We start from the raw sequence: 144,179 nt of genomic DNA, 5'->3' as shown, positions 1-144,179 counted from the left end.
GCTTTGTAGGAAGCGGCAATCTGGGCCTTCAGCAGCCAGATTGCAGAGAGCCTGCCAAAACCTAGGTGGGGTAAGTTGTGCCTCTCTGCCTTGTGGAGCAGACTGCTTTGTCTCTCTCTGTTTTCAGGTTCTTGTGTGTTAGGGTTCTGCATTCTGAGTAACAAGAGTCATATTATATTGCAACTTTCCAGAAAGAGTATTTCTAACTTCTCTGTGTTTATGCTGTGAACATAACACGGAGAGCCAGACATATTCCACTATTCTGCTCCCCCTCAGCTCAGACTTGCTGCTGCTCTGCCCATTTAGTGCCACCCCCACCAACATACAGCCCACCTGCCATTCAGTACTACTTTCCTTCCTCTTCTGTCTGAGTCCCTGCTCCTCTAAGACCCCTCCCCTTCTACTTGCTTCAAATCTTTAAATATTTCTCATAAGGAATTAGAGAAAATGTTTTTCCCAATCTGCATTTACCTGCTTGTTACAAAATGTAACTGCAGATTTATCTGTGATGAGTATTTTATACTCCGTTTTCATAACGCACATTCCCTCTCCAGTAACAGGGGCTGTAAATCCATCCTCGGGGCCAGGGGACATCAGAACCCTCAGAGCTGAGAGCTCCCGCTAGCTGCAATTACAGCTGTATATTGATGGGGAGCTGTGAGGGGGGCACTGTTCCATATAATCTCATGATGAAAACAAACCTCTTCCCCAGAGCACAGTGACTATTATGGGAAGTTCAGGAGCTCTGGACCCATCTCCACATCTCTCTTGTTGAGGGGATTCATTCTGCGACACTTAGTCAGTTAAGAAACTTGGTGTCTCTCCTAACCCTTCCCCACTCTGTGGGAACCCATGTGGTGGGTTTGAGACAAAAGAGTTTACTTTGTTAATTTTAATTTATTTAAAGTTTTTCTTATACCTGGTGAATTTTATCCTCACATTATCTCTCCACCCTCAATCACACAGGTAGGTATTATTCCCATTTTACTGAAGGAGAACATGAGGAAATGAGAAATGAAGTGAGATGCACCAAGGTCACACACTAAATCTGTGGCAGAGTCAAGAACATACACTAATCACCGGATTCCCAGTGCAGGGTTTTCACCATAGAACCATCTGTACTTTACATAGGGGCACAGGCTTACATGTGCACTCATGTATTCCATGGTGTCCGCATCATAGCAGTGACTGGGGGTTAATTATTATGAGTTCCTCTTAGTGACATTCCCAGTAGGGCATATCTACTGCAGCATGTTTGAGCAGTCACCAACATGTTACATCTGCCTCATGCTCTCTGTGGCCCCAAACCAGCAAAGGCTTTTTGTCACAGGGGCCTAACTCTTGTGCTTAATGGTAAGCTCTTATTTAAGTGTTTTGTTGGAAGGGAGCTTATAATGTGCATAAGTCCTATGGAATGATGGGTTGATTTTAAGATGTCCCTGTTCTTTTTAAATCCCATTGTGCTGTAGTCGCTGGCTGTATTTGAGTCGCCTCCCTCCTTAAGACTTTTTTATTTAAGTCAAGATTGTGGAACACTGTTGGGTCTTACTCCCAGGAGTTGTCCCACTGACTACACTGGCCTCCTTGGGACTGCTCCTGTCACAGAGGGCTCAGCAATGGCAGGAAAAGACATGGGCAACAATTTCACAAAACCATTTCTGTTCTGCTGCAATTTTTTTTTGTTTGCTTTTCTAAAACTTTGACAGTCAAAGATGAAAACATTAACCTGTTGGAGTGTCGGTTTCACCACTGTGAAACTTTTGGGTGGAACCAGAATCCAGCCCGTTTGTAGGTGTCTATCTGTAGATTTGTAAAATGCCATGTTATTGAGGGAGGGTGGCAGGGAGTTCAGCAGCCATTCTAAGCTGCATTTAAATCAAGCTGAAAACATTCTCATGGACTGTTGGGTTATGAACTTTTAACTGGACACAAGTGAGATGGGGACATTCCTGTTCCACATGGAGTCAAATTTAAAGGCAAGAAAAGGAAGGTTGTAACCAACCTCTGTTATTACTCTGACCAGACTGTGGACCAGTGTAGTCCAGGGCCACTTTCTCTCCCTGCAGGGCACGAGTTTCACCCATTGTAGGTAATGGGAGTCACTCCACCCTGCAGGGAAAATAGGGCCCTCTGGTTTCACACGGCCCATGCCATGGCAATTTGGTTACCCAGGAATCCCAGTGGAATTCTTTTCGTTTTCACTCTGGTAAAGGTCAGTTTTATCATGAGATCGAACTCCAGCTATGTCTGTGTGAATTTTTGGGGAAGTTCAGGTAAAAATCCCTACTCCAGAAAATCCCTTGCTCTGTAATCCTCAGCACTTACCCTCTCAGTCACAAAGAAGCTGCAGAGCTATCTGTGATCTGTACATACCAGCTGTGGTACCACAGTTTGTCTCTAGCTAAATATCTGAGGTTTCTAAAATCTGACTTTCATCTTCAGCTTCACCTGTTCATGCTGCAGCTACAGAACAGCAGCGTCTCATACTGCAGCAACTCACAGAAACAGTCTGCTACTGGACAGTTCAATGTCCTGACAAGAGCATCATTCAAACCCTATTGAAGGTGCCCAGCAAGTTGGACGCACACAGGACAGCAGTGTTATTTCAAATTGTATGGACTGTATATCTGGAATTATTCACAGGTTCCATACACAGGTACAGAGCTGGACGGGGGATGAGGCTGGAGATCACAACAGGGAAGCTCACTTTCCTTTTCTTGTGGTTCATTGGTTTACCAGGAATTTCTAAGCACTGACGCCATTAGTTCACTAAAATCAACTCACAGTGCTACAAGACTGGGGTATTTTATAAAGTAAACACAGTTTGGGACTGGGTCAAATCTATGATAATTGCAAATACATAAACCTCCTCTCTCAGAATAACCAATGGGGAGATAATTATACACACACATTTACTTAAACCCAATTGCCTGCTTTCCCTTTGTTTCATTGATTTCTGGAATAAAACTCCATTTCTAGTGGATTCAAAACTCTCTTTCTAGTTCTTGTCTGCCCAGTTCATAAAGTGAAATAAATAAGGCACTTACCCATGGTGTCCTGAACAAAGAGAAGAAACCAAAACAGCTGAGTGGAGAGATGTCCCTTCATTGCCAGCCGGACCTGCTGTCCCCTCCTGACACTGCACTGGCTGCACCAAAACACTCTGTCAGGGTTCCTCTGTGTCTGAGAAGTGACAACAAAGCTGTGGAAGGGAAATATATAGATTCAGAGGCTGGCATCAGCTGCCAGAAGGAACCAATAGAAACAATATTCACCTTTTTAGACATTATCAGAGGATTTATCTAAAACTTTGTGCAGCTAAAACATCCAATACAATTCTAAAACTCGATCTGTGACCATATATGAGTGACAAGTCCGCTTCTGATGTCATCTTCGCTTCAGTCTCGGATCATCATGTAACACCCTCCTTGGCGTAGGGTAGAACAGTGTGAAAACAGTGTGCCTTTTTAGGCGAATAAAAGTGAGCCCTGAATGCTGCTCATTTGATAAACTAATTAAGAAAATAAATATGGAAGAAAAGAAACATCTAAAATTGAACCCCACAGAGCTGTGTTTGTCCAGTTGTAGCCTGGCCACTAAAACCACAGAGCTGGGATGTTACCACTGGGGTCAGCTGTATCCAAAGGAGAAGGGAACAACCCCTGCTGCCTTTGTGGAATCCAGACTGCTCAGGGCTTCCCACACAGAGTGGGAACAGCAGTGGTACATTAGTGGTAGGAGTATGTCACTGTGACCATCAGTGGCAGCAGAGTCTCAGAGGGCTTCCTGTTCACCCAGCTAGAGCTTGTTCTTAATACTTAGTTATTAGGTTATGAGTGACCATCTCGCATACCATAGTGTAAGTAGCAACCCACTCCAGGACTCTCTGTCCAGGCCAGTGCTAGGACTGCCTTGTGTGGTAACTGTAGGTAGCACAGGCTGCGTTAGTCAGTCTCGGAGCTAGAGAGAATTGCAGGGTCCTGACCATTTCTGTCAGTCTGAAAAGAGAATCTCCTTAATAGTCCGTGCAGCTGAAACTCTTCTCTTCTGTACAGTGAAGAGCAGCACATTGGCCATAGGACACAAGCTTCACTGGAGCAAGTTAACCAGGAAAACAACATAGCCGACGTCCAGTGGAAAGTGGGTGGGGGACGGTCAATCAAAGGTAAAATCCCGCCTGAAGGAGCCGTGTATAGGTGCGTGTTAGAACAGGTCTAACTGAGACGTTTAGAATGGAATTTTAAATCAGCCCATCGCAGTAACTGGTGCCAAACAAAAAGATGGCCTTGCAGGAAACAGCTCTAACGCAGGCATCTCTGGCACTTTGCCATCCCTACCTCATGAAGGCCAAACTGCCACAGCGAAAGCAAGTTGGCAATGAACAACAGGGTGTTTCCCCAGTCAGACGTCATCTTGGTGAATGTTGAGAACTCTTAATGAGCACAGGAAGTTCTCTCTCATCTGTCCAAAGAGTGGCAAAGACTAGGAACAAAGAGGCAGCTACACCAGCTCTGCCCTAAATACAATCCTTGTCAGTGGCTCACCGTGCAAGGGCCAGTACAGCGCAGTGCAGCCACTGACCCTGAATAAACAGAACACAGGTCAGAGAATTCAAGAACTGACTGATAATCAATGATGCGTACTGGCAACAGACACAGCTTTTTAGAAATTTCAGGTCTTACATGTATGAGGCCCTGGCACTGACAGTGGCATTCATATGGATAGGATGTGTCAAAGAACCACAGTTACTAGAAGTTAAATGATTTTCTTTCTTGTATGTGAGGTTGCTTCCTCTCAGGGCTGGCTCTAGGATTTTTGCCACCCCAAGCAAAAAATTTTTGACCGCTCCCCCACTTTTTTTCATGTCTCCTGGCCCCTCACCAACTCCACCCCTTCTGAACCCCTTCCAAACCCCTTCCGCAAAGCCCCAGCCCTGCCTCCTCCCCCAGGCATGCAGCATTTCCCTCCCCATTGCTTCCTGGGGGGCTCCATGACCTCCCAACCTAGCTCACCTCTGCTCCGAGTGCTCCCCCTGGTGTGCCGCTGCTCCGCTTCTCCCCACTCTCTCTCAGGCAAAGGAGAGCAGAGAAGCGGAGCAGCGGTGCATTCAGGGGAGCAGGCAGAGCAGAGGTGAGCTAGGGTTGGGGAGGATGCAGGAAGTAACGGGGGATAGAGGAACCACTCCCAGCTCCAGCTTACCTCCGCTCCACCACTGCCGCCTCCCCCAGTGCCCAGCGGCTCGGTTTCTCCTCCCTCCCTCCCAGCCTTGCTGCAGGAAACAGCTGTTTCACAGGCGGCAAGCCTGGGAGGGAGCGGGGAGAAGCGGTGCAGCAGCACGTTCAGGGGAGCAGGTGAAGCAGAGGTGAGCTAGGGTGGTGAGGTGCAGGAAGTAAGGAGGGGTAGAGGAACCATTCCCCACTCCAGCTTCCCTCCACTCCACTGCCTCCTCGAGTGCCCGCCGCTGGGCTTCTCCTCCCTCCCAGACTTGCTGCGCAAAACAGCTCTTTCGCGTACAGCAAGCCTGGGAGGGAGGGGGGAGAAGAGAAGTGGTGGTTGGGCGCTCAGGGGAGCTGGCGAAGGCCAGTTGGGGCGGCAAGTGGGGGCAGCCGGGGCACTTTTTCCCCATGTCCCGGAGTCGGCACCTATGATGGCCAGTGCCAGAATGCCGCCCCTAGAAATGTGCCACCCCAAGCACTTGCTTGTTTTGCTGGTGCCTGGAGCCGCCCCTGCTTCCTGTCCCCACCTCCAAGGGAGGTGGAACTGCTGTGTAAGGGCTCTGGCTTCTTTAGAGTCTGTTGGGGTTTTAGATAAATATTGTCTCTCTGCATTCATTCAGACAGGGTCACCCAGAGGATTCAGTGGGTCTGGGGCAAAGGCGCCACTCGCTGCAGTGCTTGTAATTACCCAGTGGCACTCTGGGTCTTCGGCGGCGGTGGGTCCTTCACTCAGTCCAGGTCTTCAGTGACACTGAAGGATCCGACACTGAAGTGCCGCCGAAGACCCGGAGCGAGTGAAGGGCCCACCGCCAAAGTGCTGTTGAAGATCCTGGAGCTAGTGAAGGGCCTGCTGCTGAAGTACCTCCGAAGACCCAGAGCACCTCCAGGTTAGTCAAAATTAAAAAGGTGCCCCAGGCAAGGGAAGGGATTCTTGGCCAGGGCTCGCAGGTCCCCGGGCAAATTGCCCGTCTTGCGCCCCACCCCCTACGGCAGCCCTGCATTCACAGTATTTTTTTATTATTTTGGCTGTTCTTGTTGATCCTTTGTAGAATCCTCAGGATCCTTCACATCAAAGAGACACTCAGAACTAGGAGCTGAATATTCAAATTCCTGCTTGGAACACGACAATCTGTCCCCTTAGCGGGAGCTGTGGTCCAAGGTCAGGCAGCCCTGTTCCGGTATGGCCAACCTCAGATCAGAAATCATGAGTCAATCCCCCCAAAAGCATGAGCTTGATCCAAAAAATCATAAGATTAAAAAAAGACTATATTGTGTTTTTATCTGTCTTTTGACTGTTGAACTCCCTCTGCCCATGCGCAGTGTATGTGTGAGACAATTACTGTTACCCATCTCCCAGATTTCTTGGGTAAAGTGATTTTGGCTCCCCCACCAAGAGCTCTCACCCCTACATCTGCTCATCTCTGCCCCAGGAATGAATTCTTCCCCCAACCGCCAAGTCAATCCTGTCCCTTCAGTCCCTGCATCAGTTCTGTTCCCCCACCCAACCCTGTCAGTTCTGCCCATTCTCTGCCTCCACATCTGCTCAACCCCCAGGGTTCTTCACTCTCTCTCTCAGGCCTGGGGGTTGCATCACGTTCCACCCCTCCATTTTCTAGGATGCTGGGATAGCACCAAGGGGCTCTTCAACCCCTCTTCATCCCTAGGCTTGTGCTACTGGGCTGGGAGAGGAGCAAGTGACCCAGGTTCCCCCTGTTGCTCACAGGATACTCCTGAGGGAATTCTGCTCCAAAAAATTAAAAATTCTGTGCACAATATTTTAAAATTCTGCAAAATTCTGCATATTTTATTTGTCAAAATAACACAATAACAATATAATCACATCATTTTCAATTATTTGTTGATTATATTGTTGTTGTGTTATATTGACAAATAAAATATGCAGAAACTTGCACAATTTAATTTTTTTTTAAAAATTGTGGCACAGAATTCCCTCAAGAGTACCAGGTTCTGTGTAGTACAATCTGGGTGTGGGCAGCTCAGGGAGTGGGGTGGGGTCCAGGTGTGGGAGGGAATCTGGATGCACATGGGGTTGGTGCGGGTTTCTGGGTGCAGGGAGAATGACAGTGCAGGGGAGTCCAGGTGAAGGTGGTTAGAGCTCAGTGGCAGAGGGGCTGGAAGACTGGGGCTTGATGGGATGAGGATCAGGGTGCATCTGGTTGTAGCTCAGTGAGGTGGGGGTCCAGGTGTGGGTGGCTCCCGATGCAGGGAGTGAGGTTCAGTGAGATGGAAGTTCAGGTTCTGTGTGAAGGGGGCTCCTGATGTGGGGGGGGGGGCTCAGTGGGAAGGGTTTCAGGTGTAGGGGGGGCTCCCATGGGGATGGTTTGAGGGTATGGGGGGCTCAGTGAGGGGTTCTGGCTGCAGGAAGGTCTGGGTGCGGGGGGCTCCTCATGCAGGGGGTGAGGCTTAGGGAGTGGAGGTTTGGAGAGGTTTAGTGGGGGGATTCTGGATGCGGGGGGCTCCCAGTACAGGGAGGGGCTCAGTGGGGAGGGTTCTGGGTATGCAGTGGGGGGAAGGGACACTGTACGGGAAGATGTTCCCCCATCCACTCAATCCCCACCCTCACTGAGCCTAACCCTCCACAACCAGAAGCTCCATCTCACTGAGCCACCCCCTGAACTCTGTCTCTGTATTCTTTCCCTCCTGTTCCCCGGCCCAACCAGGACTAACATCCCTGGGTGGCTGGGGCACTCCCAGGCCCTCCTCAGCGATTACCTCTCCCCTGGCCTCCCAAACAGATGTATCTGAGCTGCCTGGGAGGGCTGAGTGAGCACTGGTGCAGCTTCTCTTTGCTTCCGCATAGAAAACATTTTCTGCAGAAAGTAAAGAGAATCTGCGGGGGGGCATTTTTCTGCTGAGCCGGAGCAGCACAGAATCCCCCCAGGGGTAACAGAAAGGAAGGAGGGAATGGAGCTACCCTGAGCTGCAGGGCTCCTTAGCTCCCCTCCTTAGCTCCCTTCCCATAAGAATAATTTCAGGTTACTGCAGGGAGGAACTCTCTTTGCAGCAGCTCTGACTGGTTCCTTTCCCCCTAGGAGCGGGGGGTGGGGCAAGTGGGGCAGGCAGCCAATCAGAGGACTCAAATTTACTAGCAGGCATGAGCATCTCACACACATTATTGCCAGATTGGGTCCTACCTCACCGAAATCCCATCACTGGGAACCGATCACTAGAGCTGGCAGCGCTGTGATGGCTGGTCCCAGACCATCCCCTTCAGAACAGGTGTCCTGAGTCCTGCAGCTTCCCCATCAGGGGCATAGGGAATCGGGTGACCATGTCATTTGGCTGATCCCAGGAGCAAGGTAGAAACAGCCAGGGAGGATCTTTTGCCCAGTCAGCGGGGATCAGGGTCTGGGAAAGACCTGGAGCAGGTCTCTGCTCAGAGCCTAGCATCTGGAGTGTGGCCGGCAGAGCTCCCTGGCTGAGAAAAGCTGGGGCAGGAGCCAAAGGCAGGACTGGTGGGTTAGCCAGTGGCTGGGAGATGAGAAGACGAGATCTGAAAGCTGGACATGAGGGGTAGCTGTGGAGCCCTGGGAAAGGGGCCAGATGGGCTGGTGAAGTCCTGCCCCAAGTATAGTAGGGCAAGGCTAGGAGAGTAGGTGGGGAAGCCCTGCTGTGAGGGTGAAGAAGGGAATATATTTCTGTGCTGTAACTGCCCCAAGGCAGGGGAACTTAACAGCCTCCTATCGGTTGTGGGGAGTTTATGGAACTGTCAGGGGGGAAACTGAGGCAGAGTGATAGCATTGCCATGCCATGGGAGCCTGTGCCGGAATGCACCTTAAGACATTGGTGATCTGGGGTCAGAAGTGTGGGAGAAGTCCTGAAACCTTCTAAATCCCACTCCCAGAAAACACAAAATATGCATAGGGTCCTGCTACTGGGCTTTCATAACTATCATGAGTCTAGAGTGTGCGTTAATCCAGAAAGTGTACTGGGCTTTGTTCCATATTGACAATGTGTGTGTGTGTGTGTATGCTTACGTTAGGGGAGGGGAAGGAGGAGAGTTGATAATATTTTTGCCTCTGTCTCTATGTGGCTAGTTACCTTAACCATTTCCTGCTGTTTGAATTTCCCATTTACTCCTGTACAATGATGTATTTTAGTATTTGCCTTGGTTTGCTCCCCCAGTTAGAGAAGAACCTTTTCCAAAGGCCCTGTCAGTCTTGATTTATTTCACAGTCAGAAAAACACCAAAGAAGAGATCAGTATAATGTCCCCATAAAAAGAGAGCACAGTGTGGGGTCTGTGCTGTGTTCCAAGCCTGGCCCATCCAGGAGGAAGGCAGGAAGACTCCTCATATTTAAAGGTGCAGACCCCAGGAAATATAATTGTAACATTTCCTCAACATTCACTGCAGAGGAGGGTAGGGGAGGCTCAGGCAATGCAGCATAGTCCACCACATTGACACTTCAGATGTTCCTATGCTTGAGCACCTCGTGTTTGGATCTCTGGTTCTCTGGCGGCTGTAGCTGAGGCTGCAGGGGGGCAGATCCTCTCCCTGTGTCACCACTGCCCCATAATACTTTGGGGGTTTCACTTCATAAGAAATTCCCACCAGGCAAAAAGCTCAGTACAAGACCGGAGCTGGATTTTCTGGGTCCATCTCTTCTTTGGTGGTTCCAAACTCCTGGTAGGAATCTGGGGGGTGGAGGAATCTGGGAGGGGATGTCCCAAGGACATTACATCAGTCAGCAGGGAGTCAATCCCAGTTCTCTCTCAGCCAGATCTTGCTGCCCAAACTCTACCAAGCTCTGTTGAGGCAGGTAAGCTCTTCTTTGGACCAGCTGATGGTTCCAGGGGTGCGGAAGGGTCCCCATCCTTCTCTTCTTCCTTCAAGCTGGGGGAAGTGGTAATATGCCCAGATGGGAGCTTCTTGCCCCTCCAGACCTCCAGTGATTATAACAAGACATCTCTCCTACCTCACATCAGACCTCACCAGCCAGAAACCTTTAATGTTCTTTTCTGATCCCCCTTAATATTCATGTTGTCCCTCAGCCGCTATTGCTGCTCTCTATCTTTCAATGAATCAAGGTGTGGTGGTGGAGAGGGGGCACATATTGACAGTAGCTGTCAATTTGCTATTGACTGAGGCCTGACTGACATGTTTCTAAGCCCAGCTGGGAGTCTGAACCAACAGGGCCTTTCCTGAAGGAATGGGACCATCAGTCTCAATAAAATACAACTGAGAAGTTGAATGTGGTTAAGGAACAATTTCCGCCTCTCCACAAGAACAGGGGGCCACCATTAGAGGGTGGTGTGGGAGAAGTGCCCTCAGTGCCTTCCCAGAGCATGTTCTCTCGTTGATGCACTCCCTCTGCTCCTCCCTAGAGGCCCTCCCAGCCTGACCTGTCTCTCAGCATCAAGTGTTCTCACGAGATCCCTGGGGGCCCATTGCTGGCTGTTTAATGCCAGAGCCCCCACTCTCCCACAAGCTCTCAATACCTTATGCTGCAACAATCTCACTGGCCTGGAATGGTCCTAACAAGGGGACTGCAGACACTTCACAAATATCACTTGCCTGTGAGCTCCTGGAGCATAAACTTGGGATTCCTACAACAGGTCTGGATGATAACTAGGTGTCGTAGTTCAGGGGCACCTGTATTCTCCCTCTATGTCCACCAATCTCAGATATCTAGCTCCCCAGCTGTCACCTGGGTGGAAACTCATATCTCTCTCTCTTCTGACCAGGGCATTTATAGGTTGCACAGTTTCCTGACTACACTGTGAATTCCTCAGCAAAACAAACTGTCTAAGTCAGCCTGTTTTGCCGTCTCTTCACAGACTGTAAACAGCATAATTGCCTATAGTTAAGCTATCATACAGCCCTTTCTAAGCAAGCACATTTATTCTTAAAGTAAAAGCATTACAGAGAAAACATATTAAAACAATAACAAATTAACATGAATGTTAATAAGCTTACCAGGGACCCCCAACTCTAACGTGAGCTCTCACATGTGAGCAGGCCCTCAAACACCATCAAGGTGTTTTCTGTGGTTACTAGTTCATAACCACTTTGGCTCAGAAGAGGCACCCCCATGAATCTGTGAGTACCTCCTTTAGCCAGTTTGGGTCTTGGAAGAGACCGTGAATAGCAATCAGCCATTTGATGCATTTGGTTTTTTTTTTTTTTTTGCAACAACATAACGTTGCTGACTCATGTTGAGGTTCTGATACCCCACAACTTCCAGATCCTTCTCAGCAGTGCTGCTACCAAGCCAGTTTTCCCCCATTCTGTTTGGTTTTTTCTTCACAAAGTGTAGCACCTTACACTTGTCTTTGTTGAATTTCATTGTGTTGACTATAGCCCAGGTCTCCAATTTATCAAGGGTATGGAACAGCTAACGTACTACGGATGCTAGCTGGGCTTCTGGGCAGGGTCCAAGCACCAAAGCACAGAATATGGAAGGGAGAGAGAGAAGGATTCCCATGATGGAGGAACATAATTTCCCCTGAAGAGAAGGGCTACTCCCTGCCCTTCAGCCAAACTCCTCGCCTGTTCCCATCTCTGCCCACCCCACTCCTAACCTCAGCTGCTCCAGCAAACTAAGGCAGCAGAGACCAGAGACCGCTCTTGCTCCTAGGACTGAGAAGTAGGCTGATGATTTTTCTGGATGTGGGTGATGGCCTTCCCCATGCCCATGGTCAACACATATGCATGGCAGCCCGCAGGAGGCAAGTTTCCAGCACCTGATCTAGAGTCAGCCACAGTTTGTTGGTAGGAGAGAGGTGTTTGCTTTAGACTTCTGAGTATAGGGGTGGGGCAGGCACTAACAGGAGCAAGAAACTGTGAACTTGTTGAATGCAGTGGATGAAACTTATGTATATATGGCACAAACACATATGAAGAGTCATGGATGTGCTTTATTTGTATACCAAAGAGACATCTATGTAGAGCAGTCAATTAGATTAAAGTGCATAACAGAGAGATGAACATGACCTATTATTTTGGAAGCAATGAACACTATTTTTTATGCATTTGGAAATCAGACACAATAGATCAGTTGACACTTTCAAAGATACTTTTTGTTTTCACAACACACAAGCATTGGCAAGGAACAGAATGAACCACTGCCCACATCCCAAGCTGGATCCATAGAGCTGCATGTCTTAGATACCCACGTGCCATGATCCTTGTAAAGAAACATTTTTCCTTTGCCTTGAAGTTTTTCTTGACAAAATGAAGTTGCTATAATTTTCACTCCCCAAAACAGGGTTCCTCTGGGATTTGAGCCCAGGACCTGTCCCTGTGTAATGAAGCCACACTTCTAGGTCATCTGACCACTTTGTGCTTTGGTTTTCTCACTCATGAGTAGGTCTTTGCCAATTAGGTGTGAACTATTATTTCAAAAATGAGCAGCACCCGAAGTTTTGCAAGACTAAAGACCACAACTCCCAGCCTGGGAACTCACCTAGAACACATCCAGTCTATGAAGAGCTGCACCAGGTGCTCAGCCCTGCCTTGAACATGGAGTCTGCTTTCATGCTGGATCTGCTTCTGCATAGAGGTGGAGTGAATACTGGACTGAGACAGAGGGGCTGGAGAAGAAACCAGAAGCCATCCCACCCCAATGCTGTAGCACAGCTTTCTTGATGCTATACTTCCGAGGTGGTATTAAACTGAGCTCCCTTCTTCTTGGCTGGGCAGACCAGTGGGAAATTAACCCCTTTGCCAGGCTGCTGCAGAGGACACCTGAGGTCTGGCTCCATCCCCAAGAATGACATTTTATCCAGACTGCTCTATAGCCTTGCAGGGAGGGGCAATCTGCTGCTGCTGGGGAGACCTGAGGACTGGCTCTATCTCCCAGATTAATACCATGGCTGTACACACTGCTAGGAGGGTTGCTCTGCATCATCTATTACTTGGGACCTGCTCTATCCCAGAATTAGTACCTAGCAGGGCTGTTCTATCGCCTGCAGGCAGGGACAATCAGCTGCTGTTAGAGACACATGAGTCCTGGCTGAATCCCCCAACTGATGCTCTTTCTGGGTTGCTCTATAGCCCTGCAGTGAGAGGATTCCTGCTAGCTATGCCAGAGAAACACCAAGACCTAGTTCCACCCACTACTGACATCACTGCTGGCCCAAAACAGAGCTCTGGGTTCCTCCTGCTGCTGCAGAGTGACCATGAAGCCTAACTCCAAACTCAGCATTAATATCATTGCTGTGCTTCTAGATAGCACAGCTGAGACCAGGCTCCAACCCCCAAATTAATGTAATTGCTGGATGGCTCCACAGTTCTGCACTGTATTACTACTGCTTCTAGGGAGACCCTACGGTCAGGATCCAACCCTAAAATTACGTATGTACGATGACTGTCAGTTGTCTGTGGGTTGTAACATTTGTTCTCAGTATGTCCAACTTATGTTATGATCATCACTGGTACATCACAGAGCATCCTTCTAAAGCACTGAGGCTCAGTGGCAGCAAAATTTCTTAGGGCTTCCTGCTAAAAACTAGATGATTAGTGTTACAGGAGATTCTAAAGGGCCATGGTCATCGTGATTATCAGATGTCCTTAAGACTTATTGCTTTGTCTCCTTCTCCCTTTCAGCTTTGTGCCTTGTGTCATGCTGCCCCAATGCCTTGAACCTTCTCCCTGTTCTCATATGCTAATAGCCCTCCAGCTTCTGCTTCAGATCCCTGCTGAAAACCCACTGCACCTCACCAATAACCCCCAACCTCTCTTATCTTCTTACCCAATATCATCTTTTTGTTTCACTTGTCCTGCTTAGATCGTCAGCTCTTTAGGGCAGGGAACTCACTTTATCTGTGTTTGTAAAAACAGTATACATTTAGGGCACTGTAGAAAAGATGTTTAATAATAACTCATTCTACGCAGCACAACATTTATTCATGTCCCTACATGTCCCAAATATATGCATATTCTGTATGATCCTAACTCAAAATGACTCCAGCACAGGTTCTTAGGAGTTAGACCCCTGTCTATGAAAGTTGAGATTCTCCTGCAACCACATGGATCCAGGAAACACCAAATATGGCAAGACTTGCAATAAAGTACTGCAAGCTGGCACTGCTAACTCCCTCGAGCCCTTTTGGAAATTCCAGCTGAATAGTAAAATGTTCATTCTAGATTGAAAGAGAGAGAGAATATAATGCAGTAATTTGCTAGGTAACATTCTGCATCTGAACTGCAACACAAAATGTCTGCTACCTCACAACTGCCTCTACATCAGAGAGAGGGGTTGTGTACAGTGCAGTCTTAGGTGTGATTGCAGCTCTGGTAGGCAGGCCCACACTAGCTTTAATCAGGGATGAAAGTAACTTACAGGACTTACCGGTACTGCCGGAGGCAATCGGAAGAGGTGAGGCCTCTCAAGATTTAAAGGCCCTGGGGCACCGGCTGTGGCTGGGAGCCCCAGGGCCTTTAAATCAACCCAGGGCTCCCAACTGCAGAGGTGGCTGGGAGCCCCAGGGCTCCAGCCGCCACGGAGCCTGTAGCCCTTTAAACCCTGGCCCCAGCCCAGCCGCCGGAGCTGTGGGGGGGATTTAAAGGACTCGGGGCTCCCCGCAGCAACAGGGAGTTCTGAGCCCTTTAGATCCCAGCCCCAGCCCGGCTCCTGGAGCTGGGGTGGGGGTAAGAAATGGAAAGGGCTCTGGGCTCCCTGCAGCCGCTTACCATACCAGCTTACTTGCACCTCTGGCTTTAATCTAGCTAGCACAGGTGAAAAGAGCATGAAGACGTGGAGGCATAGACCCCAGAACAGGCTAGTGATGTGAGTACATACCCAGGATCCCGGGCAGGTTAGTACAGCCCATGCTGATGCCGGTGTTGCCAGCCCTTTAATAGATCCCTCTTAACGCCAGACTCTCTTCCTCCAGTTCCACGCATCACAGTGCAGCTCCCCACACATCTCTATCTGGTAACTCACCCAATCAGATTCCTTCAAGTGAGGGGTTGTGTTCATCTCCTGGATGGTCTTGGGTACATGCACTGGGCTGAGGCTCAGTAGAAATGGATTCAGTTGCTTGCTCTGCCACAGGTTCCCGTGTGACCACCTTAAGCAGGTTAGTTTTTTTTTCTCTCTCTCTCTGTAAAATTGAGATAATACTTTTCCCTTCTTTTCCTATGAGCACAATGGGTTTCTACTCCTTGATTGTGGCTCCCAGGCACTCCTGTTAAATAAATAATAAGGAAGTCTGGATTTTGGAGCTGCAAGGGGGTACTGACTGGAACTGGTTCCCTAAAAGAAGACTATATTTCCCTCCTTATCAGAACACACATACCCTTTAGCCCAGTGTCACCACAACACTCTTCTCCAATAAAAAATGGAGTTCTATTAGCTGTGTTATCGCTGCTGTCTCACCACCAGGTGGCACTGTGAAATATTAAAGAGTCCAGCTGGGCAGTGACAGTGTCATTGAATGCTTGGATTTTAGACACCCACTTGCGGTGTTGGACACACCAGGGTAATTAAAGGGGTGTAAGTGGGGGGCATGTATGGAAGGGGAGAAATAGGCAGACATACCTGGACAGGTTACTTTTGTTGACTAGAATGAGAGGAGGTGACATACCTGATTTTTCTTTTGCAAGCACATGGGGCTAAAGATTTTTATCAACTCTCTGCTAAGAAACCAGTCATGTACCAGAGTTGTAATGTCCAAATACTCCTCTCTCTTTCTGTGATGATGATGCCTATAGAGGAGCAGAGCCCCAGGGTAATGCAGGTAGGATAGATGGGTGGGAGGACGTATAATTGATTGATTACTAATAAATCTGTCTCTATTATTGTATGGGATGTGGATTTGACTTGGGCTATCAACTAGTGAGGAGGTAGGGGAGGGTTTATGAAGATATCATGACTTAGTTTAAGTCACAACACAGGAAATGTTATAGGGCAGGTAACACTGAATGCCGAACAGAATCCCTAGTGTTAACTTGATGGCTGGGCCCTTGTTTCTTCTTGACATTTAACCCTGACATCGCTATCCAACAGAATTTGTTCCTGGAGAAACCCCAGCCACTCTGGGTGGTGACTTTTATCTATAGCTATTTAAGCTATAAATAGTTCACAAAATTTCTCTGTATAATATCTATAGCTATCATCTATCTATCTTATTCTGCAATCATTGAATCATAGATTATCAGGGTCATCTAGTCCAGTGATCCCCAATCTTTTTGTCTGGCAGGAGCCAGATGAAGGACCACGGCGGTGGTGGAGCACCCACTGAAATGCCGCTGAATTTTGGCGGCAACGCCTCTCGATGATGCCGCTTGTCAGTGGCAAGTGGCGTCATTGAGAGGCATTGCTGCCGAAATGCCGCAGAAATTCAGGGGCGATGCCTCTCGATGATGTCATTTGTTGGCGACAAGCAGTGTCATCAAGAGGCATCCCCACTGAAATGCTGCTGAAATTTGGTGGCATTTTGGCAGGTGCTCCACTGGGAGCCAGGATGTGGTTGCATTTAGATGCCCCCGCAGGCACTATGTTGGGGACCTCTGATCTAGTCCAACCCCCTGCTTAAAACAGGACCAATCCTCAAACAGGTTTTTTTTACCCCAGTTCCTTAAATGGCCTTCTCAAGGATTGAGCTCACAACCCTGGGTTTAGCAGGCCAATGCTCAAACCACTGAGCTATCCACCCCCCTTTGTCTTGGCTTGGCCACATACTTAGTTGAGACAGAAGTAACGATCATGTATTCCTCATGGATATAAATATTCAGCACTCCCATCTCTGTTAAATATCCAGTCACTACCTAACACTTACTCCTATAAATACCTTACCTTGACCCTTAAAGGTGCCTATATACCTTTGAGAATTTAGGCCCTTGTTATTTCATAACATTTACTGCTAACATCGCTACTGTGTAATTGTTATCCTGCAAACAGCCAGCTAGTGCATCCCTGTGTGCTGTACCGCCTTGCCACAGCAGTGCTGGGAACCTGCTGAACACGGGTGAGAGGGAGCTCCATTTGCCTTCTCTGAAGAACTTTACTTCTAACCCTCCATTTCTTCTCCTCCCCTCCGTGCCCTCCCACCCCCACCTTGACATTACAGTCCTGTAGGGTGAGTACTGAGTTCCATCAGAAATGGGGGTGATGGGAGCTCCTCCAATGCTCACCCCTTGAGCAGAGCAGCAGCGCCCGTGTCACATGTATGTCAGTATGCCTCTCCTGCTCTCAGGTCAGAGCTGTTCTTTTGAATAGTGAGTTGTGGAATATAAACATTGGGATTTGTTTGTGGGTCTGTTCCCCCAAAAAGAGCTTTAAAAATGTTTTTGAATTTTCAGATTGTATATATTTTACTGGATTTTGATTTGACTGGAATGCAAATACTGGCTTGATCAGCTAGAGAAAAAAGAGGTACTTACTTAGATTTGGTGAGTTGTTTATTTTGCTTTAAATAGTATGTGTGTGTTTCATTTCTTTTGTGTTTGCAAATGGCTAATTGTAAAATATAATACAGTATGCTCTCTGATTTAAAGTAATTAGCAATTAGTATTATTTAACCAGTGTTTTTCCCAAAGTTTGTTTATTGTTGTTCTTGTTAATATTATTGAGCTGCCCTATGTGAAGTTTAAAACTGATTGGTCTGTATATATTTTTATTCTTCTTTTCAGGATAACATAGATAAAACACATATTTAAGTGCATATTGTTAAAAAAAAAAAAGTATGTATGCCCACAAGATGTATAGCACAGCACCTCCAATTTTCTGTCAGTGCCCCCACTAGGAAGAGACTGGCACCACCCCTGGCTCTGAGTGTCTGGTGCTCACGCTCTCCCTCTCTTTATCTTACACTGTCACCTGCTCTGTCCCTCTCTTTGCTGTGGGTGGCCCCAGTCCCCTGTTAGTGCCTTTTGTTTACCTGTGTTGATAGTTATGTTGTTGGCTTCCAGAAGAGCTCCCTCCCCACTCTGTCAGTCTGGGCTGGGCTCAGAGCTCCATTGCAGGTAGGACTTGATGTTCCATCGCCTGCTTGGCTGCAAAGCTCAGAGCTCCAAGCCTGGTGGCTAAATTTCTCAAACACTGAGCCCTCATCTCAGGGAAGCAGTTAGCTCAATACAGCTTCTTTAAACATTACATAATTCAAAGCCTCCTCATCTCCTATTTCATTAAATACCTCTGTAGCTTTCCCAGACAGTTTGGTCTACAGGACAGGCATTCACTGGTCATCTGGAGCCCTGTGAATCCCACACTGATGCTTGAAGGTAGATAAAAATTCCTCTGTATTTTCAGAGTCTTTGTAAACTGGCCATATTCTCTCCCAATCTTTGCTGTTGTGGAGAGGAGATGGGGTTCCAGCCTGTAGCAGGTTCTTCTGCTCTCCCAGGACTTGAAGTTAGATGCTTCAGTTTACTTTTACAGGTGGCAATATAATATAGTTAGTCATGTTCCATTCCAGGCGAAGTGTCTGTCTTCCCTTAGAATACAGTTTCCTCTGTGCTGAGACCAAAACTTTTTTTAACTAAAGCATATTGGTATAGAGACATATAGCTCATTCAAAAAGGACTAGCAGGGAAAAAAGGAAGGACGTGTTGCATTGTACATCAAGAATGTATACAGCTGTTTTGAGATCCAGAAGGAGGAGAGAAGCAGACCAGTTGCAACTCTCTAGGTGAAGTTTACAGGGGCAAAACCAGGGCAGATGTCATGGTAGGGGTCTACTATAGACCACCAAATCAGGAGGAGGAGGTGCATGAGGCATTTCTAGAGAAAATAGCAAAAATATCCAAAACACAAGATTTGGTAGTAATGGGAGGCTTTAGCTACGCAGACATCTGTTGGAAAAGTAATACAGAAAAAAACACAAAACCTCGAATAAATGCTTGCAATCTGTTGGGGATAACTTCTTGTTTTGGAATGTGGAGAAATTAACTTGGAAGGTGGGCGGCCATTATGGGTGAAGGTGATTATTAAATGATAACTTTCATGGTTCTAAGGAACAGGAGGAGTGAAAGCAGCAGTGAATGGACAATGGACTTCAAAAAAACAGATTCAGTGAACTCGGCCCCAGAGAAGAAAATATAAGGAAAAAAGGAGTTAAGGAAATCTGAAAGTTTTTTAAATAGACAGTACTGAAGGCAAAACTGCAAACTATCCCAATGAAAAAGAAAGGTAGAAAGAATAGAAAGAGGCCAATATGGCTGCATCAAAAGCTCTTTAATGACCTGAAAATCAAAAAGAAATCCTACAGAAAGTGGAAACATGAACACATTGCCCAAGGTGAATACAAAAATAAAAAAAACGCATGCATGTAGGGACAAAATCATAAAAGCTAAGGTAAAAATGAGTTACACCTAGTAAGGAACAAAAAGGCAATAAAAAGAGGTTGATTAATACATTCGGAGCAAGAGAAAGACTAAGGGAAGTATAGCTCCATTATCTGGCATGGAAGAAGACCTATTCATGGATGACACCAAGAAGGCTGAGGTATTTAATATCCATTTTTGCTTCAGTCTTCACTGAAGAAGTTAATTGTGGCCTGGTGCTTAGCACAATTCATATAAAGAAACAGAGGAAAGGAACATATAGCAGAAGAAGGAAAGAACAGAATATTTAGGTAAGTTAGATGTGCTCAGGTCAGCAAAGGGTACTTAAGGAACTAGCTGAAGCAATCTTGGAACCATTGGCAATTATCTTCAAGAACGCATGGAGGATGGGTAGGGTCTTAGAGAAGTGAAGAAGGGCAAACATAGTACCTAACTTTATAAAGGGGAACAAAGAGGATCCAGGGAATTGTAGACCAGTCAGTCTAATTTCAATACCTGGAAAGATAGTGAAACAAAGTGTTAAACCACCAATTTGTAAGCACCTAGAGGACAATACAGTGATAAGTAATAGGCGACATGGATTTGTCAAGAACAAATGTGAAACCAACCACAGTGTTAATAGCTTGGTGGATGAGGGTAAGCAGTAGACATGAAATACCTCGATTTCAGTGAGGCTTTTAACACAGCCCACATAATATTCTCATTAGCAAACTAGGGAAATATGGTCAAGATGAAATTAGAATGAAGACACTGTCATGGAGTTACAGGGTCTGATCTATGCCCCAGCCTGTTACCAGGCTCCTGGGAGTGACCCTTTTAGTGTGTTGGGGCCCCACACAGTTCCACAGGGCAGGCCCCTAGCCTCTAAGACTGGGCCTTCAGCACCAGTGTTCCCTGCCTCTGTAGCTCCCTGCAGTGAATCCAGCCAAGCCAAACTTGTATTGTGCCCCTTCAGAGTGTACAATGCTCTCAGCAAGTATTTACAGCAACACAGGCAACCTTTTCAAAACAAGGTAATCATTTATTAGTCACCTAGCACACAGAATTTTATAGATCTTAGATTAACACAGAGAGGCCGAAGTTAAGCCATAGTCCTGACACCTTCTCCAGCTCAGTTCCCAAATCCTTTTCTGTTGTTAGGTGTTGATTGTTCAGTTGTTGGAGCATCTCTTTGTATTGCTGGACTCTGTGTTGATTTGGATCAGTTTGAGCCAGTTCTTTAGTGACTGTATTCATTCCCCCCAGACAGTAAGGTGACACACACAAACCTCCTGTCTATTGCACTGTTCCAGGAGCACTGATAACTCTTTTTACCCTCTGGCTAGCAATGACATGTACAGAAGGAAACTGAGGCATCCCTAGGATTCATAAAAATACTACAAAAAAGTCTCCACTTTGTCACAAAGAGTACACAACAGACTGAAAGACCATACACAAAGTGTAGTTATCGATGGTTTGCTGTTAAACTGGGAGGGCATCTAGTGGGGTCAGTTAAGTGTTTCTTGACTGGGCACTTACTGAGAATAATCCCTTCTCAAGAAGCTGACCAAATGCTTCACTGAGGATACTTAGAATAAAAACACATTGATATACAAGTACATAGCCAATATTCATAACTTCAGCTACAAAAATGATACACTCATAGAGATAGCATAATCATTATCAGCAAATCATAACCTTTCCATAGTTGCCTTACATGACAACTTTTGTACAATATTTTCTGCAAATATATAACAGTGGTTGCAACAATGATCTATATGGTTACAGGTTATGTGAATAACATCACAAAGCCGCCTTACATTGACCTAATAATGTGTATGTCTACACTACCAGGTCCCTTCTACTGACCTAACTTGCCTGTAATGTTGAGTTAATTACTCCACCTCCGTGAGAGACTTAATTCAGTATTAATGAGTTGATGGAGAGTCAGTGAAGACACAGTCTCATGTAAGTTGACTAAATTGACTTCCAGGAGGTGTCCCACAATGCTCCACTGTGTCTTCTCTGGACATCATTTTCTACTCCACTGCACAGAAGCCAGGTACACAGGAAACAGCCCCTCCCCTGTTAAAGCCCCAGAAACTTTGAATTCCCATTTCCTATTTGATCAGCATGGAGAGCTCATCAGTCCAGGTGATCATGGTGGCTCAATACCCCAAATATGCTGCAGTCTGGAGTACATAGGAGAAGGTGGGACTTACTGTTCTGTGGGGAGAAGAGTCTGTGCAGGCACAGCTCCAATACAGCACAATAAACTAGAGATTTATGAAAAGATTTATGAAAAGATCACATGGGACATGGGAGAGAAGGGCTATAGCAGGGATATGCAGCAGTGCCACATGAAAATCAAAGAACTTCAGCAGACATACCAGAAGACTAGGAAAGCAAACAGTCATTCTGGTTCTGCACCACAAACATGCTTCTCTACAATGAGCTGCATGTGATTCTTGACAGCGACCCCACCACTACCTCCAAATACAGCCTGGACATATCCCAGGAGTTTGAGTCTCGGGCTACCTCAGGCAGCAATGAGGAGAACATTCTAGATGAGAAAGAAGAGGAGAATGGGAGACAAGTGAGCTTCACCCCAAGAGCCAGGAGCTATTTTTAACTCTAGAGTCCAGCTGTTTGCAGGACATCATGGTGGCTGAGCATGATGCTGGGGAAGGCACTTCTGGTAAGTATGCACTTCCAATCTAACTGTAAGGGTTACATGCTCTTATATTTTATGTTTAATGTAAAGAAAAAGTGAAGTGTAGTGAGTATCTGCTTCCCAATGGCTGCTCCAGCTATGCAGAGGGCACATAGGGATGGCCTGTGAATCCTCCACTGAGATCTCTAAGAAACTTTCATGGAGGTACTCTGCAATCCTTTGCAGAAGATTTCTGAGGAGGGCTGCCTTATTTCTCCTACTATGACAGGACACTTTCCCATGCCGCTCTAGTATTAATTCTCCAGACATCACCGTGGTACACAGCAGAGCAACATAAGGACCAGGTCTGTACCCAGATGCTTGCAGCATCTGCTCCCTTGCCACCTCTGTTACCCTTAGGAGACTGATATCTCATAGGGTCATCTAGGGGAAATGGGGGAAGTTTTCATTACAAGTGCTTGTACTACAAACAACAGAGCATGTGATCCACCACTCAAAGTGATTTCAGGGTCCCTCCACCATGTTTTCCCTAACGTGTGGGTGGTTTGGTTGGCAGGAATTGGCATTGACCTCAGATTCTGCACATCTAGGGTGACTACTACCTCCAGCATGGCTGTACTGCCCCTAGCCCCACCCCTGTCCCTTCCATGCAGCAGTCATGTGATTGCGTCTCCTGTCTGGGGTCTGTACAGCCCCACCAGAGGACAGGGCTGGGGGTGGTACAGTGGCGCCAGAGCAGCTGCCGACGTGGGACACTGGTTCCTGAGAGTGGCAGCTCCATGTTCTGCTCCTTTCACCGCTGCACTTCCCGGGAGAGCCCTCTGGGTTCTGCAGATACCGATTTATATCTCCGGATATCCGCATCCGCAGATATAAATTTATATCTGCACAGGGCTCTAATAGAAGGGGGAAAAAGAAGATCTCTGTGTGATGCTCTACACCCCAGGGAAATGCCCTTTAACTCTCATATTCATCATTTGTATACAATTGTGATATTTCATGCAAAGCATACCATGTGAGGTATCATGGGAAAGATTATGCTCTGCTCAAACCCTCTGTTCCATCTAAATATGTGTAACCCTTCTGCCCATCTGAGCTGGCAGCAACAAGGGCCGGGTTCAGTATCTAGGGATTCCGCTTCAATAACACAATGCAAAACCAGCTCGAGCCCCAACCCAGTGACCTGGGACAATTACATACCATTCCACTGAGTGTCTCTTAGAGGCACTACTTCCCCTCTTGCAAGCACAGAGTCTGAGTGTAGCAAAATCTTTTTAATAAAGGAGGAAAACAATGCGGCATTATGTTGGAGAAACACCACAAACAGGATTCTTAACACAAACCATGAGCAAAAGACCCACCCCCAGGCAAGTCTGGCAGTATCCTTTTCCCCTGAGGGTCTTAAGACCAAACACCCAAAGGATCAGCCCAAAGTCCCAAAAGTCCAACACCCCAAAAGTCTCTTGAGTCCAGCAACCGAAAAATCATCCAAAAGTTCAACAACGCAAAAGTCTCCGTCCCTGGTCAGTGCAGCCCCAGAGTTCAAAAGTTTATCTGAAGAGTTTTACCCACTCAGCCTGGGTGGAAATGGGCTGGGTGGAAAAGGGCACGCAGAATGTTAAGGGGTACCTTACATGGTCCGAGGCCGATTACCCTGCCTCTCCGTGGTGTTCTGCTGCAGCCTTCACCATGAGCCACTCCACTCCACCAACCATCCCATGAGCCGCTCCAGCCATCCCACGAACTGCTCCGCTCTGCCCCGTTTCACTCCACTCACCATCCTGTGGACCGCTTCAACCATCCCATGAACTGCTCCGCTCCGCCCCGCCCTGCCCCAGTCCACTCACCTTGCTGTCCCACAGGCCACTCTAACCATCCTGAAAACTGCTCAGCTCCACTCCACTCGCCATCCCATAGGCTGCTCCAACCATCCCACAAACTGCACTGCTCTGTCAGCAGCTAAGCAAAATATCTTTAGGCTCCTCAACTAGTTAACACAGCACTTAGTGATCTCAACTCTTTACTAATTTCAGCTTGTAGTAGGGGGACCCCACTGCTGGTGAACCATTGACCCAAAGTGGATTCAAGACAGAAACCTGTAATTAGACTCTTAAAAAAATCAAAATTAGCACTATTATTCAACAGTGGAGACAGAAAATGTAATTGATGTTTCACCACACCACACCACACCACACCACACCACACCACACCACACAAAACAAAACAAAACAAAACAAAACAAAACAAAACAAAACAAAACAAAACAAAACAAAACAAAACAAAACAAAACACCTGCACTGTCCCATATAAATACTTGCCCCTGACCTTTCTCCCATCACTGGGTTTTGGAACACATGTCCCTTGTCTGGTGAGTGCTACTTAGTTGATGGTGAGCCCCTCTGTCATAAAACATTTCCACTGGCATTGATTCACATAATCAGAGTAACAACACTTTATTCTTCCTGCCTCAATAAGAGAGAAACTGGGGATCCCACAGCAGTCAAAGTGACCATTTGGGCAGCTGTGGGCTCATGTTAGGTGGGGTGGGTGTGCCTACGCAAACAAGACCAGCCCCTGAAGTTCTTTTCCACAACTCACCACAATTCACCACCAGATGTCAGGGTAGAGCTCATCCTGACTCTGCTTACAACTGCATATCATGAATGAAAATGAAGTTATGCAAATTGTGTTGTATGACTGTCACAAAACTATGCTGTGGGTTTGGGAAGTGCCCAGGTACTAGCTCACCAAAGACAATAACCAGGGGGATAACCGACACCCAGGTGGGTGTCGAACAACCATCAACAGCCATTGTCCAAGCAAGGGAGCTACAAAGCAATGACTCAGCTGCACAAAGCCACACCAGAGGAATTGTTCAACCTTGTCTGGTGACTCGGCAATGCCCACCAAACATGCCTGGACTTGTGTTCTCCAAGCACATGGTGGGACTAAGGATATAAAACAGACCACAGTGCCCCCATACTTCGCCATTTCTCCTCCTCTCACCTATGCTGCAAACAACAAGGACACTGAGAAGATTGAAGACTCCAACAGAGGAGACTGGTCCAGGTTTCAGGGATGAAACCTGTGTACTATGAACTGCAATTTCGAGTGAGGTGAGAAAAACTGCTTAATCTAGATGTTGCCCAGTCTAATAGGGTTGAGAGTTTAGACTGCATGCTTATATTTTATTTTATTTTGGTATTCTGACTTTTTGCCTATCACTTATAATTGCTTAAAATCTATCTTTCATAGTCAATAAACTTGTTTTACTGTTTAGCTTTACCAGTGAGCTTGCCTGATGTGTTTGGTAAATCTGCACAGGTTTACAAAGGCTGGTGTATATCCACTTTCCATTGATAAAGCGGTGAACCAACTAATAAACTTGTACTGCTCATCAGAGAGTATATTCCTGAAGTACAAGTCTGGAAGCTGGGGGGATTTGGGTAACTCCTTTCCCTGTGTGATTCATGAGTGGCTCTGGGAGCATTCATGCAATATAGCTGGCTGTGGGACTCCACATGCTGTTGTGCTGAGTGATAACAGCATCTGCAGGGGTTAACTGCTTGTCACTAGCAAAGCATTGTAAGAGATAGATCAGGCTGGAGAGTTCAGGTGGCACAGCGGTCCCACAGTCCCAGGCTGCACTCCAGGGATCCCATCACAGTGTGATGACATGTTTAGAAAGACAATAAGGCTTCTGGGACAGCTGAGACAGGGCTAAGATCTTGGAGGATTTCATTGTCTGAAAAACTGGACATAGACATGGAAAGCAGGAGAGCATTCCAGGAGCATGAGCATGTCATGCAGGATGAGAGGCTGTGGATTATGAAGAACCAATCAGACATGTTGAGGCATCTGGGTTGAGCTTCAGAAAAAGCAGCTTGAGGCAAAACTCGCTCTGCAGCCCCTGCAGAACTGCCTACATGTACTGCCCTGTTCCCAATTCCGCTCCTCAAAACGTTCCAGGAGCTGGGGGTGGGGTGTGCAGTATCTCTTCCGCTCAGCACTGAGGCGGGTACTAAGAACAAAAGGCAGCCATTCAAAGACCTTTGATGGGCAAGACTTTTTGTTTTCACAGACAAACTGACTTGGTTTCTCCCCTCCCACTGTTTGCCCAAGGTTAAAGAAACAGAAAGAACAGGAAAATAATGTATGTGTGTGCAATAAAAGTATTTGTTTCTAGAATGAAATGCTCTTTATTTATTCCAATCACTGAACTGTGTGTGTGTGAGAGGGAGTTACAGAGAAATTGATGCGATGGAGGAGATGGTAGGGAAAAGCACAACACAGATAAGCAGTGCACATTACTGAAACAGGTTTTCAAAGCATCCAGGAGATGCAGAGCTCCTTACTGGGCTCTTCTTATTGCCCTAGTATCTGGCTGCTCAAAATTAGCTGCCAATCTATCTGCCTCCACACCCCACCCCTGCAGAAACTTCTCTCCCTTTGCGTCACAGATATTATGGAGCACATGGCAGGCAGTGATAACAATGGGGATATTGCTTTCACTGAAATCCAACCTAATAAGCAAATTGTGTCAGCAACCCTTTAAACATCCAAAGGCACATTCCACCACCATTTTGCACGTGCTTAACCTGTTGTTGAAATACTCCTTACTGCTGTCCAGGTGGCTGATGTTTGGCTTCATGAGCCACAGGAGCAAGGGGTAGGCTGGGTCTCCCAGGTTCACAATTGGCATGTCAACATCATCAACGCTTATTTTGCGATCTGGAAAAAATCCCTGATTGCAGCTTTCTGAACAGACCTGTGTTCCTAAAGATGCACGCATCATACACCTTTCCTGACCCTCCCACGCTGATGTTGGTGAAATGCCCCCTATGATCCGCCAGTGCTTGCAACACCATTGAAAATTATGCCTTATGGTTTATGTACTGTTTGGCAAAGTGGTCTGCTGCCAAGATAGGCATATGCATGCCATCTATCACCTCACCACTGTTAGGGAACCCCATTATGGCAAAACCATCCACTATGTCCCACACATTGCCCAGAGTTACTACCTTCTTGGCAGAAGTCGATTAATGCCCCTGCATGCTTGGATCACAACAGAGCCTACAGTGGATTTACCAACTCCAAATTGATTCCCACTGACCGGTAGCAGTCTGGCATTGCAAGCTTCCACAAAGTGATCAACACTTGCTTCTCCATAGTCAGAGCAAGTCTCATGTTAGTGTTGCTGTGCTTCAGGGCTGGAGAAAGCTCTGCACATAGTTCCTGGAAAGTGGACTTATGGATTCAAAAGTTCTGTAGCCACTGCTTGTCATCCCATAGCTGCATAACAATGCAATCCCATCACTCTGTGCTGGTTTCCCAGGACCAGAAATAGTGCTCCACCCTTTTCAGCTGCTGCATGACTGCCAGCAGCAACCAGGAATTTTTTCATCCTATGGCTTGCAGTAGAGCTGCTTGCATGACATGGCAATGTTCCATGTGGTGATGCCTTTCTCAGCACTGGAAATACTGCAGGATAAGGCAAAAGGTGTTTCTAATGCTCACAACAGTGCACAGCTGAGTGGGATCCATACTTCTTGGGGTATGGCATACGCACAGCTAAGCCAGGCTTTTGAAAAAAAGGCATGAGAAAGTGCCATTGATATCAGGGTAAGGAGGGAGGGAGGAAACTGCATCATGGGAAGCCAAAGCCATGTTCCCATTCCCCCCTGCATCAATGTTTCAGTCCCATGAGGTGTTGTAAACTCTTCCCAAAACCCCCTGTGGCTAGTTGCACTGTAGGATAGCTATCCATAGTGCACTACTTTGTGCGTCAATACAAGTGTTGCTAGTGAGGACACACACACAACCAATTTAATTACTGGATGTAAATTTACCTTAAGTTGACTTAACTTCGAAGTATAGACATGCCCTCAGTTACCAACCACCAAATCCATGGAGATAACTTTCATAAAAGTAATACAGATATCTCCCAGTTTCTTCATAGCAGTATTTTAGTAGCGGTTTTACTAATGAAGTCTACCAGTATACACTTCCCTAGTACTACTCATTACTCCCCTCCAAGGAACTTTTTACCACAGCATTGCTTTGGGATCTCATGATCCCTGCATCCTTTTCAGAGCCACTGTTTTCCAGATCTCATTTGGTTACATTATTTCTTCTTAGATATATGTCTTAAACTTTTGCTGTATTAAAATCATTCTGCTCGAATGAGCTCAATTTACTGAGAAGTCCAGAGCATCTGGATGACTGCCTTGTCCTCATTTACCGCTCTGCTAATCTCTGTGTCATCTGCCAGTCTCATCAGCGGTGATTTTATATTTACTTCCAGACCTTTGGTAAAAATATTAAATATCATCCGCCTTGTAGAACTCCACTAGAAACACCTCCATTCAAAGATTATTCCCACTGATCATTCCTTTTTGAAATCTGTCAGTTATATCTGAGCTTTATTGATATCGTCTAAATTTCATGAGTCAACTCTTTTAGGGATCTTGTTATCTGGTCCTGATGCTTTTAGAACAGTTATCCCTAGTAGATGCTGTTTTAACATCCCCCTTAGTTACTAATAGATGGGGAAGCAATTCATCATCCTCATGCAATCTGACTACATCAGTTGGCTTTCTTCCAAATATATAACAGAAATATGTATTAAACACTTCTGCCTTTACTGTATCATTTTATTAACAATTTTACCATTACACCTAGAAATGGGCCTGTCCCATTATTGGGATTTCTTTTGTTCCTAGTATACTTAAAAATCTCTCCTAATTGTCCTTAGTTCTGCAGCCATGGATTTTTTTCTTGATGTCTTTAGTTTCCTTATCAATTTTCTACACTTCATAACCTCTAATGTATATTGTTTGCCATCTGCCTCACTTTTTTCCATAGACATATCTGCCAGATGGAGCTGGCAGCAACAAGGGCTGGGGGCTCAGTGTCTATGGGTTCCTCTTACCAATATAAAACAGAACTATCTACTGCTGCCTCTTGCCTTTCATTGCAACACTGTCCTCGCAACAGGATGAAGACTTAGAACTGCTCATCAGTGATTTCAGCTCTAGTAATTACTCAACACAAACAAGAACTTTTAATTGAGTTTACTCAACTCTTCCTTTGAATACTAAAGAAAGAGAAAAAAAAAAACCAAATAGTATCTAGGACCCTTTAAAACAGAGCACACCCCTAGATAAGACACCTTTCCCTAACCCCTCTGACTTTCACTGTGATGTGACATCCCTACCCTTTGCTTAGCAAGGGGGTTTGAGGTTAGGGTGACCCCTTTAATCAGGGCATGCTAAGCACAGTTCTGCTGCCCTTTATTCATACAGTAAGGATGACAACATTTCATTACCCCTGCATTCAAAGTGATTTGTATCCCAAAACCAGCCAAAATTGATCACTTTGGCAATGTAGCTCTGTCTGCTGAACACCTAGGTGTGTGAGTATGCAAATATAATCTGGCCCTGAAGTCTTCCCCACCTCCCCCATTTCTTTTTGCTGAGTTTTCTTTCTGCTGCCGTGGTTGAAACTCCTGCATGGGGACGGAGATCATTACTAAGACAGCTCTTTTAGGCCCGTTTGTTTCCTATTGGTTACACTTCATATTGCTTGTTAGGATATAGATATTCAGGCCTATTTCCTACTGAAAATAAGGAAAAAGGAACTTCGATTTACGCTTGCTGGAAGTTCACCTCAATAAACATTGAATGGTTTGCACCTTCAGACTTCAGGTATTGTGGCTCTCTGTTCATGCGAGAACGCCCAGGGAAGTGGGATGGTGAAGGAATAAGCCCTCTAAACATTGCTCCTTACAGAATGAGGCTGGGAATGAAATACTTCATTTTTACCCTATTATGTTTGCAGAAAAGGACAACGAAGAGAATTGTATAATAACCAGTAAACCTCTACTGTGATCTGTCACTTTGCAATTTCGTCCTTCCACCCCTCCTGAGAGGTGGTAGCATGATGATTCTCCCTCCCCAGACCTTGCAATTCAGAAGAGTTTGGAGTTAAAGTGGAAATGTGTTAGAAAAATAATACGATTTTATTCAGAAGTCAAATTCAAACTAGCACAAAGTGCAGTGAATACCGTATCTTGTTTGAGCCAGTTACAGAGTGAGCCCCACTCCTCACCCATGCCCTCTCCACCCTGAGCTTCCCAAATACAGCATTTCAGCAAGATACTAACAAGGGATGTAACTGGCTCTCAATCTCTCCTGCTGAAGAACCTCTTCATATAAATAATTAAATATTCATTGGGCAAGAAAGAGGAGACAAAGCAGGAGTTTGTAGCTCAGTGGTCAGGGCAATCCCCTGAGATGTGGGAGAGGCCCAGCTCCAAAAAGATTTCATTCATATCAAGTGGAACAGCTTCAGCAGGGGACACTGAGACATAACCACTCCAGAATACTCAACAACTCAGTGGTCAGAGCACTCACCTGGGATGTGGGAGAACTGACTTCAAGTCCCTGCTCCAACTCAGGCAGAACACGGATACAAACCTGGGCCTCTTACATTATTGGGGAGTGCTCTACTCCTAAGCTAATAATGTTACTAGTTGCATTATTGTAGCACATAAGATCCCTAGTTGTGACCAGGACCCCATTGTGCTAGGCACTGTACCAACAGAACAAAAGGACCGTTCCTGCCCAAAAGAGCTTACAATCTAAGCGTAATACAAGAGATCTGTAGGGAAATAAAAGGATACAATGAGACAATAATGGTCAGGCTGATCGGCATTCTAACCATTGTCAATACATTTACAGGCATCATGGCAAAGTAGAGTTTTGCGGCTGTATTTGAAGGTAGATGCTTTGTGGATGTTTTAAGGGAGCCCTTCCCAAGTGTGCTGAACAGCATGGGAGAAAGTAGAAAGATGCTTGTCTGAAAATATAACCCACAGCCACTGGAGACTGGCATGATGGGCGGATCAGAGGTGAGCATCAAGAGTTCAATGGCAAATGAGAGATGATAGGTAGGGTAAGAAATGGCCAAGAAGAGGCTAGAAGGTGAACACAAGCATCTTATATTTGATGTGGTAGAGAAGGGAGAGCCAGTGGAGAGATTAAAAGCTAAGGATGACATAGGCAAAGTGACGGTGTACACATGCACACATATGTGTATACATACACCCATCAAATTTATGACCTGCTTGCTCCTAGCTGTCTTTGTTCAAGGCATGATCTGATAGGTATGCTCTGAGCATGCCTCTGGGATCAGGCCCTGGAAGTGACAAAGGTAGGGTATTGCTTAGGTTGACAATCCTACTAGGGATTATGCATGAGCTAGGGAACCAAGCAGCTCAGTGGAATCAGGAAGTAAGTGATTTTGTGTATGCCCACAGGCAGAAACTTAGGTGCTTAGGGGACTTTTCCAGCAGAACCTTAGGTGCCTTAGGAATTTAGGCAGCTAAAGGGTTAGGCACCAGCTGAGCAGAGGTTTGAGGATCTCAGTGGTGCCTAAATGTTAGACTTAGGCACCTAAAATGCCTACATCCCTTTGTGGATCAAGCTCTGTGTACCTGAAAGTGTGAGAAGAACAGTGTTACAGGGAGGTTAATGATATTACTCTCACTCACACGATGGAGACAACCCCTTTTCTCTGACTCCACCTTTCCAGGGTCACAAGAGTCCTCCAATCCCTTCCTACAGAGCTGCAAGAGAGTCCCTGGAAAACGTGACAACTCCACTAATTTAAAATGGGAGGTTAATTTTAGAGCGGTTGGGTCTTCATCTGGTATGGAATCTGTCAGAGGGGGCACAGGAGTAAAGGTAACTGAGTTAACTGTCCCTTTTACCCTGAAGTCTCCAGAGATTTCTCAGACTTTGGATCAACTGAAAAGAGAGAAAAATAATGAGATTCAGGGTGACAAAAACAATCAGTAAAATATCATTCTCTTCCATGTTCTGCAGCTACCAGTGCGATGGTAAGCTATATTAAGGGCTTTCCCTTCCCCCTGCCCTGGTTGTTATCATGTAGACAGAAAATAGAAGACCAGAAGTAGTGCGCCTTTGATCCTACCCCTTATAATTTATGGTCATTTTGGAGGGTTTGGAGTCTGGGGGCTTCAGTACCACCTCTTTTGTATCCCATGGGAGAGGTAAGGAGTGAGGTTGTGCTTTGGTCAGGAACAGACAATTCTTTGGCTTTTAGTGTTTCTTCTACTTTCATCCCCAATCCTCTTGCCCCTCCCATCTGGTTGCTTGACCTTATCTCGGGAGAGGAGTTGAGGCAGGACTGTCCTTCAAGTGTCTGCTCATATATTACACACTCATTCTGCCCAGCAACACTTTAGCTCTATCTCTTCTCTGTTTTCACTTGATCTGCTTGTAGGCAGGTGTAACACACAGTGTCTTTGTTCTTTGTTCATACATATTAGTAAGAATATAAAAATATCAAAAGTCAAATGGGCAAACAAGATCCAAAATTCTGTCTCAGGCACAGGGCCGGCTCTAGCCATTTCACCGCCCCAAGCAGAGCAGCACGCCGCGGGGAGCGCTCTGCTGCTCGCTGGTCCCGTGGCTCCAGTGGATCTCACGCAGACATGGCTGCAGAGGGTCCTCTGGTCTCGCGGCTTTGGTGGACCTCCTGCAGGCGTGCCTGCAGATGCTCCATCGGAGCCACGGGACCAGCGGACCGTCCGCAGGCATGCCTGCGGGAGGTCCACCGGAGCCGCCTGCCGCCCTCCTGGCAATTGGCAGAGCACCCCCCGTGGCATGCCGCCCCAAGCACGTGCTTGGCATGCTGGGGGCTGGAGCCGGGCCTGCTCAGGCAAATATACAGGCCTGAGTACGACATTGTCATCACTAACACTCCTAAGAGCTACCCCTCTCCTCCACAGCAAGAGACACTGTAAGAAGAGAAGCAGGAGCACTAGCTACGGAATGATTTCCCAGTTACTCCATTTCCAGCTTCTCCCTCAAGGAGGCACAGTAAAAAGGAGGTAGGAGCACAAGGTATATGGGGATCTCCCAAATACTCCAGTCCGGGCTTCTCCCAGCAAGGCTGCTGTAGGGAAGGAGGCAGAACAGCTGGCTGTGAGGGAGGTTCCAGGTATGCTACTCCCTACAGGAAGCACTGTAATTAGAGTGGCAGGAGCACAAGCTGTAGCAGGTGCTCCGAGTTACTCCAGCCTCTGCCACTCACAGCCAGCGGCACCATAGAGAGCCAGACAGGAGCTCTGACTGTGGAATCTCAGGCTAATGAGAGGGCTGAAGTGCTTTAAACTCTTACCTGTTTTTCTTGTCCTGAGCAAGAGGCCAACGAGAGCAGCAAAGAAGATGAACGTAGCAATGAAGGCTCCCATAAGCCCTTCAGGTGTTTTTTGCTCTGTTGGAGAAAGAGGAGGAGTTAGTGATGTGAAGCTCATCTGAGTCTGTTTCAGAGAGCTAAAATTCTTCACACGGATCACACACAGGGAAGAGCTGGGATTCTACTGGAGGAGAGATGTGGTTCCTGGAGAAAGATTACGATTTCATTTGAGAGAAGTGACAGTCCGCAGGGCAGCATCAGGTCCCATGGGGGAGAAGTATGTGGTGGGGGGAGGGCAGAGTATGCTTTCAGGCAAAGCTGGCTTCTTACTGGGTAGAACAGTGCCACAGGGAGCAGGGACTATCCTGAGTTCCTATTGGGAAGGAAGTGGGGGGGAGGAAAGAAGGTCCTGGTTCCCTTACAGACAACAGTGTATTGGGGTCCTTGGGGCATGGTTGGGTTCACAATAAGGAGTCCGCTAAGCAGGAACAGGGTCCAAGTGCTGCCTTTTTGCTCCCTTGAAACTACTTCCCCCTTAACAGTGTAAGGTGCTGCACAATGCAGAGAACATGCTTTACAAAGAGCTTTAGAGGATGCAATAAGAGCTGAGGAAGTGCAACTGAGAAGCCAGGAGAGGAAAGAAGGGATGGGGAATGAGGGCAGGCAGGGAAATTGGGAGAAATTGGAGGGTGCTCCAAATGGGATGGGGTTATAGTACCCGCCAATTGATAGGTGAGGGAAGAACTGAAGCTAGATCAGAGGGTTGAAGCAAATGCTGAGAGGCAGGGGCAATAAGGAGCACTCACTCTCCTTTCCCCGTTTACCTGGTGCTCTGAGCTGGGCACTAGCTGTGATTGGCTCTTCAAGGGCCAGATGTGAGACATGGCAGCTGTAGGTGACAGGTCTCAGCTCTGTGGCAGTGCTGATACTCAGGTATGAATTGATGCTGTAGGTGCCATCCTGGGCTTGCCTATGGCTGGAGAAGTATGTGCTTGAGTCTGAGATAGGGACCTTGTCCTTGCCATCAGGGGCCTCTTGTGTCCACTTCACCGACACATCCAGGGGGTAATAGCCAGAGATCTCACAGGTCAGGGTAGTGGCTCCATCCCCCTCACGTGACACCAACTCTGGGAACAAACGGACTCTTGGGGGCTCTGGAGGAGGGTAAACAGGAAATTAAATCCAGCCGATGATAAACTGCATTTGAGGGGATGGAGTAGTACAGAGGAGTCCCTCATCCCCATTGGATGGGGCTGGGGAAGCAAGGAGGGGGGCAGAGTGATAGGGGGAAAGGTGAGGTTCTGGTGAATGGGGCCTGTCTCCCCTATCCCCCCCTGATTAGGTATCCTTATAGCATCATTGCCTCACCAACTAACTGCAGCTGGATGATATTCTGGGCCTGGTGCTGGGGAGTGGACACTAAACAGATGTATGTCCCTTCATCCCCCACACCCACTCCATGCAGGCTAAGTGATGCATCTCCAGTCTCCAGCAGCTGCACCACATCCACGTGGGCCGTTGACTGTTCTGCTTGTGCCATTTCCCCTGTCTGATAGTGGAAAACTCTACGCCCGCTGCCTCGGTGCTGCAGCCTCCACTCCATCGAGGCCAGAGGAGAGCTGGAAGCCAAGGCAAATCTGCAGTCCAGGGTGACGGAGGTGCCAAATCGGGTACGCAAAGTAGGGGTGCGAGATGACAACTGGAATTCAACTAGGAACAAAGAGAAGGAGAAATAGACTGAGAAAGAATTAAATATATGTGGTTATGGAAGATTTCCCCTGGCAGGACATCAGGGACTGGGGCACAGTTCCACCCACCTGGAGGAAGCATGCTGTGGACTGACTGGCCATGCTGGGTTGAAAGGTTAGAGATATGGCTCCCCCCAAGAAGATCCTATCATGCAGGCTGAAGCAAGATTATCAGGGTACGGGGAATAAGTGCATACTGATCTTCTTGCTACACCAAACTCTTGGAGAGCAGACATAGCACTTGCCAAGGGTCACAGTGGTGTGGAAAATAATGAACATAAGAACGGCATACTGGGTCAGACCAAAGGTCCATCTAGCCCAGTATCCTGACAGTGACCAATGCCAGATGCCCCAGAAGGAATGAACAGAACAGGTAGTCATCAAGTGATCCATCCCCTGTTGCCCATTCCCAGCTTCTGGCAAACAGAGGCTAGAGACACCATCCCTGCCTATCCTGGCTAATAGCCATTGATTAACCTAATGTCCATGAACTTATCTAGTCCTTTTTCAAACTCTGTTATAGTCTTATAGTAACAGTGGTGGGGAGAACAGTGGAGCCAGAATTGGGGAGTCAAAGGCACAGAAATGCAAGGGCAGAGTGATCAAGGGGGCACACTAGTGGTCCAGCAGTTACATCCTGCAGATGGCAGGAGGCCCAGAGGGTCCTGTACATTTGAGCTTCCCTCAAGAAGGGAGGGATTATCTATCCTGCTGACTCACAGCATGTGGAGTCCCTTTCTCTAGTTCCCTTAAGTCCTGGACTACAGAGTGGGGTGGTATTCCTGGGGTCTCTAGTTCCCCTAGCACTCCTTGGTGTGGAGGCTTCAGCCCTGGAGTATCTGGCTCCCCTAGTGCTCCCTGGTGCAGTAGGTGCATTCCAGCACTAAGGTCTTTTCCCCTCATTTGCAACGTTCTTTACCTGTAGTCAGCACTGTGCCCTCCTTGCTTACAGGAACCTTCAGCCTTGGGTGCAGCACAGCCATTTTATCATCTTCCTCACTGTCACTGCTGACTTTCAGCACCAGGGCTATGCTGATCCCACTGGACAACTTCAGGGTCCCCATGAACCAGGAGGCCTGGCTGGGCCCCTCATCTGCCAGGTGTAGGCTGTATGGCGAGATCTCGCAGGTCACTTCCTCCCCAGCACAGTCTGCATGCAGCAGGGATTCCGCATATGGGACTGGTACCAAACTTGCTGTAATGAGAAAGAGAAGACACGTAGTTTGATGAATGGAACAGGGAAAACAGGATCAAGTTTCAGTAGGGACCTAATCTAGTGAGACACAAAGGGCTGTGTCTACACCTAGTGTAAAATGGTGTGAGGCTGCTGCTACGGAAACACAAGAGCCTTAGCATGTAACATTGGTCTCCCAGCTTGTTTAAAGAAGTTCCTGTGGTGAATGAAGCAGTCATATGTATTATTTTTTATGAATACCATATATTCCTCAGTTTACCTGTTTGCTTTAACTTTGCAGACTGGATAATCTCAAAGGCTGTTGGGGGAAAACCACAGGGAACAAAACAATAACAGACAGATGATATCTTAAGGGAACAATAGGGAGAGCTATAATTTGGGAAATGCCTACCTGCCTACATACCAACCATGCTAGCAAGATTTAATCTTCCCAAGCATAAACCTAGGAGCAAAGGGGATGCTGAAACATTAAAGGTCCCAGCCTGAAAAAGGAAGAGGTATTGAGGGTACAGCAACAGCTCGAGATGTGTATCTGTCAAAGAGAAAATCTACCTGCCAAATCAATTATTGTTACTGAAGCACATGCCAATTTTTCTTGTTGCCTGCCCTCTCTTCAGCTATACTTCCCGAGACAAAATATGGGAGTGCTTTTAATAATTTGTAAATACTGTATATTGGCCTGGCTCTGGTGAGGTTGTTTTTGTGAGAATGTCTTTGATTAAGGGCTTCCCAACAGGTGACCATCTGAGATGGTCCAGGCAGATAGGAGAAGATTGCTCAAGATGATCCTGTAGTAGCTTTGCCAACTTTCTCGTACAGCCCCTGCTGAAATCAAACAATTGCATGAGAATTTCAGCTTCAATTAAAAAAGTAAGTTTCTAACCATCATGATTAAGGAGAAAAACTTTGTTTCAACTGCTAAGTAAAAATATTTTGTTTTAAAATAGTTGATTATTTTGTTGGTCATTATCACTGGCCACAGGTTCCCAAGGGGAGGAAACACAAGTGCCCAAAACCTAGCTGGACCTGCATGGTGGTAAGCAGCTGTCATACATGGGGCACTGGTCCCAGCCCTGATCCAAGCATGGAAGAATCACAAGATTCCATCCTAAAACAGACAAAGGCAAGAGGTCCAAGACCTGATTTGGGTTCTATGAGAGAGATTGGAAAGGGGACTGAAGTGCAGCTAGTCCTGTAGCTGTGATACTCCCCTTCTTGCACCCTCTCCTCTCCCTGTACCCCACCCTTATACCCCTGTCGAGTTGCAGACCCAGGGTGAAGTGTACGTTCTTCCACAAAGGAACTCTGTCCTCAGTTGAAGGCAGCTTGGCGGGACATAAGGGCAAGGAAATGTATAAGTTAGAGCATGAGCATACCAAGATGTTTCAGAGATAGTCTAAATGTATAACATGCAGCCAGTTTGAAAGGTGCATAGTGAGGAAGGTGGTTTCAGAGCCCAGTGAATAGGATAGCTGTAATTCTGCTGCTAGTTTGATGCACATTCATTATGATGATATGATTACATTTTTAAATTACATTATCACACATGATTTTTCCCTGCATATATCATCAACTGGTTTGAACTCAGGACTTTCAGATCAACAACACAGACTTCTACCACTTGATCTCACTGAATATGTCGACACAGCAAGTAGACGCCCACAGCTGGCCTATGCCAGCTGACCCAGGCTCATGGGGCTCAGACTGCAGGGCTGTTTAATTGCAGTGTAGATGTCTGGGCTTGGGCTGGAGCCCAGGCTCCAGGACACTGCAAGGTGGGAGGGTCATAGAGCCTGGGCTTCAGCCCAAGCACAGAAGTCTACACTGCAATTAAACAGCCCTGCTGCCCGAGTCCCTGAGGCCCAGTCAGCTGGCATGGGCCAGCCACAGGTTTTTAATTGCAGTATAGACATAAGGAAGTAGTAAGGAAGTAGTAAGTTGTAGCAGAAATACCCTGTGGAGCCTACGAACCAGGCACTAGACAGTAGTGTGACACACTTTGCTAGCTGCTTGCTTGACAGCATAGAACTGAGGGTATCAGGATTCTCAAGTTCTCTCCTCCTACATTCTCTTTAGTCAAACAGCACTTCTGCACTCTCATTGCAGACCATCCTCAAATCCCCAACCACTTTTTTGCCACTTTCATGTCCAACCTTAAACTCTCCCCTCTCTTGTCATTTCCACTTCCACTAAAAATTTTGTTGATTTTTTCGTCAAGATTAGAAAAGGCCGCTCTTTCCTTCCCCCTTGCTATCTTCTCCTCCTTTTTCACTATCACTGAAGCTGAGATCTCTCATCTGTAGCTTTCCTCCTCTGACCATTTCAGCAGCCCCACATCCCATTCAAGTGTGTTCCCCTTCATCATGTTCTCCTTTGCCCCGCTCTCTCCCTTCCTACCCTCCCTCATTCCCACCTTCTTCCTTACTGTCACCTCACACCTTCCCATGCTACCTACTTCTCTACTATCGACTCCACCATGCAACTTTTCACTCTCTCTCTCTGTCTTTATCTAAGGAGGAAGGAAGGTGTCCATGTACTTATGACAATGGTGGACTAGAGTTCCGGAGCCCAGGATTGCACACTGCAAAATTGCCATGCAGTAGCAGCTCCAACTGAGGTCCATGGATGCAAGTGCACCTACAGAAACTAGGTCCGGATAAGAACTGACTTGCACTGGCAGGACTGCCTGGGGCAGGGTGTGCAAAAACATCCATCCCAAGATGCCCCACATCTGGCCCTCATTTTTAAAGTTCTCCCGCGATCCCATATTACCCTTGGAAAGTCCCAGTGCCAGCTACTCAGCCTAGCAACAGGTCTCACCCACCAATACAAAACTGAGGTGAGCAGGGCAGCAGCCAATCAAAATATGATGTTGCCCTGGACAATCATTAGGATCCAAGCTCATCCTCCTCTGCTAATTAGGGAGCCAGAGAAGGAGTGTTTTTTTCTACCCAGCAATACGAAACATGTGGTCAATCACAAAAAGACACCAATAGAAATATCAGGCAGGCTGAGCCCGCCCTCATTCCTATCCGGCCTAGCAACCTCTCAGGAAGGGTCTAAGGCCTAATAACATCGGGACAGATTTAGCCAATCAGGAAAGGAAGCAAGATGATTGACAGATCAATATTAACCCCTTGAGGAAGCCAGTGCTGCAGGCTGCGGGTTTGCTGTCCTTGCCTTAAGTAATGGAATTTGGGTGAAGACAGCTTACCCATTGCATTGAGAGAGGGTGAGGCTGGGAGTATGCAGCAAATCTTGGCTGGATCTAGGATGTCCTCACTGATCAGGAGGGCAATTCTTCAAGGCGCTGAGGCTGTTGAATACCTTGTGTGTGTATTCCTGGACCACAGTTTCCTGTATCCACTGTCCTCGAGAGTAGCTCCTGGGATGCCTAGCTGAAGTCATGAACAGCTGGTGTCAGAGCCACTGTAACTGTCTTGTCCAGGGACAAAGAAGATTCTTTTAGTGGTGAAGGCAGCTGGAGCATTTCCCTCACTGCTTCTATCACATCTTCAGAGGCTCCCTCCAGTTCTGGGGAGGGTGCTCTGGCCAGCAACACCAGAGGCAACTGAAATCTTCTCCTCTTTGCTGAGACATTGGAGGGGATCCTGCTCCAAGATCTATGGGAGGGCAGGCCAATAAGGCCATGGTGGCAGGCTGTACTGATACTGGCATAACTGGGTATGCCCCTTCCAATGCTAGTTCTGCACCAGGACTCAGTACTGCAGGAGTATATTGGTGACAGAGATGAAAAGTAGCTCTCAGGAAATGGCAATGCTAATAGTTGTGACGATGGTTCCAATGGTAGGGTTGATGGTGCCAACATCAATGTTGATGCCTGTACTAGCATTGGGCTTGGTGCCGAGCGGAGTAGTTCCCAGACAAGGGCATATTTTGAAACTCAGAAGGGCTCCAGTTTTGAAGTTATGAAGTGTAGAAATTTGATAAAGAAAGTTAAAGACATCAAGAAAAAAAAATGGCTGGCAGGAGCAAGGACAATAAGGAGTTTTTTAAGTATATGAGGAACAAAAGAAATCCTAGCAATGGTATAAGCCCATTACTAATGGAGACGATAACATTAGAATCATAGAATATCAAGGTTGGAAGGGTCCTCAGAAGGTCATCTAGTCCAATCCCCTGCTCAAAGTGGGACCAAACCCCAAACAGATTTTTTTCCTGCAGTTCCCTAACTGGCCCTCTCAAGGATTGAACTCACAACCCTGGGTTTAGCAGGCCAATGCTCAAACGACTGAGCTATAATGATGCTAAAAAGGCAGAAGACTTCAATCAATATTTCTGTTCTGTATCTGAAAAGAAGCAGGATGACATATCACATGAGGATGATGAAGTATTTTCAAGAACTCAGTAAATAGGGAGTATGTTAACCAATATCTATAAAGCACAAAATAATTTAAATCACCAGGTCCCTGGATAACTGGCACCCAAGAGTCATAAAAACATGTTGGCTGAGGAGATCTCTGGCCTGCTGATGTTCATTTTAAATAAATCTTGAAATACTGGGGTGAGATGGGGCACTCACCTCCTGAGTACCTCCTATTGGCTGTGTGCAGTACTGCAATCCTCTTTTCGCCACTCATGGTACCTTCTATAAGTTGTCAACCTCACTAGGCAGGTCTTCAGAGGCTCAGCCCTCTGGCCAACTCACTGTCCTCAATAGATGAACCCCTTCCGGGGTTGCAAAAGTCCAACCAACTATCTGCCCACATGAGGGTCTTCAGCCCCATCTCTGGGACCTTTAAATCTGGTCCCTTCACTCAGGCTTCTAAAAGAAACTTGTCCCATTCTTGGGGCTTAGGTCACTTTGCTAGTGGCCAGTGGGGGAACACAGGCCCACCCACTACTCCAGGTCCTAACCCAGGAATCCTATAAACTGCACCAAGACACTGCTGCCTCCAGTTTGCTGCTATTCCCTGGGCCTTTTCCCACATAGCTCCCTTCTCTTCACCCTACACTCAGGGCTGAAGTTCTCAGATCTTCTTCCTCCTCACGGCACACAAGTACCACCAGAACTCTCCCTCTAGTTCTCTCAAGCTCCTGTGACCAGCGAGGAGCACCCTGCCTTGTTCCTCTGGGCTCAGCCAGGAACTGACCTGCTCAGGCTCAGCAGCAGCTTTTATTTGATCCTCCTGGGCTCTGACTGGCTGCTTCTATGCAACCCTTCTAAGCAGGCCTGCAGGACCCACCTTCACTGCTCCTTTCCTGGGGCAAGGTGAGGTAGGACCACAAGGCCTCCAGCAAGGGGCCTTGAAGGGCCAGGTACATTCCAGAAGACTGGAAGAGTGCTAATGTTGTGCCACATTTCAAAAACAGCAAGTAGGATGACACAGGCAACTGTAGGGCAGTTAGCTTGATATCAATCCCCGGCAAAATAATAGACTACCTGATACAGGAGTCAATTAATAAAAAATTTAAATGACAGAAATATAATTAATGCCTCTCCACACACTTTTATTTTAAATAGATTTTGTCAAACAAACCTGAATTCATTCTTTGCTGTGACTGTAAGTTCAGTTGATAAAAGCAGATGTAAGACACTTAGACTTTTGTAAGTTGTTTGACTCAGTACTGCATGCCAATGTGATTTTAAAAATTAGCATTGTCACAATATCAGTACAGCACACGTTAAATGGATTAAGAACATTTTTTTCAATGATATGGAAGTAAATATAAAATCACTGCTGATAAAATTTTCTGATGACACAAAGACTGGCAGAGTGGTAAATAGCAATGAGGATGGGGCAATCATACAGAAGGAACTGGACCAGTTGGTAATCTGGTGTGACATTATCTGACTAAAATATGACCATGTAGATCGAGGTGAGAAAACTACGTCTCGCAAGCCGGATCTGGCCGGTCAGGGCTTTGGATCTGGCCGGTCAGGACTTGGATCCGGCCTGCAGGATTGCCACCCCCATGGCACTGCACGGACAGGGCAGGCAGGCAAGGAGCCTGCCCTGGCCCTGCTGCACCCCGCTGCCAGCCCAGAGTCGCTCCAGGTAAGAGGCGCCAGGCCGGAGCCCACACACAAACTCCTCTTGCACCCTGCACCCCAATTTCCTGCCCTGAGCCACCTGCCACACTTTGCCTGCATCCCTGCCATACCCCGCACCCCTCCTGCACCCCAAACCCCTATCCTGAGCTCCCTCCCACATTCCTCCCTGCACCCCTGCCCTGAGCACCCCCATACTCTGCACCCCCTCCTGAACCCCAACCCCCTTCCCTGAGCCCTCTCATATACCCCACACCCCTCCTCTGTCCCAACTCCCTTCCCTGAACCCCTTCCTACACACCACACCCCCTCCCAAACCCTGCACTTCCTCCCGCACCGCAACCCCCTGCCCCAGCCCTACATTCATGGCCCTGCATTCAATTTCTCCACCCAGATGTGGCCCTCGGGCCAAAAAGTTTGCCCACCTCTGATGTAGATCATTGTTGCTACCACTGTTATATAATTGCAACAAATATTGTACACAGGTTGTCAAGTAAGGTGTCTATGGAAAGATTATGATTTGCTGAACATGGTTATGCTATTTATATGCATGTAACATTTTGTATTTGAAGTTATGAGTATTGGTTCTATACCTGGATTCAAATGTCTTTGCCTGCAGTAGCGCTGACAAGGTAGTTAGCCAGCATATCTTGGAGGAATTGTTGAAATTGACTGGCCCATCAAAAGAACATTTAACTCACAATGGAAGATGCCCACCCACCCTAAATGGACTTTCCTGTGAACGTGCTGTTTGAGGTACAGGTAATGGCTTCTACTGTGTCTTATCATGCACAGACATGTGACTTGCCTATGTGACTCCAAATATTATCTTGTCAACTAGGATTTTCCACTAGCTGTGCTGAGGGCTTTGTTTGAAACAATGGGTTTCCCTCCACATGGCAGAAGCTATAAAAGCCCCTGGAAACACCTCCATTTTGCTTCTTTCCTGCTCCAGCTCTTTCCTGCTCAAGCCTCTGGACTATGGAATTATATCAATGGGAGCATTCTAGCCAAGGGATCTAGGACCTTCCATTGATTTGGAAGCAACAATAGACTTGACTTAAGCCAGCAGTTTATTCCATCACTGCTACAAGCCTGAACCTAGAACTTTCCAACTATTGTATGTACCTGTTTCCTTTAACCAATTTTAACTTTCACCTTTCTTTCTTTACTTTTATAAATAAACTTTTATATTGTAGCTACTAAAGGATTGGCAACAGCATGATTTTTGAGTAAGATCTGAGTAATATATTGACCTGGGTGTCTGGCTGGTCCTTTGGGATCAGAAGAACTTTCTGTTTGATTAAATTGGTTTTAAAGAACCACTCATCTAAGTCTAGTGTTTTCAGACTCGGACGGGAATGCCTAAGGAAACTGCTTTTAAGACTTCTTGTTAGCCAGTGTGGTGAAACAGAAGTTTACTTTTGTTGCTGGTTTGGTATATCTCATGGGAGAATAACCACTAGTTTGGGGTATGTCGCCCTATTTCTCAGCAGTTTGTCCTGAATTTGGTATTCTCAGTTTTGACCCACAAAGGCACTGTTACACCTGGGCGCATTCAAACAATTTGCATTTGAATACAGCCAAATGCAAAACTGTACATCTAGAAACAGGAGATGCAGGCCCTAGTTATAAAATTGAGGCTATATCCTGAAAAGAGTGACCATCCAACAGATTTAGGGGCTATAGTGGACAAACATTCAACATGAGTTTCCAGTGTGATGCTATGGCAAACAGGGTTAATATGATCCTTGAACATATAAACAGGAGTGTAGTGTGTATGCCCCTGATGAAACTGATAATGGAATACTTGTACAGATGCGATGTCCACATTTTAAATAAAACGTTGAAAATTTTGCAGAGGATTCAGAGAACAGCCATAAAAATTATTTGAGAGCTGGAAAAAATGTTTACAATGAGAGGCTTAAAGAGCTCAATCTGCTTAGTTTATCAAGAAGAAGACTGAGAGGTTACTTGATTCCTGTGTATAAGGGCCTCCATGGGGAGAAAATACCAGGTGTGCAAGAGTTCTTTAATCTAGAGCAGGGGTCGGCAACCTTTCAGAAGTGGTGTGCCAAGTCTTCATTTACTGACTCTAATTTAAGGTTTTGCGTGCCAGTAATACATTTTAACATTTTTAGAAGGTCTCTTTCTATAAGTCTATAATATATCACTAAACTATTGTTGTATGTAAAGTAAATAAGGTTTTTAAAATGTTTAAGAAGCTTCATTTAAAATTAAATTAAAATGCAGAGCCCCCCAGACCGGTGGCCAGGTCCCCGGCAGTGTGAGTGCCACTGAAAATCAGGTCGCGTGCCACCTTCGGCACGTGTGCGATAGGTTTCCTAACCCTGATCTAGTAAGAAAGGCCTAACAAAGAACTAATGGCTGGAAGTTGAAGCCAATCAAATTCAAATGAAAAATAAGACAGATTTTCTAACAGAGAGGGTGATTAGCTCTTGGAACAACTACCATCTCTTTAAGTCTTCAGCTCAAGACTGATGCCTTTCTGAATAAACACCAGTGATTGGGCTCAATACAGGGATAAAAGGGAGAAATCTGATGGCCTGTATTATACAAGATGTTAAACTAGATCAGCAGTTCGCAGACTGTGTGTCAGGACACCAAAGTGGGTTGCATCCCCATTTTAATGGGGTTGCCAGAGCTGGCTTAGACTTGCCAGGGCTTGGGGCTGAAGCCTGAGTCCCACTGCCCAGGGCCGAAGCTGGGGCTCAGGTTACAGGTCCTCTGGCTGAGGCTGAACCCTTGGGCTTCAGCTTTGACCCCTACCCTTTCTGGGGAAGCATGGCTCAGGGTTTGGCTCCTCACCTGGGACAGTGGGAATCATGCAGACTCAGGCTTTGGTCCCCCCTCCTGGGGTCATGTAGTAATTTTTGTTGTCAAAAGGGGGTCACAGTGCATTGAAGTTTGGAACCCCTGAACTAGATTATCTAATGGTCCCTTCTCGCCTTAAAATAGATGCATATATTAGTTAAAATCTATGAATATCCTGGTCTATGGCCTTGTCTATATTGGGACTTTAGCTACTGACATAACTGGGATTTTAGCCACAGTGCAAACTCCCTTCTGTATGATTCTGATTTATACTAGTGCAGCCCAGTTATCACCAGGGCAGTTTATTCAGGTGTCAGTCTCCATTAGTGAAAATAATGGGTTTGCCTTTTTTCACTAGGAGTACCAATGTGATTATCTCAGAAGGGGACTGTGATGGTAATTCATTAATAAGTATGCGGGGCTCAGATATTGTGGTGGGGCGGTCATGTGGGTAAGTAGTGTTGTTGTACCCATGCTGGTCCCAGGATTTTTGAGAGACAAAGTGGTTGAAGTAATATCTTTTATTGGAGCAACTTCCGTTGGTGAAAGAGACAAGCTTTCATGCTATGCAGAGCTCTTCTTCGGATCTCAAGAAGGGCTGAATAAGAGCTAGCTCTGTGTAAGTCACAAGCTTGTCTCTCTCACCAGCACAAGTTGCTCCAATAAAAGACTTTACCTCACTCACTTTGTCCGTCTGAAGTAAGTAAGTTGACAGATAGTGACTCTGTATCTATTTATACAGCGCCCTTCACCCTGCTATCCCTTTGTCCATCACATCTCCTGCGAGCCCCTGGGGCAGGGCTCTATTTCTTGAGTCTGTGCAGATTTCAGTTAACTCATGGATTACTGTGGCTGGCATGGCAATTCTCCTATCCCCAGCTCCTCACTCACCTGAGACTTCAAAAACGATGGGAAAAGTGGAGTCAGTTTTTGTGCCTGGAGCCTCATAATTGGTGACACTGTCCAAGCTTCCATCATCAGCAATGCTGATACCTCTCAGTACTAGGGTGGCAGGGTCTGAGGAGAATGATCCAGCAAAGGCACCTGGAAATTTACCCACAGCTTCCTCTATATAATGACAGTCCAAGACCACATCCACAGAGCGTAATTGGGACCCTGGGGCCAGCTCCACTGGCAGCTCTGCTGAGAAGGAAAAGAATCAGCTGAGAGGTGGGGTGCACACACATACACATACCTGCTACCCCATTGGAACAAGACATTTGGCACTGACATCTTGCCCTTTTCTGGGGCAGCCCTATAGAAAAAGGGATGATCCAGGTGAGCCCTGGGGCACACCACAACCACACAATTCCCCTCCTTCCCTGGAACACCTCCCCTGAAGTACCTCTTCCCAGTTTGGTATTACTTCCCCATCCCCCACTGCCATCATCCTTTTGGAAAACTCTAGGTCAGTGGTCCCCAACCTTTTTGTGGCCAGTAGCACATTCATGTTTTCAGAAGAGTGTGGCGGGCACCAACAGTTTTTCAAGGCTTATTTTGTATTTGTACATTAAATAATATGAAAAACATCATATTTAATATAACATAATATATGAATCCAGAGAGAAGAGAGAAGCCAGAGAGCAGCCGTGAGGACAGAGAACACTGGCACCTGCAGCCCCAGAGTTCTCTGTCCCCGGCAGGTGCGGCTTGTCTCCCCTGCTGGGTACTAGGCGGACCCCGCGTCTGCTGGGAACAGAGAACATCGTGCTCACAGCCTGAGTTCTCTGTCCCCATCAGGTGCTGGGCCGCGGCTTCTCTCCCCTGCTGGGCACTAGGCAGGTGCACATAAATACCCCGGCGGGTGCCATGGTGCCCACGGGCACCATGTTGGGGACCACTGCCCTAGGCACTCCCCCATGATTATCAACTTACACTATCATACCTCCCTCTGGTGTCACCACAATAAGGTCCATCCATCTCGGGGGCGGGGGGGGCATGGGGCCCATTTGTCTAATCCCTTCTGGGACACAAGCTACTAATCAAACTGTTCTCTATCTTGTTCCCTGAGCCTATAATGAAGGGGTGGCCAAACTGTGGCTCATGAGCCACATGTGCCCTTTTACCGTTAAAATGTGGCTCACGAAAGCCCCCTTCCCTTCCCCTCATTCTCTATCTAACAGACTGGAGCAGGGTGGTGAGGTAGGGTCTTCTGCCCAGAGGGGAGGGGGGTCTCGGGGCTTCAGCGGGAGCAGGGCTGCAGCACCAAGTGGAGCCCTGGCAGGTGCGCCCTGGGTCTGGAACTTCTTAAGATTGTGCTATGTGGTGGGAGGGCTTGGCCACCCCAGCTATAATGGGCCTTCTAAAAGAGGCATCCCTGTAGACCAGCCAGAATCCCACAGCTGACACCTCCTAAACTCACCAGCCTTCAGAGCCAGCACTCCACAGATGAGGATGAGCCCTAGATTCATTTTGTCCCCCAAGCAAGGGGTTTCAGACACTCCAAAACATCATACGTCTGTGCCAGAATCAAACCCTGAACAGTCTTCAGCCTGCCAGAGTCTTTGCTTTCACTTTCACTCTGACAACCAAAAACAGATTCGAAAATATTAACTCCTTCCTTACCTAAGAAAGGAGCCAGATAGCCTGAGACTCTTGGAAACCTGATAACTAGAGATTGCAGATTAGGATTGAGGAGCATCAGCAAAGCTGGCTGTTTAACTCTCTGAATTGCTGTTTTAGATAAAACTCTCCTGTTCAGTCTCTTCCAAAACTCATTTTGTGCCACATTTTCTTTTTTTGAGATCCCCAAGCCTCTGTGGAGCCATTTGAGTCTGTGTTCAGATGCATTTTTAAAAGATTTGTGCTCACAAAATAGTTTTTGCTAATCATTCTTCAGCTGAAGAGAAGTGCTTGAAAGTTGTCTCCTATGAGTTACATGTAAAAAAAACTATCGAGTTCAGTGATTGTGACATGACTTCCAGAAACAAGGAAAGTTTGTTCTCAGAATGAAAAAAAATAATAATCTAGATTTAGAAAGTGAAGGAAAAAATCCAGCAACTCAATACAGATGAGTGAGAAAGAGGCTGAGTATTTCTGATATACCAAAGGTTGACTAAATTTCTCTGTCTCTCTCACAAATATGGCAAGAAAATGCCTTTTTTTTTTTAATTAGGGAGGAGCATACTATTATCTTCACACAGATTTACAGGTGTACAGCTATGCTGTGTTGGAAGTGTCACTTTAACTTTGCTTTTCCTTGCCTTATGTTTGTTGTTTGTTTGAGTTTGAGCGTTTGTTTTGTAACTGAGTGGTTAGAGGTTGAAGTGTCTGAAGCAGAAACATCAGCCCTCCTAGCCCCTACCTCCCAACCCAGTACACATAAGAGTGGCTGAAAGGGGAACCTGTCATGTCCCATCATCCAGTCACTGGGGCTGGGTGCAATCTCCCTTGGCCAGTGGAGTATATACAGTGTTCGCTGTGAAATCCTTCTTCTCTGGTGCGTGTTCAAAATCTTTTACTACGTATTTCATGGTGACAGTTCTGTAGTCTGTGCCCACAGCTGTGTGTGTGAACGAGAGCTGACACTGCTGTATATTGTGGTGCTGTCTCTTTAAAACGGGTCATGCCGCCATGTCCTCCCCTTGCCAGGGAGCTCTCAGGCGAGACAGCCTGCTCCATCTGCAGGAGCCATCTTTTTATTGCATTGTGTCTGGTCTTGCTCTGGCTTCCTGCAGTAGCCGGGTTGCAGTGCGCTCAGAAAGACGCTGTCTGGCGTTAGCAGTGAGCCCAGGCTGCAGGAAGTGGCTGGTTTTGCTTGGACACAGCGTGCCAGTAAATGGTGCAAACTGCCACACACACAGACAAGAAGCTGCAGTGCACAGACCAGCAGAAACCAAACAGAAGTCACAGAGAATAAAGACACAGTGAGTACACAGACGTGAAGGCAGAATTAAAATAGTTAAACTAGAAAATAGTATTTAAAATAAAATCCTGAACAGGGAGGATCGCAAGCCAGCCCCACCTTTATCTTTCTTTTGTAAACTTGCTGCAAATTGAAGGAGATGGGAACAAACCTTCCAGATCTATATGAAAACCTCAGAAGCAGATAAAAAAGAACAGGGCATAAAAGCAGCCATTTTACTGCACACAGGGGGAGAGGAAGCTCTGGAAGTTTATAACGTTCTTACAGCAGCCAGCTGAAAATGCTTCTGTTTTGGATGAGATCTTAACAATGGTTAGGAACTATGGTAACTGTAAGAAAAAGTTTGTGTTTGAACGGTACCAGTTCTGTAGTGGTCTCATCTACACTTAGGGGAAGAGCAGATAGACAAGTATGTTATAGAGCTGAGGCAAAAAAACAAGAAATGAGAGTTTGAAAATACTAAAAATGATATTCTCAGATACAGAACTGTGTTTCGTGTCACCGATAAAGGGCAAAAGGAAAGGTTGTTGAGGAAAATGGAAACCTGATTTGGGCTTGCAGAAAGCAATAGGCATTTGCAGAGCCTCACAAGCCACAAAATAGAGATCCCCTCTGGGCCACATACTGACAAGTTTGTAGAGGCTGTTACACAAAAGAATACACAGGGCATCATGGGGAGAGCCCAGCCGCTGATGAGTCAGAGCAAAGCAGACACACCAATCACTCACACAAAAACTCTGTGCACACTGTGGTATGACAAATCTAGCCTATGGAAAAACATGTCACAGATGTAGAAAATTAAATCACTATTCTATTTGCAGAGTTTAATCTTAATATTGGGGTGGAAGCTAAATGTTTTCCAATTTACCTTTTGAGAAAGATAGCAGGTCCCATCCAGATAAAGCAGTCTGATGTTGTGCTTGTAGCATATTGTGATTCCAGAATATACTCTGAAGGCGAAGTCACCTTAACAGTGGCAACTGTTAAAGCTAAAGTCAGTCTTCAATTGAAGACTTCACCTTAGTGATGAAGACTTAATTGCTAAGGCATTTACAACACTACTGATAGGCAGAGATGTTTGCATACAGGTACACCTAATATGTATGTGGGTACGCTGCATACTAAAGCACCCAGCACTAAAGAAGAATTGATTGCACAATACCTGGAATTCTTCAGGGGACTAGGAGAGTTTTGTGGGAAGCATCACATATATACAGACCCATCGATCCAACATTGTCATGCATGGCTGCAGAACTACACCTGCAGTGAAAAAATTCACTCAGTGAGAAAAGGAAAGAGTCATAGCCAAAGTGAACTCACCTACTCCATGAGTTAGCAGTTTAATCATAACTGAGACAAAATATGGGAAGATTAGGATTTATTTGGATCCCTGATGCCTTAATAAGACTATATTGAGACAGCATTACTCTGTCCCCACACCAGTATATGTCCGTTGCTGATGAGCTGGTAAAAGCATATTCATTATGCTAGATAAGAAAGATGGATATTGATAAGTCACTTTAGATGAGTCATTTGAATTTTGCATTTTTAATATACTCTGGGACAGATACAAGTTTCTCTGTATTTTCCACTGCATTCATCTGATGAAGTGGGCTGTAGCCCACGAAAGCTTATGCTCAAATAAATTTGTTAGTCTCTAAGGTGCCACAAGTACTCTTGTCCTTTTTGTGAATGCAGACTAACACGACTGCTACTCTGAAACAAGTTTCTCTATTTACCTTCAGTAAAGATAGTGCCATAATAAATAGACACGAGGAATGACTAAGAGAACATGCTGTTGTGTTGTGTTGTGTTCCAGTGGTTTGAGTTGCGCCATTTATCTGCCTGCAAACCAGCTCCCCTAGGTGTTAGGTGTAACCGTATTGAATGGTGAAGCAGTTGGAGCAAATTGGCTGTGCTGTCACTGTGGTGTGAGAAGAGTTACATCTATACTTTGAGGGATCAAGTATTCCTCATTTCAGTATTGAGTTCTGTAGGCTTTGTCAGTATGGGGTACTGGGGTGGGGGGGTGTCTTGCCATGGGGATTGTCAGCCATCTAGTGGTCTACATGACTAGTCTCCAGTCCTTAGTGAGGAGTCAGTGAAGCCAATGGCTCAGAAGGAATCCTCAGGTCAAGGGTGAAGAGATGGTAACATTTAGCAAATCTGTGTAGGTAGCTGCTGTTTGCTATGCCTGATCTAAACTTGAGTTTTGCCTTAGCAAAGGGTAGGTGCTAAACTTTCCCCTACAGTGCTTATGTGCTGTATTCCCAGAGTGTCTGTAGTATCTGTAAGGACAGTGTGTTATTGGCATGTTGGAGTATCACTCAGAAGGCAGAGTAAAGGTTGCACTGCAGAAATGGTTTGTACCTTCACTTTTTATTTCCTTGTTTTCAGAGGTTTAAGGTTACCCACTGTCCACAGTCTGGAAGGGCATTAGGCAGCACTGAGTAAACCTAACTCTGTATTAATGAAAGTTTGGGACAGTTAATTTCTTTGGTATTTTAAAGAAAAAAAATTCTTATTACCGCATAGAGTGGTTGCCCTTGCTGAGCCCCTGAGGGGAGGAGTGCAGTTGCCCTGAATAGTGACACCTGCTACTAGAGGGAGCTCTGGAGACTGTTCTGTTGTTTGAATCCATAAAGAAAAATACACTAAAATTTGAAAATAAACTCTTCTCATCAAGCCAGGCCTAGAAGGAAGGGACTCGGCAGAGGATGAAGATGACGACGACACAGGTCGGCACCTCTCATGGGTTCCAAATAAAACCGAGGAAGCCGTGTTTCCATGGTTTAGGGTTATCACACCAGCAGGAGCACTATTTCTCTGCACTGCAAGAAGTGCGGTAAGAGGGAAAACATCACCTGGGCTTACTTACCACAGTGCCCCACACAACAGCAAAGGATATGCTGAGAGGAAGCCATCAATGACGGCAGGTAGGAGCCACAGAACTAGTTATGTGACTAGGAGTTGTTGGACTCGGAGACAGATTGTTTCCAGATGAAAGGATATGTGAGCTGTACCATTTCACAGAACTGTATATGGTAGAGAATGAACAGATGTCATCACCCCTGTTATGTTAATGTAAAGGTAAATGACGTGATATTGATAATGGAGAGAGATACAGGAGTAGCAATGACCATGATCTCTGATGGAGCTTACAAAAAAAAAATGTTATCTGAGGTAAGATTTAAAGAAACTATTGTGCTTTGACAGAGTTGCAATAAGGGCAGAGAGGGGTATTAAGCTGTCTCCCTGTCACTCTAACTTATAAAGGTGTCTGTTCACCTTTAGAATTAGTTGTAATGGAAGTAAATGGCCCCCCAATAATGGGCAGAGATTCGTTATGCAAGATTAAATTGAATTGTGGTACATCATCTGCCAGACAGAGTGGGGGCACTGAAAGACCAATATAAAGCTGTCATTAGTACAGATATGGATTTGTTTAAAAACATACACCAGCAAACCCAAGGCCATTCCTAAATTTATGAAGGCTATACCTGTGACATATGCTTCGTGAGAGCCTGTGGAAAAGCAACTGGATGACTTGGAAAAGCGAAGTTTAATTTCTCTGTGGAATCCAGTGAAAGAACTGCACCAATTGTGTGTATCCTAAAAAGTGATGGTAGTGTAAGAATTTCTAGGGATTATAAAGTCACTAAAAACCCCTGTCTGGAGATGGACAAGTATCTACTTCCTAAACCACAAGATTTATTTGCAGAACTGACAGAGGGAATGAAGTTGAGTAAAATAGACTTGTCCCAAGCATACCAGCAGATGGCAGTGTAGCCAGATGCAATAAAAAATTCTGTTCACAAAAGGGATATTTAAGTATGAAAGATGACCCTATGGGGTAGCTAGCACACCTGTTCAGTTTCAATGAATAACAGATCAGGCACTGCAGGAGGTAAATAGTGATGTCTGTTGTTTAGATGATCTATTAATACCTGGGAGGACTTCAGAGGAACATTTAAAATTTGAAGAGGGGACACTAAAGAGATTACAAAAAATACGTTCTAAAATTAACAGAGATAAGTATGCTTTTTTTCCCAAAATCAGGTTACTTGTTTGAGACTTTGTATAGATGCAGAAGAGGTTTACCTATTGAGAGAATATAAAATCCGTTGAGAACACTCCAGTGCTATAGACAGTTTCAGAGCTTAGATTATTTCTGAGTATGTTAAATTATTATGAAAGATTCATTCAAAATTTACCAATACTAATTGCAGAAACTATAAAGTGGGTTTGGACAGAAAAGAAACATAAAACTTTTGACGTAGTAAAAAAGAAACTTGTTCCAGCCTGTTGGTATGTTGTAATCCTGAGCTTTCCGTAACTAGAGCCCTGAGAAAATTGCGACTACGCAGAAATTGTGGAATTAGCCTAGTACTGCAGTTGTTTCCCTACAGCAGCGAAGTAAAAGTGGGCACCAGTACATTCTAGTCTCATGCTTGGGAAAACTGTAACTTTACATGAACTTGTGCTTTGATGTAACACTGCCCATGGATGCCTGCTTCTGTCACTCCGTCGTAGGGGAAATAGCAGCAGTTTGGGGGTAATTCAGTGTCTGTTTTTATACAAAAGAATGCAGCAGTGACCTTTCCCTGTTGGCATTCTGTGTACATCCTGTGAAATTTGCTACTTTACCTATGACAGTGCTGTAATTTAAAAATAAACAAACAAGATATTCTCAGGACCCTATCCATAACCTAACCTGTGACACCTCTCCTGGAGGAATTGGGCCTGTCATTTCACACATTTGTAAAGATGGGAGTGAAAAATCCATAACATTTGCTTGCAGAACATTATCAAAGGCTGAAAGATAAGACTCACAAATTAAAAAAGAAGCATTAGTATCATTTTGGAGGTTATTAAATTCCATGAATACCTGTTTGAGAAACAGTTGACCTTAATCACTGATATAGAATCATAGGGTTAGAAGGAACCGCAAACGTCATCTAGTCTAACCCCCTACTAAGATGCAGGATTTGTTGTTTCTAAACCACCCAAGACAGATGCTGTCCAGTCTCCTTTTGAAAACCGCCAGTGGAGAAGCTTCCACAACTTCCCAAGGCAGTCTGTTCCATCGCCATATTGTTATTACCGTTGGGAAGTATAATCTACTAGTAAAAATACTGGGCCCAAGGCGTTCCTCCACTAATGGCAGCATGGCTGAAGAAATGGGATTTGATCTTAGCTGCCTACCCATATGACATTTATTATAGACCATCAGAAAAACATGCTACTGCAGAAGCACTCTCCTGTTTGCCCCTTTACACAGGGAAACAGTGAGAAAAACTCTGCTTATAGAGTCTCTTTCCTAGATGACCTTCCTATTACAACTAATGAAATTGTTCTGGAAATAAGAAAAGATCCCATTTTGGTTAAGGTGATGCACTATCAGGGTGGCCAAATCATATAACAGAACAACTTAGCCCTTACTATTTCAAGAAACTGGAGTTATCCCTGTAGGATGGTTGTTTACCATGGGGACTAGGGTTGCCTGGTGTCCAGTTTTCTACCGGAATGCCCGGTCGAAAAGTGACCCTGGTGGCTCCGGTCAGCACTGCTGACCAGGCCTTTAAAATTCAGGTTGACCACCCACAGCAGGGCAGGCAAGGTGCCTGCCTGGATCTGTGCAGCTCCTGGGAAGCTGCCAGCATGTCTGTCTGGCTCCAAGGCATAAGGACAGCCATGGGGACTCTGCAAAGTTTGATCTGCTCCTTTCAGACAGGTCACTTTCCACCCTTGCCTCAGCTCCCTGAATCACAAGAACCAGCCAACTGGGAAACAGGGAAGATGAGGGTTTAAAACAGGCGTACCGATTATAAATATTGTTACAAATCTGTGCCACCCAAAGACTTCCCTGTTGTCACTCTGCTGAACTGCATGGCCCTTCAGGGCTGTACTGTGACTGTGTGCATAGGACTTGGCTTCTGCTTCCCCAAAAACTTGGGCCTCAATGACTGGAGCAAAAGGAGATTCTCCACTAGATGTTAGCAGTATAGAGCCTATGATACACAACTAAGCATTTCTGATTCATCCAACGATGCCTTGCAGTGCGCATATACACTAGACAGTTGAGTACAGTGTTAGTGCTGTTTGATAATGGGGATGATTCACCTTTACTCCCTGCACCCCTTTAGCTCTCCATGGGCTCAGTCGTTAAGTAGTCCCAGCCCTGGTATGGGGCCATATCCCCAGGGCTTTCTTCCTGGAGACACAACCTTCCTAGGGCTGGGCTCAGTCCTTCCTCAGTCCCAGCATCCAGCTAGGAGCTCCTTCTTTGCTCCCCCGGTGCCTGCTAGCAAATTGTCTTTGGCTCAGTCCTAGCAGGCAGGCAGCCAGAAGCCTCTTGCTGCCCCAGTCCCTGCCCCCACTTAGCTGTCTGTGCACCTGCTGCTCTTCAGCCAGGCACACAGTCCTTTCTTCTCCAACAACTAACTGCTGAGCTGTTCTCCAGCTCCTTTTATATGGCCCTCCTGGCCCCTGATTGATTGCTTCCACACAGTCACTCTAGGCCACTTGGGAGGATCTCTCTACAGCTCCTTTCCTGAGATGGGTATGGCAAACCCTGAGGCCTCCAAGCAGTGGCCCTTTAGGGCTAGTCCCCCCCATCACAAGCCCTCAGATAACGAAGTCCAATAATTTTGGATCATGGCCATAGTACACGGACCTAGTGAAACACCTGGAACATTAGATCCCTCACCCTGCATGGAACTTACTGTGCTTCATGGCAACTCCCTTTTTGTCACTAGGTGTTTTTAGAGCACCAGCATCATAGAAACCAGGCACTGTATTCATAGGCCTCCTCTCATGCCCTGTCCCTCCAGGGGGCCCTTAGCTACCCTCTCTCTCTCCTCCATGTCATTAAGTTATCACATTGCAACAGGTAAATCAGAAAGGTCTTCACAGGCTATTTGTGCTCTGCAGCAGAACACTTCCTCCTCAGTCATGGTCCAGACTGATCTGGTCTCTCTCATTTCAGTTATGCCAGGACCGGGGTCGGCAATCTTTCAGAAGTGGTGTGCCGAGTCTTCATTTATTCACTCTAATTTAAGGCTTCACGTGCCGGTAATACATGTTAATGTTTTTTAGAAGGTCTCTTTCTATAAGTCTATATTATGTAACTAAACTATTGCATGTAAAGTAAACAAGGTTTTCAAAATGTTTAAGAAGCATCATTTAAGATTAAATTAAAATGCTGATCTTATGCCACCAGCCTGCTCAGCTCGCTGCCAGCCTGTGGTTCTGTTCACCTAGGCCGGCAGCGAGCTGAGCAGGGCCTGCGACCAGGACCCCGGGACCCCAGACCGGGGGGCAGGGGAGGGGAGGGTTCAGGGCAGAAGATTGGGGTGGGGGGTTCCAGGGTCAGGACAGAGGGCTGGGAATGCGGAGGGATGCAGGGAGGCAAAGGATGGGACTGTGGGGATGCAGGGCAGAAGGCTGGGTGTGTGTCAGGGGTTCAAGGTCAGGGTTGCGGTATGGGGGTGCAGGGCAGAAGGCTGGTGTGTGGTGGGGTCAGGTAGAGGGCTGGGTGTGTGTGTGGGGGGGGTTCAGGGCAGAGGGCCTGTGGGTGTAGAGGTGCAGGCAGAAGGCTGAGTGTGTGTGTGGGAGTTAGGGCAGAGAGTGTGAGAGATCCGAGAAGAGGGATGGAGGGTGTGGGAGGGTTCAGGGCAGAGGGCTGGGGGCATGGGAGTGCAGGCAGAAGACTGAGTGTGTGTGTGGGGTCGGGCAGAGAGCGGGTGCTCCCAGCCCCCTGCCTGCGTGACTCTTGGCAGGGGGCTGGAAGAGATATGCCTGTTCCACCCCTTCCCCCAGGCTCCATCCCTACCTCTGTCTGCATCCTCTACGGAGCTCTTCCCCCCCCCCCTTGCTAGGGCCATCAGCTGATTGGCTCAGGGAAGGAGAGGGGGCAGCAGGAAGCACCACACTGGGGAAGAAGTGGGGCAGGGGAAGCTTGGCTGCAGCAGAACCAAGCTTCTGCCTCTGCCCCGCAGGGAGAGCGGTGGGCGGGGGGTGGGAGAGGAGGGCTGAGTTGGGCTGGGGGCTGGGACCGGCGCAGGCGGCTGTGTGCACTCAAAATCGGCTCACATGCCGTAGGTTGCTGACCCCGTGCCAGGACGTGCAATTGCTTGTTGATGGAAAGATGCTCTCAGGCTTGTGCCAGTCAGTTCATCCTTGCGAAAGCATGAGAATGAGGTCAATAAAGCACCTCAGGGGCAAAGGGGTTACAGGCTGTTGTACCCTGGGCTGGATAAAAGAGAGGACTGGGCCAGCCAACCAAAGCATGCGAGCATTCACTGAACCCACTTGTCTCAGTACACGTTGCCATCCCTTCATTCCATACAACAGTAACCCACTGAATGAGACAAACATTATACCCAAGCTGTGCATAGATGCCTGCAGACGAGCTTAGGCCATACACGCCCCCTCCCCAACCGACCAACCAGAGACAGATTTTATAGGTATCTAGGTATTAAAATACATTTGAAAATTTGCCTCCAGTGATTATTTTGCAGTTCCCACTTTGACCACTAGATGACACAGTTGTTTCACAGGAATAGAAGTGGTGAATCATAATATCATCACATAGAATATCAGGGTTGGAAGGGACCTCAGGAGGTCATGTAGTCCAACCCCCTGCTCAAAGCAGGACCAGTTCCCAACTAAATCATCCCAGCCACGCTTTGTCAAGCCTGACCTTAAAAACCTCTAAGGAAGGAGATTCCACCACCTCCATAGGTAACCCATTCCAGTGCCATTCACAGGGGCATTTCTGCAGGATCTGGATGCCTCTTATGTTTAATGCTTATTAATAATTCTTTCCCATGTCTTTGTTTAAAGCTTCAGGATGACTGTGTAATGATGCAGGTGGAAGCCAAAAACAGTTGTATCCCCTTCTACATGGAAAACATATATTCAAAGAGAGATTTCCCTTCTGGTGTTATATGTCTACAAGCTTTAAACAGATGCCTTTTGAAAATTTTTTAGTCTCAGAGCCAAAAATCTTAACAAGACAACTGTAATGAAACTGATCAGGTGAACAGGGACTCTCTGGGGTGATGGTGCCATGCAAGGTGAGAGCCTCATATATTTGGAATCCATGTCAGTAGGTCTTTGGTGAAGAGAAATTGATATTAAAAGAAAACATCTAATGCCCCCCCCCCCCGGTCCTCCCATTCCCAGGTCTCTCAGAAGAATATCAGTTTCTTTTTCTTAGCTGAGCAAGAACTTTCTGTGTCCAACATCAGACCAGCTTCAGTGCTGATATATGGTTACTATAAAAGAGGTAGGAGGCCTGGCTGAGATCCTTCTCTATTTCCACTAAACTGGGTGATGTTTATTTGCACTTTGCTGCTGTACCTTACCACACTTGACAAAGGGCCACAACCAGCCTGTGTGTTGGATGTTAGCCCCATGTCCCTCCCAGATGCAGCCAGTGGACTCACTGGAACTCACCAGACACTGTGTGTATGTTGTAGCTCTGCCTTGGGAAGGGATCAGTCCAAAATGAGGAGATTTCAAGAGAGTTTCATCAAATATTTAGTGACTTACTCAACATGTCAGATTCTGCCCATGAGTTTATAGTTCAGCTGTGAAGACAGGTCATTCTGAAACAAGGGAGGCTGTGTGCCAGGGGAACTCTTGGTGCCAACTGGTGGAAGACACAGGGATGCATAAGTGTTGCAGGGATCTCCCTGGGTCTGTTATTTACATAGTACTTTGTCAGAATCTGATCCAGGATCTCTACTGAAATCTTGTGTCACACTGGCCATCATAATCATTGCAGAATGTATGTGTGGTTACTATATAAGAAGCTATGCATATATAATGAAAATTATATTTTAAGTTCTGTGAGTTGGGTGCACCTACCAGCAGTGGATTAGCAAGTTTCTTTCAGCCAGAAAATGTTTATCTATTGGTCTGTCTATATTTAAATGGGGATATTGTATACTTCAGAATGAACACCTATTTACATGTGAGTAAAATGCTAATCAAGTGATTGAAAAGTCTCCAGTAAAGACAATGGATTTTTTTTTTTTTTAAACTACAGCTCTAGGGACAGAAACAAACTCTGCATCTTTCCACTGAGGAGGCAAGAGGTCAGCATACTTGTATCATGACTGGAAGATCACAGCCTAGGTTAGCTGTAATACACTGGAAGGATTTGGGGTGAGTTTTGCCTCTATCTGACATGACAAGTAAAGTGTAGGCTCTAGAATGCATGTTATGATTTTATTTTATATGTAACACTTTGTGTCCAAAATTTCTGCTTTTTATCACTTGAATCTCTGCTCTTTTTTGTTTTTGTTTTTTTAATTTTTCTGTGTAAACAAATCTAAGTGCTGTGTGTAAAGCAGAGCTGTGTTCTATGGTATAACTGATCAGCTGTGCTGTACTGCTAGTTGGGAACAGCAGATTTGGAGACGCTGAAAGTGTCCAATGGATGAGGGGCTTAGCATTGCAAACGGATGCTTGGATGGCTCAAGGGTTGGAGTGTATCTCTCATTAACCAATAAAGAGAGCAGGGCCTGGAAGGTAGTGCTTGTCTTGCCACAGACTGGTGGTGTTGGGGAACCAACCCACAGCAGTACAGACAAGGCTTCCTCATGCTCAGGGTGGGGAGTATGGAGGTCCCTCACATCCATGGATACCCCTCGGAATCATCACACAGGATTCAACTTCTCAAAGGTGTTTGTGAGTTGGGAATACTCTAATTGCGGCAGGGGACGGTTATGTGGAGGTTATAACAGTGGTTTGATAGAACGTGACATATGGGTTTTTTCTTTTCCAGGCAAACACGTCTTGCTGAGTGCAGCACAGTCTGTGGTCAGACATCTCACCTGGAAAGCAGCTGCAAGTCTGTAGCGATTAGAGTAACGTGTGAGTGATACTCTACATAGAAAGCGATAAGAATGGGGAGAGGGGAAGGTGGGGGGAGGAGAGAGTGAGTGGCATGCAGAGATATAGTTAAATGAAAGGAAGAGCTGTTTCAAATCAAAAATGCTCTGAGGCATTTTGTAAGGTATTTGAAAATGAGCCCATGTCTCTGGAAAAATATACAAGATTTTGCAGATGTTGGGCTTGGAAAGGAATCCTTTTTTACCGTGAAAATAAACCTATTCCTGAGCAGAAAATGGGGCCCCATCAGGTGAGATTTTCAAAAACAACTAAATGACTTAGGAGCACATGTGCTATTGAAAGTCAGTGGGCAGTGTACCGCTGAGGCACTTTTGAAAATCCCACACATCAGCTGAAGGTGACTCTGGGATCGGAACTCTTGCATATTCAGGATTTGAAATGTCTCACGGTGCTGATCCTGTAACAGCCTCTTCAGGGAGCTTCATGGAAAAGTGAAACATGCGGGGCATGAAATTCCCTAAAACACAGTGAAAATCTCTGTGCTGAATTCTACACCTGCAGTTTCAGGCAGCTTCAGTGGTTTGTAGAGCAGGAAACAAAGGGAATTGGGATTGCATGTGGATTTTTCCCTCCTGGCACAACTAGAATGCCCATTAAAGCCAGTGGGGCTGATTCTGATCTCTCTTGCTCCAGCATAAATCAAGAGTAACTACCACAGAGTTACAGCAGTGTAGGAGAGAGCATGGGTGGGGATGTAGGATTGCTCTGCATGGGCCCAAACAGGCTGATGTTTCATGTAATTAATAAACCCCCCCTTTCAGGACTGTCCTGTTTAGCTGTACAGAATGACATTTTCTGGGGAGAAAATTGGGCTCTTTTTGGTGCTGACTCCCCCTTTTCATTGCTATGACAGAGTGCTGAGGTCTGACAGGTAGGACAGCAGCCTCATGGCTTTAGCCTCAATTAGTTCCTCCAGGGACAGCTGCTAGAGCAATTAGCTAATCAGAAGGAGAGGCTGGGGTAGTAAGGAACAAATTAGACCTCAGCTGGCTAACCTGATAAAAGCCAGGAAGGAAGTGCTACAAGGAAAGGATGACTTGGCTAGCTGAGTCCAGATTGAAAGAGTTCCCAGACAAGGAAATCTCTTTTCCTCCTAGGGCCCTGGTAAAGATGGATTGAAAGATGTAGGATTAAAAACTGATGTTGCCCTGTGCTGGTGTTGGTGGAAGGGTTTGGAATAAAATACAGACTGAACACTAAAAGAAAGTGGGCGTGAGCAGTTTCTGGAGCATCAGAGGATGGACAGAGCATCAACTTGTTACAATCACTCATGGTTTTTACTTTGCGTTTTTTCTTCTTCACAGGACAAATGTGGAATGTGAACTGAGGAAAGAAGCTGGACAGCTTATTTCCTCTCTGACTATAGACTGTTAGTAAATGTTACACTTACAATCTGACTGACTGCATGCTATGACTGTGCAGTAGGTAACTTGGCTAGATTCAGCCCTAGTGTGTATATCCCCTCCATGAACTCCCTCCAAATCTATAAGACCACACATGACCCAGGTTCCACACTCAGACTGAGAACAGTAGTTTGTCAAAGCATGTAAGATTCCCCATAATAAACTTCTCAAATTCCACAAGCCTGGGTCCTGGTCATCTTGTTCTCTCTACATGCTTTAGTGGCATGAAATTGAAGAACACTTACTGCTAGTAAACTGAATGGCATTTCCCTTTTGTAGTGCAATAAGAACTTATGAACACTCCAGCTGACCAATTCCAAAATTTCAGGGAATGTTCTAGGCATCAGTGGGCAGAACCCTGTAGATTTTGAAAAAACATGGATAACTGGAAAAGCCTGATTTCTACTGGTGCATGTGTAATTTAAAGTCAGGCCTACAGCATGCCCATTTGCTGCAGGCAGAGAAATCTCTGGTGCCCCATGTTGCTGCCTACACAAATCACAGGCAACTGTTTAATAGGCTGCTGTCTCTCCATTAGATGAATTGCCAGGCCTATTTAAGCAATGATGTGTCCAATTTCTAGTTAGAGCAAAAGACAGTCCCAAAAAGACAGGAACAAAAGGGCAATGGAGTTATGCATGACTCTTGGGTGGAATAATTATTCCATCAGGAATAATGTGGGCAAGGCAAAGTATCTATTTCACGCTCTGCCAGTGGCCCTCCGTCCTTTGCTGCAGCCCCCTGCTATTCCAATCCTAGTTGTCTCTTAAGAGCACAGTTTCACTAGGTCTTCCTCTAATTTCCATACTTCATAAAACCTGAGCACTGGGATTAAAAAACCTACACACCCCTCCTTTGCAAGTAAGAGGAAGGTAAGTAAGAAGGGGACTGTGCCATTTAAAGGACAGAGCATCCCTCGGCCTTGTCCACTTCACAACATCTTCCCAATTACTCAGCCCATTACAGGGAAAACAAGAGGGAAAGTTAGCACCACTCCCTTTAGGGCTGGTCTACGCTGGTGGGGGAGGCTGAAGTATCTTAGTTTGACTTTCCTGACTGTCCTTATGGTGGCAAGTCGACCGTTGTGGCTCCGCTGTCGACTCCGCTTACTCCTGCCGAGGTGGATTATGGGCATCAATTCAGGGATCAATTACTACCCAACGATCCAACAGATAGTGTAGATGTGGCCTTAGTCTCATTCAGCACTGAATCAGTCACCCCCTCCCCCACTCCTTGATCCTTGTCCCTAGGATGTATCAGCTTTAGGTCGGTGCTCAGTTCAGAGAATACCACAATTACCCTAATGCAGGATAGGACCCACACAATCAGTGTGTTGCTTGTGTCTGACACAGCTGGAGCCAGTGATTATGGGGCCCCTGTGATGTGACTGTCCCCTTGTCAATCTGACCCGCATCATATTTCTGGGACCAGGGCATACAGTCTAGTTTGTTCCCTGTACCCCTTCACATCAGAGCATTAAAACGAGGGGCGGTCCTGACTTACAACTAGATAGTGTGGCAAGGCACCTCTTCCACCCCAGCAAGCTCACTGCTTCCCCTCTGGCAGGGGGGCCTTAAGTAAGTCAGTCCCACTCCAGATAGTGTTTATTCTCCTACTTGAGGTTTATTTCTCAATAGTTTCCAAGTAGGCCTCCGAGCAGGCCCAAAGAGTACCCTTCCACTGAACAAAAACAAACATGTTTGTAACACAAACCAAAAGTGAATACCTTTTCCTACCCTCTCCAGGGGCATGTGGCCTCTTATTGGGGGAGGTTTAGGTTGGATATTAGGAAAAACTTTTTCACTCAGAGAGTGGTGAAGCACTGGAATGGGTTACCTAGGGAGGTGGTGGAATCTCCTTCCTTAGAGGTTTTTAAGGTCAGGCTTGACAAAGCCCTGGCTGGGATGATTAAGTTGGGAATTGGTCCTGCTTTGAGCAGGGCGTTGGACTAGATGACCTCCTGAGATCCCTTCCAACTCTGATATTCTGTGATGATTGGCCCTGGAGCACCAGTTCTTCCCCTAAACAGGCAGGTAGCTTCCACTGTAAAGAGACGAGCAACCATCCAACCTGGAGAAGCCTTTCTCCCTGCTGCCACTAGCCCTGCAGCAGCTTGTCTCTCACCTGAGGAGGGGTTTTTGAAAGTCTCAGGTAGTCCTTAATTGGACTCAGGTGTACCTAGTTGACCTGAGGTAACCTCTTTTCAGCTTATAGTGAAAAGGGCCTTTCTCATTCTGGGGCTAATATACCCACCCACTTCCTGGAATCCAACAGGAGCCTGCTCTTACATCTATCCAGCCTGACTGCCATGATAGTAACAAGCTCGTAAGACTGACTCTAGGGTTAAATGCAGTGGGCATGCCTACGTGGCCCTGCAGTTTGAACTACAGTGGTGTAAATAGCAGTGCACGCTGATGTGCTACGCTATAACTGCACTCTGTAGAGTGGAGTGGGCAACTACAGCTGGTCCGGCCTCCCGCTCAGCCCTTGAGCTCCTGGGCCGGGAGGCTAGTCCCCGACCCTTCCTCTACTGTCCTTCCTGACCTGGTGCTCTGTGCTGCCCTGCGCGGTGGCGGCAGCATGAGCCGGCCTCAGCTGGGCAGCGCGGCTGTAGCACTCCCAGCCACCAGTGCTCCAGGCAGTGCAGTAAGGGGGCAGGGAGCGGGGAGGGGAGGGAGTTGGATAGAGGGCGGGGGAATTTGGGGGGGTGATCAGGGGAACGTAGAAAGGGGTCAGTTGGTCAGAGGGTGGGGAACAAGTTGAATGGGGTTAGTTGGTCAGAGGGTGGGGAACAGGTTGAATGGGGGAAGTGGGGGCAGTTGGGAATGAGAGGAGGGGTTGGATGGGGCAGCGGGGGGCATTTCCAAAACCCGATGCAGTCCTCAGACCAAAAAGTTTGCCTGCCTCTGGTGTAGACCCTATGAGCGCAAACTAAAAGTTAGGTAGTTTGCATTAATATAGCCCTGTTTCAGGAGTATGGCAATGCAAATTTTGTGCCTTTTATTTGCACCTTCAGGGTTTATGTGGGGCAGTTACAGCAAAGAATAATAGCACACAGTGCAGTTTGCACCCCTGTAGTTGAAATTGCAGGGCCATGTAGCAAGCCCTTAGAGAAAAAAATAATGAAAATAAGTAAAGATCAGTGTAGACAGCATTTCCACCAATAGATGGGGCTGTATCTTTATCTTAGTGTTAAGTTGTATTGTGTGTTGTATCCAATGTGGGGAATTTAGCTGGTAGTTCAGTCCTGCCTTTGGTGCTGGAATTATTTCTTACAGTGTCTCAATAAATACTTTGGGTTCTACAAGCAAATATTACAATTGGTGGCACCAGCTTCAAGATGGCAAAAGCAGTTTTGCCTGAGAAGAAATGAGCTGATCTTGCAGACAAGATTGGAGTCTGTGCATAGTTGGCAGACTTCAAGCTGATGCTCTCTGTTAATGAGTGGTCTGGTGAAAAAGCAGCACATACCTAGCAGTGTGTTTGGATGGTGACTCTAACTAATTTTACCAGCACCTTCCCTTTGTGGATCATGGTTTTTATAGACAGTAACATGAACATTTGTATGACCACCATGGGGGGAGATTCATCATTTTGAAATACTGGAAGGAATGGCAAGCCAGGAAGTGGCAGGGAGGGGAACATCTGTGTAGGTATTTGTGTGCATTGCAGACACTGTTCGAAAGGATTTTGCCTGCACTATTTTGCCTGGGAGATGGCTCAAATGAAGCAGAATCTGTTGCGCTGAATCTGGAACTGGCAATGCAGAGATGGGGCTTATGCCTAGTGGCAAGCTGTGAGAGAATCCCATTTATAAACTGTTCAACAGAGGATCTTCATAAGCTGATGGTAAGAAAGATCACATGCTGGAAAAAACCTAAGGGCCAGATTATACACAGAGTTACAAATGTGGAAGCAGAAAGTGATGTTTCCTTAAAGGAATCAGCTGTTAATTCCGAGCCCCAGTGTGACCCCTGTGCAGCAACTCTAGACAAGATTGTGAGGGAAATGGCTAAAAAAATGGAGGAGGCCCGGGGGGAAGCTGTGCACGGCCATATGGTGGGTCAGGGAGGGACTGTTTTCTGAGTGGGTCCCAGGCCAGATGACATTTGCGGGTGATGCAGAGGCAAAGACCTTGAGAGATTAAATTGCCCAACAGTGGGAAGCCAAGCCCAGGGAAATTAGAAGTTGCTGCAGCAGTAGGGCCACCCTACTAAATGAGCTTTTATTGTGGTGATCAACATTTCTAGTGATGTTGTACCGGGAGTAGATTTCATCTGAGGGAATCATAAAATCCTGGTGTGGATGCTGGAGGGCATCTTCTAGACCTTCAAGATGCCTCTACCTTGCCTACAGGGTGGTAGCTCAGAATAAAGCAGCCCTAGAAGGCAATGAAAGGATCTGTTTAGAAGAGCTGTTTTAATGGCATGCTAGTGTGTTTCCCAAGTTCTTCATTATTCCTGGAAGATAGGATTGGATGCAATATCAGACTGTTTTTAAGCCTGAGATTGTTCCAGTGGGACAACTTCAGCCTGGAGCTGCAGGAGGAACAAAGGTTAGGTGGGAGGGCAGAACTGATGTGGGGGCAGGAGTGAAGCAGGGTTGTGAAGCAGAATTAATTGCTTGGCAGGGGACAGGCTGATGTGGGGGTGAGAGTTCTCATAGCAGGGGCCAAAAATCACCTTAATAAATTTAGGTGAAGGGGCTACACTAATTGTCATATGGACGTGAACACACACATGGATGGACACTAGGGTGACCACACAGCAAATGTAAAAAATCGGGACATGAGGTGGGAGGTAATAGGCATCTATATAAGACAATGTCCGAAATATCGGAACTGTCCCTATAAAATTGGGACATCTGGTCACCCTAATGGACACAGACCCACTGGTTATAGGCAGGGGGCATTCAACAATCGACAGGCGAAAAATGCAATACACTCTTTTTTAAAAAACTTGGTTTGGGGCCAATGCCATAATTTTTGAGCCCTGACTCATGATTTTTTTAACTTTTGGGTTGGCAATACTGAAAATGTCACAGCTATAACCCCTATAGAGGGTGAAAGGGTGGGAAGAGGGCATGAGGGTGGGAGAGAAGGAAGAGCGGGAGGCTGATGTGAGAGGATGCGGAAGGGGCACAGCTCAGCGGGGAACCCTGCCAGCAGTTGCCCAGCTCCACAATGTTTAAGGCCTGTCCAGAATCTAGGCCTGTGTAATGGAAACCCCGGGCCAAGCAGCTGCAAAGAGTGAGACAATCACCAGCCCCCAAATGTTTCCTTTGCTCCAAAGATTGGAGGGAGTGTGGCTCAGCTGCCCTCTAGGAAATCCCACCAGCAGATGGTCAGTCATTTACTGTGTGTTGGCCTAACCCTAATGCTCATCACAGCCATAGCAGCAGCAGTCCACCATGTGTGCGCTACAGGTCAGCTGAGCTGATCCCACACTCTCCCAGTAGATGAGAGCACACTCACCAATCAAGAAACACCACCTGGCAGCATGGGACAAAGTTCAGTCACTAAACAGAAGGAACAAGGAGACAAAAAATAAAAATTAAAGAGCGAATTTAAAAAATCAAATATTTGAAAATAATTAAAAAAACATTTTTCTAATTGATTTTTTTTTCACAAAAAGGAAATTTCTTTGGCATTTGTAGTCTTCAAAACAGGAATTGTGATCAATAATTTTTCATTAGAAAAATTTTTCATCAGCTCTCCCATGACATGCTTGGCTCTTGCAGGAGTTAGTTCATTTCTGACTAGCAGAGGAAGCTTTTGAAACAGGCTGGTGCATACAGGAAGGCGCACACAAATATCCTGATCCAGAGAGATTTGTCTCAGGTGTGTGTTTAAAAAAAGGGTCCCAACAGTCTCTCATGTGAGATACAGAGATTAATCCTTATAAAACCCAGACTGAACTGTAGAAACCACAGAACCTCATCTACACAAGTCTCAAACTCCCTCAAGGCCTAAGTGAGGAAGAAAGTGGTTTCTTTCCCACCACTCATTTCCCCTCAAGTATGTTGCTCCTTCCTCTCTGCTATTAGTTCCATCTCTTACATAAACATCCTTATAAGAGATAACAGCAGCTGAAAATCACACATGTGCACTCATACAAACATACAGCTGTAAATAGAACTGTGATACACCGGTAATTTGGCTCTTGGAGAGAGTGTGCTCGCCCTCACTCCTATATATTTTTAGACTGTAAAAGTTTGCAGGGCAGGGAATATTTTTTAACATATATGTCTGTACAGTCCATAGTGTATGGTGGGACCCTAATCCTGACCGAGGGCTTCTGAACAGTAACATTATTTGTAATTATTTGTACTACTGTATTAATAGGTCATTAGCAAAGTCCATTTTTTAAATTCTCAGTGCTAGGCCAATTCTCTAAAAGATTTTCTCTGTGCCAAGAATGTATCTGCAACCATTCTGCAAAATGTCTAGTTTCTACACCAAACCCCAGAGATGCTACTGCTGTTCAGTATAAGGTGTGTTTTGTTTTGTTTTAACAATGGTAAAAGTGTATTTTATTCTTTTTCTTTGTGTTTACAAATGTCTGGCCTATTTTGGCTGATTTTATTCTTTAATCACTTTAAGGAGAGTCTAGATTAGAAAATTTCAGCCTTAAAGAAAAAAGTTATAAAGAGGTAGAAAGGATCCCTTTAAAATGGAAATGCTCTGGCTATGTTACCTTTAGTCTGAAGCACAGGCGTTGACCTGCACTCCACCTACAATACATCCAAGAAGACAACCATCCGCCGCACAGCCGGATATGACTGTCAGTGGTCAGCTCTTGTTATGAATTCACGCAGTTTTGGCAATTCTTTTGGATAAATTTAGTTCAATATAACTGGTGACCTCATGTGATCTTAATTTCTCCAAAGTGCAGGCTTCATAGTAGAATTGGTTGAATAAAGAAAAAGCTTTACAAATAATCTCAAAACTACTCTACCCAGCTCATACCCAGCTCCACGAAGGAATTTAAGGTGTGTAAATTGCTAGATTGCTTAGAAGGCTACTTCAGAACAGCATGTGGACAGCTGAAAAACCATTAGTGGAGAATGAGTGACTTTTAGGCCCAGACTTGTTCCTCGATGAGGGTGTCCCCAAGCAGGGGCACCTTGGGCTCGGCAGCTGCAGGGACCAGGAGTCCCAGCTCCTGTTCTGGGGGGGGGAAAGGAGAAGGGGATTACAGAGTGATCAGCAGCCCCTCTCGCTTGTTCCATGATTTCAGAAGGGTGACATGATAGATTCAGCACTCTTTTCACTGATCTGGCTGATGGACCTCATAGATAATGGGGCCTGCCTGGCACATTACCTCATATGGAGCCTGCCATTGGGATAGAATTTTGGCCTCCTCGCGTGGCCCTGATCCCCTGGTTCTAAGGTCCGAGTGCACTCCCCGGTTATAAATCCTGGGCTAGGCCCCCTGGACGGCCTGCAAATTCTCCCTCACTTGGTCCCCGACCTGGGTTAGGTGTTGTTGCAGTTGCATGATGTACTGCAGAAGCCCCTGGGTCTGGGTCTGGGTCTGGGTCTGGGTCTGGGCCTGTTCCCAGATCGCTCATATTAGGTCGAGCAAACCATGAGGTAGATGTCCATACAATAGCTCAGATGGCAAGAACTAGGTGGAGGCTTGTGGTGCCTCCCTGATGGCAAGCAGTAGAGGAAGAAGGTCAGTTAGTCCCAAGGGTACAATTCTTTCAGTGGAACTTTCAGAGTATCTCCTTGAGGATCCAACTGAAGTGCTCGACCAGTCTGTTCATCTGAGGGCGATAGACTGATGTCCGCAGTGTTTTGATCCCTAGGAGGCCGTAAACTTCACGGAGCAGCCAGGAGGTGACATATGTCTCCTTCTGCATCACAATTTCCCAGGGTAAGCCCACTGGAGTTATGGAGTTCTGCCATGATGCGTCATGCAGTGGCGTTGCATAGGGGGACTGCCTCAGGAAAGTGGATGGCCTAATCCATCACTACCAGGATGTAGTGATAGCCAACAGCGCTTTTAGTGAGAGGCCCCACTAGTTCCCTCATGACCATCTCAAAGGGTGTTCCCACCACCAGAAATGGGACCAGGGGAGCTTTCGGTACCTCTGGAGGTAGTGTCAGTTGACACTCCAGGTAGGAAGCACAGTAATCTTTGAGATGCCCAGCTAGAAAAAACAGGCCAAGACCCCAGCCAGGGTGTTCACCTGACCCAAATGGCTGACTGTGGGGATGCCATAAGCCATCTTATGTACTGTTTGCTGGTGACACTGGTGGTATGACTCGCTGGAACCAGGGCTTGTGTGTCTGAGGATCCTGGAAAACCCTCATAGGTGCTTCCCTGTCAGCTCAAATTGTGGCCACTGAGCTGCGCGCTACAGGTTCATTGCTGCCCTGGTTGTCTGACTGGGTTGGAGTATCTCCTCTGGGGGTGCTGAGACCCCCACGAGGGGCTGAATGAGCCTCCCTGCACACCTCAGCCTGCCCACATGGGGGGTTTCCCTCAAGGGCCATCTGCACTGGAAGGCTTTGGTGTGCAAAATCTGAGTGAACTCCGGCCAGGCAAGTCTGAGGATGATGGGATAAGGCAGCTTCAGGGCGACCCCTGCTGTTATTACCCAGGTCACACTATCCATAGTTAATGGCACTCAAGTGTTTGGATACATCTTCACATCCCCATGGATACAGAGGAGCCCAATCTGGCCAGGCCACTTGCTGGGGCAAGCCCCTGACACACTAAAGTCTGCCCACAGCCAGAGTCCACCAGAGCATGTACCTTTTTCCTGTTAAGGCCCATGGGAATCAGCACCTTGGCAGTGGGGCGCCAGTGGGCATGGGTCTCCCCTGTGTAAACTTGCACAAAGGAGCAGTCCATGGTTGGGCACTGTTGCTGGAGGTGCCCAAAGCTGCCACAAGTGAAATGAGGCCAAATCTTGGCAGGGACAGTCTGGGCCTCAGCTTCCCCCCTCTGCTGTGGCTTGCAAGTGTCCTGTAAGACTTTGGGACGGGTTGTGGCAGGGGATGTCATAAAGCATAATTCCCAATTCTGAACCTTAGCGTCCAAAATGTGGGTGCCTGCATGAAACCTCCAAGCTTAATTACCAACTTAGATCTGATAGCGCTGCCACCAGCCAGAAATTCCATGTCTGGCTCACTCTGGTCTCCCAAAACTCCCTGGGGACCCCAAGACTCAGATTGCCTGAGTCTCACAACAAGGGAAATAACCCACTCCCTTCTCCCTCTTTACCTCCTCCCAGATCTTCGCGCCTGGGTACTCTCCTATGAGATTACGCTGCTTCATATCCTTGACACACACAGAGAGATCAAGTTTCTCTCATCCTCACTCGAGTCCCTGCATAATGCAAGCTTTGTAACTCTAACACAAAGAGATTTTCCCTCCCTTCCTTCCTTTAGCCTTAACCAGAGAAAAAAATCAAACAGGTCTTAAAAAGAAAGCTTTATATAAAAAGAAAGAAAAAGACATAAATGGTCCTCTGTATCAGGGTGACAATAACAGGGTCATTGGCTTAAAGAAAAACAAAATGAATAAACAGCCTAATCCAAAAAGAAATACATTTAAACATTCCAGCAAACTACACACATGTAAATACAAAAACAATATAAGCCTATTGTCTCTACTTTGTACTTACACTTGGAAACAGAAGATTAGAAGCCTGAGATAAGAGAGATCAACTCCAGAGCCGAGAGAGCAACAGAGACGAGACAAAGAACACACACCCAAACTTCCTTCCCTGAATTTAAAATCTTGTTCCTGATAAAGATCTTGGGTCCTCTGGTCAGGTGTTGTCCTTTTGTTAACCCTTTACCAGGTAAAAGAAACATTAACCCTTAGCTATCTGTTTATGACAGGGGACCAGTGGATGGCCCTGTCATGGTTCGACTCCCAGTGGGCTGCTATTTTTAGCACTGGAGGGCCTTTCTGAGGTGGAGGTTGGGGGCTTCACATCTTCGTCATGGTTCCAGGCATCACAGGGGCCTCTCCATCCAGAAAAGTTCCTTCATGAAGCCAACTGCCACTTCAGGGTGGTTGGTAGATATCGCTGACCCAGGCACTCCCTTGGGATGAGCGGATATTCACAAAACTATTCAACAGCCACCTGCTCAGGCTACTACGGTTGTGGATAACACTTGGGTTGGAGCCACCACCAACAGATGTCTTAAGTTCCAAAGAGCTGATAGGTCTTCCCTCAAAACTAGTGCCAAAAGTTTCTGGGGGTGTGTCTAAGTTGTCCATGATAGCCATCCTACCCGCCCTGGTTGTAGCAGGTCTCATCATTGGGGAGGGTCCATACAACAGATAAGAAAAGTTAATAGCACAGAAGTACTTTATATCTCTTTGACGGTAAAGGGTTAACAAGTTCAGTAAGCCTGGCTGTCACCTGACCAGAGACCATCTAGGAGACAGGATACTTTCAAATCTTGAGGGAGGGAAGTTTCTCTGTGTGCTGTTAGTTTTTGTGGTTGTTGTCACTCTGGGGCAGCAGGGACCAGACGTACAACCAGGTTTCTCTCCAATCTCCTTGATACAGGTTCTTATAGATTCCCAAATAGTAAGTCTAGATAGATAGCAGTTAGGCTTATGTTTATTTCTTACTTTGCAAATGTGGCATTTGACTGGAAGAAGTTCAAATTTTATTTTTGCTGAAAGGATTTTAATTTGTACTTGAATACTTAGGCTGGAGGGTATTCCAGTGCCTAGTATGCTAAAAAACTTCTCTGTACCTATATTCATCTTAAATCTACAAGATAATTTTTACTGTTTTTCTCTCTTTAATTAAAAGTTTCTTGTGTAAGAACCTGATTGTTTTTTATTCTGGTTAGACCCCAGGGACTGGGTCTGGATTTACCAGGGAATTGGTGGGGAGAAAGGAGGGAAGGGGAGAGAAAGGCTAATTTCCTCTCTGTGCCAGGATTACTTATTCTCTCTCAGGGAAGTTTTTGGGAGGGGGAGAGAGAAGGAGGGAGGAAGGTGAATTTCCCTATCTGTTTGTTGATTCAAGGAGTTTGAATCATAGTGATCTTCCAGGGTAACCCAGGCAGGGGAAGTCTGGAGAGGCAACAGTGGGAGAAGGGTTTTACTCTCTTGGGTTAAGATCCAGAGGGTCTGGATCTTGGGGGTCCCCAGACAATTGGTTCTTTGGGGGAACCAGAATGTACCAGGCACTGGAATTCCTGGTTGGTGGCAGCTCTACAGGTTCTAAGCTGGTAATTAAGCTTAGAGAAAATCATGCTGGTACCCCATCTTTTGGATGCTAAGGTTCAGAGTGGGGAATTGTACCATGACAGAGAGGCTACGATATATGGCCTGGGATGCCTTTGTTAGGTAGGGGGCCAAGAGTTTGGCCCATTGGTTTGGGGCCCACCGAGAGCTGAGATGACCCACTCAAAGATGATTAGAAAGATCTCTGGGTCATCTTCTGGTCCCATTTTTGTGAGGTGTACTGACAACACGGGGGTCACAGAGATAGTCACACCTCTGGGAGCCGGGCTGGAGAGGCTGCGCAGAAGGGCAGACTGTTGCTGGAAACACTGCAGCTGGTACTCTGCTGCTGGGTCCCCAGCTGTCAGATTAGCTGCTGCTCTTGGGCCCCCAAGTTGCTGGAGCAGCTGCTGCTGGCTCTCAGTCCACCATTTCATCAGCTGATCCAGTTCTAGGGGTAACACTCAGCCTGGTGGTGGGTTATGAACAAGTGCAGTCCCCCTCTATCTCAAGAGGCAAGTGCTGCCTGCATCTGCACCATGTGTAGGAGTGTGTGGTCATCCCTCCTCCTCAGTCATGGAAGGAGGCCATGCCCCATTGCTCTCAGATCTGTAGCAAGGCAAGGATTATTGGGCGATTAGCGGTCTCTACTGTCCAGCCCTCTAGGCAGGGCCAAGAGGCAAGTAATCCAGTGCTCTACCTCAGGCAGGGCAGAGCAGCAAGCCTAGAGGCTGAGGCCCTCAGCCAGAGTGGTGCACCAAACAATTGAGGGGCTCAGACCCACGGGCAGGGCAGAGCAACAAACAGTAGAATATCATGGTTGGAAGGGACCTGAGGAGATCATCTAGTCCAACCTCCTGCTCAAAGCAGGACCAATCCCCAATTAAATCATCCAACAGATTTTTGTCCATATCCCTAAACAGCCCTCTCAAGGAATGAACTCACACTCCTGGGTTTAGGTGGGCAATGCTCAAACCACTGAGCTATCCCTTCTACCATCCTAGCTCTGGCAGACATCAGACAAACACAGGCCTCCTGACCTAAGGTGGGGGGAGGCTGCCAACCCAGAGGTGAGGTTGGCAGCAGAGGGTAGTGGGGACTTGGCCCATCCTACCCTACTGAGTCCCAGCCCAGAGCCCTAACAGTGGTGGAGTGTTCTGCCACTGGATCAGCAGGGTTCCAGCAGAAACACACTGACTTGGATTCAGTCTGGTGTCCCTGGGCTACTTCCTACACTCCCCTCTCTGGGTACCTGTATGAGGATGTTTTCCTCCGTCTCCCCGGGGTACACCACCAGCGTCATTCCCAGTAACTCCTCAGTTTAGTTTAGCATTGTTGTTAGTGTTAGTATAGTTAATGTAAGAGAATTGGTTTTTCTGCTCTCTTTACTCCCATGAGATTTGTCTTCTTCTGGTGGGGTATGACTAATTCCCCAGGCTTCAATTGTTGTTCCTTTCTGTTTCTTCCATTGACTTCTCTCCCATGGGAGAACGTGGAGGAAGAAGACTCCCAGTTGATCTCCTCGGTTTCTGATAGGGGTTCTCCTACAACCGCTCTCTGGAAATCTGCCTTCACTCAGGGATGATGTTGCAGTGCATCAAGCATGGTGGAACCAGCCCTATATGCCATCTCTCTCTCCCTTATAGACCCCCCGCAATAGCAATCTTAGAACCACTGGATTGCCTATAGGTAATAGTTCAATAAATCACCAGTACCATCCCAGAGAGAGACCAGAGTTCAACATCCTCCCTTCACCCTTCCAAGACAAGTGAAAACATTTGAGGAATTGGAAGCTAAGGTAGATGAGGAAGTTGCCCTTGAATCTCCTATTTCATAGTCATTTCCAGATAAGGTGCTTATGCCTGCGGCTCCTTCCATCACCAATGACTTCAGACAGTTCCAGAACCTCATTACAAGGGTAGCGGACACTCTGCAGCTCCCTTCTGGGTCCACCTAAGATGGTATGGCAGATACTATTGCACCAAGTGTAAAAGGGCAGACAAGTAGTAGTATGAGCCTGCTAAGGACTATGACCTTTTGTTTTCCCATCCCCCACCTCGCTCCCTCATGATGGATGCTATGAATGAGCAGGGTTGACAGCACTGTTTCATGGCTACACCATATGACAAGGACTAAAACGACTGGATCTCCTTGGACAAAAGTTTTACTCATCCACAAGCTTGCAGTTCCAGATCGTAAACTATCAGGAGGTCATGGCTAAATATAACTTTACTAATTATAGCAAACTCCCGGCCTTTACTAAACACCTGCCACAGCAGGGAACAATTCCAATCAATTGTTGCTGAGGGTCAGCTGTTGGCCAGAATGGCTCTTCAGGCATCCTTAGATGCTGCAGATACTGCTGCCAGGTCCATCTCCACAATGGTAGTTATGCACAGAGCATCCTGCCTCCAGCTTTCAGGGTTTCTGAGAAAGGTCCAAAATACAGGAGAAGATCTCCCCTTTGATTGTCACAAGCTTTTCTTGGAGACCCAGAATGACTCCCTGCACATGCTTAAGGACTCCAGGGCCATCTTCTGTTCTTTGGGCATTTATACATCTATAAGTAAGAAGCATTTCAGGAGATCACAGACTGCTCAGAGATCATGCCCTGCTCAGTTCTTGGAGTACCAAAGACCTACAGACCTCTCCAGAAAGAGACACAGGGACATCCAGACATAATCTAAATAACAGTTTTGATGGACTGGTCAAGGGTTCAAGTCCTCCTGCTCCTCTGATTTTAAAGTTGAATCCTTTAGCCCATCTCCCTTACTTTGGAGACCACCTTGTCCATTTCCATCTGGATTGTGAGCAGATCACCATGGACCAATAGGTCTTGGAGGTCATGACTTTGGGCTACATTGTTAAGTTTTTGACATACTCCCTCCCTTCCACCACACTTCTCCATCCCTCTTCAGGAACCCTCTCACAAGCTTCTACTAAGGCAAATGGTCTCTCTCCTCTGGTTAGCAGTGATATAGATGGCTCCTTTCCCTTCCAGGGGCAAGGGATTATACTTCCTAGTACCAAAAAAGAATGGAGATTGGAAGTCAATCTTAGATCTAAAACAGCTGAACAAGCTTCGAAGCCCCAGAAGTTCAGGATAGTGACTTTCACAACTATAATTCCTACTCTAGAAGAAGGTGATTGGTTTTCCTCCCTGGACCTACAAGATGCCTACTTCCATATAGCCATTCACCCATCACACAGGAAATACCTGAGTCACTAAGGGCCAATATAATTTCCAGTACAAAATGTTTCCCTTTGCCCTTCAAGGCTCCAAGAGTATTCTTGAAGGTTCTAGTGGTAGTGGTGTCTTACTATGGACAGGAAGCAATTTTCATCTTCCCATACCTTAATGACTGGCTTATCAAAGGCTACTGTTCTGAGGCAGTGTTGTCATCCACTCAGAATGCCTTTGCAGTATTCCAAGAGTTAGGCCTACAGCTAAACATAAAGAAATCCATGTTAGTACCAGTGCACAGAATTCAGTTCATTGAGGCATACTTGGACTCAGTGACAACCTAGCGTACTTCCCTTTAGACAGATTTGTGATTCTGTCAGGACTGGTAAGAACAACTCAGGGAAGCCCTTGGACATCAATTAGAAACTGTCTTCAGCTCCTTGGCTACTTGGCAGTGTGCGCCTTTGTGATCAATCATGCCAGGTTACGCATCCGCTATTTCCAAGGTTGGTTGAGAATTCTCTGACAAAAGGTGCCTTGGAAAAGCAAGTGGCAGTCCACTTCCATATAAAGAACTCCCTGAATTGGTAGAAGGAGTGACTCCACCTGTGTAGGAATCACTTTCTGCCACCCAACCCCATCAGTGACTATAACATCTGCTGCTTCCCTGTCAGGGTGGGGACCCCAGCTTGGCACCCTCACAGTTTAGGGTGGATGAATGGCCTATGAGTCCAGTCTCCACATCAACCTGTTGGAGCTCAAGATGGTCAGAAAAATTTGTCTCCATTTCCTGCCCTTGATCGGGGCAGAGTGATCAAGATGATGATGAACAAGAAGGGAGGCACAAGATCCTCTTCCTTGTGCTCTGAAGCTATAAAGCTCTGGAATTGGTACATAGTCAACCACATCTATATTTCAGCAGCCTACCTTCCAAGCATCTGGAACACCACTGCTGATGCCCTCAGCAGACACTTCTCCCATGACTACAAAAGGGAGCTGGATACTCAGATCCTCCAGGACATATTCCAGACATGGGGATGGCCAGAGATTGATCTTTTCTCCACCTTCAAGAACAGGAAGGGACCTCTCTTCTGTTCAAGAGGGCATGGGGGGCACTGCTGCTTGAGGATTGCCTTCCTGCTACTGTGGAAGAGGAATCTGTTCTATGCCTTTCCCCCATGTCATTAATTCTAAGGGTGATGAACAGGATCAGGCAGGACAAGGCCAGAATTATTCTCATGGTATGTACCTGGCCAAGACAAGCTTGGTACCTGTGACCCTACATCACATATTATTCATAAATATATTGTTATATGAATACGGCATAACTAAGATGTATTCTATGCAAGATGGGTTGTGTAAGATACCATTGGAAAGATTATGCTTTACTGAATATGATTATCTTATTTGTATGCATGTATCTTTTCTGTATCTGAAGCTAGAAATATGGACTCTGTATCATTACAAACATGTTTGCACCTGAGAAACGCCCACCAGACCAAATGCAATCAGGCTGGCTGATTAATCAATAGGCCATTAGGGAGAACAATAGGGTTCGGATGATGCTAATCTCTTACCTTCCTGAGAAGCTTCTTGGGATGCTGCTTTGTCACTGCAGGGTCATGTGATTGTGTCACTTGGTACTGGACTCCATCTTGGCCTACTAGTATTTTTCCACTAATAGCGGTAGGGACCAAACTGGGAAACAAAAGATTCTCGCTATATGTAAATCCGGTTTAAGGCAGGGAAGTCAGTTAATCTTGGTTCATTCTTCACTGAATCCTGCCCAGGATGATTGCTAAGAACATCTAAGAAACTAGGATTGGGGCAAGGCAGGAAAGAGCTGAGCCTAGGCTGGAAAAGGTGTCTGGCCTGTGAAAGAAATGCCTAAAACAACATTTAAGGTGAGACATTATGACTTATAATCAGTTTCTTTAGTGTATTGAACTTAGTTTGCATATTTGTTTATTTGGTCAGTAATCTCCTTTGATCCATTTGCTAACCCTTAAAATTGCTTAAAATTAACCTTTTGTAATTAATAAACTTGTTTTGTTTCCTCTAAACCAGTTTGTGCAATTCATAACTAGGAGGGAGAGAGGGAAAGCTGTGCATATCTTCCTCCACATTGAGGGAGGGAGTGAAGAGCTTATGCTGTACAGTTTTCTGTGTAGTGCAAGACAATACAATTTTGGGTTTGCACTTGCAGGAGATGGGTGGGGGGAGCGTGTTATGCACTTGAGTGCTGGGAAATCCCCTAGTTGATTCTTCCCATGCAGAGCTGATTTCAGTGTCTGTGTCTCTCTGCAGCTGGGTATGTCCCTACCTGTGCGTGTGCTAGAGGAGGCTTGAGGGTGGGGCACAGCAGGACAGGGTGAGGGAGCCCAGGCTACTGGAATGGGCGGGTTCAGTGGGACTCCAGTACATCAGGTGGCACCTTGCAGTCGGCGTGGGGGCAATCCATCACGGTACCCTTTCCTGCTTCAATTGTGTCCAACAGCAGATTAAGCTCCCAGCCATTCCCTGTCTCCTGTCTCAGGATGCAGGTCATGCACTTCACCCAGACCAGGCAGTTCTACATCTCAAACTGCTCTGCAATGTTTTTAATATTAAGTGCCAGCAGTCTGGATCCACTTTGGTTTAGGTGGAGCCCATCCTTCCTGTATAGACTCCCTCTATCCCAAAAGTTTCCCAGTTCCTAATAAATATAAACCCCTCCTCTCTACACCCTCATCTCATCCATGCATTGAGACTCTGAAGCTCTGCCTGCCTACCTGGCCCTGCGCATGGAACTGGGAGCATTTCTGAGAATGACACCATAGAGGTCCTGGATTTCAGTCTCTTCCCTAGCAGCCTAAATTTGGCCTCCAGGACCTCTCTTCTACTCTTCTCTATGTCATTGGTACCTACATGTACCACAAACACCAGCTCCTCCCCAGCACTACACATAAGTCTATCCAGCTGCCTCGAGAGATCCACAACCTTCGCACCACGCAGGCAAGTCACCATACAGTTCTCCCGGCCATCACAAACCCAGCTATCTATGTTTCTAATCAGCGAATCTCCCATTATTAACACCTGCCTTTTCCTAGTGACTGGAGTTCCCTCCCCCGGAGAGGTAATCTCAGTGCAAGAGAATACCTTAACACCATTTGGAAGGAGGGTCCCAACTATGGGAACATTTCCCTCTACTCCCATTGACTTCTCTGCTTCCCTGGGTCTTTCATCCTCAACAGTGCAGGGGCTGTCTGATGAGAGGTGGGACAAATCTACAGTGTCCCGGAAAGTCTCATCAACATACCTCTCTGCCTCCCTTAGCTCCTCCAGTTCCGCCACCCTGGCCTCCAAAGCCTGTACGCAGTCTCTAAGGACCAGGAGCTCCTTGCACCGAATGCACATATGTGCCACCATCCATAGGGCAGATAATCATACATGCTACACTGAGTGCAATAAACTGGATAGCCCCCAATCTGCTGCTGGGCTTCTGCCTGCATTCACTCCTACAGCTACCTAGGTTAATGATAGGGTTTTTGTTTAAATCAAGAAGATGTGGTTATAGTTTGGTTGAAAGGTTTTAAAGACTGGCAAGTGTACCTCACCCCCTTCCCACTCCCCTTCCAAACTCCCTCTCACAAATCCCTGTTAGAGGCCCCTGTCTGCAAAGCTCCCTGGTCACTTGCTCATGGCTTTATAAAGCCCTGGACTTCCTGATAGCCCTGCCCCCTGACTAAGGCTCAACCAACAAACAGAGGCTTCTAGATTTCAAACTTAGATTTTAAAAGTATTGTTTACTTTTTCTCATAATACAAGAACGAGGGGCCACCAAATGACATTAATAAGTAGATAAGCAGTAGGTTTAAAACAAACACAACAAAGTACTTTTTAACTCAACACTGTCAACCTCTGGAACTCCTTGCTAGAGGATGTTGTGAAGGCCAGTACTATAACGGGGTTCAAAAGGAAGCTAGATAGATTCATGGAATATAGGTCCATCAATTGCTTTTAGCCAGGATGGCCAGGAATGGTGTCCCTAGCCTCTGTTTGCCAGAAGCTGGGATTGGGTTACAGGGCATGGATGACTTTATTCCCTTTGGGGCACACGCCATTGGCCACTGTCAGAGGACAGGATACTGGTCTTGATGGACCTTGGTCTGACCCAATATGGCCATTTTTATGTTCTTGTGTTCTCTTTTTAACAGTTAGTAGGAGTAATAAATTCCTATGCAAACAGCACAAGGAAGAGTAGAATATTTTTCTTAGAATTTCAAATGTTTTAGCAGCTCCCCTGGCAATGGGGGCTAAAGGTAAGTGTTTAATCGTAACCCTCTCTGGATTGTGAGTGTGTCTATGCAAAATCGCAACATCCTCTTAACATGGGGGAGGTGAAGGTGGGGCGTGATATGCAATTTCCTAGCATTGTGAAAACATAAAGATGATGGGCAGGACTTCATAAAAATTAGCCTTTTTGCCAGGACTTTGAAATTCTGAACTGGGATTGGTAGGAGGGAGGGGGAAGAGACTATCACTGGCTTGGAAGGGTAAATAGAACAAGAGTTGGGGGACAGAATCTGTGACTTGCTGAGCAAGGAGATTGGGACCTGGGGTAGACTGGGACTGACTAGAGAAGGAGTCTGGGACTGGAAACCAGTGGGCAGGAACTGGGGGTGGGTGAGGAGACACTGACCAGATAAGGAGCCAGAGTGTGGGGACAGTCTAAAACTAACTGGGCAACGGGACTGGAATAAGCAGCCAGGGTGGGGTGGGGGAGACGGAGAGTAGATCTACACGAACATTTAGTTTGTGGCAAGCTGGAGTATAAATCTCCCCTGCACTGTCCTGCCAGTCACCCAGTGTCCATGTGGACCATGCTGCCTCGCACTAACAGTTCCCTAATGTGCTTTGATTTATTCCCATCTCACAGCACTAGAGAAACTTTAGTGCACAGCAGCAGGGTCCACACAGACACAGCCAAAATATCTTACTGTGTTATAGGTGAAACCGCGATATATCGAACTTGCTTTGATCCGCCAGAGTGCACAGCTCCCCGGAGCATTGCTTTACCATGTTATATTCGAATTCATGTTATATCGGGTCACATCATATCGGGGTAGAGGTGTACATCCCAGTTTGCCACAAACTAAGTGCTCGTGTAGAGAAGCCTTAATATTGGATGAGGCATCAAGAGAGGGAAACTGGGGCTTGGGGCAGAGAGAACAACCCAACACAAGGGTAAGAGTGAGAAACAGATCAGCTGAGGACCCCAGAGGGGAGGGGCAGCACAGAAAACAGGGGGGAAACTGGGACTTGGCTGGGGAAGCCAGAGGTGAAGTCTAGGACTTGCTTGGCAAGGAGACTGGGAAAAAGAAGCTTGAGGAGTGGGGACTAGAACTAGGTAGACAATGAGATGGGCCTGGGATACAGAGCAAGAGATGGGGAAGAAACAGGACTGAGATAGGGACAGGTTGGAGGGGAAGGGGCAGAAGGATTCAAAGAGTAACTCCTGCTAGAGCTCCCCATATGTCCCAGCAAGGCAGACAATGGCTACAGAGACCCCAGTCACTGGTACTTAACTGACAATACAGGGGTCAAGGCTTTTCAGCTTTTGCCTCTGACCAACCTGGGCACAACCCCCCTAGCTTGGGAGAGAGGAGGGGCCCTTCAAGTGGGAAAATTAGACAAAGAGCTTGGGAACTATGAAAAGGGAGCCCTGATGAACAGAGAGGGAGAGGCAGGATCTGCAGGGCAGGAGAGTGAACCCAGTCCCAAGATGCAGGGGTACCTGGCATAGGCTGGGCCAGCCCAGGTTTTAGGGAAATGCTGAGGATTAGGTAAGACATATGCCTGTTGGCCTTCAGTTGTTTTAACACTTTTCTCTCTAGTCACTGTGTTCTATGGATACATAAATAATATCACTCTCCTGGGCCTGGTACAATTCAATATTTTCATTAATGGTTTGGATGTTGGAGTAGAGAATAAACTAATCAAATGTGTGGATAACACAAACCTGGGAGGGGTCACAAGCTCTTTGGATGAGAGTTTTAGAATTCATAATGACCTTGATACGTTGGAGAATTGGTTTGAACTCAGTAAATTAAAATTCAGTAAAGACAAGTACAAAGTACTAGACTTAGGAAGGAAAAATCAAATTCAAAAAATCCAGAATGGGGAATAACTGACTAGGCAGCAGTTCTGCAGAAAATGTATCTTGGGTTATATTGGATCAGAGACTGAAATGAGTGATGCTGTTTTTTGAAACAGGAAATGTCTTTCTGGATTTTATTACAGGAATTGTCCCTACGTAAGACAGAGAGATAATTGTCCTGCTTTACTCAGCGCTGGTGTGGGCCTCAGCTTGAGCACTGTGTTCAGTTTTGGGGCTCTCTCTCTAAGATGGGTAGGTAGGACAGAAATAATCCACTTACATTGCAGCAAGGAGAGTTAGGTCAGATATTAGGGAAAACCTTCCAACTATTAGGATAGTTATGTACTGGAAGAAGGTACCAAAGGAGTTTGTGGAATCTCTGTTGTGATGTTGCACTCCCTATGTTTTCATGGAAATATGCTATGAGTGTGGAATATGATGTAACTGGAATATGCTTTATGCAAAGGCTTCTGTAAGGTATCATAACAAAGTATAACTACTGAATATATTCCTCCTATTTGTATGTATGTATCATTCTTGTATCTGAAGCTAGAAATATGAAGTATAACTCTGAGGTCCTTTTGTAATTATGCAAAGTGTGGGCCATTAAATGGTGGCGTAGAATCTTTATGACTCCCATTGAGTAGGACAACTGGTTGAGGTGGTTTATTTACCTGCAAGCCTTCCTGTGTATGTGTCAGCCAGCCTGTGGGTAATAAAGAATGAGATCTCAGAGGACATGTGCCCATGTCACATGATACTGGAATCCATCATAAATCTGATACTTTTCCATTTAGAAGGAGGTGTGGGGACCCAGAGAGACAAAAGACTCCTGCCTTGTGACAAAGCTATGAAAAGGGATGGAGCAGAACAGATGGGGCTGCCAGTCATGAGAAAGCCCCTGGTTTCCATCTGAGATGTCTGCTGGAACTAACAAGGACTGTACCAGGGGAAAGGATTGGGCCCAGACTAGGAAGGAGTCTAGTCTGTGAAAGAAGCTTATTGGAACATTTCTGAGGGTGAGATTTTATCTGTAATCAGTTTTTTAATGTATTAGGCTTACACTTGCATGTTTTTGGTTTATTCTGCTGGATGACTTACTTTCTTCTGTCTGTTATTACTTGAAATACCTTAAATCCTGCTTTTTATACATACTAAAATCACTTTTGTTTACTAATGAACCCAGAGTAAGTGATTAATACCCGGGGGGCAAACAGCTGTGCATATCTCTCTGTCAGTGATACAGAGGGTGAACAATTCATGAGTTTACCCTGTATAAACTCTATACAGAATTAAATGGATTTATTTGGGGTTTGGATCCCATTGGGAGCTGGATTTCTGGGTGCTGGAGATAGGTGACCTGCTGAGCAGTTTTGGGTTGAAGTCTGCAGCTTTGGGGGCGTGGTTCAGACCTGGGTCTGTGTTGCAACAGGCTAACGTGTCAGGCTCAACAAGGCAGGGTTCTGGAGTTCCAAGCTGGCAGGGAAAATGGGCTCAGAGGTAATTTCAGAACATCAAGTGACAGTCCCAAGGGAGTCTCTGTGACTGAACCCATCACACATTGTCATAACTATAAAGGGAAGGGTAACAACCCTCCTGTGTACAATACTATAAAATCCCTCCTAGCCAGAGACACCAAAATACTTTTACGTGTAAAGGGTTAAGAAGCTCAGGTAACCTGGTTGACACCTGACCCAAAGGACCAATAAGGGGACAAGATACTTTAAAATCTTGTGGGGCGGGGAGGCTCTTGTTTGTGCTCCTTGTTTTGGTGGGTTTCGCTCTTGGGACTAAGAGGGACCGGACATCAATCCAGGCTCTCCAAACCTTTCTGAACCAGTGACTCATATTTCAAACTTGTAAGTAATAGCTAGGCAAGGCGTATTAGTTTATCTTTGTTTTTCTCAACTTGTGAATGTTTCTTTGCTAAAGGGAGATTTATCCCTGTTTTGCTGTAACTTTGAAACTAAGGCCAGAAGGGGTTCCTCTGGGCTCTTTGAATCTGATTACCCTGTAAAGTTATTTTCTATCTTGATTTTACAGAGATGATTTTTACCTTTTAAGAACAAGTTAGGCAAACATATATCTGGGTTGGACTGGGTATACTTAAACCTGTCTTGTTGTGGGGGGATGGATTAGCTGACTTCATGAAGTTCCTTCCAGTCCTCCATTTCTATTTATTCAAAGATTTGATAAGCTATTCAGGCCTGCTTATTTTTTAAAAAGTTTTTCCCTAGTAGATACTGTTTAACATCCTCCTAAGTTACCAATGGACTGCAGAGTGGTTCACCCTCTTCACTTAGTACGAATACACATCCTGCTTCTATCCAAAACCAGAAATGTTTATTGAACACTTGTGCCTTATTTTGTCTTTGCTCCTAATATACTTTAAAAAATTCTCACTATTGGTCTTAGCCCTGCCAACTATTGATTTTTCCCTGATAGCTTTAGCTTCCCTTATTGATTTTCTACAACTGAGGGTATGTGAGGCCTTGCTTAGGTCACTCAGAACTGCCAGACATGGTTACTGCTCTGCCTCAGCAAGTGAGAGCTTTGCTGCTGCTCAGCTATTGTCAACTCCCTGTCACACCAGCTCGCCTGCCCGTCTAGCAACTCCTCAGGATTCTACACTTACAAACCTCACCTTACCGGGAACCGTCAGTGAACCCCAGTGCCCGAGTTCCCCAGAGACGTCATTCAGCCGCGGTCAGTCCCTCTCACTAGGTACTCACAGAAGTTATCAAATGTGCTGCCTCCAAAGAGACACCAGCCTGCTAATTTGGCTGAGGATTTTACCCTTCAGTTTTATACAGAGTACTGGGATGGTTTGGTAATAAAACTAGAGTTACTCCATCAACAAAGAACAGATATTTAAGTGATAATAATTAGGAATGGAAGATACATGTACAGTAACAAGTAAAACAAAACAAAACACGCTTTCTCATGACTAAAACGTCACTCCATCAAATTACAGTCTCTGACCTGGTCTACACTATGGGTTTATACCAAATTTAGCAGTGTTAAACCGAATTAACCCTGTATTAGTCCACACAATGAAGCCCTTTATATCGATATAAAGGGCTCCTAATATCGATATCTGTACTCCTTCCCGACGAGGGGAGTAGCACTCAAATCAGAATTGCCATTTCGGAATAGGGTTAGTGTGGCCACAGTTTGACAGTATTGGCTCCGAGCGCTATCCACAGTGCACCCATTGTGACACTCTGCAGCAATCTGGAGTCAGATGCACTGGCCAGGTAGACAGGAAAAGTCCCGCAAACTTTTGAATTTCATTTCCTGTTTGCCCAGCGTGGAGAGCTGATCAGCACAGGTAATTATGCAGTCTGAGAATCAAAAAGAGCTACAGCATGGACACACGGGAGGTACTGGATCTGATCTCTATATGGGAGAGGATCCATGCTAACAGATCTCCGTTCCAAAAGCCTAAAGAAAAAACATTTGAAAAAATTTCCAAGGCCATGATGGAGGCCACACCAGGGATTCAGTACAGTGCCATGTGAAAGTTAAGGAGCTCAGAACAGCCTACCAGAAAAAAAGAAGCAAATGGAAGGTCTGGGGCAGGGCTGCAAACATGCTGCTCTATGGTGAGCTGCATGCAATCTAGGGGGGGCGCCACCACTACCAACCCTGTCTGTGGATTCCGAGGCGAGATTAATCTTAGCCTTGTCGAGGATCTGAGGAGGAGAAGAGGAGGACGAGCTTGCAGAGAGTACACAGCACTCCATTCTCCCAACAGCCAGGAGCTTTTTCTCAACCTGACAGAAGTACTCTCCCAGTCTTCCCAAACACTATCCAGACATGAAGCCATGGAGGGATCTCTGGTGAGTGTACCTTTGTAAATTATAAACATGGTTTAAAGCAAGCATTTTTTAATTATTATTTTGCCTGATGACTTGGGATGCATTCGCGGCAGTACAGTTACTGGAAAAGTCTGTTACATGGCTGGGGATGGAGCGGAAATCCTCCAGACATCTCCATGAAGCTCTCCTGGAGTACTCCAAAGCCTTTGCAGAAGGTTTCTGGCAGGCAGCCTTATTCCGTCCTCCATGGTAGGACATTGATCACGTCATGCATGTAGCAAGTAATCTGGTATCATTGCATGACAAAGACTAGCTGCATATGGTCCCGGTGTTTGCTGGCATTCAAGCAACATCTGTTCTTTATCTCACTGTGTTATCCTCAGGAGAGGAATCGTTCATGTAACCTGGTTGAAATTCAGAATTTAATTAAGGGGACAGAGATGGTTATGCTGTTTGACTGTGCTTAAAAGAAATCCTTCCCTGCATTTAGCCAAGCAGGGGAAGGAGGGAGGGTGATTGACTCTGAGTTTCTCGTGTTTGGCGGCTGGGATCTTCCCTGCTACCTGCCACGCAGTGAGGAGAGGGTGGCTAGCACGATCTCCATGATATCAGCCACACGTGGGGGAGGGGTAAAGCAATCATCCAGAAAACTGGATGGGGCAATTCTGGTGCTAACGTTAACAGGAAAGAACAGCATTAACGGGCTTTGCTTGCTATTTGGAAAGGAGGGCACAGGATATAGAAGGCTGCAGAAGCCGAAAGACAATGCTTATCATGCCCATGAAAGCCGAATTCTGATGCCGGACTGCGTCTGTGATCCTAACACCAAAGCCACAGGCACTCAATATCAAGATGCATTAATGTGCCTTGTAGTGAGATCACATGTGCTATGTAGTGATATGTTGTTCACGTGAAAAGAGTATAACCATGTGTCTGTAAATGTATTTTCTAAATATTTCTCTCCCTTTTTCCATCCTTCTGCAGTGCAAATTTTAAATCTCCTCTCTCCTGAAGGCTAGCTCAGATAAGGCGACAGAAAAAACAAGATGCGAGACAAAATGTTCTCGTAAATCATGAAGTGACTCATGAAGAGCTCATCTGAATGAGTGGAAGACGTGGTATCAAAGAACAGGAAGATGCCAGACTGTGAGGACAGGAGGGACAACGTGAGAACAGGAGGGATGATGTGAGGGAGGAGAGAAGCTCGAGATGGAGTGGCGACGGAAGATCAGAGGTGTCGCAGGAAGATCAGTGGTGGGGGATGCAAGCTGGAGCGCTGTTGATCAAAGTGACATCCTCTGACGTCTGGTGGAGCTTCAGAACAGCAGAAGATCACAGAGTGCCATGCCGCCGTGTATAACCCTCTCCTCACTATTTCCTTACCTCCTCACCACCAGACGACTAGAACCGTGGGGGGAGGCTCGTGCACCTGCCCATTCACCCCAGTGGACAGCCCAACCAAAGGTTACCATTGTTTGAAATTTTTTAGTGGCCTTTTCCTTCCTCCTTCCCCTCCCAAACCCCGTACTTGTCAGTTCTCTCCTCTTTTATAATTAATTAATAAAGAATACATGATAAATGAGTGAACTTATTTCTTAGGAAGCAAGCGGTAATCGAAGGGGAGGGTGGGTGCTTACAGAGAATGAGTCAATCAAGGCAGGGGGTTTCATCAAGGAAAAACAAACAAAAGTCACACCGTACCCTGGCCGTGATGAAACTGGTTCAAGCTTCTCTGATGCAGCGTTCCTGTGTGCTCTTCTAACGCCTGTGGTCTGGCTGCACGTAATCAAGGCCAGGTGATGTGCCTCAGCCTCCCACCCTGCTATAATGTCTCCCTCTTACACTCACAGAGATTGTGGAGCACACGCAAGCAGCAATATCAAGGGACATTGATCTGGCGAGTCTGAGCGAGTCAGTAATGTGCACCAGCACGCCAAATGCACATTCTACCACCATTCTGCACTTGCTCAGCCTGTAATTGAACAACTCCTGACTATGTCAGGCTGCCTGTGTATGGTCACATGAGCCATGCATCAAGGGTAGGCTGGTCCCAGGATAACTATGGCATTTCAAATCCCAATGTTATTTCTGTCTGGGAAGTAATTCCTTGCTGCAGCTTAAATAGAGTATGTTCCTGAAGAAGCGAGCGTCATGATCCCTTCCCGGCCATCCCGTGGATGTTGTGAAACATCCTTGTGATCTACCGTGCTTGCAGCACCATGGAAAAGTCCTTGTGGTTACGTACTGGGTGCCTTGGTGCTCCGGTGCATCGCCCACCAAGAGTTGGGAATCCCATTGAGCAAAGCCATCCATGAACCTGCACATTTCCAGAGATCACAACCTTTTGTAGCGCAGCATTCATGATGCTGTGGCTACTTGCATCACAGCAGCCCACAGTAGATTTGCCCACTCCAAATTGATTCCCTACTGACCGGTAGCTGTCTAGCGTTGCAAGCTTCCAGATGCTATCGCACTCTCTTCTCAGACTTGTGAGACTCTCTCGATCTTGGTATCTGGCATTTCAGGGCAGGGAAAGAAGTCACAAAGTTCCATGAAAGTGCCCTTACGCATGCGAAGTTTCGCAGTCACTGGAAATCGTCCACGACCTGCAACACTATGCGGTCGCACCAGTCTGTGCTTGTTTCCTGAGCCCCAAATCGGTGTTCAATGGCTAGAACCTGCTCCATTACCAGCATGATCTCCAGCACGCAGGGGCCCTCAGTTTGAGAGAATTCTGTGTCCATGTCCTCATCACTCTCATCGCTGCGCTGCTGTAGCCACATCCTCCTCGCCTGGTTTTGCAGTTCTTGGTTCAGCATAGACTGCACGAGAATGCGCAAGGTGTTTACAACGTTCCATGATTGCTGTCTTGAGCTGAGCAGGGTCCATGCTTGACGTGCTATGGCGTCTGCACAGTTCACACAGGAAAAAAGGTGCAAAACGGTTGTCTGCTACTTGCATGGAGGGAGGGGTGAGGCTGTACCCAGAACCACCCGTGACAATGTTTTTTGCCCCATCAGGCACTGGGATCTCAACCCAGAATTCCAATGGATGGGGGAGACTGTGGGAACTATGGGATAGCTATGGAATAACTACTCACAATGCAATGCTCCGGAAAGCGACTCTAGTCTCGGTACATGGACGCACACCACTGAATTAATGTGCTTAGTGTGGCTGTGTGCACTCGACTTTATACAATCTGTTTTAAAAAACCGGTTTCTGTAAAATCAGAATAATCCCATAGTGTAGGATTTCTAAGCAGATTTTTCACCTAGTCAGTTCCAGCTACTCTTGTTTTCCAGGCCAAGAGGATCCACTTTCCATGAGCTCAAAGGGTGCTGCTCCCCCTTTGTCCCCTAGGTGATAGATAACAAAATGGCTTTTTGCCTCTGCTCAAATCTTCCCAAACTTCATTCACTCTGTTTGAAAAAGCAGGAAGGCTTCCTGGGGATGCAACCACCATCCCCAATTGACATTGTTAAAGGGTCATCGTCTGCCACTTGCGTGCCTGATGGCTTTGTTTACCTTACACGTAAATGGACTTTTCTTTGTCTTTGCTCTCACCTTGCTTAATTCACATTGGAGACACAGTCAAGCCAGTGAAACAACAGTCCTTTGTTTAGGACAGCTGGGCTTAGGCACACACTTTAGGAACATATTTCCAGCACACATCTGTCATTCTTTAAACCTCACTCATTCATGCACCACACAACAATATGAATGACCAGCATGAGAGCAGTTTCCATGACACCTTAAACAACACCTTTTAGATGCAGATTTCAACACCAGTCAGTTGGGGCAATGAGCATGTCAGACCAGAAGAGAGCTGTGGTATGCAGTGAGCTTTGAGGGTTGGCACTGAGGAACTCCCTGGCCACAGGTACGTCTAAACTTCATGCTGGGCATATAATTCCCAGCTCAAGGGGACTAGCACTCTAAAAACAGAGTGTAGCTGCGAGCCTAACATCTCCTAGGATATGCTAACAAGCCCCTCTGCCCAGCTCTGTGTTACAATCCTTATAGCGACCTCCTCACAGAGATTCAAAAAAACAGCAACTTCTGCAGAAGTTACTCCTTTTAACCCTGTGATACACATTTATCATTGTATTGTATCCTCTGAGTTAGAAACAGTCCATAATTTCTTACACACTGTGAATTATTTCTAGTATATAACAGGGGGTGTTATTTAGTGCGTTTCCCATCTCTCCTGAGCCCAGGTCATTCTGAATCACTCAGACGGTTGAATGGAGAGAGTCAGTGCGACAGGAGAGTTGAGATTTCCCTCTGCGATACGTGGGGCAGAGTGCTGGATGACCACTGGGACATGAACAATGCCAGCATGGTGTGCAGGGAGCTCCAATGTGGAATCACTGAGAAAGCTTATAACCCTTCTAAGTCTGAGCGAGGAACGAGTCCCGTGGGGCTGAGAAGCGTCCAATGTGCAGGAAATGACACTCGTCTGACTCTCTGTGACATCTTCACGTCTGAGACAGCTCAGGCAGGAATTGCTGAGGACGTTGGTGTTGTTTGCTCAGGTGATTTGTTTCCAAATCCCACAAACATTTTCTGTTCAGTAGGAAAATACATATTAACAGTTGGGATCTATCCCTGCAGGGAGCAGGTGGATCAGACTGGTGAATGGGGCAGGTCGCTGTGCTGGGAGAGTGGAGATTTATTACAATGGCAGCTGGGCAGTCTGTGATGATTCCTGGGACCTACCAGACTCCAGTGTTGTCTGCAGACAACTGAGATATGGACACGCTATCAATGCAACTGTCTCTGCTCATTATGGGCAAGGATCCGGGCAGATTTGGCTGGATGATGTGAACTGCTCTAGGAATGAATCCGATCTCTGGGTGTGTCCTTTCAGGGGGTGGGGCGAGCACAACTGCAGACACAAAGAGGAGTCGGAGTTCTCTGCTCAGGTCTGGTCTGTGAACGCTCTTGTAAGCTGTGTTACCAGGGGATTTAATGGAAGGGCAGATATTTAAGGTGATCGCTGAGAATGAGACTCTCCCTGACTGTTTCTGCCTCCCTTTCCCTTGTGTAACTACCTACCAGAGTCACCATTAGAAAGTTCTCAGCTCCCAACCAAAGGTATTGGAGATATTGCAAGATTTCCCTAATGTTAGAATGCTGCATTTCAGGTGCCTGAAGGAGACTGTATCATAGCAAACAGTGACTGAAAAGGACGTAGGGTCCCAGTGGAGAAAAAACTGGACATGAGCTCCCAGTGTCCTGCTGTGGCAAAACTGGCTAATGGAAACTTGGATGTAAAAACAAGGGAGTAATGAGTAGGAACGGGGACAAAATTTTACTGTTGTATATGGCACTGGTGAGACAGATCCTGGAATATTGTGTCCAGTTCTGATGTCCACAAAAATTGGAGAGGGAGCAGAGAAGAGCCACAAAAGTGATCTGAGGCCTTGAATAAAATCCTTAGGGTGAGAGATTTAAGATGCTGAAACTATTCAGCTTAACAGAAAGGTCAAGAGGAAACTTGATGATGGTGCATAATTATGGTCACAAGGAGAAAATACCACTCACTAAAGGCCTTTTTAATCTAATGGGGAAAGGCAGAACAAGAGTTCATGGCTGGAAGCTGAAACCAGACAAATTCACATCAAAAATAAGGCCCAGGTTTTTAACAGGGAGGCTGATTAACCATCAGAACAAACTACCAGGGAAATGGTGCATTCTGCATCTCTTGTAGTCTTCATGTCTAGACTGGATGCCCTTCTGGAAGCTCTGTTTATGTCAAACTCAAGTTATTAATCTCTATGCAGCTGAAGGTCAAACTGTTTGGTCCGGGTCACGCTGTCTGGAGTGCCTCGCAGCTCTGAGTGCCCACCTCAGGGCAGACTGTGAAAAACAGGGCAACTCCCCAAACTGGTGGTGTGTTCTATAATTAGATTTCACCAAGCCAGCCACAGATGTGAACTCCAGGATCACTATATCAAGCTTATCATGGAGTCACAGACAGTTCCCTTAGACTCTTCAGTCTTTCTGGCCATGCACACAAACTGGACTTAGTGATAATGGGTCACTTACACCAAAAATCAAACCATATTCAGGTTGCTTATAGTCCCAAGAGACCAATCACTTACCTCAGATCAGTTGGTACCCTGGATCTTACATCAAAGCCAATGCCTGTAGCCAATCCTGTAATAAACTATATACCGATGAAAGAAAGCAAAGATATACACACAAATGAGTTAGTATTTACATCCTAGGAGTGACAGAGTCGTAGTGATCCGTCAATTCCAAATGTCCTTCAACATTGACTCAGGGGTAACCCCTGGAGATCTCTTGCTTCAGTTTGGTGTCTCTAGCCCTGTCACAATTCAAACAGCCAAAAAGATGAAAAATCTTCACATTTACTATTTTTATTTCCCTCTTCCAGCCTTCAAAGTGATGGGATTAGGCCTTCTGCATGTACTGATCCATAGGTGCAATACGGCCATTAACTAATCCTTTATATTGTGATGATCCTTGATAGCCCATCTGATTTTGATAGTCCTTGGGGATGGATTGTGGGACAGAGGTTTACTCCTGTGCCTGAGTTCACAAGTTCAGAGCAAACATTTTCAGCTATAAAGCAAAACTTACATATTTTCTTGTAGCATGGACCACAGACATTACAAGTGAGATTAATGCCTGCAGCAACTAACAATAATTTCATAGAGTCTAAACACTAAATACATTCTTACAAGACTAATACCTGTTTTGAGCAAAACTAACAAACTCGTGACCTGGCCTGGTCTCCAGCTATGAGATTGTCAGTTCTCAGCTGCAGCCTGGGCAAGAACTGGCATCTGGCCTGCCAATGTCACAATCCTTTCTGGCCTTAATCTGTTACAATCTGTATGTAGTTGCTGGCAAATGGTGACTTCCAGAGATGCCCACAGTATTTCTAGGGAGCCTGTGGTGCCTAAAAGAGTCTTTCATTCTTGGAGTGGTTCTCTAGCAGTTGATCCTGCAGAATGATACACAGGATCGTTAACAATCACTTGGATTTCACTCTTCACACCCGTTTATTTCAGAATCAGATTATTTAAATCTCCTTTTTGTGCATTGCCTTGTAGAATTCACAGATCTGAGGCTGGTGAGCGACAGTGATTATGCTGGGTGGCTGGAGGTTTTCTACAACGGGACATGGGGTAGTGTTTGTTCCAATCAGATGTCTGGAGTCACCCCAGCAATTGTCTGCAAACAGCTGAACTGTGGGGATGGAGGGCAGATTGCAAGAGACTTTGACTATGGAGCAAGTTCTGGTCCTACATGTCTGAACCTCGTTGCATACAGTGAGCAGCACAGCTTCCTCTGGCAGTGCCCGTCAGAGCCCTGGGATCCAAAGTCATGTGATTGCACTGGTAATTCTGAAAATACCTGCATGCATGTGTGCAAACACATATTTACGCAATGTGTTTAATTAATTGAAGGGTTAGGATAGAACTTGTTGTTGTTCACACCTCAGTGTAGGTAGATTTTTAAATTCTTAACACAAGATACAAACATATTTTCACAGTCTTTTATAGGAATAAGCATTTCTGTGATTAAGAACAAACATGGAAGTTAACCAATTAATTATAAAAGAGATCAGTGTTACACAGTGTGCTAAGGTAGTGTGAGAGCGAAGAAAAGCCTCTCTCTAGAGACTGTCATTAGGCAGCTCTGTGGTTATTAATCCTTTTGGGATGAACAATCAGAGATGGGCCCAGACTGTGCAGTTTGGATTGAGACTGGAATCCCCCACAAGTCTGTGTGCGTGTCAGCCTGTGTGTCTGAGTAACAGCTGAATAGCAAATTAATTAGGTATTAAATGACCCAGAGTTCACATTTCAGTTCAGAGAGTTCTGAAATTAGGGGTTTAAGATACAGATAAATTCTACTCCCACATCACACACACAACCCAGTGCATTCATGTCGGCTTTTTCTTTCCATAGGAAAAAAAGCAAAACCAACTCAGACCTTGTTTACCGAGTGCCCAAACTCTCCAAGCTGCACAGGTATCTCTGCTTCTCACTGTTTCATTCTTGGTCCCTAAGGACTTTCCCAGCTTCCCCAGTAACATGTGAGGTTTCTGCATTTCCAGACCAGGAGAAGTTACTCGTCGTGGGAGGAGAGGACAGATGCTCGGGCAGAGTGGAGGTTTGGTACCGTGGCTCCTGGGGAACAGTTTGTGGTGACTCCTGGGACATGGCAGATGCTAATGTTGTGTGTAAACAACTGGGCTGTGGATCTGCTGTATCTGCCCCCGGCGAGACTGCATTTGGCGAGGGGACTGGTCCCATATGGGTGGAGATGTCGAATTGCCGAGGGACAGAGTCAACTGTCTGGGACTGTCCTGCCAAGCCCTGGGGCGAGAGTAACTTTGACCATAAGGAAGATGCTGCTTTGAATTCCTCAGATGAGTAACAGGAGATGTTTGTACTACATGCTGTAATTTTCAGGGAGGAGGATGGACCAGCCTCCCACTTTTGTCCTAGATCAGGCCCTCCCATCTCCTGTGTGCAGGAGCATCCTGGATGTTGTGGGATGTATCCTTTTTCAGGTCAGACTAGCTCAGACATCAGCGCACAAAGCCCCTGTATTCATCACAGGCTCCAGTGTGCTGGTTTGTTACTAGTGTTCTCATTGCTGCACAGAGCACAAGGGACGTGAGCCCCAAATCACTAACAAACAGGCCCTGTGCTGCTGTGAGCAAGTTTGTGGAGGTGAGAGTTGGAGAGTGTCCCCAGGGACGCTCAGAGGTGAGGTTCTCCCTAGTAACAAACACATCACTTCCACCTTGCTCCAGGCTCCAACTCTCCTTCCTTTCCCTTTGCAGGTCTGACAGAGAGGACCGATTCTCTGAATACCCCAGTGTGACCCTCTGTTCCTCAGGGCAACACCCTACACCCCCATGTTCATCTTTATAAAATGATTGTGTGGTATCCAATGCAAAGTTTGTCATGTTGGTTTGTCTTCACAAGGCTCATGATGCAGTGAGCGTGGTTGTTATGGTGATGATATGGTAATCATTTCAGGAATGTTATAGTAAGGTTATAGGTTATAATTTCATGTATATACTTATGAGGCTGAAAATGTATCCTCAGAGCTTAACGCAAGCCCAGGCAAAAACTCTCCAAGAACAGAGAGGCAGTTCACACCTCATCATGGCATGGATGGGACAAACCCAGCCCAGCCTCATAGGAATGGACACTGGCTTAGGCAGCAACAAAAGAATCTGTTAGACCCTCCAGGGAGTCACCCGCCTTCCTTTGGTCAGTTTGAGACTGCAATGAGGTAATGCTCACCTGACTCTGAAGTGTGGAGGGCAAAGCTAAGAGGAAAGAAAGACATGATAAAAAGGAGAGCTGTTTTCCCATGCTCTCTCTCTCTCTTCCACCTACATCTACAGACCCCACCACCACCAAGCAACTGAAACGCTGATCAAAGGAGAGAGTCTGACTGAAAAGTAACCAGCCAGCCTGCGGTGAGAAGCATCTGAGTTTGTAAGGACATTGAAAGTGTTAAGATCAGCTTAGAATGCGTTTTGCTTTTATTTCATTTGACCAAATCTGACTTGTTATGCTTTGACTTATAATCCCTTAAAATCTATCTGTATAGTTAATATATCTGTTTGTTTATTCTACCTGAAGCAGTGTATTTGGTTTAAAGTGTGTCAGAGACTCCCCTTGGGAGAACAAGCCGGATACATATTAATTTATTTGTTAAATCGACGAACTCATATAAACTTGCAGCATCCAGCAGGCATAACTGGACACTCCAAGATGGAGGTAACTAGGTTTGTGTCTGGGACCAGAGATATTGGCTAGTGTCATATGGTTGCACAATCCAATCAGCTTACATGCCAAAGGCTGTGCATGAACAGCCCAGGAGTGGGGGTTCTCACAGAAGAGCAGTGTAAGGCTGGCTCCCAGAGTCTAGGATTGGAGAGGCCTAGCAGATCACTGGTTCAGATAACACCAGAAGGGAATGTCACACTCAGATAAAACATCCCCCTCCCCCCATCAAGGGTTAAATTTCCCTGGTGCTGGGTCTCAGAGGGAGGAGCTGCAAGCTGTAGCCCAAGGGAAGGAGCTCCTTTCCATGGCCTGTGAAATCTAGGGGTGAATGACATCTGGGTGGGAGCTGCAGGACATGCTGAGCAGGAGGTGGGCTATTATGACTGGGAGTGGATGAGTCATTACACAAACTTAAAACTATTTCCCCATACTAATTTTTCCTTCTACTGTTACTCACACCTTCTTGTGAACTGTTTGAAATGGGCCTGATTACCACTACAAAAATTATTTTTCCTCCTGCTGATAATAGCCTACTTTAATTGAATTGTTCCATTAGAATTGGTAAGCATTCTCCTCATCTTTTCATGTACTCTCTCTCTATATATTCCTACTGTATTTTCCCCTCCATGCATCTGATCAAGTGGGTTTCAGACCATGAAAGCTTATGCCCAAATACATTTGTTAGTCTCTAAGGTGCCACAAGTACTCCTTGTTGTTTTTTGCTTATACAGACTAACATGGCTACCACTCTGAAACCTTTTAAGAGGGAGCAGCTCTCTAATCCCCTTTCCATCTGAGGCCCTGACCCAGAATTAAATCATTGCAGCTTCACCCTGTGAGCTTGTCAATGAAGCCGGGTACAAGTCTACATTGAATAATGTTTTGGTGAAAAATGCAGATTCAGAGACACTGAAATATTTCACAAATTCCTGTTAATTTCATCCAATTGTTCCAAATACACACAGAAGAATTCATTTCATTTCAACACTTTCTAAAGAAAACATTTTGGGTTTTTTTTTCAATTTGATATTACTTTTCCATTAGACATTTCCTTCAATTTTATCTATAAAATTAAAATAAACAACAAATGTCCAAAATAACATCAAATGGTTTTATTCAACATGAAACCATTTTTTTTTAACTTTTGCTAGGGCCGGCTCCAGATTTTCTGCTGCTCCAAGTGGAGGGAAAAAAGCTGCGGCAGTGCAATTGTGCCGCTCCACTCTTTGGCGGGAATTCAGGGGCAGGAAAACCCCGTCCCACACCCTTCCTCCCTCCCTGACCCTGCACCCTCCACCTGCACCCCAACCCACTGCCCCAGGTCAGAACACCTTCCTGCATTCAAACTACCTCCCAGGGATGGCACCCAGCACCCCAGCCCACACCCTCGCCCCTGTCCAGGCTCTGAGCTCCCTCCCACACCCAAGCTCCCTCTCAGAGCCTTCAGCCTGCACCCTCTCTTGCACCTCAACCCCATGCCCCAGTCCTGAGTCCCTCCCGGACTCCAAAATCCTCAGCCCCAGTCCAGAGCCCCCTTCTGCGCCCCGAGCCCCTCAGCCCCAGCTCACCCCAGAGCCCACACCTCCTGCCAGAGCCTGCTGCACCCCCTCCTGCATTCCACCCCCCTGCCCCAGCTCTGAGCCCACTCCTGCACTCCAAACCCATTGGCCCCTCCCCTGCACTCTAAGCTGGAGACTTCATCCTCTCTCACACCACAACCCCCTGCCCTAGTGAGCAATGAATCCACCTCCTGGAGGCAACATCACCCTAATGAAAAACTAACTTTATTTCCCAGTAGGGACAATAGTGGCTTGTTAAGAAAACCAGGAAGTTCACCCACAAGTATTGTCTATTGGTGTAACACTGGGGGCACTGACCAGGTGCATTACAAGAGCTCTGTGGAGGCCCAGGGGTAGGCAAGTGTTTGATGTCCTTGATCATGATAACAGCCCATTGCATGGACATATGGTGGAGTTTGCCCAGGAGCTGACCTGGGACTCTCACTGCAATGAGGACTAGGTTTACTCACTATTTGTAAAGAGAACCCACTGAAGCAGAGATCTCTATAGTGCAGCAATGTTCCCTGCCAGCCTTTCCTGGCATGTGGCTATTGCAGCTTATTATACACCTGTGTCCAGGGCCAGTGCAACCATTTAGGCGAACTAGGCGGTTGCCTAGGGCGCCAAGATTTGGGGGCGCAAAAAAGTGGCGCCCCCCCAATTTTTTAAATGGTTGCAGCCGCTGCTGCTGGAGGGGGTGAGCTGCCGGCAGCAGCAGGTGCCTGCTGCCGGCAGCCCAAGGTGTCCCGGGTCAGGGCGCCGCCAGTCAGCGCGCCCCTGAGGTCAGTGTGCCGCCGCTGCAGCCCGGCAGCCCAGGGCGCCCCCGCCCGCGGGGTCAGCGAGCCGCCGCCGCAGCCGGGTAGCCCAGAACCCCCGCCCCGGGGTCAGGGAGCCGCGGCTCGGGTAGACCTGCCGCAGGCATGCCTGCGGCAGCTCCGCTGGGGCTGCGAGACCCGCGCGCGGGGCGGCGAAATGTCCCGGCGCCTAGGGCGCCAGAAACCCTAGCCTGGTCCTGCCTGTGTCAGACACAATGTGACAGGGGGGTGGGTGGAAAATAGATATTTTACACCCACGGGTCAATGTCCCACCCTTATTAGCTGGCTCAGCTCCCAGTTGTGTCAGTACGTTGGCGATCGATATCAGTTTATGGGGTAAACTTTATCAGGAGAACGCATTGAAAAGACATTTTAAATATAATATCAAGTTTAGGAAGTCGGGAACAAACATGGGCAATTCCAAATAATTTATATTTGTAATTATTACAGCAAAATGCCTTGTGGAGCAATTCTTCTGGACTAGATCCTAGTCAAAACTTTCTACAATTCACACACACACACACATCATCTGGGAGCTCTAGGATCCTTTCAATCAGCTACTAAAATGTATCAGATAAATGTGATATGTGAAATCCCCCCACTCTGAGGGTTCCAAAGGAGGGCTTCTCTTACTGCCCTGAGGGTGGAAGTGCTGGTGACTCTGGGGGATCAGTATCAGAACAATGTGATTGGACCAAATAACCTTGTGATGATGTAAAAGCTTTGCCTCTTTCTCTGAGATATGCTCCCTCTAGCATGATGCCCAGAGACAGTCCCTGCCTGGTAGATAGTCAAAGCAGCTATTTCTATAGGGTTTGTGTGAAGTTGCAGGAAATACAAGTGCGAGTGGGAAAAGGTTCACAAATTTCCTCTGTGTAACTTCCCATTTCTTGGCCTCCTGCTTTTTTATCCCTGTAATTTCTTCATCTTCAGCTTGTGCCTTTTTCATATTAAATCCTTCTGAAAGTCTTCCCCATAGTGGAAGTTTTTCTTACCAGATGAATTGTGCAGTTTCCAGGGCTCATCACAGAGAGTGGCTGAAATTGAACAAATCCAAGAGACAAGGGTGGGCCACCTCTGGGTATGGGTGCTGTTTAACAGGGAGTTTGGTTTACACTGAATGTTCTATCCGGTACATGGTAAAAGTGAGACACCAGCAAGAGAACTTTCTGAGATGAGCAATGTGGTTGTTCCTAAACTGAATTCCAATTTGAACCTTTCATTAAATCGAAGAAGATAAATGGGAAATTCTCCCTGGGTAATTCTCACCTGAAATTAAACAAACTGTGAAAAGATTTCCCAATTAGCAATAAATGCAGAGGATAAATATTTCTGCTAGGATGATAAATGAATTTTAAGACAATAGTGACAAGGAGAAGGTAAATCAGAATCTGAATTTTCACTGAACCAATAAGGCAACAACAAGTAATAAGTCAATGAGTTCTTACTAGAAACTCCATTAAAACAAATCATCTTTGCACAATGACATGTTTATTTCAATGACAATCTACAAATATAGTTTACAATCAATGCTGAGTTGAGTACTGACTAGTGGAGAAGCCAAAAGTGTTTGAATGAATCCTCAAAGAAGTGAATACCAGAATGCTTGTGTAAGGGAACTGTTGTCCTCTTACTAACACTCCATGGGGGTGTTTTGGTTGGCTACTCCCAGTACCAAAAGAATGGGGAGAGGCAAATACTCCAGATCAGCCTGATTGACAGGGCGAGCAGGCTAATCAGGGAGTCAGGAGGCCAGAGTGGGTCCCATCCTCTGTGTGAGCTGGAATTGCACAGGGTGACCACACAGCAAGTGTGAAAAATCGGGATAGGGGTCGAGAGCAATAGGCAGGGGCAACTCCAGGCACCAGTACTCCAAGCGCATGCTTGGGGCAGCATGCCGTGTGGGGCACTATGCCGGCTGCTGGGAGTGCGGCAGGCGGCTCTGGTGGACCGCCCACAGGCGTGCCTGCGGAGGGTCCACTGGTCCTGCAGCTCCAGTGGACGCCTGCGGGAGGTCCACCAATGCCGTGGGTCCAGCGGACCGCGGGACCAGCGGACCTGCCACAGGCATGCCTGTGGGAGGTCCACCAGAGCTGCCTGTCGCCCTCCCAGCGGCCAGCATAGCGCCCCCTGCGGAATGCCGCCATGCTTGGGGTGCTGAAATGTCTAGAGCCGCCCCTGGCAATAGGTGCCTATAGAAGAAAATGCCCCAAATATATGGATTGTCCCTATAAAATAGGAACATCTGGTCACCCTAGTCAGACAGAGTGCGGCCGAGCTAAGGAGAAAGCAGGGGCCCAAGCTGAGCTGGGGAGCAGAGCTGTGCCAGCCAGAGGGGCCAGAAAAGCAGCCCAGGAAGCAGGTCAGAGCTGGGAGCAGAGTCACGGAAGCAGCCCAAAGAGCAGACCTGTGCTGGAAGCAGGGCTGCAGCCACAGAGCCAGAGCCACAGCTCAGGGAGAGCAGATTTCCTACTGGGAGCAGAGCTGCAGCCACAGAGCCAGGGGCGAAAGAAGCAGCCCAAGCGGCTGGAGGCAGAGCAGCAGCATCAGTGCTGATGCAGAGTGGAGCCAGAGCTAGAACAGTGGAGCTGGAGCTGGGGCTGGAGCTGGGGCTGAGGCTAGGGCTGGAGCTGGGTGTGGTGAGCAACTGGGGCCAGCCAATGGGGGACTGTGGGCAAAGGGCCCAGTGCAGAAAGACACCCCCAACCAATGGTCCTTGCAGGCCAGGCTGTGAGGAGAATCTTAACCCAATGGGAGGCTGACACAGGGAAGAAAGGTCCCACCACCCAAAGTTCAGAGGTGTGTGGCCACCACCAGGGCAAATGTCTAACCTGCAGCATCCCTGCAGCACAGCCAGGGCCTGATAAGAAGGCCTGGCAGCTACAAGGAAGAGACTATGAACTGCCTTGACATTCCAGAGACACTGGTTGTGATGTTCCATGCCACAGAGCGGGGTGATGTGTTTTCCTTTAACCTCTCCCATTTTCCTTATTGTTTTTTAAAATTAATTGTTGATTAAATAACTTGTATTTGCTTTAAATTGTATATAATGATCAGTGGGTCAGGGAAGTGTCCAGTGCAGAGAGAGCATCGCAGATTTGGGACACACCAGCCCCTGTCCTAGGTGACCACAGCAGAGTTGGGGGTCAAGCCCCCCAGGAATCCTGGGCCCAGTGTTGTCAGGGTTACAAGGATTCTGCCAGACAGGAGAGCGGAAGGGGAGTCCTCAAGGGCAGGGAGGCCTCTGGGTAAAGGAAGTGGGAGCGAGGACTCAGATCCTTCCGCTAGCCCATTTCACTGGGGTAGTGCAGAAGCCAGGATAGTTCCCCACAATAGCGGGACCATTCCCCCACTTGCACTTGCAGAGTGCACCACTATTTCACAGAAATGTCTGTCTTTTCTTCACCACAAATCCTATATTCAGCTTGGTCACTTCATCTGTACACGGATACAATGGAAATAGAAAAGGTCGACAGAAGACAAATGCAGATAATTGGAAGCAGGGGGTGGGGTGGTCAGATGGCGAGACTAGAAATATAACAATTTATTTTTTAAAGAAGAAAAACAAAAGATAATATTATCAAGATGTATAATAGGCATACTGACCTTTGAAGACTGAGGAGGTAAATCTCAGGGGTTGGGCTAACTTGTCCTAGGGGTTGTGTCTTCAAGACAGATTTGTGGGATAAAGGAAATTACCAGAGAGAGAGGAGATGGAAATTTGTGCTTTGGCAGGGAACCCAGGCTGCTGATGTTGCCTAGGGTCTGGGACTAGAGCCTTAAAGAGAGGTGGAGAACTTCCCCCAAAATGGCACATCCAGATCCTGGGGAAAATGAAAGAGAAAAAGGATCATCAGCAGGTGAAGGTGACTAAGTAGGCGATTCCCTTGTGTATGTGTTGGAGATAGTGTTATCTGGATCACTTGGTAGCCTGGATCTGTCATAGGTCTCACCCCCCATCTGGACTTTAGAGTACAGATATGAGGACCTGCATGAGAAGCCCTAAGCTTAATTACCAGGTTAGATCTGGTTTTGCTGCCACCACTCCCAAATACTAACTCACTTCTCTGGATAGTCTTGAGAGACTTCTTCCCCAAGTCCCTGGTGAACATCAATCCAACCGTTTGGATCTTAACACAAGGAGAATTTAACCATCCTCCCCCTGTTTCCCCCACCAATTCCTGGTGAGTCCAGATCCAATCCCCTTGGATCTTAAAACAAGGAAAAATCAAGCAGGTTCTTAAAAAGAAGGCTTTTAATTAAAGAAAAGAAAGGTTAAAAAAACCCAAACCTCTGGGAGATAGCATACAAGCTAATCTCACAGACAACAGATTTAAAACACAGGATGTTCCCCTGGGCAAAAACCTTAGTACACACAAGAATACCCAAATTTTATTATTCCTCTAATAGCACAAAGATAAGTTACAAAGGAGAATAAACATAAACCTATTTATTCTTTTCTAAAACTTACTACTCTGATAAGAGGCTGGTTCCTTGATCTTTTTCACTCTGGCTGAAAGTGAAACTGACTAAACAAAGGAAACTTCCCTCCTTCCTTTTGAAACATCTTGTTCCCTCATTGGTTCCTCTGATCACCTAGGCTAAGTGAACTTCTTAACCCTTTACAGGTAAAAGAGGCATTAATCCTTAACTATCTGTTTATGACAGGGTCCATTCAAACACACTGAGCTCTAATAAAATGCAGGTCATACAAGTGCTCTCAGGTGATATAGAAAACTATTTCTCTCAGGTGCTTGGCTGGTGAGCCTTGCTCACATGCTCGGGGTCTAACTGATCTCCATTTTGGGGGTCAGGAAGGAATTTCCCCCAAGTCAGATTGGCAGGGATGCTGGAGGTTTTACATCATCCTCTGCAGCATGGGGCACAGGTAACTTGCTAGGTTCAGCTGGTATCTCTCACTAAATCAATTTGCTGCCAATGCAGGGGCCTCAGGTAACAGTGCCCCTCCGTCCCTCCTATTCATTGCCTGTGGCACATAATGATTTATTCTCCTGAGGGCTGTAACATTTTGGTCTACTACAAGTTGTTGGGCTCAGTGCAGGGGTGATGGGTGACTGGTCATGTGTAGGGGGGTTAGACTGGATTATTTAATTGTCCTGACTGGTCTTAAAATCTACACATCTATGTTATGGCTACAATGTTGCAGTGTCTGACCTGTGGTCACTCCAGCTCACAGGTGCCCCCTCTTTCAAATATAAGCACCTCCTAGAACTCAGGGAATGGCAGCTGGAGCGAAAGGCAACAGGGTGCTGGTGGGAGTAACTTTGGGGCAGTCACTGGCCACAGAAAAATAAATCTTTCCCAACTCCCTTGACTGCTTCCCACCAGGGTCTCTGGTCATCCAGGAGATAAGCCAGCATCCCCAGTGGAAGGGAAGGAAACACTCAGGAGGGGAAGTTGTCTGTTTCAGCCATATGAGTGTGTGGGTATCATTGAGACACATGTAATGTACCTACAAGCAGAGCATGTTTAAACTGTAAAAATACCCAGTCAAGAGGGATGTGTTCATTTCAGCACAAGTTCTGCTTTAACCCATTAGAAACAATTACCACCATCCTGTAATTGTAGGGGTTGCTAAGTGACAGAGTACACCAACCCCCCGAGGTGTCAGTAGAGTGCCCAGTACACAGATGCTTCAGCAGCTGGGCCTTGTGGATGCTAGCCCTGGTGGGTCCCACTAACTGCTCAGACATGTGGCTAAGGGAAAGGGGAAGGTTATTCACACACTAGGTCCAGAGGCTTAAACAGTTACAGTTCACAGGGAGCAACAACGGCAAATGTTTGGGTCTCTGGGGCTGTCCAGTCATGAGTCAGGGCTCTTCAAGCCTAGTGCCTGGGGTGCCTCTCCAGTCCAATCTCTAGTCAAGCAAATTGGAGCTTGCAGATTTCCAAGCCACCTTCACTTAGTGTCTCTCTTTAGGGCCACTCTGCACTTGTTCCCTGCCCAGCTGCTGCTGCTCCCCTGTAAACCTCACACAGACCTACAGCCAGATATAAGCTCTAGTAGTCACAGCCTGTTCCATGGTTCCTGTGGATTTCCCTCTGCATCCAGCTCTCTGCAGCTCCTCACTTGCCATGCAGCCACCACTTCCCACAATAGCCCAACCATTTCCTGGATCAGGCCCCTTCCCATTACCTGGCCAGAGGAAAGGGAAGTACAGTGGGCAGAGATCTGGTCGTGGTTGTAGTCCCATTCTTAGCTGATCCATCACAATCCCAAACATAGGCTGAAAGATTCTGCAAACAGAGAAGGTTTCTCCTCTCTACTGTATCAGATTATGATTCCCAAGGATTTTTGAGTTCACATTGATTGCCCCTTTTGCTTAAAGAAATAGTGTTAAAGTTTGCATCTGTCTTTTCATCTCCTTTCTGTACCTTATGTGATGGGACAAGGCCAGGTGGTATGTTAGCCTGGGGCTAAACAAATCCCTGGTACCATGGCAAGCAAATGGCAGGTTAATCAAGACATCTGGGGCCAACAGAGAGCCTTCTAGAAGGCAGTGGAGATAGATAGATTGATTGGGACACTTGATGCCAATCAAGAGCTGTCTGGAACTAATTAAAAGGCTCCCAGTTAGGCAGTGAAGTGTGGGTGTCAGGAGTTATAGGAGGAATGAAGCAGTAACAATGCCATAGTAGTAAGGAAGGCAGCCTTGAGGTAATGGTGAAGGAGATATTGAGTGGGGGGCTGCTGTGGGGAAGTGGCCTAGAGAACTGTACATGTCATATTTCCAAAAAGTCAGCTCCATAGCTGCTAATTTTAGGGTCCCTGGGCTGGAGTCTGGATTAGAGAGTGGGCCTGGGGCTTCTCCCTCCCCTCCCCTCCCCTCCCTGATTAATCACTGAGACTGGGAGACAACAGAGACTGTGTGAGGGAGGGATACTTCTTCTCACTTCCCTTGTTAACTTATCATGAAAATAGCTCAGTAAGCTGTGACCTTTGTCTCTAGAGAGAGAAGGGCTTTGTGGAGGATCACAGGGAGCCTCTGAGGCTAGCAAAATCTGCCAGGAAATGCAGGACCCACAGAGTAAAGGACAGAACTTTGTCACACTTCTTTTAACTACAAACTTTATATATTATAGTTTTGGGGACACATTGATTCCCTATATTTTTACCTATTTAACCTCAAAAGATCCATGATATATTACCAAAAAATAGTCATTTGAGAAAGTCAAAATGTTTGTGAAAATTTTAATTTTTTTTAAGCCACCTCTTGGGTCAGTGGACCCTGATCCATGGATATTTGGGCCAGATTGAAGACTGAGCAACTGAAGGGAACAGCTAGTTGATAGACGAAATTTCCCTCTCTCTCCCACAGCAGCAGAGTCAGCAAAACCATCATCACAGAACCTGGCAGGGACCACAGCCAGGACAGGCGGGGTACATTTCCAAAACCTTGGAGACAGCATGGCCTGAGGCTCAGTAGGACTGACACTCTGCAGACCTGAGTCTAAGAAAAGAGATAAACACTGAGCAAGAAGTCAGCACAACCCACTACTTTTCAATGTGGGGTTTTCAAAAATAATAATAAAAAAAATCCTGGCCCCATTAGTGTCTGTAAGCGGAGCTTGGGTTGAGATGCCCCTGAGTCCTGCTGGACATGTTCCAGAGGGCTGGCATGCTGCACTCTAGGATCTGCTGGAGCAGCTTCTCCACTCCCCCCACCTAGACCACTCTGAGAACTGGGGAACTCATAGGACAGCTGATTCTCAAGGCTGTTGCAGCTTGAGCAGCCCTGGCTGCCTGCTTCCTGATGGGGGTGGATTCATTCCCAGGAGAACTCTCTGCTGTTAGCTCCTGTGTCCTGGCACACAGTGAGTGTGTGGGGGAAGGAAGTGTTTCAGTTTTGCCAACACTCACAATTTTATGAGGCATTTCTAAAGCCCCAGTTCCTGAAGTCCAGAGACTGAATAGTCTCAGATTTCATTTAAACACAGTGATACAGTTGTGGAGAAAATCCTGAAAAGAGAGTCCCTAAAGGCTCCAACACAAGAGACAAAAGACAAGATAAAAAAATCTCATGATTTTTAAGCCAGTCTCATGATTCTGGGACTTGACTCATGATGTCGGAACTCTTGAGGTTGGCAAGAGACACTGGTCCCAGACAGGCTTATATTGCATGGATTCCTGTAGGCCTCTGAGACCTGCTCCTCCTCCTGTCCTCCAGCAACTGCCTGCTAGGCCCAGTGTTCTCTACCCACAGCAGATAGAACAGCTAAAGCCAGAGAGATGGTTAGACTCTTGTGTGAGAGCGTATGGGCCATTGGAAGTCTGAGTGCTCTGTCTCCATGGAGAAACCAGGCATCAGGACTGGTCTAGAAAATCAAAGAGAGAATCTGCATATTGATGGATTTCATCACACCCTGAAAGTTTTGGAGGCTTTTGTTTCAATCAGGGATCACTTGGCAAGTTGTCTGCCCCTGAACACTTTAAAGCGAAAATGTCACAACTCCTGGGAGGGTAAGAGAGATCATCTGCCAAATGAATGATATTCCTGTACAGGGGTCCAAGCAGAGCCTATGTCTTTTGCAGTCCTAAAGGAGCTGGAGAAGGTAAGCCTAAAATTAAACACTAAGGGTGAGGTAACAGAAAAGAGCCAAGTCTCTGGGGCAAATCATTGATGGACAGAGCAGACCCGGAAAATGTTCAAGTCATAATCCAGAAGACTGAGGCTCAGAACATCAGTGCAGCACATCTGTGAGTGGGCATGTTAGCCTGTGAAAATGTCCACACAGTCACCAACAATGTGGCACCCCATAGCACAGCTCACTCCAGCTCTCACCAACACAGCAGTGCTGTGCACATTTACAAAGGGTGGCATTAACCCCTCCATGGCATGTAAATGCTTCAGAAAGTTTCATTTAGAAACAGACTACTGGTTACTCTGATAAGGACAAAGCCCCCAGATGAATTACCCCTAGAATACAACATCTGAATGATGCTCATGTGGTTATAGTTTTCAGTTTCTTGTGTAACTCGAACAAGATCTCATGTCAACAACCCGCTTTTCAGAGCTGTCTAGAAACTTCTCAGCCAGAGTTCAAGCTGGAGAACCTGCAGATCCAGTGCTCACTCCCCTGCCAATCGGTGTAAAGCACCTCTAAAGGCATCTACACTGAAATCATGGGGTGGGATTGCAGCTCATGCAGACATACCCAAGCTAGCTTTAATCTAGTGTTTTCCAAACAGTGGGTCCCGAACCACCAGTCATGGAAAGGTTCTGGATGGGTTACAACATCCAGGTCTGGATTAACCCATCACAGGACCCTGGTCTAGGCAAACATACAGTTCTCCTGGTCAAGTGCAGAGGGGAGGCCCTGTGAGGGGCTTGGAAAGTCATCCCACCACATGCTCACCCTGCAATGGCAGCTCCTGTCCGGGGCCACCCAGAGGATTCAGGGGTCCTAGGGTCTTCAGCAGCAGGGGCCCCGCGCTTCAGCAGTAATTTGGCAGTGGGGGGGGGTCCTTCCGCTCTGGGACCCGCTGCTGAATTACCACCGAAGACCTGAAAGTACCCCCTGCTGCTGAAAACCCTGAACGGAAGAAGTTCCAGGGGCCCGAGCCCCACGAGAGTTTTCCAGGGCTCCGGGAGCGAGTGAAAGACCTTGGTCCAGGGGCCCCAAAAAACTCTCTTGGGGGCCCCTGCGGGCCCAGAGCCTGGGGCAAATTGCCCCACTTGCCCACCCTCTGGGCAGCCCTGCTCCTGTCTTGTAGGGCTGGGCCCGGTAGTGGCACTTCCCGGGCTACCCAGGGTTACAAGGCACATCAACTATCACCTGCCCTTAGCAAGAGGAAGACTTGTCTGTGCCTGCCATGGCTCAGATCCCACCTCCGCTTGCCCTGGGCAACACAAGTACTCTCCTCTATGCCTCACAGGCCCTGCTGTTACTCCACAGCTTAGAGGTAGGTGTACACCAAGCCTTGTGTCCTCCAAGCATCTCCCAGCAGTGTCCAGCTCCTGATCCCCTAGACATTCACAGTATTCATGGATTCATTGCTTTAAAAGAAGCAGTGGAACCCAGTTTAGCAGTTACACTCAGATCACTGCTCCGTTTATCATACAGCACTTAGATATGTTTGTTAAATAAACTTATTCTTGATTTAACTACAAAGACAGAGATTCAAGCAGTAGCAAATAGGAGTATTGGAAAGAAATTTTTACGTATAAAACAAAATTGTAACACGCATTCTGCAGCCCAGATTTAATTAACAAAACACTCTCATGTCTTGTAGAATAATCTTTACCCAAAACACTTGCAGCATTTTACAGCCATGCTGGCTGTGACCCTCCTTTCATGAGTCAAGTACTCTGGCAGCTTGCCTCCTAGGTGAAGGCCCCGTGTGTTCCTTTGCCCCCCATAAATTATACCAGTCCCATCCTTGGTCTTGATTCATAAACAGGACATCCCCTGCTCCTTTGTTTCTTCCTGCAGAATTTCTCTCTTGTAGATTTTGCAGACTTTCCACTTCCACTCAGTAGACAAATAGGTTTCCCTTTTGAGGAGTGCAATACACAATACAAATGACCAGACAGGAACATTTTAGAAGTATGTCATCTCCCGGTGACCTGACTTAACTCCAGGACCTTAAGAACATAATTGTCAGATAAATTACTCCTTAAATATCATCTGTACATACATTCTGAAATGGTTATGAGAACTGCTGGGCTACTGGCTCTTGGCAGATGCTTCATGTGCCACCCATTAGTGAAATATTATGCACCAGAGGGTTCCTGGGTCACACCAGTTTCTTCCTTCAGGCATTGTGACCTGGTACCTGGGGTCGCAGAGTCACTTGGTTTTGGTCCTGCGCCCTTCCATCATCTGTCATCATGAATGGGTGTCCAGTCCAAAACTGAGAGGCACTGCAACGGCGTGAGTCAGGTTACAACTCCGCTTACTCAAATGTAGCCCAGCCCCATCTTTGACTTTGTGGTAGAGCACTGGTATTTTCTTTGGTGCAATCTTGGTTGTTTACAAGGAATGTACAAAGTCCTGCTACTCCAAACACAGGAGGGACTGAGAACAAAAGGAGCCATTTTTTAGTTTATAGTTCTCAAGTTTCTTTAGCTAACAGACTCAAATGCTCTCTTTAGCAGGGGGATCTGCTCTATGAAGGACCTGTCCTGCCGGGAAGCACTGGCCTAAGGAGAAACTCAGCAGGCAGGTGTTGGGAACCAGCTGATCCAGCTCAGCAGCAGGTAATGAGTGGCTCTGGTTCCCAGTTGGAAGATGTAAGAGAGGATCTAGGCCTGGGGGGAATGAAAGACAAACACTTCCCTGAGCAGCAACAGCAACAGCAACAGCAAGCAGCGTTGCATAGTCAGGGCCCTGCAGGGCCTGTACCCCTGAGGCTAAGGAGGGCTGTGGCCTTTGAGCTATTGCAGTTAGAGGACCCTGTAGTATCACCGGGGTCAGGACCATCACTTGGGTAACTTTCCATATGCCTTGTCTTTGTGTGGCAGAGGATAACAGAGGATGCTAAAGCAGAGTTGGGTGGAGCTGGTTTTTTGTCCCTAGGCTGGTGGACAGGTCCAGCAACAGGTGGAGAATGCAGGCTGTGTCTGCCACTGTCCAGGAACCTGGATCTTGAACACTCTTAAATGGAGCATGAGTACTGTAGCTACAAACATCAGCAGCTGCAGCAGATTGTACCCAGCAGCAGCAATTACACCAACAGGTTCATCTACAAACAACAGTAACAGCAAAAGCAGCAGGGAGTAGCTGTGGTTTATGCTTCATCTGAGAACTGGAGCCCACGGATGAGTGCGCGGCTGTGGTTACCTCTGTGGGAGGGGGAATCTTCACCAAAATGGGCCAGAAGATGTTTTTGAGGCCTTCCTAGGAACTTTTGAGCAGGTAGCCAGGGCATACTATTGGCCTGGAGGAATGGGCCACTAAGATTGCTTCGTACTCAACAAGAGAGGCCCAGGCAGCGTATCATGGACAATGGAACTGCAGGAACCCTACCAGCCTTCTAGGACTTAGTGAAGGGGTATCATTGTCCAGTCAAACATGAACCATTGTCTCTAGATTTCCACTGAGGGATGCACAGGGCCGGTGCAACCTTTAGGCGAACTAGGTGGTTGCCTAGGGCGCCAAGATTTGGGGTGCCAAAAAGCGGCGCCCCCAAAAAATTTTAAATGGTGCAGCCGCTGCTGCTGGAGAGGTAGTCTGAGCTGCCGGTGGCAGCAGCTGCCTGCTGCTGGCAGCCCAGGGCGCCCCCGGGGTCAGGGCGCCGCCGCGGTAGCCCGGCAGCCCAGGATGCCCCGGGGTCAGCGTGCAGCTGGTCAGGGCGCCCCCGGGGTCAGCGCGCCGCAGCGGCAGCCCAGAGGTTCGGGCTGCCCGCGCGCGCTGACCCAGGGGAATCCCTGAGCTGCAGGCAGAGGCTCAGAATCCCTCCCCCTCCCAGAGCAGGGGCTCAGCCTCTGCAATTTTCTGGTTGCAGGGCGGGGGGCGGGGTGTGAACCGGCGGCTGGCAGAGCTGCGCAGCTCTGCTTAGGCACGTGGCAGGGTCCCTGCGACAGCGACGAAACACAGCGTTTGCTTCTGGAGGAAAGCGGCAGCGTGCCCCTGGCTCGCCTCCATGTCAGACCAGCAAGGAGCACGGAGAAGAAAAGAGCCTCAGCGGTGGTCTGGTGGAGCGGAGGAAGAAAGAGGCCCCAATGCTCATGCATTGGGCAAGTAAGCAAGTGCTCTCCCACAGGTTGGCCTCAGGTGCCTATGCTCCTGCCCCTTGGTCCTTGGCTGGTCCCTGCTCTGCTTTCCTTGTGCCTGGACGCTGGAGAGAATAGCAGCCTGCAGAGCTGAGCTGCCCCAGTGCCCCCAGGCACCCCCCTGACCCATCCCCCCCACAGCCCTGACCCTCAGCTCCAAGCTCAGTCCCTCTGAGCTGGAAACCCTCTGACCCCAGCCCCTCTGGCTGGACACCCCCCTGACCCACATCTCCCCACATCCCTGAGCCCAGCCCCTGTGAGCTGGGCACCCCTGACCCAGAGCCCAGCTCCCACCCAGCCCTGGGCAACAACAGCACCACCCCCAGGCAACAACAGCCCATTGGTACCAACCATCACAATCACCCAGCAACTGCCCATTATGTAATTGCAAATGTATACATACCATTACAGCTTTTAATGTTTTTAAATAATGTATTTAGTTTATTTTCAATTTATTACAAATTAATTTTTGAATGTATTTCACTAGTTATTTTTTACATTTCCTAATATATGTACTATAGTATTGCGAATGTTTATGTGAAGTGGCCCTGATTTTGCTTTGCCCAAGGCCCCCTGAATCCTCTGGGTAGCCCTGTCTGAGTTTTAGCCCTGCTGCTGTGTTTTGCCTGCAACAGGCAGGCCTAAGCCTGTGAGTGACCCCCATAGCAGCTGCCTGAAGAAGTGCTTGGGGGAATCATGCAGAAGGAGCGTGATATTTGTTTGAGTTTTCTCCTCATGGAGGCTGTGCTCCACTTGGTGCAGACAGCAGTGTCAGCAGGACTCTAGGCCCAGCACCTTGCCTCAGTTGTAGATTTTGTAGTGCACCCATCACCAGGCTCAGTCTGGCACCGCTACCCCTCACCAGTGGCCAAGAAGCAGTCAAAAAAGTTGGTTGGACTGGTTAGGTTAGTTGTCATGCTGTTGCTTGGCCAGTGTAGAGACCACTGAATGCATAGTATTCCTCTATGATGCTCTGTCCTGAGCAAACTTGGCATGTTATGAGGTAGTGCCTGTGAGGGACAGGTGTCTTTTATGTATCCACCATCATGTCTTAGGTTTCTTGTGGGGGAGCTTTTCCATCCTTCTTTTATTGGTGACATCTATGATGCTCTGGTAGACATTATGAAGACACTACTCTGACAGGATCATCTGCAATACATCACGAGTTGATGCAAAGGCTCTTGCAAAGAGCCTTTCTAGTTTCAAGTTTCTTGTTTTTCTGTTTTGTGGTTGCAATATTGTTTTGAGATCAACATAACTAGCAACAACTTCAAGGCAAAGAATTGACATATGTGATGCCATTAATCAACTTGGAGAAACCGAGTTTCTTGTGGGCCGCAGAAGTGACGCAGCCTTTGAGAAACATTGGTAGATGCAGGTGAACTTGCGGAGGAGTTGGATGACGCACTTTTTGAACCAGATCCAATCCGTATTAGAAGAAGAGGAGCAGTTCACATATGAACAGATGATGAACCTATTTATGATCCGAAGAAAATTCAAAGTGAACTTTTACTGCAGTCATTGACACAGCAATTACATTCAGTTGAAGAAATTCATATTGATGCAGCAAATTAGTTCAGTATTTGCTTCATATATGATGTTTACAGTTTGCAAAATAAAACACCAAAACAATTATGGAACATTGGCTTGAATCTGGAAGAAGCTTTGCAACATGGTGAATCCAAAGGTATTGATGCCTTTGACTTGTGCAGTGAATTGCAAGCTTTGCAAACGAGTGCAAAGGAGTTTATCACCGAAGATGTATTGAACTTCATATGGAAAATAAGCTGACAGATAGTGTCTTACACAGGTATTGCTCTTCGCATCCTCTTGATTCTCCCAGTTTCTGTGGCCAGTGTGAGTGAAGCTTTCTCGAAGCTAGGTTGATAAAAACATATACACGACATCAATGTTGCACAAAAGACTTGTTGGGCTATCTATCTTGTCACAGAACATGACATTGCTCACAGCATTGACTTGGAGGAACTTGTTTCTAAATTTGCTAAACTTAAAGCGCGGAAACATAACTTCTAAATATAACATGTTACTCTGTGACCATGTATTGTGTATAATGTATGTGATTTGGGGGAGGCGGGGGCACCAAGATGGAAGTTTCGCCTAGGGCGCAAATATCCTTGCACCGGTCCTGGGGATGCAGCCCAAGATTCCAGAATTTATATTCTCTTTGTCGAAATCAGAGACTTGTTTGCCAGTGGAAATGGTGATGTTAGAAACAGTTTTGCCAAACTATCCTGGGGTGGCCCAAGCTGTCGTTGGCAGCCACCGGGTGACTTGACTGGAGGAGGCAGTCTGCCTTGTAGAGGACTTTCTGGAGACTGATTGGAGTGTGAGCCTCCGGGAAAACGTTGGCAATCAACATCCACAGCTTTCTAAAGGGGCAGAATGGTCTATGAGAGTGTATTCATTGGGAGTTTGGTCTACCTACAGGCTTAAAGTCAGGTTAATGGTGTGGAGCAGCAGGTTTGAAATGTCGGTGGTGGGTGCCTGATACCTAGCTGTCAGGTCTCCCCCCTCTTCTGAACTTTAGGGTGCAGATGGGGGCCATGCATAAATAACTGTCTAAGCTTAACTACCAGCTTAAGATCTGGGTTCACTGCTGCCATCCAGATTCCTCTGTGTCTGGACACCCCCTTTCCCCAAGAAACCTTCCCCTACCCTGGGTAGCCTTGAGAGGCTTTTTTCACCAATTTCCTGGTGAACACCGATCCAACCCCTTGGATCTTAACACAAGGAGAAATTTAACCATCCCCCTCCTTCCCCACCAGTTTCCTGGTGAGTCAGATCCAATCCCTTGGGATCTTAAATAAGGAAAAAATCAATCAGGTTCTTAAAAGAAAGCTTTTAATTAAAGAAAAAGAAAGGTAAAAATCAATCTCTGTAAATCAGGATGGAAAATACTTTACAGGGTAAATCAGATTCATATAGCCCAGAGGACCCCCTCTAGCTTGGTTCAAAGTTACAGCAAACAAAGGTAAATCCGCTCAGCAAAAGGAACATTTATAAGTTGAGAAAACAAAAATAAACTAACATGCCTTGCCTGGCTGTTACTTACAAGTTTTGAAACATGAGAGACTGGTTCAGAAGAAATTGGAGAGCCTGACTGATGGTCTGGTCCCTCTTAGTCCCCAAGGGCAAACAACCCCCAAACAAAGAGCACACACAAAAAAAGACTTCCCTCCACCAAGATTTGAAAGTATCTTGTCCCTTATTGGTTCTCTGGTCAGGTGTCAACCAAGTTTACTGAGCTTCTTAACCCTTTTACAGGTAAAAGAGGCATTAACCCTTAACTATCTGTTTATGACACCCCCCCCCAAATCTCAGACAGTGTTGAACCACACTGGGCAGTGATTTCTTCCTAGAACTTTAGAATAAACAGATTAATAAAACACATGCACCTTTAAATACTACTAATGATGTAAAACTACAAGATTTTTCACATTTCAAGGACAATTTTTTAACCAGTTGAATCTGGGAAACTTTCACAGGAGAGTGCATCAGCTACTTTGTTAGAAGCTCCTGAAATGTGTTGAATTTCAAAATCAAAATCTTGGAGAGCTAAACTCCATCAAAGAAGTTTTTTGTTGTTTCCCTTGGCAGTATGAAGCCACTTTAGCGCAGCATGGTCAGGTTTGTAGCTGGAAGAGCCGTCCCCAAACGTATGGGCATAGCTTTCCAGGGCGTACACAATGGCATAGCATTCTTTTCACTGATTGACCAGTGACTTTCCCTCTCAGACAGTTTCTTGCTGAGAAACACGACAGGATGGAATTCTTGATCTGGTCCTTCCTGCATTAAAACTGCTCTTACACCATGCTCAGATGCATCTGTGGTTACTAGGAATGGTTTGTCAAAGTCTGGGGCCCTTAGCACAGAGTCAGACATGAGTGTCACCTTAAGCTGGTAAAGGCCTTCTGACACTCATCAGTCCACTGAACTGCATTTGGCTGTGTCTTTCTGGTCAGGTCTGTTAGTGGGGCAGCAATTGGCTGTAGTGTGGTACAAATGCCTGTAATATCCGGCCAAGCCTAAAGAAGGATTGGACCTGTTTCTTTGACTTTGGGACAGGCCACTTTTGGATAGCATCCACCTTGGCCTGTGGGGGGTTTATATTCCTTGACCCACCTGGTGTCCAAGGTAAGTCACTCTGTTTTGGCCTGTTTGACACTTTTTAGCTTAACAGTTAGTCCTGCCTGCCTGATGCACTCGAAGACTTTTTCCAAGTGTTCCAGATGTTCTGCCCATGAATCAGAAAAGATGGCCACATCATCGAGGTAGGCAACTGCAAATTCTCCCAATCCTGCTAGGAGACCATCTACAAATCTTTGGAAGGTGGGCGGGTGCATTTCGCAGCTCGAAAGGAAGCACATTAAATTCATACACCCCTGCCTGGGTGATGAAGGCTGACCTTTCTTTGGTGGGTTCATCTCACGGTACTTGCCAGTACGCCTGGATAAGTCTAATGTAGAGATGAACTGGGCACATCCCAGTTTCTGCAATAGCTCATCGGATGCGTGGCATTGGATAGTTGTCGGGAATTACAGCATTTAGCTTACGGTAGTCCACACAAAAAGCGTATTTCCCCATCTGTTTGGGAACTAGAACCACTGGAGATGCCCATGCACTGTTAGAGGGGCAGATTATACCCGTCTGTAGCATGTTTGGATCTCCCATTCTATAGCATCTTGGCATGAGGAAGACACCCATTAGGGTGGGGTTCTAATTGGGTGAGCATTACCTGTGCCAATGGAGTGATATGCCCATTCAGTCCTGTCCCTGGGTGGCTGAGAACATGGTGCAAGCTAGTGCACAGCTTCTTGATCTGCTGTCGCTGAAGATGTTCCAAGGGTCGCGGAGAGGTTCACCTCTTCCACGCCACTGTCACTTTTTCCTTCGTAGTAGACACCTTCAGGCCACTCAGCGTCATCTCCTTCTTGGGCTGTAAACTGACAAACTTTAATTCTCTGGAATAAAAGGGCTTTAGAGAATTAACATGGTACACTTTAGGGTTGAGGTTGGGAAATGCTATGAGATAGTTAACAGCTCCCAGGCACTCTTGGACCGTGAATGGCCCTTCCCATGATGCTTCCATCTTTATGGGCCTGGAGCTCCTTTAAGACCATAACCTGGTCCCCTACTTTGAAGGAATGCTCTCTGGTATGTTTATCATACCAGGCTTTTTATGCTCTTCCTGGAGCATCCTTTAGGTTTTTCTTTAGCAAGGGCTAAAGAGTGTTGGACGGTGCTTTGTAGGTTGCTTACAAAGGCTAGAATGTTAGTTCCTGGAGAAGGCGTAAACCCCTCCCATTGCTGCTTCACCAAGCTGTAATGGCCCTTAACCTCGTGGCCATGCAAAAGTTCGAATGGTGAAAAATCCTAAACTGGGATGTGGTACAGCCCTGTAGGCAAAAAGCAACTGCTGCAACACTAGGTCCCAATCATTGGAGTGTTTCATTTATGAATTTACGTATCATGGCCCCCAAAGTTCACATTAAACCTTTCCACCAGGCCACATTGGTTTGATGGTGGTAAGGTGTGGCAACCAAGTTATTCACCCCATGAGCTTCCCACAGGTTTTCAGGTCCCTGCCAGGAAATTAGTTTCCCGAATCTGTAAGGATGTCGAGGGCCAACCTACCCTGGCAAAAATGTCTGCTAATGCCTGCCATACACTTTTAGCTCTGGTGTTGCTTAGATCTACTGCTTCCGGCCATCGGGTAGCAAAGTCCACAAAAGTCAGTACGTACTGCTTTCCTTTGGGGGTCTTCTCTGGGAAAGGACCCAGAATATCCACAGCTACTTGCTGAAATCGGACCTCAATTATGGGGAGTAGCTGGAGAGGGGCTTTGACCTGGTCTTGGTGCTTTCCCACTCATTGGCAAACCTCACAAGACTGGACATAATTAGCAACATCCTTGTCCATTCCCTCCCAGTGGAAGGACTTCCCCAACCTGTCTTTGGTTCTGTTCACCCCAGAATGTCCACTGGGATGATCATGAGCTAAGCTCAAGAGCTTTACTTGGTACTTTGTTGGAACTACCAACTGTCTTTGAGGACGCCAGTCTTCCTGGTGTCCACCAGAAACAGTCTACTTGTATAAAAGTCCTTGTTCTACAACAAACCGGGATTGGTTAGAAGAGCTGAGAGGCGATGTGCTCCGTGCCGCCACCTAAGCTTTCTGAAGGCTGTCATCTGCTTCCTGCGAAGCCTGGAACTGTTCCCTTGAAGCTGGAGACGTCAGTTCCTCCTTAGACTGTGGATTTGGCCTTGGTCCCTCTGGAAGCGATGTAGGTGATGGGGTTGTTTTCGCTGATTGTGAACAGCTCTTTGCTGGTGCACTATGTGATATTTCAGGCTCTGGCTGAGCCTTTTGGGTAGGGTTGTCTGCTGCTTCTGCCAGTTCAGGCCCGCTGGTGCCCTTTGGTGCTGGAGTTGTAGATGGGTTTGCAAGCACTGGAGTCAGTGCTGGCAACAGTTCTGGTACTGGTTGCTTTGCCAGTTCCGGTTCTGGGACTGGATTCACTATGGCTATAGCATTCATGGGTAGAAGATCTGGTTCCACCACCTCTGTCTGGGTCTCTGGTAACACAGATGGGGCCCTGGTGGACGGCTCAGGAACAGGGGTGGGTGTGGAAGCTTGCTTGGCCTGGCTGCGTGTGACCATTCCCACCTTCTTGGTCAACTTCACATGGTTGGCCAAATCTTCCCCCAGTAACATGAGGATGGGATAATTGTCATAGACTACAAAAGTCCCCATTCCTGACCAGCCCTTGTACTGGACAGGCAACTCAGCTGTAGGCAAGTTTAAAGATTTGAACATGAATGGGTGAATTGTCACTGGGACCTCCGGGTTGATGAAATTGGGGTCCACTAAAGGATGGTGGATAGCTGACCTTGTGTCCCAGTGTCCCTCCACATGATCAACCTCTTTCTGCCCACTCTTCAAAGTTTTCCCTTCTCTCTGAGGGTATTTGAGAGGCATCTGTGCCTGGATCTTTGGCGTGATGGTGTTTGTAATGAACTGTAATTGGTTGGGGTTCCTGGGCAATGGACCGTTATATGTCCCAGTCATTACATTTAAAATGTCGCCAGATTACTGGTCACTGGTCGAAGTTGTTGCTGGAGACTGGTGAGGTAGGACAATAGGGTGGTCCTGGAGCTTTCCTTGGTTGTAGGTGGGCCTTAGTTGCCCCCGGTGAATAGGGTTTAGTTTCGGTGTGCCCCCTATGATTTCACTTCAAATTGCAGTAAGTTTTTTTTCTTTCTGGCCACTAGTCCAACCCATTTGGCCCCAATCTCCCCCGCCTCAGTTACAGTTTTGGGCTTCCATCTAGGATGTACCATTTCCTATTTCCTCAGGAACAACGCCCTTGTTCTAAGAACTGTCCATTTTGCATTAGGAAGGACATGCTTTTCCGAGATTTAGCACTTGCTCCTGAATATCCAGGTATCCCAATTTTTTCCAATGTGGTAGGTCCGTGTTCGGGTAAATGATACATGGGTGTTTCCACCTTAGGACTCTGAACGCCGCTGACCGGGCATGCTCAGGTTTAGCCCCAATTCGATTCTGGCCTTGGTTGAAAAAGTTTCTACTTGCTTCAATGGTTTCCTTAGGCAATTTCAGCCCCACCCTCCTCTAAGGTCCAACTGAGCTGGTGCCTCAGCTCTATCATGTACTGGGCTTGTAGGGATGCTGTAGCCCATGGCAGGCTCTTTGAAATGTTGTTCTAATAAGGCTCAGTTCATCAACCTCCTTGTAAGGTGGGGAATTTCTGGGATAGGGGAACAGTACCTGGAGAAGAGTTGTCTAGGGTGGCTGGTACTTCTGCTTAGGCCTTGCTAATTCCAGTTCATGCTTTCCCCTCTCTTCCCCTTTCCTCCAGTCTTTTTCTTTTGGACTCCATAGCTCTCTTGCGGCAGTTTCTTCCTTGTTATTTCTGCATAAATTTCTAATGTTTTAGTTCCATCTTCCTACCGTAGTTTGTCCTTCTCTGCTGCTTCCAGCCTAGCCCAGTTACATAGTTGTTAGCTTGCTTCACTGGTAGTCAGTTTCCTTTTCTTGTGCTGGCCACACCCCTGTGCAGTTCACTGAAACCTGATGCACTCAGCTCCAACGGCTGCTTGGTTAACAGCGACTTTTCTAACTAGCTATACCCGAGAGTAGAAAGAAAGAAAAGAATTCATAGCTTGTAAATTTCCTTTTGGGGCTAATGCTGCTCAAGAGCTTGAAGCCTTCTTTTAAACAAAGACCCCTGTTAAAAAAACTTAGACACCTCGCCTCCAGGCTGCTTTCTAAGCAGCTAGAAAGAGAAAAAAAATCCTACTGGCTTTGGTTTAAAATGATACCCACGCTCTGTCACCCAATGTCAAGGTTCCCCCCCACTCTGAACTTTAGGGTACAGATGTGGGACTCTGCAAAATACTTCTAAGCTTTAACTACCAGCTTAGATCTGGGTTCGCTGCCACCATCCAGATTCCATTCGTGGCTGGAACGCCCCTTTCCGTCAAAAACCTTTCTCCCCTGGTAGCCTTGAAGAGACTTTTCACCAAATTTCCTGTGAACCATCACGATCCAACTCTTGGATTCCTTAACGACAAGGAAATTTAACCCATCCCTCCCCTTTCCCCCACTAAATTCGCTGGTGAGTCCAGTCCAAACTCCTTGGATCTTAAATCAAGGAAAATCAAATCAGTTTCTTAAAAGAAGAAGCTTTAATAAAAAAGAAAGGTAAACATCTCTGTAAATCAGGATGTGAAAATACTTTACAGGTAATCAGAATTCATATACCCGAGGAACCCCCTCTAGCCTAGTTTCAAAGTTACAAGCAAACAGAAGTAAAATCCTCTCACAAAAAGGAACATTTAAGCAATTTGAGAAACAGAAATAAATCTAACATGCCTTGCCTGGCTGTTACTTACAAGCTTGAAACATGAGAGACTGGTTCAAGAACGATTTGGAGAGCCTGGATTGATGTCCTGACAACCTCTTCCCTAAAGCACGGAACAACCGCATAAAAAACCACACAAAAGACTCCCCCCACCAAGATTTGAAAATATCTTGTCCCTTATTGGTCCTCTGGTCAAGGTGTCAGCCAGGTTTAACTGAGCTTCCTTAACCCTTTACAGGTAAAAGAGGCATTAACCCTTAACTATCTGTTTATGACACTAGCCTACTCCATAGTATTGGGCTGGGACTGGGGACCTGTAGCTAGTCTTGTGAGGGTAGCTGGAAAGGCAAGGTTGGCACTTAACCTCTTCTTGGCATCCCAGGTTAATGTTAAATAAATTTTATCCTTTTCTGACCCTGAGCTGTTCGGTTCCAAACCAAAGTGCTTCCGGAAGCAGTGTCAGGCCGAAAGGGTCACGGTGCAGTGTAGTTTGGAGCTTCCTTTGGAGAAGCTGCAGGAACAACCTCCTCCTATGGACAACCCACTGGTCTTAGATGAGGGGTCCAACTACATCCAGAGTCAGAGGGAGGAGCCAGTCTTGAGTCTTCCATATGCCTCATTGACTTGGGCACGTGGCTTGTTGCTTGCTCCTGACCAGGATGCCCAGTACCTCCATTTTGAATTAAAAGGGGATCTCTTGGTGAGTGTGTGAGTGATCCAGGGCCGGCCAAACCCAATACCTGGTCCCCAAGTTGTATTGAAACTAAGTGTTAAATCTGGCCCAAGTGTACCGTGGTCCTGCCACTTGGGAATGGAAAAGACCCAAGGAAGGATTCTGGCCAAGTTCTTTTGGCCCTTGGATTATTGCAACCTCAACAATTATTGTGCATCCTGTCCAGAATGCCAACTGGTGGCCTCACGGGGCCCCTCAGTCCTCTTCCTTTTGTGAGCAGCCCTTTTGCCACCATTGGAGTAGACCTCTTGTGGTCCCTGGAATCAAATTCAAGCTGGTGTCAGTTTATGTTGGTGACTGTTCATTATGCCACTTGGTAACCTGAGCCATAGCCTTGTGCTTGGCAGTGTCCCAGACACAACAGCTACCCAATTAATGGATGTGTTGGCAAGAGGGACGTTTCTAAGAGTTCTCCTGACAGACCAGGGCACAGCTTTCATGTCCCAGTTAATACCTCCTGTCAGAGTCCCTTCCTCACTCTGAACTCTGGGGTACAGACATGGGGACCGGCATGAAAGACCCCCTAAGCTTGCTTAGGTTAAAAACTTCCCCAAGGCACAGATTCCTTCCTTGCCTTAGTATCGCTACCACCACCAAGTGATTTAAACAAACATTCAGGGAGAGCCACTTGGAGCCCTATCTTCCCCAAATATCCCCCCAAACTCCTATGCCACCTTTCCTGGGGAGGCTTGAGAATAATATCCTCACCAATTAGTACAGGTGAACACAGACCCAGACCCTTAGTTCTTAAGAACAATGAAAAATCAATCTGGTTCTTAAAAGAGGAATTTTAGTTAAAGAAAAGGTAAAAGAATCACCTCTGTAAAATCACGATGGTAAGTACTTTACAGAATAACAAAAGACTCAAAAACACAGAGGATTTCTCCTCTAGGCAAAACTTGAAAGTTACAAAAACAGGGATAAAGCTGCCTCTCAGCACAGGGGAAAATTCACAACCTAAAACAGAAGATAATCTAATGCATTTCTTTTCTGTTATTACTTACTATTTCTGCAAGACTAGATGCTTACTTTAGATACGCTTAAGGAGATATAATTTTCCTGTCCTGGTTTCTTGGCTGGCTCCGAGAGAAACAGACCGAAACCTTCCCCCACAGATTTGAAAGTATCTTCTCCCCCTATTGTTCTTTCTGGTCAGGTGCCAACCAGGTTATCTGAGCTTCTTAACCCTTTACGTGTAAAAGAGGAATTAACCCTTTATAGGGTAAAGAGGGATTTTATGCCACCCTTAGCTGTATGTTTAACACCTCCATTTTGTGGTCTCCTGAAAATGTACTCAGTTAAAACCTCCGTTGCCCGCAAACAGCCGGCCTGGTAGAGCAGCTTAACCATACATTAAATAAGATATTGCAAAAAATTGTAACTAAGGTGTAACACTCTGCACCCTATATTCACCAAATTAATATAATTATGATATGGTTATGATATAATTGTGATATATTTTGTACAAAGTATGCTTTGCGAGATATTTTAAAAGTTTTAATCTGTTACGGTTTAACAGGATATTAGTTTTTATGTGCTATAATTATATCTAGAGTTATGAAGTTTTTCTATGTATCTGCCACTAAAATATATTGTGAAATTAAAAACACTGGAAACCAGCCTTTTCAAGTGCAACAATGAAAAGGCCAAACAGCATTAATGGCCTATTGAGGGAATACACATACTCACAAGGATTACCCCAGGAACTGGGTACAATAGAAACCTCTTAGAGATAGCACTATGCAATGCGGACTGTTTCAGCCAGGTCACAGAAAAAGATCTTCCCAGGAAGATGGAAGAAACTGTAAAAGGGGGAAGTGACATCACTAGGGGGCCCCACTCCTCCTACAACACAACACCTGGAAACACCTGAGGAACAAAGACTGAACTGGAGAAAAAGGGGTCCCAGACAGAAAAGAAGGAAGCCTGCCTATATATGGAAGATTGGTGGACTGTTTGTGCTATCAAACAGGGTGAGACACAGCTTGATTCAAATCCTATCCAGTTTAGAGAATTTAGATTGTGTTTTTGTTTCATTTCTTATGGTAATCTACTTTAATCTGTACGCTATTACTTATAATCACTTAAAATCTATCTTTCTGTAGTTCATAAATCTATTTTATATTTTACCTAAAAACAGTGTGATTTGACTGAAGTGTTTGGGCAAAAATCTCAGCTCAGTTAACAAAGGCTTGTGCATTGTCCTTTCCACACTGAGGGAGGGGTGGATTGAGTAATAAACTCATATACTGATCAGGCTTTTGACCAGAGCAGGACAGTGTAGTTCAGGGGTTCTCAAACTGGAGTTTATGAGGTTATTACCTGGAGGGTCATGAGCTGTCAGCCTCCACCTCAAAACTCCCTTCACTTCCAGCATTTATAATAATGTTAAATATATTTAAAAAAATGTTTTTTATTCATAAATGTTGTCGCATTCAGAGGTTTGCTGTGTGACAGGGGTCACCAGTACAAAAGTTTGATAACCACTGGAGTAGTTCATGGGCGCAAGGCTGTGGAGCTGGATGTATTTTGGCTGGAGTTTCTCACTATTGTTAATTCATGAGCGGTTCTGGGAGCACTCATGCAATCTAGCCACGTGTGGGGCTCCACGTGGTGTCATGCTGAGTGATAGTAGCACCTGGATGGGATTTGCTGCTTGTCACTAGCAAGACATTATGAGAGACATCCTAGGCTGGAGAGTTAAGAGAGCACAATGGTACCCCAGTGCCAGGCTGCACCCTGGGAATGCCCATCACATAAGAAATCCCAGAATGGGGACAAAATGTCCCTGTATATGTAGTTTGCAATTCAGGAGGTTCCATAATCCTCCACCAGCTTTTAACCCTTTCAATTGCCTCTCAGGGAAAACCTGCCCCTGGCCCAGCGGGAGGAGGCCAGAGAATTGGTCAAGCAAATGTCCTTACTACTAAACTAGGTGGACCCACCTAATCAAACACTACAAATATCTGAAACCAGAAGTGCTTCTTCCAGGTACAGAAGTTGTTAAAAGACACAGCCAAGAAGGAATTACTAATTGTGTTGCAATTGGGTGTATCTGAGGAATCAAATAGTGACTGGTGCAGTCCATATTTCATATGGTGAAATAAAGCAAATTCTCTGCAGTGCTGGTACTTCACAGCTCAAACTTTATTAAAGAATTCATCTAACAAATGGGTGCATTGGAATGGGATCTGGGGGCTGCACTCTCGCAGGAAGTGGAGGACAGAGACCATCCCATTTTGCACTTGAGAAAAGAGTTGCTGCCCCAAGAGCAAAAATACACAGTGGTAGAGAAAAAATGCCTGGCAGTAAAGTGGGCCACCAAGGACTTCAGAAAATATTTATTTTACTCTCATCATAGATCATTCCCCTTTAAAATGGCTGCATGCCAGAAGGGACACAAACCCCAGGTTACCCCTGTGATACTTGGCTTCTCTTCCTTATGAGTTTACACTTCGCCATCGAGCCAGTGCCACACATATGAATGAAGACTTTTTTCGCAAGATGGGAGAAGAGGCTGTAAGATCAAAAGAAGTCTCCAAATCCATTCCAGGGGGAGGCACGTGGCAGGGTAGTCTGCCCTTTAAGGGGCTGAAGAGCCAGGGAGCAGCAAGCCCTGGTCTAACAAGAAGCTGAGCAGAAGATATTGGGAACCAGCTGATCTAGCTAAGCAGTAGTTAATGACTGTCTCTGATGTCCAGCTGGGACATAGAAGTGAGGATCCAGGTTTGTAAGACAGGGGCACCAGGACAAACAGTTTCCTAAACAACAGCAGGGCAGGCTGACAGGCCAGCTCTGTGGTCCCCCTGAGGCTAAGGGAGGGCTGTGAGCATTGAGCTACTGGATCCTAGAGGACCCTGCAGTATCAGTCCAGGTCAGGACTACCACACTTGTTACTTTTACATATACCTTGTGAGGCAGAAGAATAGCAGAACCTTTACAGAAAGCTAAAACAAAGTTGGGTGTGGCTGACTGTTTTACCTTCCATCTGATAGACAGACACACCAGACTACACACTCTCTTTGGCTTTTGCCAGGGTCAGATTGTGCTCATTCATAGGCTATTGGTTGGCTCTCATGCCTTTTGTCTCTGCCTGTCCCACTCTTCTTGTCTGTTCTCAGTTTCTAAGTGAACTCTTTTCCCCTACTGCCGTTTGTAAAACAATACTCAGCCAAAAGCTCCTGGGTGGTGTGATGTTGCTCTCCATATGCTTTATGAAAATATGCTTATGAACATGAATATGATGTAACTGGAATATGCTTCATGCAAAAGGTCTCTTATAAGGTATCATTACAAAGCTTATAATCTACTGAGTGTGATCAACCTATGTGTATGCATGTATCATTCTTGTATCTGAAGCTAGAAATATGAAGTATAACTCTGGGGTCTTATTGTAATTATGCAAAGTGTGGGCCATTAATGGTGGTTTAGAATCTTGATGGCTTCCATTGACTAGGACAATTGGTTGTAAATGGCTCTGTTTACTTGCAGACCTTCTTGGGGATGTGCAAGCCAGCCCAGGAAGAATAGAGGCTGGGGTCTCACAGCACATGTGATCATGTCATCTGAAACTGGAATCCATATTAAATCTGGTACTTTTCCATTTAGAAAGAGGGGTGGATACCCAGAGAGACAAAAGATTCCTGCTTTTTGCTAAAGCTATAAAAAGGTGTGTAGCAGGACAGAGGGGGCTGCCAATCATGAGAACACCCCTGCTTACCACCTGAGATGTCTGCTGGCACTAACAAGGACTGTACCAAAGGAAAGGATTGGGCCCAGACTAGGAAGGAGTCTAATCTGTGAAAGAAGCTTATCGGAACATCTCTGAGGGTGAGATTTTACCTGTAATCAGTTCCTTAATGTATTAGGCTTAGACTTGTGTGTTTTTGCTTTATTTTGCTTTGTAACTTACTTTGTTCTGTCTGTTTTTACTTGGAACCACTTAAATCCTACATTTTATACTTAATAAAATCACTTTTCTTTATTAATAAGCCCAGAGTAAGTGATTAATGCCAAGATCTGCTAAACATCTAGTGTCAGCACCAACACCCAGAAGTGCTATTGGCGTTCAGGAGAAGGTGGTTTGGGGATTGTTTGGATGGTTTTTTTGGAGAGGGGGTGGGGGCTTTAATAATGGTATAAATATATTATTTCTTTTTGTGCTCGAACAGCTGACTCATTTCACTAAATACAAATGTAAAACACCTTAAGTAGAGACCAGCTGTGGACAAATTCAGTCTGAAACATAAAAAAAAGCTATAAAGAGCTGAAAAGGGACCTTTCAAATGGAAATGCTCAGGCAACACCAGGGCTGGCTCTACAGTTTTTGCCGCCCCAAGCAGCGTGCTGAATTGCCTCTGAGGGCGGCAGGGGCAGTCTGTGTGCCCTTAGAGCGACAGGCACATTTCCACAGCGGTGGCAATTCGGCAGCAGCTTCTATGTTTAGCTGAAGCCGCCGCGGACAGCTAAACATAGAAAATGCCACCGAATTGCCCTCACTGCAGAAACACACGTGCTGTCCTAAGGGCACACGAACTGCCCCTGCCTTGCGCGGTGGCAATTCAGTGTGCTGCTTGGGGGCAAAACAACAGGCACTGCCGCCCCTTGGAGAATGCCTCCCCAAGCACCAGCTTGGAATGCTGGTGCCTGGAGCCGGCCCTGGGCAACACTGACCATAGCCTGAAGCGCAGAGATTCCTGTGTGCTCCATCTACAGTACTCACAAGATGACAGTCATCCCACCATACAGTTGGACGTGGCTATCAATGGTCAGCTCTTGTAGTGGATTCACTCAGTTTCAGTATTTCCTTGGATAAATTTGATTCACTAGATCTGGTGACCTCAGTGACCTTAATTTCTCTCAAGTGGAGGCTTCATAGTGGAACTGTTTGAATAGGAAAATGATTTACATATAATCTCAGACAAACAGCTCTAACTCCATTTGCTGCTGTTCATGAGGTCAGGCCACTATACAGATGACTGCTTGGGGCTCTCCCAATTACTTTCCAATCTCATGAATATCAGGAATTTGTCCTGGAAATGCATTATTGGATTATTGGAAGGGTCATTCTTAGGATTTATGGGGTCTTATGCAGTATTATTAAACTGGTGCCCCTTTGCTCGATGGTAACCAGGGCTGAAAATCCCGGGGAGAGTGGGAAGGGATGAGGCAGCAAAGGATACCCAGCTGCCCAGCCCACCTCACAGCAGCGGAGAATCACAGTTCCCCGCAGAGACGCCCGTACTCTCGTCTTCGCGCAGAATGTGCTGCACCGATGCATTCCGCTCTGTGAATACAGCCCCTGCCTAAGGAGACTGCAGCACATGCCTGGTGTGCGGGAACCGACCTGCTCTTACCTGCTGTCATGAATGGTGGGTGAAGCTGCAGCTTGGGGAGGCTAGCTCTCCAGTCCACCTCTTCTGCCTGTGGGCCTGCCAATACTCCACCCTTGCTCTGTCTCGGGCCTCGCTCTCTTCCCTCTGTCTCTCACCTCTCTTCCCATTTTGTATGTGTGCAACTGATCGTTCCCTCCTAAGTAGAGTATAATTTGCATTTTTTCTTATTTAATTTCATCCTATTCACTTCAATTTCTCCAGTTTGTCCAGATCATTTTGAATTATAATACTATTCTTCAAAGCACTTGCAACCCCTCTCATCTTGGTATCATCCACAAACTTTATAAGTGTACTCTTTATGCCATTATCTAAATCATTGATGAAGATATTGAATAGAACCAGACCCAGAACTGAACCCCGCAGGATCCCACTCATTATACCCTTCCAGCATGACTGTGAACCACTGATAACTACTCTCTGGGAAGGATTTTCCAACTACTTATGCACCCACCTTATAGTAGCTCCATCTAAGTTGTATTTCCCTAGTTTATTTATGAGAAGGTCATGCCAAGACTGTATCAAAAGCCTTACTAAAGTTAAGATATACCACATCTACCGCTTCCTCCCATGCACAAGGCTTGTTACCCTATCAAAGAAAGCTATCTGGTTGGTTTGACACGATTTGTGCTTGACAATTCCATGCTGACTGTGATTTATCACCTTATTATTTTCTAGGTGTTTGCAAATTGATTGCTTAATTATCTGCTTCACTATTTTTCCGGGTACAGAAGTTAAGCTGACTGGTCAGTAATTCTCCAGGTTGTCCTTATTTCCCTTTTTATAGTTGGGCATAATATTTGCCCTTTTCCAGCCTTCTGGAATGCCTTCAATCTTCCATGACTTTTCAAAGATAATGGCTCAGATATCTCCTCAGTCAGCTCTTTGAATATTCTAGTATGCATTTCATCAGGCCCTAATGATTTGAAGACATCTAACTTGTCTAAGTAATTTTTGACTTGTTCTTTCTTGATTTTAGACTCTGATCCTACCTCATTTTCAATGGCATTCACTATTGCCACCAACGTTCTTGGTGAAAACCAAAACAAAGAAGTCATTAAGCACCTCTGCCATTTCCACATTTTCTGTTGTCTTTTTCCCCCTCATTGAGTAACGGGCTTACTCTTTCCTTGATCTTCCTCTTGCTTCTAATGTATTTGTAGAATGATTTCTTGTTTTCTTTATTGTCCCTAGCTAGTTTGATCTCATTTTGTGTCTTGGCTTTTCTAATGTTGTGTTATAGGTTTATATTCATCCTTGTGTAATTTGACCAAGTTTCCACTTTTTATAGGACTCTTTTTTGAGTTTTAGATCATTAAGCCAGGGTGATCTCTTTCCATACTTCCTATCTTTTTTTAAGGAATGGGGTAGTTTGCTCTTGTGCCCTTAAGAATGTGTCTTTGAAAAAATGCTATCTTCAATTGTTTTCCCCCTTAGATTTGCCTCCCATGGGATTTTACCTACCAACTCCCAGAGTCTGGTAAAGTCTGCCTTCTTGAAATCCATTGTCTTTATTGTGCTGTTCTCCCTGCTACCATTCCTTAGAATCATGAATTCTGCCATTTCATGATCGCTTTCACCCAAGTTGCCTTCCACTTTCAAATGTTCAAGCAGTTCCTCCCTATATGTCAAAATCAAATCTAGAACAGCCTCTCCTCAGCCTCTCCATCTTCTGAAATAAACAAATTGTCTCCAATACATCCCAAGATCTTGTTGGATAATCTGTGCCCTGCTATGTTATTTTCCCAACAGATGTCTGGGTAGTTGAAGTCCCCCATCAGCACCAAGTCCTGTGCTTTGGATGATTTTGTTAGTTGTTTCCAAAAAGCCTCATGTACCTCTTCTTCCTGATTTAGTGGACTATAGTAGACATCCTTGTTTTTACCCCTTTTATACTTACCCAGAGACTTTAAAGAAGTCTATCTCTTATTTCTATCTCAACCTCAGTCCAAGTGTATACATTTTTAATATACAAGGCAACAGCTCCTCCCTTTTTTCCCTGCCTGTCCTTCCTAGCAATATATGTGAAAGAAAATGTAAATTCAAATGAAGTAAAAATCTTAAGCGAATCCACATGTTCCATAGAATCGCTATGGATAGAAATTTCATTCTCTAATAAATATAACATTAGGGATCTATTATCGACCACCTGACCAGGACAGTAATAGTGATGATGAAATGCTAAGGGAAATTAGAGAGTCTATCAAAATTAAGAACCCAATAATGTGGGGGATTTCAATTACCTATTTACTGGGAAATTTCATTCAGATAAATGCAGAGATTGAAATTTCTCGATACTTTAAATGACGGCTTTATGGAGCAGCTGGTAACGTGGAAACCCACAAGGGGAGAAGGCAACTCTAGATTTAATTCCTGAAGTGAGAGCGCAGGAGCTGGTCCAAGAGGTAACAATAGCAGCGACCATTGGAAGATAGTGACTTAATACATAACATTCAACATCCTGTTGTGAAGAACATTCTCAACAGCCCAGAGCTGTGGCATTTAATTCAAAAGGGGAAACTATATAAATGAGGGGATTAGTAAAAAAAGCTAAAAGGCTACGTGACTTAAAGTTGAAATCCTGCAAATTGATGGGCCCTTTTAAAGACACCATAATAAAGGCCCAACTTCATTATACCGCCAATTAAGAAACACAGTAAAAAGAACTAAAAGAGAACCCACTGTGGTTAACATCATGTAAAAGAAGCAATGAGCGATAAAAAGACTTGCCTTTAAAAGTTGGGAAGTCATTCTTAGTTAGGCAAAATAAGTGAGCACAAACACTGCAGCTTAAGTTCATAGAGTGTAATAAGAAAAGCAAAGAGGAGTGTTGAGAACAGCTAGCCAAAAACCCTAAATGTACTAAAATGTGTTTTTAAGTACATCCAGAAGCAGAAGGCCTGTGAAGCAAGCCTGTGGGGCCGCCTTGACCGAGTCATAATACACAATGGTGCACTAAGACGATAAAGTGTATTGTGGAGAAACTAAATGGATCTTTTGCTTCAGTCTTCACGCTGAGGAATGTAGTGTGGGTTCCCAACCTGAACTGGCTTTTGTAGGTGTCAGAATCTGAGGAACTGTCCAGAATGGAAGTGTCACTAGAGGGGTTTTGGAATTGAATTGATAAACGTGAACATTAACAAGGTCACCGAGGACCCGTGCATTCATCAAGCAGTTCTGAAAGAATTTCAGATATGAAGTTGCGGAACTATGTAATAAGGTTTGTGACCTGTCCTTAAGTCTTTCGGTACCCCAGTGACTGGAAAGTAGCAATATATAACGCAAACTTAAAAAGGGCTTCTAGAGTGATTCCCGCAATAAGACGGGCAAGTCTACACGATCGGGTCGGGCAAATTAGTTCTGAAAACAATAGTTAAAGAATAAATGTCAGACACAATAGAAAAACATAAACTTTTGAAGCAATAGTCACATGGTTTCTGTAAAGGGAAATAGTGTCTTATAATCTATTAGAGTTCTTTGAAGGGGTCAACAAACATGTGGACAAGGGGTCCAGTGGCCTATACTGTACTTAGAGTTCCAAAAGCCTTAACAAGGTCCCTCCCAAGGCTCTTACTAAATTAAGCGGTCATGGGATAAGAAGATGGTCCTTTCATGGATTTGAGAACTGGTTAAAAGACAGGACAAAAGAGTAGGAATTAATAGGTAAATTCATCGAATGGAGAAGGGTAACTAGTAGTGTTCCCCAGGTCAGTCCTTAGGACCAATTCCATATTAATTTTATCATAAATGATCTGGAGAAAAGGGTAACAGTGAAGTTGGCAAAAGTTTGCAGAATGATAGTAAACTACTCAAGATAGTTAAAGACCAAAGCAGATTGTGAAGAATTCAAAAAGATTCAACAAAACTAAGTGACGTGGGCAACAAAATGGCAATGAAATTTAAGTGGATAAATGTAAAACGATGCTACATTGGAAAAAATAACCCACTACTACATAAAATATGATGGGGGCTAATTTAGCTACAACGAGTCAGGAATAAAGATCTTGCGTCATACATGGATAGTATCTCTGGAAAGATGTTCCACGCAGTGTGCAGAGGCAGTCCATAAAAGCAAAACAAATGTTGATGCAATTAAAAAGGCGATACGAGAAAAGCTAGAATGTATAATTGCCTTATATAAATCCATGGATTGCCCACATCTTGAATATCGTGTACAGATGTGGTTCTCTCACCTCAAAAAGATATTCTAACACTTAGAAAATGTTCAGAAAGGGCAACTAAAATGATAAGGGGTTTGGAGGGTGTACCATATGAGGAAAGAATTAAAGAGGCTAGGCCTCTTCAGCCTTGAAATGGGGGAACTAAGGGGGGACTATGGATAGAGTATATAAAATCTGAGTGATGTTGAGAAAGGTGGATAAGGAAAAGTTATTTACTTATTCCCATAATACATAGAACTAGGGGTCACCAGTGAAATTATAGGTAGCAGAATTAAACAAATAAAAGAGTTCTTTCTTCACGGCCAGCGCACAGTCAACTTGTGGAACTCCTTACCTGAGGAGGTTGTGAAGGCTGGACTATCAAACAATGTTAAAAGGAAACTGGGATAATCAATGTGTGGCTAAGTCCATAAATGGCTATTGTCTAGGAAGGGTAATAGAATGGTGTCCTAAGTCCTCTGTTCATTCAGAGGATGAGATGGATGGCAGGAGAGAGACACTGATCATTGCATGTTAAGGTTCACTCCCTCTGGGCCTGCAATTGGCCTGTTGTAATTAGATACGTGCTAGATGGAACCTTTGGTATGACCGGTTACGTGGCCGTTTCTTATGTTCTTATGTATCTTCAATTACTAATATTCAAGTCATGGATTAAGCAGAGTCAGGATGAGCTCTCCCTTGGAACATCGGTGGTGATTACGGGAACGTTGTGGAATTGAATTTCAGGGAGTAGTGGAAAGGAATTTTCAGTATATTGCATGATTGGCAACCCACCCACCGCAATAGCCCACAGCAGCCTGGAATGGTTATTTTGAACAGTCTGGATCACCCAATTTCTTGTTATTGGGGCAAGAGGGAGGGGGGATAAGCGTGTCACCCTGATATGTGAATGAGGAACTATGAAACTGCTTTAATGACAGAAATGACTCAGCCTCAATTAAGTAGTACTTGCTAGAACAAGGGACAATGGGTTCCAATCCCAGTGAGGAAGAGAGGCGGGACTGCTGTGTGTACCTGATGGTTGGCCCCTTTTGAGGACCTGGGAATACCAATTGCACAGGCCTCCCGCTACTGTAAGAGTAGAGCTATATTTGGATCTTCATTAGGAGTCATCTAAAGGCTGTTAGCTGAATTCATGTTGGCAATAGTTCACCACACCGGGGCTCCCTTCTTAAAAGACTGAAATCAAACTAAAGAGCTGAGCATAGATTCATGAGCTTGCTGTGTTAACTAGTGGGGGAGCCTTGAAGACCTATTTGCTAGTGGCTGGCAGAGAGGAGCAGTTTGTAGCACATTGGAGCAGCCCATGGAACAGTGAGCGGAGTGGAGCAGTTTGCAGGGATGGCTGGAGTGACTCACGGGTCAGCTGGAGGAGCGCACAGCTGGTGTGAGGAGCTGGTCGTGGGAAGGCTGCAGCAGAAGTTCACGGAGAGCAGAGCTAGTTGGCCCTGGCCACTTAAGATGCCTTAACACCCTGTGTGGCCCTCCCCCACCATTTCCATCCAGGTTTGGGGGTAAAATTCTGCAGGTAAACTTTTGAACTCTGGGTGGCACTGACTAGAGACTTTTGGGTGTTGGACTTTGGGTGATTGGACTTAAGACCATAAGGGGGAAAGGACATTGCCAAATATACTTAGAGGTGGGTTTTTGTATGGTTTGTGTTTATAACTCTGTGGTGGTTTCTCCAATGTGATGCCGCATTGTTTCCCTCCTTTATTAAAAGGATTTTGCTACACTCAGACTCCGTGCTTGCGAGAGGGAAGTATTGCCTCTAGAGGCGCCCGGAAGGTGTTATTTAAGTGTCCCAGGTCACTGGGTGGGGGCTGGCGAGGTTATGCATTGTATTATTGAACGGAACTCTGGATCTGAACACTCGGCCTTGTTTGCGCCGAACTCAGAGGGGGCAGAAGGGTTACATGCATATTATACTACCAAGTCTCTGTGATGCAAACTATGTAATAGTTGCGTTTATTTACTATCATTTCGAGTTTTTCCTGCTTATTCCCCGTACTTCTTGCATTCGTATACAGAAATCTAAGGCACCGATTTGATTCCCCAACTCCAGTTCTATCTTGTATCTCCCTTATTTCCACTATCATTGCCCATGGTCCCCCTAGATTCTGATCCTTCTCCTAAGTCTCCATGTTTTTGACATACCTGTGGGCTTTGGTCACCTGCCCCCTTTGAATCTAGTTTAAAGCTCTCCTCACTAGGTTAGCCAGACTGTAACCAAATATGCTCTTCCCCTTCCTCGATAGGTGGACCGTATCTCTGTTTACCAGTCCTTCTTCCTAGAACAGCTTCCCATGGTCAAGGAAGTTGAAGCCCTACTGGCGACACCATCCTTGCAGCCAGGCATTCACCTTCAGGTTGCATCTATCTCTGCTGAGGCCCCTACCCTTGACCGGAAGGATCGAAGAGAACACCACCTGTACTTCCAACTCCCTCAGTCTTATTCCCAGAGTCCTGTAGTCACTTCTGATCTGCTGGGAGAAAGACTTCACAGTATCATCAGTGCCCACACGGATGAGTAGCATGGAATAGTAGTCAGAGGGCCAGATGATCCTAGACAATGCCTTTATAACGTCTCGGATATGTCCCCTGGCAGGTAGTGTACCTCCTGGGATGCCATGTCAGGACATCAGATGGGTGTATCCATCCCTCTCAGAACAAATTCTTCCACCACCACTACCCTATGTTTTCTCCTGGGAATGGGGCTGTGATCCTCCCAGCCTTGGGGGTACATGGTTTCTCTTTTTCAACATTTGGGGATGATTCTTCATCACTCGTTGCCACTGCAGCATACTGGTTCTCCATCACAATGGTGGGTGGTTTGAGAGTAGGAGTGGAGCACTGACTTCTGCCAGAAATAACCATCAGCCAATGTTCTCCCTGTACCAGAGCCTGATGCTCCTCCCCCAGTGGCATGACAGCAGTCATTTCTAACTGGATAGCGTCCTCAGCCTTGGAAGTCTCCATATAAATACTGTCAATGCATTCCTCATGTGCATGAATGCTCATCAGCCTAGCCACCTCTTCCTGTAGCTCTCCCACCTGCTTCCTGAGAGATTCCACCAGCAGGCACCTTTCACACTGGATGGTCCCCCGCACCTCAGCCTGGCTTTCTCTGAGTGGGAAATACAGGCCCCAGTCTCAGCAAATCCACACCAGGATCTGGGTAAAGGCATCCATATTTAGGTGGTGTGTCTGGATACAGGCTCAGCTGGAGGAGACAGGAGCAGTGCTGCCACAGGCGATACAGCCCTTCCTAACCTTAATGATTATATTATGACTCCCTCTCTCAAACTCCCTGTTTGCTGTCCCCTGTTCACTAGCTCCCCTTGGTCACTTAGCCTCTGGTTTTTAAGGCCTTCCCTCCTAGGTCAGCCCTACCCTGTCAGTAATCGCACAGGGGAGGGTGATCACAAGGCTGATCAAGGATGATGAAGGGAACAAAGGCTCAAACTTTCCTCAAACACACAATCCCAATTGACCTTGTAACTGAAATAACCTGAAAGAAAAGAAAAACACAAACAGACAAACAAACTCACTCACTCCAAAGTTAGTACTCGCACCTTGTTCATTCAGCAGAGGGATCTCCTTTGCCGTCTCTCAAACTCTCCTGTTCACTAGCTCCCCTTAGTTGCTTAGCCTCTGGCTTTTAAGGCCTTCCCTCCTAGGTCAGCCTTACCCCCTCGGTAAGAACACAGGCCAGAGTGCAATTCGTGATCAGTTTGATTGCTGGAGAAATGCTGGATTGGGACAGCCTTCCTCTGCATCATGGGGCATGGGTCACTTGCTGATCTAAACTAATGCAAATGTGGATTCTCTGTAACTTGAAGTCTTTAAATCATCATTGGAGGACTTCAGTAACTCAGCCAGAGGTTATGGGTCTATTACAGCAGCGTGGTGGTGGGGTTCTGTGGCCTGCAATGTACAGGAGGTCAGACTAGATGATAATGATGGCCTCTTCTGCCCTTAAAGTCTATGGGTCTCTAAGCCTGGTGCTAACAGACTGGAATGCCTTCCTGCAATCCTTTTTCTGCAATTTTTGACAACTGTCGTCATGCTCACTCTGAGGAAGCTGCACTATGGAGGATTCAGCAAGGGGAAGGAGGAGCTGCCTCACACACTGAGAATTTCCAGCAATGCACAGCTGATACAGAGTGGAATGAGGAAGCCCAAATGCATCATTTTCATTGTGGACTTAGTAAGGAAGTAAGGGTGAGCTAGCCCACACTGAGACTACAACTCTTTTGGATGCATTCATTGACTCTCTCTCCACATTTACAACAGGCTGCGTGAATGCAGAGGTGCTGACTTTCTGGTTTCCTCAGGGGTGCTCGAACCCCATTCCTCCCCAGACCCTGCCGCCACTCCACCCCTTCCCCAAGGCCTCAGCCTCACCCTGCCTCTTCCTGCCCCCACTCCTCCCCTTCCCCATGGCCTCACTCTGCCTCTTCCCGGCCTTACTCCACCTGCGTCCTGCCTCTTTATGCCTTGTTTGGTCCCCTCCCCCGAGCGCACCTCTTCCTGATCCCACTCAACCCCATCCCTCTCAGCACCTCCTGCATGCCGTTGAACAGCTGATCACCGGCGGGTGGGAGACACTCTGAGGGTAGGGGAGGAGCTGATCAGTGGGCCACTGGGGGGTGCTGAGGGATATCTCAGTAGGGGGAAGGTATAGCTCAGAGGTTTAAGCATTGGTTTACTAATCCCAGGATTGTGAGTTCAATCCTTGAGGGGGCCACTTAGGGATCTGGAGCAAAATCAGTACTTGATCCTGCTAGTGAAGGCAGGGGGCTGAGCTCAATGACCTTTCAAGGTCACTTCCAGTTCTAGGAAGGGGAGCAGATGGGCTGTTTTTGTCCTACTCAGTGGTGCTCGTGGGCTGGGAGCATTAAGGCATCCCAGCAGATGTAGGCTCCAGGGACAAAGGCATCCATGAAGTTGCTGTTTCTGTTCGGAGGGAGGTTGGCACTTGGGGGCCAGGGGTCTCTGAAGGAGGGTGGAGCATGACAGAAAAAATCTCTGGGTTAGGAGTGTCCAGGATCCATTTTCCAAGGACCTGGTTAGGGGACAGACGTGAGAAAGAGCCTGGAGAGGGAGCAGTGCTGGGAATGGATCCACAGTGTGGTAAGGATCAGATCTGCTCACCATTTTTATTATTACCATGGGGGAAAGTGTAGTGTAACAGGGAGGGATTTCTGTGCTGTGACCAATACAATTATTGCTATGGAGGATATTGCAGGCGGTCGGATGGGATTAGCTTCGCCTGAGGGTGGAAGCCACAAAATTTCCCTGGCAACCCTTTCCTCCCCCAACCACTGCCTGTTCTTCTTCATCTGTACGTTAGCATCATGCTGTTACCTCCGCATCTTAATTCAGCATCCTGGTAATGTTTACCCTAATTTTCCCCCACTCAAGGCAGGTGATGACTGAAAATATTTCACCCAGGAGAAATTCTAGATGGTCAGTCAGTTTCCAGGCCATATTGAGTCAGACCAAAGGTCCATCTAGCCCAGTATCCTGTCTTCTGACAGTGGCCAATGCCAGGTGCCCCACAGGGAATGAACAGAACAGGTAATCATCAAGTGATCCATCCCTTGTTGCCCATTCCCAACTTCTGGGAAACAGAGGCTAGAGACACCATCCCTCCCCATCTTGGCTAATAGTCATTATCCTCTATGAATTTATCTAGTTCTTTTTTGAACCCTGTTATATACTTGGCCTTCACAACAACTTCTGGCAAAGGGTTCCACGGGTGTAAATAAACATTTCCTTTTGTTTGTTTTAAACCTGCTGCCTATTTATTTCATTTGGCGACCCCTAGTTCTTGTGTTAAGAGAGAGAGTAAATAACACTTTCTTATTCACTTTCTTCAAACCAGTCATGATTTTACAGACCTCAATCATATCCCTCCTTCAGGGCCTTCTCCAGGCACCAGTGAAGGAAGCAGGTGCCTGGAGCACCCCATAGAAAGGGGCAGCACTCTGTCCCTTCTTGGGGCAGCATGTTCGAGTCTGCAGGGCAATTTGACAGCGGGTTCTTCACTTTCGTTCTTCCTCTTTGGAGGCATTTCAGTTGGCTTTTTTTTTTGCCTTCGCCTCTTGAGGTGGCAAAAAAACTGGAGCCAGCCCTGCCCTCGTTAGTCATCTCTTTTCCAAGGGGAAAGGTCTCAGTCTGATTAATCCTTCCTCATAGAGAAGCCATTCCATACACCTAATAATGTTTGTTGCCCTTTTCTGAACCTTTTCCAATATCAATTCATGTTTTTTGAGATGGGGTGACCACATCTTCATGCAGTGTTCAAGATGTTGGCATACCAGGGATTTATATAGAGGCAATATGATATTTTCTGTGTTATCATCTATCCCTTTCTTAATGATTCCCAACCTTCTGTTTGCTTTTTTTGACTGCCGCTTCACATTGAGTGGATGTTTTCAGAGAACTGTCCAAGATCTCTTTCTTGAGTGGTATCAGCTAATTTATACCCCATTGTTTTACATGTATGGTTGGGATTATGTTTTCCAGTGTGCATTATTTTTCACTTATCAACGTTGAATTTCATCTGCCATTTTGTTGCGCAATCACCCAGTTTTGAGTGATCCTTTTGTAGCTCTTTGCAGTCTACCTGGAATTAACTATCTTGATTAGTTTTGCATCATCTGCAAATTTGGCACCTTATTGTTTACCCCTTTTTCCAGATCATTTTTGAATATGTTGAATAGGACTGGTCCCAGCAGAGAGCCCTGGGGGAAATCACTTTTTACCTCTCTACATTCTGAAAGCTGACCATTTATTCCTACCCTTTGTTGCCTACCTTTTAAACAGTTACCAATCCATGAGAGGACCTTCACTCTTATCCCATGACACCTTACTTTGCTTAAGAGCCTTTGGTGAGGGACCTTTTTGAAAGCTTTCTGAGAATCTGAGTACACCATATCCACTGGATCCCCCTTGTACACATGCTTGTTGACTCCCCTTAAGTAATTCTAGAAGATTGGTGAGGCATGATTTCCTTGTACAAAAACCACGTTGACTCTTCCCCAATAAAGTATGTTCATCTATGTGTCTGATAATTTTGTTATTTACTATAGTTTCAACCAGTTTGCCCGGTATTGAAGTCAGATTTACTGGCCTGTAATTAGCGGGATCATCTCTGGGACCTTTTTAAAAATTGGTGTCACATTAGCTATCCTCCAGTCATTAGGTACAGAAGCTGATTTAAATGATAGGTTACAAACTAGAGTTAGTAGTTCTGCAATTTCACATTTGAGTTCCTTCAGAACTCTTGGGTGAGTACCATTGGGTCCTGGTGACGTATTATTGTTTAGTTTATCAGTTTGTTCCAAAACCACCTCTAATGACACCTCAATCTGGGACAATACCTTAGATTTGTCTGAGGTTGGGATGGTCCATGAACAACTGTATGAGCTAGAATACTGGCATTAAAAAAGGTTCAGAGAAGGGCAACTAAAATGATTTGGGTCCCATATGAGGAGAGATTAAAGAGGCTAGGACTTTTCAGCTTGGAAAAGAGGAGACTAAGGGGGATATGATAGAGATATATAAAATCATGAGTGGTCTGGAGAAAGTGAATAAGAAAAAGTTATTTACTTGTTCCCGTAATATAAGAACTAGGGGCCACCAAATGAAATTAATGGGCAGCAGATTTAAAACAAATAAAAGGAAGGTCATCTTCACACAGCACACAGTCAACCTGTGGAAATCCTTGCCTGAGGAGGGTGTGACGGCTAGAATTATAACAGGGTTTAAAAGTGAACTAGATAAATTCATGGAGGTTACTTCCATTAATGGTTATTAGCCAGGATGGCTAAAGCTGTGTCCCTAGCCTCTGTTTCGCAGAGGTGGAGATAGATGGCAGGAGAGAGATCACTTGATCATTATTGTTAGGTTCACTCCTCTGGTACCTGGCATTGGGCCACTGTCAATAGACAGGTACTGGGCTGGATGGACCTTAAGTCTGACTCAGTATGGCCATTCTTATGACTCAGGTATCCTTCGCCTAACTTCCTTTTGTGATCTGGGGTGGGGAAAATAAGTTGTCTGCCACAACGGGCTGCTTCTTGGAATTTTTTTTTTTTTTTTAGTTAAAATACATTTTTCTGTTTCAATGAAAAAACAGTAAATCACCATACATGACAATCCTTAATATTACTGTACTCCATTCCCAAACGGGGGCCCCTTGCAGATATCAATGAATGTCTTTGGGCTTTGTTTATTTTTTTTAAACATGTGTCTTTCATGCTTAACATTTGTGGATTGTTTTTTAAATAAAATGGGGGCATGACAACCATGATAAGCACCCTACAAATATCTATAGCTTTTAAATGTTTGGTTGTCTTTAGAGCACATACTTGTTCGAAAGTATGGTGGAGGTTTGTGAATGCTTGAAACATTTTAGTTTTGGGTTAGACACTACTTTATTTTTGTAAATATATTATTTTAATGACTGTGAGTTGCTAGAAAAAGTGATCCATCGCATTCTACAAACTCCAGGGGTCATATTTAAACTGTCCAATAGAGTTCTACCAACTCCTGGGTTATATTTAAACCGTCCAATAGCATTTGAAAACTTCTGAGGGTTTTTTTTCATTTCATATAATCAGAGCTCACCATCCTCACCCACCTCCCTTACTGTGGTTGTACACCTGTCAAATTTAGTTATTGTTCACTAATATGAATAATCCTGATGGCAACAAGGGTGGTAATCTCAGTCACCCTGGCTATTCAGTGGGCGCATGGTAAAAATCATTCAGTTCAACACAGTGGGTCATCTCTCTATTGTACTCAAACACAGCTGAACCACAAGATTCTAGAACATACATTTCAGCTTTTTGCTGTAAATGGGTCTCTTTAGCGCAAAGACAAAGAGATAGGTTCTCACAAACTATTTTTTTTATTTAAAAGACATACAGCTCCTTGAAAACAAACCAAGATGCTCCATCAGAACTTTAGCTCACTTAAGGGCCACAGAGACCTTCTAACAGAAACACAGATAGTCACAAAGCCCTTTTCAATAGATTTTTTATAGCTACCAAGTTTTATATCATGTTTGTCTCCTCACCATTCTGTAACTTAATCCTTTTAGATTTCTTACAAATAGTCTTTTTCTTAAGCAGGTTTCTTAACTTTTTTGCGCAGATCACATGGTCAACATAAAACTGAAAGCAGGCATCTTCTGGTTTGGTCATTTTCTTTAAAACACTTTCAGGGTCTTCACTGAATTTCACAGCATTTATTAAAGTCACTCCTTGTACTAATTTTTTTTGCGTTGGGTTTCAGGGTCAGGTTCTGGCGTATCCATCAATGGCTGGGCCAAAGGGCTCCCATCAGCCACTCCGTCCTCCTCCTTGGAACTGTTACTGATGTAGTGCTTTCTCCGTGGATGGTCGAAGGCCTTCAGGGATAAAACAAAGTTTAAAATTTTCACGGGGATGGTGAAGGAGTCCATGTTTCCTCTCAGTGTTTCCACGATTTCTAAAACATGCATTCTTGGTAAGAGATGGCCTCTTCTGCACGACACTGAGACTTCTGGTGTGCTGGTGCTTTGCTCTTATTGGTAGAGGGTGGTGGGAAGAGTTCTTAGAGGCGTCACACAATCCTCTTCTGGGCAGTTCATCCTACTCCAGAACCTGCCCTATTTTGGTCAAGTCTGTTCTCGAATAGGTCCTCTGTGGCTGAAACCCATCCTGATTGGTATACTGCAGTGGGGGGAGTTCTTAGAGTGGTCACATGAAGCACTTCTGGATGGGTCACCTGCCCCAGACTGCCCCCGATTAGTCAAATCTCCTCTCGAGGTGGTTCCCAGTGGCTGAAACCCCTCCTGATTGGTAGAGGGTGGTAGGAGGAGTTGTTAGAGGCATCACATGATCCACTTCCAGATAGGTCACACTGCCCTGGAACTCACCCGACTGGTCAAATCACCTCTTGGGGCAGTCCCATGGAGGGCAAAACCCACCCTGATTGGTAGAGGGCAGTGGGAGGAGTTCTTATAGTGGGGTCAAATAACACATCTTGCTTCTGATCATGTGTCTGGCTTGACTCCAGAAGTAATACCCCCAGGGGTGGGATTCCAGTGATGGATGCCCAGGGCGTAGCTAACATTTGATTGATGGTAGGGCCCTTATTCTACTTAGTGCAATTTCCTGTTTTGCTATTGCTGTTTCTTTAAATAGTGGGAGGGCAGGGTGAGGCAGAATGGCAGAATTGGGGTGAGAAGTTTGATAAAAATAAAGGGAAGGAAGGGGAAGAGGCACAGCCACACCTCCTCCCCCTGCCAAGCTAGTCACTCACTGTCAAGTGTTTCTCTGGAATCACCACAGAGCAGAACCTCAAAGATAGATTCAAAGGAGGATCAGATGTTGGTTGCACAGATTTTCTCAGGAAGTTTTTACCATACAGGAAGGGCATTATTGTAGAAAATGGAGAGGTAAACAGTTAAAGACATTTCCCTTAATCCATCTATGTGTACCAGTTCTTTTTAGGAAGACCCTGAGGTAGGTGTGGTGCCAGCCAGTCATTATTCTGTGCTATATGCCCCTAGCTTTGTGCCTGTTCCTTTTAATGTGTCTGTCCCAGGAATCAAGTAAACTTGTTTTCAAAGAATCTTCCCCTACTGACAGCACTGATGGGCATGGGTCATGGCCTGCTCAGGAAGCCCTAAGCTCTGTCTCTACTACTAAGAATCATGGTCTAGGTAGGAAATCCAAAGGCGGGCTGAAAGTAACATTAAACACTTACCGGTAGCGAGGCCCAGCTCCGGGGGCCTTGGGCAGAAGGGGCGGGGCTGGAGGTCAGCCTCCCCCAGACAGGCCATCTGCACTGCCTGGCCTGTGCCTCCCTGGGCTCCGCCAGTGATTGAAATTTTAAATCGCGAACCCCGGGGCAGCTGCCACTTTTGCCCTCCCATCCCCCGGTCGGCCCTCCTCCAAGGTCAATTAGTAGAAGAACTGTCAATATGTCAGATGCTGCTGAGTAGTTCTTCTTCGATAAAGCTGATCTGAGTGACACAACTTGGTTCGAGCGAGTTGTCCTTGTCTACAATTGGGCATGTCCTATACTGGGGATTGGTCTTTTAATGATCACTTTTGGTACAAGGGATTTCTTTCCTACTTTGTAAAATAGCCTGCCTCTAACGTCTCCCAATTCATGTTTAATATGATATAGAATCTATCGGGGTTAGAAACAGCATGGATACAGTTTGTACAGAACTTTTCCTTCCAGCTCCGGAGACCGGGGGCTACCCGATGATCTGAGGCTGTGGTAAACCTGATGTCAGGAGGGGGCTCATCACTCATATATGGTGATGTTTGTTGCTTTCAAGTTTTATTGGCTGTTTTAGCTGCATGAAGTCACAGATAAAATCACTGATGATAACTAAAAAGGCAGGTGGGTTTGCTATTGGTTCCTTCCCGCAGCTGATGCCAGCCTCTGAATCTATATATTTCCCTTCCACTGCTTTGTTATCACTTGTTAGACACAGAGGAGCCCTGGCAGGTGCTTAGGTGCAGCCAGTGCAGTGAAAGGAGGGCACAGCAAGTCAGGTTGGCAATGAAGGGGCAGCTCTCCACTCTGGTGCTGTGGCTTCTTCTCCTTACAATTCAGGACATAGCAGGTAAGTCTCTTCTGGTAACCCAGGGGAGCTGGGTTAACTGGAACTATGGTGGTAACTTTCACAGTCAGCTTTTTACCATCGGTGCCTGGCTAGGAGGTTGTGACTTTTCCTTTCAGGATTGGGCCTTGCCGCTGTTATTGAGGCTTTTGTTACCTTGAGGTTGGACTATTCAAATGACCCTAATGTGGGGCTGCACCTTAGAACCAGTCAGAGAATGAAGCTGGCGCAAATGTCAGCGACTCACTGATCAGCGTATCTTGCTGGGAGCATGTTAGAGCTGTGCTGCAGGGTCTGCACTGGCTGCCCATCTCTGCCACAGCTGTGGTTAGCAGTGGAGCCTGAGTTGGTTCCCCCTTTTTCTAAAGGAGAGGGGTGGCTGGCAGGGTGTTCTCTGTGCGGCCTCCAGGACTCTGAAACTTGTCCCCTTTGGGCCAAAATAGCCCAAATTAGATGATCATCAGGGCACACTGCAAAAGACACTTGTTTGGGGGTGAGAAGGAAGGACCTAGGCTGTGTGTCACATAATGAGAAATGGATGGGAAGGAGTTTCTGTAGGTGTCTGGCTGGCTGAGTTCCTGTTGAAATGGTCACTTCATGCTGCATGGATTTGCATGTGTCATCACTGTCGTACGGGTGCCAACAGTCTTGACTGGGCATTGCTTTAGTGTTTTAAATCCTAAGAAATACGTCAGTAGTTTGGGATCCAACAGAAATGTCTGTTTGGTCCTGAATCCAACAGCTCCAAGGGCCAAGTCCTGGCTCCTCACTCCCCCATTCACTCACTGAAACCAGTAGAAGTTTTGCAATTTTGATGTGAGCAGGATTTATTCAAATAAACCCAGAGCTGATTCCTCCCAGAGAAGGGGTGTGTGCATGTGTTGGGGTACAGTGTGCAATGACCTGTGCCCATGGGGTTACTGGAAGTTCTGCTAGCAGGAATATTTATTCTGCAGGAGCCCTGCCTCCCTCCCCCAGGGTTTCTGCTGGAGCAGAGAAGCTTTGAATCCTAGTTGGAGCCTAGAGAAGTCCGACCAGCACAAGCTGCACGGCAGATGTTCTGTATCAGTGCCTCTCACAGCTGCACTGGTTTCATACCCTCAAGTCTGCCCCTGCCCAATGTCAGGGCTGCTCTCATTCCTCCAGCACAGAGGCGGCTGCAGGCTCTTTCCCATGCTGTGTCCCAGCTCCAGGCAGCCTTAACAGCAGTGGGGACAGGGGTGCTGGTGCATTTTAGGGAGTGAATCTGGCCCAAAGACTCCACTGCTGATTAGCAATAGGATGAAAATTGACTGTGGTACTCAAATATGATTCAAATAATACAGTGATTGGAACCTGTTGGGATGGTGTTACAGCATCATAATGATCCATGTGACTGTCAGGGCAGTGAACTGCTCCACAGTAGCTGGTTCATGGGAACCTGATGTGCTGCTGCGCAAGCCTGAGAAACTGACTCTGAAGCTGATAATCAGAAATGTCAGTCTAAATTATTGTCTTAGAGAAAAACCTGCCCTAATGTATATTTCACAGACAGCTCAGTAATTGTGCAGTGCTTAGAGGGCTGGTACTCAGAAAATCCCTAGCAAACCAAACTGTTTATCAGGTTACTTGGAGTTTATATTTCAGATTCCCAAGAAATTTGAATATAATGTGCTGGGATTAGAGCCCATAACACAGCTGTGCATGACCGAAAAGCAGGGAATTCTTTGGTGACTCTTGGTGATCAGATTGACTTTGCAGGGG

At 46.3% G+C, this 144,179-nt stretch overlaps 3 protein-coding genes and 1 long non-coding RNA gene across 11 annotated transcripts in view; 2 read left to right on the top strand and 2 right to left on the bottom strand.

Annotated features, from left to right (window-relative positions):
• Positions 1 to 4,412, bottom strand: part of LOC116820780 (antigen WC1.1-like) — a 309,052-nt gene extending 304,640 nt beyond the window's left edge. Inside the window, 2 exon segments of the mRNA XM_075062239.1 lie at positions 3,048 to 3,057; positions 4,338 to 4,412. Coding sequence (XP_074918340.1) covers positions 3,048 to 3,057; positions 4,338 to 4,412 — 85 coding nt within the window.
• Positions 4,413 to 30,117: 25,705 nt separating this feature from the next.
• On the bottom strand, positions 30,118 to 47,667 carry TAPBPL (TAP binding protein like). Of its 2 annotated transcripts, none has more exons than XM_032773463.2 (7): positions 47,500 to 47,667; positions 46,029 to 46,280; positions 36,014 to 36,289; positions 34,715 to 35,056; positions 34,171 to 34,500; positions 33,329 to 33,424; positions 30,118 to 31,929 (listed from the first exon to the last, which is right to left on the bottom strand). In XM_032773463.2, the coding sequence occupies exons 1-7, from the start codon at positions 47,546 to 47,548 to the stop codon at positions 31,889 to 31,891; spliced, it is 1,386 nt and encodes a 461-aa protein (XP_032629354.1). In that variant the 5' UTR covers positions 47,549 to 47,667; the 3' UTR covers positions 30,118 to 31,888. The 2 variants fall into 2 exon arrangements, with proteins under 2 accessions (XP_032629354.1, XP_032629355.1); XM_032773464.2 differs by having other exon boundaries at positions 46,029 to 46,277.
• A 1,080-nt stretch (positions 47,668 to 48,747) lies between these two features.
• On the top strand, positions 48,748 to 61,511 carry LOC116820778 (uncharacterized). Of its 7 annotated transcripts, XR_012656839.1 has the most exons (6): positions 48,748 to 49,003; positions 51,693 to 51,740; positions 58,192 to 58,294; positions 58,966 to 59,178; positions 59,801 to 59,889; positions 61,233 to 61,511. It is a non-coding gene; the product is annotated as an uncharacterized LOC116820778 (long non-coding RNA). The 7 variants fall into 7 exon arrangements; XR_012656841.1 differs by lacking the exons at positions 51,693 to 51,740; positions 58,192 to 58,294 and adding an exon at positions 55,991 to 56,076 and having other exon boundaries at positions 59,060 to 59,178; XR_012656838.1 differs by lacking the exons at positions 48,748 to 49,003; positions 51,693 to 51,740 and adding an exon at positions 51,752 to 51,938.
• Positions 61,512 to 89,492: 27,981 nt separating this feature from the next.
• Positions 89,493 to 94,556, top strand: LOC142046300 (scavenger receptor cysteine-rich type 1 protein M130-like). Its single transcript, XM_075062193.1, is given in 6 exon segments — positions 89,493 to 89,523; positions 89,903 to 90,220; positions 90,300 to 90,590; positions 90,593 to 90,610; positions 92,771 to 92,989; positions 94,516 to 94,556. Coding segments are annotated over 6 exon segments (918 nt in total).
• The last annotated feature ends 49,623 nt before the right edge of the window (positions 94,557 to 144,179 follow it).

Source organism: Chelonoidis abingdonii, chromosome 1, assembly GCF_003597395.2.
Source record: "Chelonoidis abingdonii isolate Lonesome George chromosome 1, CheloAbing_2.0, whole genome shotgun sequence".
Lineage (NCBI taxonomy): Eukaryota > Metazoa > Chordata > Testudines > Testudinidae > Chelonoidis > Chelonoidis abingdonii.
Note: the sequence above shows the minus strand (reverse complement) of the source record. Positions and strands in the feature narration are given on the sequence as shown.

Excerpts from the sequence above, each read along its gene's own strand:
- TAPBPL (XM_032773463.2), bottom strand. The coding sequence starts at position 47,548 with ATGAATCTAGGGCTCATCCTCATCTGTGGAGTGCTGGCTCTGAAGGCT. Across the intron at positions 35,057-36,013 it reads GGGCACAGTGCTGACTACAG|TTGAATTCCAGTTGTCATCT; the intron begins GTAAAGAACGTT and ends CTTTGTTCCTAG. Across the intron at positions 33,425-34,170 it reads TGCCCAGCTCAGAGCACCAG|AGCAAAAAACACCTGAAGGG; the intron begins GTAAACGGGGAA and ends TTTCTCCAACAG.